At 41.2% G+C, this 144,179-nt stretch overlaps 3 protein-coding genes across 4 annotated transcripts in view; 2 read left to right on the forward strand and 1 right to left on the reverse strand.

Moving 5' to 3' along the window:
- Positions 1 to 19,689, forward strand: part of LOC149324085 (5'-AMP-activated protein kinase catalytic subunit alpha-1) — a 35,315-nt gene extending 15,626 nt beyond the window's left edge. The window contains exons 2-10 of the mRNA XM_089496212.1: positions 2,254 to 2,395; positions 2,943 to 3,036; positions 5,901 to 6,045; positions 7,935 to 8,022; positions 10,250 to 10,474; positions 11,805 to 12,288; positions 12,639 to 12,765; positions 14,295 to 15,040; positions 19,524 to 19,689. Coding sequence (XP_089352338.1) covers positions 2,254 to 2,395; positions 2,943 to 3,036; positions 5,901 to 6,045; positions 7,935 to 8,022; positions 10,250 to 10,474; positions 11,805 to 12,288; positions 12,639 to 12,765; positions 14,295 to 14,539 — 1,550 coding nt within the window. The 3' untranslated portion in view covers positions 14,540 to 15,040; positions 19,524 to 19,689. The remainder of the gene's footprint in view (positions 1 to 2,253; positions 2,396 to 2,942; positions 3,037 to 5,900; positions 6,046 to 7,934; positions 8,023 to 10,249; positions 10,475 to 11,804; positions 12,289 to 12,638; positions 12,766 to 14,294; positions 15,041 to 19,523) is intronic.
- A 3,991-nt stretch (positions 19,690 to 23,680) lies between these two features.
- Positions 23,681 to 71,166, forward strand: TTC33 (tetratricopeptide repeat domain 33). Of its 2 annotated transcripts, none has more exons than XM_089496221.1 (5): positions 23,681 to 23,735; positions 34,829 to 35,058; positions 57,400 to 57,481; positions 59,274 to 59,405; positions 69,687 to 71,166. In XM_089496221.1, the coding sequence occupies exons 2-5, from the start codon at positions 34,838 to 34,840 to the stop codon at positions 70,032 to 70,034; spliced, it is 783 nt and encodes a 260-aa protein (XP_089352347.1). In that variant the 5' UTR covers positions 23,681 to 23,735; positions 34,829 to 34,837; the 3' UTR covers positions 70,035 to 71,166. The 2 variants fall into 2 exon arrangements, with proteins under 2 accessions (XP_089352347.1, XP_089352343.1); XM_089496217.1 differs by lacking the exon at positions 23,681 to 23,735 and adding an exon at positions 24,003 to 24,081.
- A 7,034-nt stretch (positions 71,167 to 78,200) lies between these two features.
- PTGER4 (prostaglandin E receptor 4) lies at positions 78,201 to 97,460 on the reverse strand. The gene is made up of 2 exons (XM_089513273.1): positions 96,240 to 97,460; positions 78,201 to 79,932 (listed from the first exon to the last, which is right to left on the reverse strand). Exons 1-2 carry the CDS (start codon positions 97,062 to 97,064, stop codon positions 79,339 to 79,341), a joined length of 1,419 nt encoding a protein of 472 aa, XP_089369399.1. The 5' UTR covers positions 97,065 to 97,460; the 3' UTR covers positions 78,201 to 79,338.
- Between the last annotated feature and the right edge of the window lie 46,719 nt (positions 97,461 to 144,179).

Here is a 144,179-nt window from a genome sequence, read left to right on the forward strand (position 1 = left end):
CTATATTATTTTAAGTTGTATACTTTAAAGTTATTTTAATTCTTGTCTTGTTTAATGAATTTTAACCTTATTCTAATTATTTATAGTTTTAATCTGGAAGTGTTTTAAATTGTATATATTTTACACTACCCAGTAAAGGGCAAGATAGATAGATAGATAGATAGATAGATAGATAGATAGATAGATAGATAGATAAACATTGTCTGGGGTTGGGGAGAAATTCTGAAAAATCTGAAAGATTCTGATTGTTGAGTTGATCTATCATTGAGGTTTGGCCAAGCATTATGTTACAGGACCTAGCCATTCTTCTGGTGGCTGTAAAGGTTATATGGTTGGTTAATGTTTCTGAAGTTTAATGAAAGAGTATGGTATCACTAAATAGAACATCTGCTAGGCTTTCATCAAAAAGAGCTGGTGCCAGAATGAAAAAAATATATTATGCATGTATACCTTGAGGCTCTTCCTGTTCCATTTGGTGGAGAGTGTCAGCCAAAGTAGTGATTTCCTTACATTTAACTATGAGAATGATCTATGTTTTGACATGACAGTAAATGGATATACTAACTTGCCTGACTATGCCATTTTAACAGCATTGCAGACCATTGGCTGACCATTAGAGACCATATCCAAAACCTGCTTTTATACAATAGTAGAATTTTAGGATTCACTCCTCTAAAGTAGCCTTGCACAAAAAGGCCCACAAACAAAAGTTTTGTTGGGGGATCCGATTTCATCTATACACACGGATGTCCACTAACCATTTTTGCCATCCTAATGTCCTAATAGAAGAAATTACTTGGCTCCTCTCCTTTTTGACTTCGCTGCCTAAGGTCTCTTTTGCACTACACAGTCACAGCACTTGAATATTACTTTAATAGCCATGGCTTCATGTTATGGGATCCTGGAATTTGTAGTTTTGGGTGGTATTCAGAATGTTTTACAGAGAGCTCTAGTGCCTCACCAAATTACAGATTCCATGATTCAGTAGGGTGCAGCCATGACAGTTAAAATGCGATTATACTGCAATAATTGTCTAGTATGAAAGAGACTTAGGTTGCATTGGAGCAGCTGCCACTTGCCACAGACAATTTATTGACAAGTCAGGAGGATGCATCAAGTTGGATTCTTCTGAAATTCCCAATTCAAGTAATTATTACAAGAATATGGTCTGTTACACCTTTTCTTAGATGTTCACTCCATAAGTAATAGCTGGAATATATGCATAGTATTTGTGGTCTAGCATTCTGCTTTCAGTGGTGCCCAAGTATATGTTTCAGGAAGCCTGCAAACAAGATGGTATCAGCACTCCCATGGTATTGGTTCCCCAGCACTTAGTACTGAAAGTCTCTTAATCTGGACAGTCTATACAGCTTTCAGGACTATTGGCTTTGACAAGTAGTAGCCACTTTCTGTGCATCTACATTGTAGAAATAATGTAGTTGGGCATCACTTTAAGTGCTGTAGCTCCCTCCAATGTCCTGGGATTTTGTAGTTTTAGAAGGTCTTTAGCCTTCTCTGTGAAATAGTGCTGGTGCCTCATCAAACTACAAATCCCAGGATTCTGTAGGATAGAGCCATGAGAGCTAAAGTGTTGTCAAACTGCATTATTTCTACAGTGTAGATGCTCCTTAGATTTGTCCCCTGTAAATCTGTAAGAATTTTTCAATAAGACTACTTCTTTTCTACAAAGTAGAATGGACGTCCTCCTCTTACAGCTTCATGGGACATGACCCTCCTTCCATAGGAAAAAGCATGGAAACTATTGTTGTAACTGCATATGTCCTTTCAATTTTGGAAGAGACCTGTTGGGGCAACCTGATACCTACAGTACCTACCTACTTAGAGACCTGTGTGCCTTGAGGGAAGGCAGAGAAGAGGTCCAGGCTAGGGATCCCAATAACTACTTTTGGGAGATTCCCAAGGCCAGAGACAAATCCGCTGTCTTGGGTTTCATCTCTTGTAAATGCTATGTGTGTTATTACTATTAAATGCTTGAATACCTTAGCATACAGTCTGTGTGTTTGTGTGTGTGGTAAATAAGGTGTGTCCTGCTGAATAACCTTTGCAGTAGTAACCAGTATTGATTGATTTTGTTCATGTGAAGTCAGCCTGAGAGAAAATGTTTCCTTTCTCTTTCTGTCCCCCTCCCTATTTCTTTTAAACAGACCTGATGGATCATAGCCTTAATTAAAGATTTTTTTGTGAGCACCTCCCTTGTCACACTCTGGCTGAACTTTTCTTTATTTCTTATAGTTGGCAAGCATGAGCTGACTGGGCACAAAGTAGCGGTGAAGATCTTGAACAGACAGAAGATTCGCAGTCTTGACGTTGTGGGGAAAATCCGCAGAGAGATTCAGAATCTGAAGCTTTTTCGACATCCGCACATAATTAAACTGTAAGCTCACAGCTTTTTTGAAAATGCCATCCCATCTGATGTGGTCAATAATTGACCACAATCCTAAAGGAGTCCTGATCAGTATGTCAGAATGCACTCCTGTGCCTAATGTTTGATGAATGCTGCACACCTCAACAAGGTGATACACACTTACTTGGGCCTGTTACAGACAACCAAAATAAAGCTGCTTCGAGTCACAGTGGAGGTATGGTGTTTCAATGATACATGCGTCCTAAGAGTCCAGAAGTCGCACCAAAGCCACGCTCCAGCCCTAAGGACTAGAGCGTGGCTTTGGTGTGGCTTCTGGACTCTTAGGACATATGCATCATTGAAACACCATACCTTCACTGTGACTCGAAGCAGCTTTATTTTGGCTGTCTGTAACAGACCTTGGGGAATAAGCCTTGTTGAACTGGAATATCTTTCCAGATAAATACATGTGATTTTGCATCAGTGAATGTGCTACCTTTAAATAGAAGTTCTGCATAATGTTATATGGTGTTTGTAAGCATGTATACTCAGTTCGTTAATGTATCATCTTTTATAGCTACCAGGTTATCAGCACACCATCTGACATTTTCATGGTGATGGAATATGTCTCAGGAGGTGAACTGTTTGATTACATCTGTAAAAATGGAAGGGTAAGAGTCTCCCCCCCCCCCCCCAAGAGTGCTTTACATTTTACAGTATTGGATAGCCTTTAATATATTCTGTGAGCTGGTTCAGTTGCAACATGAAAAACTGAAATAGGCAATAAATAGTGCTTGTGTAAGCCTCCTACTTATTTGAGCTTTTCCACCTGTAACTATACACTTGGCACTTTGGAATATTAAAGGAGGAGGTTTTTCATTTAATTTTTAATTTATTTGCTTATTTTGCCTCCTTCTCATAATCAAAGAAGTTACATATAGATCACTTGTTCCTTACGATTCAAGATGTTGTAATTCCTTGTACAACTCTCTCTCTGGCCTGTTACAGACTGCCAAAATAAAGCTGCTTTGGGTCTCTTTGGAGGCATGCTGTTTAAATGATGCATGCATCCTAAGAATCCGGAAGCTGCACCAAAGTTGCACTCCAGTGCTTAGGAATGGAGTGTGGTTTTGGCGTGACCTCCGGACTCTTAGGACCCATGCATCATTTAAATAGCATATCTCCAGAGAGACCCGAAGCAGCTTTATTTTGGCAGTCTGTAACAGGCCTCTCTCTCTCTCTCTCTCTCTAAATTATTTTCTGAATAAACCATACCTTTAATGTCTCAAAGATTGTAATTATATGCAAAACAAAGTTATACATAACACAGTTTATATCTCTAAAATAACAAAATGATTTTCAGTCCTTTCAGTCAAAGGTGCTAATAGTGCTTTTCTCTCCATCCCCGCCCCGCCTTGAAAATTTCCATTCCTCCCATGGAAAAAATGTCTTGCTTTCCTTATGGTGTCAGAATTTTCAGAACTGTTACATCTTTAATAGTGCCTTAACATTTCTGCATTTAAGATTTGAGTGATCACAGTAGTTCATTAGCAGTATACTTCTTGTAGTAGCAATCCAGGCATAATGTATCAGTTGGTATTTTTACAAAACTTACATATTTCCTCAAAAGAGAAATGGTTAGCAGTCAAATAGAAATGAAGAGGATAGACATTCTTCTTGTTCTACCAGCATGATGTTGTCACATGTTTGGAATTTTGCTTCTGTTTGCTTCTTCAAATGCTATCCTGGCCATACCTGATTGTATCATATTTTAGAAGTTAAGTTGGGTAAGGCCTGGTTTGGGAGACTACTACCATAATAGTGGGGGTCTCTAGGCAAGAATCCTGTCTGAAATACCAGTCAGTATTGAAAGTATTGAGCTAGATGAACCAACAGTCTGATTCCATATAAGGTAGCTTCCTGTGTTCATAAGTAAATCTGCAAAGCTTGGCCATAGTTACAACACTGGTAAGAAACAGATCAGTTTGGTTAGGCAACTTAGAAGTTGCAAACCAGTGTTTGGCTTCATGTCACACTTGGTGCAGTATGAATATGTGTTGTTAACAGGATCCCAGAAATATTCGGTAATGAGTTGGCAGCTATCATTGCTCAGCAAGCTGGATAATGGTCTAACTATGTATGATGCAGCTTCCTGTGTGTATTCCAGATGGGTTATTAGAGCTGTTGTGAGAAGGCATTCCCCATTGATTTTATTATTAGAGGCAACTCTCAGCGCTTATCTTCATTACAAATGTGGTGCTGCCCTTAGTAGATTATCCCAAGGCTTGACATTAGATCTGATGGAATTTAACGTGAGAACCCTGATATAAGTATAATCAGTGGTGAAAATTATTTTTAGGGGTTGAGGATCTAGGCTAGAACACATCCACCTCACCAGAACATATTCCAAAGACAGAGACCAAAATCAGCCATATAAGGTGGATGTTATACCTACCAACTGTCAATAACAGGCATTGCATAGAAAAAAAGTATTTGTAGTTCTTTAGCTAAAAAGGAGCCAAATCTCTTGGCAGCATATGGTGGGCCAAGATCCCTAAGCAGTAGATCTTGCATAAACTATCCCAGGGCCAATATAAATGCGTGCATCCTCCCTGCTTCCCACCCACACCCAGTGAGATCGGAATATAGGCATTGTGTGAATTTGTGTTATGTGCCTTCAGGCCTTTTCTGACTTAAGATGATGCTAATGTGAACCACGGGGTTTTTTTGGCAAGATTCGTTCAGAGGAGGTTTGCCATTGCCTTCACCTGAAGTTGATATCATGTGACTTGCCCAAGATCACTTGGGCTTCATGGCTGAGCTGGAAATCGAACCCTGGTCTCCAGAATCATAGTCCAACTCTCAAAGCAGTAGGCATTGGCTAAAGCGTAAATGCCAAAGGGCCTTATAATGTCTTACCTATGCAAGGTAGTCTTATTCCTCCCTGCTTTGCTTATATTAATTGTAAGAAAGGGAAAATTAAAGAGCTGAAGTAATCAGTTCAGCAGTTTTCAAAGAATGTGAATTAGTTATTTTTGTGTAAAGTACTGACCTTTTAAACCAGGTTAAATACCTTCTTAGGTAAAGTGGATGTGACAAGTTGTCTAAGAAGCTATTTTGTTAATCATGAAACATCAGTTTTGACACCTGCACACTATTAGATTGATTTTCAGAAAACAAAGTTTTCAGTTCAGGCCTTGCTAGTCTCACTTAGTACAGATAATGATAGGGACTTCCTTTTCTTATTTCTTGTGGGTCTGCATTTTATTCCACCATCCTTTTTGATCCTAAGATACCCTAAGATACATGAAAATATTGTCATGCACCTTTCCCCAGCCTTAAGCCCTCCAAATTGAACTAGTACAGCTTCCATTTTCCCCTGGAGGGCATGGGGTTGGGGAGAATTGTTCTACCAAGCCACAAAACTATCACACTGTACCATTAAAATGTAGGAAATTCTCAAATGTTTTGTGTCTGTTTGTGTTTAAAAATTATGTACTCCATTTTTTTTTTTTTACCTTTCCTTGTTGCTAAGCTTGATGAAAAGGAGAGTAGACGTCTGTTCCAGCAAATTCTTTCAGGTGTGGATTATTGCCACAGGCACATGGTAGTCCACAGAGACTTGAAACCTGAAAACGTACTGCTTGATGCACACATGAATGCCAAGATTGCTGATTTTGGTAGGTTTCCTGTGAAGTGGGTCCCTTTTTTTTAAAAAAATAATTATTTGATTACTTTGATTATTTAAGTGCCAAGTGTAAAGTAACTGAAATCCAATTTATGTGTGTGTGTGTGTGTGTTTAATGCCACACATTTCTTTGGGTATACATGAAGGAATTGTGTAGCTCAGTGTTGCTGTTCTTTTAGTCTCTCTCTCTCTCTCTCTCTCTTTAAATTCTTTTGATGGCTTTTTTCAAATCACCACTGGGGTGAATTGTTTCTATGCCAAGCCTATGCTCATGCTTATATTTTTTAAAAAACATTACAAGATACTCTGATAAAATTGCTCAGCTGAAAGACCACAGTACATTCTGTAAAGTTATGTACCTTAATATGCAAACTTAGGCGGGTTACAGACCGCCTATTTGGGGTGGGCTGTACCCACCACTTTCCCCGCTGTATCAGGGCCTCAATGTGTAGAGCGGCAGCCGCTGAGGCCCCGATCCGCTGCTTTTCAGGCTGCGGGGAAGCGGCAAAACGCCGCTTCCCCGCAGCCTGAAAAGGGGTGTCCTTGGGGCTTCAAGCCCCAAGGACAACCCATGGCGGCGGGGAGGGGGAGAAAGGGTCCGCTTGGCCCCTTTCTCCCTTGCTTCGCTGGGTGCAGCCGTCTGAAGGCTGCGCCCAGCGAAGCAAAGCGGCGCCTCAAATCAGGAAGGAGCTCCGAAACGGAGCTCCTTCCTGGTTTGCGCAAAGGGCGCCCTAGGCGCCCTGGTGCGGAGCGAGGACGTCATGTCCGCGCCGCCCCGTGTAGAGGCGGCGCGGCCGTGACGTCCTCATGACGGCGGCCGTCTGGAACGGCCGCCGTCATTTTTTACGCGCAGAGCGCGTATTAGGGTTAGGAAGGTGCAGAAGCACCGCACCTCCCTAACCCTAGTACGTGCTCTGCGCGTACTTTCATGGCGGTCTATAACCCGCCCTAAATCCACAGATCTCTCTGCTATAAGTTGTGATTCTCTGGCTTGGGAACTGAGTACACCCCCAGAGCAGGAGGGATGAACTTCATCCCTCCAGATGTATTTCTGTCATGTCTCACCTTTGACTAGGCTGGCTACAGCTGATGGGAATTGCAGTTCAGCAGCATCTGGAGGGTCACAGGTTCCCCAATGTGGTGCTAGAGGAAAGGGCCTGGAACCTGCAGTGATTCACAAAATGCCAGAGGCCTAAAGGCCCCATTTATATGCCTAATTGTATTGTATCCAATGTGGATTTTCATTGGAAGCTGTTTAGAAAGTCAGTTATGATCCCCCTCCCTCAAAATGAACCTAAATGCATTATAAACTAGAGAAGACCTCAAAGACCATGGCTGTTTTTGTGGATAGGCCAGTAAAAGAATCCATGGCATAAAAACATAGAAATATTGCTACATAATCCTGGTATTTCTTTTGTAGAAATAGTGGATAGTCCCTGCCTTTGTAAAGAGGTTTCTGATGAGCAGTGCTATGTGAATCTAAGTGTTCAGTTATTGCAAAGGTATGGTGCTCAATTACAGATGGAGATTAAATTATTCCTTACCAGAGAATTGCAGTATCTAGGTGTCAAAATGCATTTGGACAGCATGGGATTTAGTTACCAATGTTAATCTTTTCAGTACTAAATGGAATTTAGAATAATGCAAATATATGGTGCTGCCTTGTACTGAGTTGGTGGCTCATCTAAAGTCAAGAGCATTACCATGAGAACAATTTCATTTAATTATACTGTATGTGGTATTCCTACTGGGATCATTATTTTGCTTTTGTTCCTAATTTATTTCTATAACCATTTGTATACATTAACAATTTGAGAGGCTTTAATGTGTGTTAGTAATCTACAAATGGTCATCTTCATTTGAACTTTTGTACATTTTCAGGCCTTTCAAATATGATGTCAGATGGAGAATTTTTGAGAACAAGCTGTGGTTCTCCTAACTATGCTGCTCCAGAAGTAATTTCAGGAAGGTAGTTTCTCTTCTTGGATAAATGTATATATGTATTCTCAAAAACAAAGCCCTGCTCTTCAGTGTTAAAGCTTCAAGGTAGATTGCTAAACTTTCAGGTTTGGAAATTTGAAATTCCTGGCTTTGATAGCTTCTTTGGACTAGTCCCAGTGTTTTCTCTGTATAAAACTATTGCCATATTTGCTTATCATGCTAAGCCATTGTTTACCACAGCAGTGTATAAGACCTAGAACAAACATTAGACTCACATGTTCTTCCCTCTTCTTTCTGCACAGTCAGGAGAACATCAGTCATTATTATATTAGATTGTTGTTGAGAATGGTTTGCTATGTCATCTCATGTGACACACTGTGTTAAGCATGATCTGTGGACTGATTCAAACCATCTAAAACCTAGTTTCTATAGCTGGCATGCTGATAAACCTGGCTTTGTTTAAACCAGCTATAGTTGATTTTAACAATAGTTTAAATCACAATAACAAAGCAAACTGTGGTTGACTAAAACAGGAAGTAAAGCTTCCAAATATGTCCTACCAGTTGTATCGGGAGGGAGACATGCAGGCCCAAGATACAGTGTACATGTTATTCTATTCCAAGTGTGAGTGAGACCAGCTGTAATTCTTACCAATTTGGACATCTGCCCATCAAGCATACAAAGCACACCTCAAGTCCAGTGCAAAAGCTTCTGGACATGGAAAGCAGAGCTCATTTCCTTTAAATACCCTGTTATCTCCATCCACTGATGGGAGAAGATAGCAGAAGATCACTATCCAGAAGGAACTGCATCCAGCTCATGGGTTCCCTGGCCCTGTGCTAAACTGTGGTTTACTGTGGTATGTAAAAACAACATCTCATATGCCCCCAAGGGGATGGTGGTTTTTGCCAGCATTAATAACTCCCATTTGTGGAAATACAAAGCTTCTGGTTTTAAAGAAGACGATGAGCTCTTATTGTTAAATGTAGCCGAAAGAACAATTTATGTTTGGTAACTAAGGCCACAAAGATCTCTGTCTCTCTCCTCTGTGCCTACTGGATTGAAGTTGGTTCTTACAGATGGTACTGTTTTGGGGAAACAAAGGGCCTGAACAGACAGGCCAAAATAAAGCTGCTTCAGGTCACTTTGGAGGTATGCTGTTTAAATGACACACACATCTTAAGAGGCCAGAAGCTGTGCCAAAGCTGCACTCCATTCCTTAGGACTTGCATGTGACTTCGGCGTGGCTTCTGGCCTCTTAGGACACATGCAGCATTTAAACAGCATACCTCCAAAGTGACCCGAAGCAGCTTTATTTTGGCCTGTCTGTTTGGGCCCAAACTCTAAATATGAAGGGCTTGTTTCTCATATCACAACTTTGTAATAGGTATTATTTATTGATACATCTGCCTAGGGTAAAATGTGCTATATTATTCAGTACTTAATACAGGTCTGTCACCACAGCTAATACTGTCAGATGTGTGATTTGATTTATTGCATTTGTACCAAGCTCTTCTTGCAAATAGCTCAGGATGGAGAACATGGGCACCTTTGATTTTTATCCTCTTGTGATCTGTGTTAAGTTCTATGCAGAGGTAACACTGCCAGTTTTTTAACTGTAGTTAAGCAGGTCATGAGTGGGACATGGAACTGTGTTCTGCATCCCCTTTCTTCAGACAACTAATAAACAAATCCTCTTCTGGCTTTAACTTGATCATTATATAGTGTTAACATCTAGCCATGTTCTTGAAACCAGGCTCTGACTGTTTGAACATAATGACTGAAAATACATTTGAGAAGAATTTATTGTAGAATGAGAAGAATTGGAGGATAGGCAATCCTATCATGCTTTTAATCTTTTAACTCAGGGTAGGGAACCTATGGCCCTATGGATGTTGTTGAACTCCTGTTCTCATCAGCCTGACCAGCGGTAAGGCATAATGGGAATAATAGATCACCTTCTGAAGGGCAAGGTACTCCACTCTTGCCTTAATTGCCATATAGTGTTAGATGTAGCCCAGTCCATAGTGTTTTGACCAAAGTGACCCAATATCCAGTGTGATTGACCCTTTATTTGGATCCAGATATCTCTGGCTCCAGTACTTATATCACTACACAGCTTTGTCAAAATGTGTGAATTCCATTGTTTTGTGTAATTTTTTCTATAAACCATTGAAAGCCTATCAAACCAGTTTAAGAAATTCCATGTAGGCATTGTTACCTGATCAAAATTAACTACAAATTCCATTTTTCAGATTATATGCAGGCCCAGAAGTTGATATCTGGAGCAGTGGAGTTATTCTTTATGCTCTGTTATGTGGAACCCTTCCATTTGATGATGATCATGTGCCAACACTTTTTAAGAAGATATGTGATGGTATCTTTTATACTCCTCAGTATCTGAATCCAGCAGTTATTAGCCTTTTGAAACATATGTTGCAGGTGGATCCCATGAAGAGAGCTACAATAAGAGACATAAGGTATGTTTCACCTGGTGATTCAGATGTAGGCTGTTACACAAACCTAATTCCAAACATTTATGTCAGATTTCCTGTGCTATTTGCTTGACGTTGTAATGGTTTGGACCTAATACTAGCCATGATGAACTGGCTAGTATTATGGAATTGGCCCAGTATATACTGTATTACTGCAGCATGCTTTGAGTTTTTCTCTCCTCCAATTCATCCCATGAGAATGTACCCACTTCCTGAACAAGCTGCAGATTTTCATTGATTCTTTACCAGACCAAACTGCAGTAAGTTTAATCAGTGATTGATTGAAATAAGCCAACATGGTCTGATTTTAACTTATTCCAATAAATCATGGTTTATTGTTAAACAGTTCGGTCTGGTTCAAATGTAATAGTGGGCAGAAGTTAATTTAAAGTAGGCTGTGGGTGATTACTATCTCTTCCTTTTGACTGTGCTGGAAGGACGGGGAAGCACAAGAACCCAAGGCTTGGTACACGTCTTTCTGAAGTTCTAAGCTAATTTTATGTCTCAACTAGAAGTTATGATTCTGTGATGATACTGTAACTGGTATAATCCAGTTTTTATGTCTGCTAGCACACCAAACTGTATGTTAATGGATATTTTAATACAGTAATTTGCATATGAATATTAACATTAAATAGTGTATATTTTTAAAGTAACCTTTTTTCTTGAATTCATGCTTTTAAAAGAAGAAATTCATAGGAAACTTTTTTGCTTTCAGATTATTTTTTGCTGCTTTTATTTTAAGCTCCTAAAATGTTTTAAGTTTTTAATGTCTTGATTTTTATTTTAGATTTTATTGTAATATGTGAAGGGTTTTTTTTTTTGGCAAATAACATTCATATATTAGGCAGTAAATCTAAAATAGTGTGGAAACTCGAATTTTGCAGATTAAAGAAAAATTTTGTATTTTGTATTTTATCAAGCTGCACTTTTAACTGCTGGAATGATTTTTTAAAAATCAGTCAGATATAATGCCTCTGAAGCTAATAGGAGAATGGGAGAATAGCTGCCTCCATGTGCACACCACCATTAAATCTCGTGGGACTTGAGGTCCTGTGGTTTTTGCCATCTACCGTGTGTGTGTGTGTGTGTGTAATGGAACCCCCTGCAGATAATAAGGACACTCTGTATCTTCTTCTGGTGACTGCTTTGTTACCACAGTTTAAACAGTTAACACAACTTTATGTTGTGAGCTGAATTAAATGCCACCTTCAGACGGAGAGTTTCTTAATTAAACTGTGTTTGCAGTTAGTAAAGGGCTTATTAAAGAGTGGAACAGTTGGCTTTTAAAATAACTAGATTGTTTTGTATCTAGGGAACATGAATGGTTTAAGCAAGACCTCCCCAAGTACCTCTTTCCTGAAGACCCATCTTACAGTTCAACAATGATTGATGATGAAGCCTTAAAAGAGGTCTGTGATAAGTTTGAATGCACAGAGGAGGAAGTACTAAGCTGCTTGTATAATCGAAATCATCAGGATCCTTTAGCTGTTGCCTATCACCTCATTATAGATAACAGGAGAATAATGAATGAAGCGAAAGACTTTTATTTGGCTACAAGCCCACCAGATTCCTTTCTTGATGATCACTTTTCCCGTCCCCACCCTGAAAGAGTGCCATTTTTAGTTGCTGAATTACCAAGGCCGCGCCATACACTTGATGAGCTAAACCCACAGAAGTCCAAACATCAAGGGGTCAGAAGAGCTAAGTGGCATTTGGGAATTCGGAGTCAGAGTCGACCAAATGACATAATGGCAGAAGTTTGTCGAGCAATCAAACAGTTGGATTATGAATGGAAGGTGAGATTGCATTAGTCGTTCTTCTACAGATAGTGACTTAGAATGGACTGATTTCACAATACAGTCAGCCCTTCTTATGCACAGATTTTTTATACACTGATTCAAGCATCCACGGTTTGAAAATGTTAAAAAAAGTATAATTTCAAATATCAAACCTTTATTTTCCATTTTTTATAAGGGACACCATTTTGTTATGTCATTATATTTAATGGGACTTGAGCATCCCGATTTTGTTATCCACGAGGGATCTTGGAACCAAACCCCATCGTATAACAAGGGTCCACTGTAATAGTTTGGTGTTCCTTCGTTAAAAACTAAGGTAGAAATTAATATGCAACTATTCTTTCTAGGTTGTAAATCCATACTATTTGCGTGTTCGAAGGAAGAATCCAGTAACTGGCACGTATTCCAAAATGAGTCTACAGTTATACCAGGTGGACAGTAGGACTTACCTGTTGGATTTCCGTAGCATTGATGGTATGTGAAGCTGTTTATATGCAAGTAATTGCTTGCTTATTTAAATAACTTTAGTGTTGTTGCTGTGGTTTATCCTGTGCTCAAATACTGATGAATTTGAACATAGGTTAGTTTTCACTATCCTGTTTTCACTGTTTTCACAAGCTTTACAAATCATAGTTATGCTGTTTTCACTAATGTATTCTGAGGATACATGATGTTGTGCTTAAGACACAGTAAAATTTTACTGCAGCAGGTTGAAGAGAGATGCAGGATGCAAAACATAAACAAAGTTGGTTTCCACCAAATGTGATGATGGATACTAGACAGAGCTCTTCACAAACAGAGTACTAAGCTATCCAACAAAGCTAAATGGAGAGGCTGTATACGTCTAAGACATAAACTTGGGGAGCAAATAGGATGGCCATTGTAATGTGCTTGTGATCTTTCTGAATAGCTAGTTGTGGGAACTAGGGTAGATGAGCTGTGGTCTAATCTAGCAAAGCAGATTCTTAAGGGTAACATCACTCAGGCACTTATCAGAATTATATTCTTTACATGCCCGGATTGGTTTGCCATAGGGTGGTATACAAATAATAATAATAATAATAATAATAATAATAATAATAATAATAATGTTGTCCACATTTGATTAACTGTGCCTTCTCCTGTACAATCCTCCCTGTATGCTCAGGTCCTCTGAGAAATCTTTGCTCCAACTGGCCAGGACTAGATTGGCAATGGTTTCCCAAAGTACCTTTTTGTCTGCTGTCCCCAGACTTTGGAATGACCTGCCAGAAGACATAATGACAACTGAAAATTCTGAATGCATTTAAAACAGTATGTTTTCTGGCAGTCTTATCCACACAGTTTTAAATCACGACTTTTTAATTTGTATATGAGCTCTTATGAATGTATTTTAATGGTTTTATTGGCGTGTTACAGCGGCGGTCTGCTGGTGTCGCAGGTTGTTGCGTCCAGGAACTGCAGCAGCCAAACCGTGCGATTCCCGGGTGCAGCCGAAAAGAAGCGCCAAAATGGCGCTTCTTTTTGCGCCCCGGAAGTGGCACCACAAGGCGCTAGTCGCACACTCGCTGCGTCACTTCCGCTGTGCGACGTCCGGATGCTACGCATCCGCGACGTCAACATGGCGGCCCCCCGTGTGGAACGGGCACCGCCATTTTGTGCGCGCTCCGCGTGTACTAGGATTAGGGGTGTCAGGAAGTGACGCCCCTTCCTAACCCTAGTACGTGCGGAACGCATACTTTATGCCCGTCCAGAACGGGCCATAGTATTGTATTTTAACTGTGTTTATGTAGTTTCAATTGTGTTTTGAATTTTAATATGCTGTACCCTACAGCATATGCTGTACCCTACTTCAAGCCGAGGAGAGAAAGAAATATTACTACTACTACTACTACTACTACTATAGATTGGGTCGGCCTGGTGATATACTATAATAATAATCAACATTTTTTCAGCTTGTCTTGCTTTGCCAACCACTGTCTAGTCTTGATGCCATGCATTTAAAATTGTTATCTTCCCTCTAGATGAAATTACTGAAGTAAAATCTGGGACTGCCACTCCCCAGAGGTCGGGATCTGTGACAAGCTACAGATCTTGCCAGAAGGATTCGGACACTGATGCTCAAGGAAAATCCTCTGATATGTCTCTTACCTCATCGGTGACCTCTTCTCTTGACTCATCTGCAGCTGAGTTAACCCCAAGATCAGGGAGCCACACGATAGAATTTTTTGAAATGTGTGCAAATCTTATTAAAATACTTGCACAATGATTTGTACAGTTGGCTTATTTTTTTTACAGCAATAAGCATGCCTAAAAAAGAAAAGAAATCATAGTCAAATGCTTCCAATTATAATCAAGTTACAGTTAACTTTGGCGCTGAGAAGACTAGCCACACTGCAATTTGCACAGGAATTGAATATAAATTTAAAAGCAGTCTAGACATCTTAATGTAATGAGGCAAATTATGATTAGACAGTCCACTGGTATGATTCAGGTGAAAGAAAAGGCAGCCTTTATGAGCAGAGTTTATTTTTCACTGTGTACACATTGGGGCTTCATGGACTCTATTAACCATACTCTTTTGTAGTTTGTCTTTATATTGCTGACTATGTACTCCTGTTACAGTAAAAGTGGTCACTTGTTAGAGCAGAATCAGCGAAGATGACTTTGGATAGTAGGTTTCAGTTGCACCCTGATCTGTCAATTAACTGTTTCTTTTATCAAACAGCATTTGTCTCAAGGCTGCCAGTGGTATACTTGGGTGAAAAAGGTAAAGCAACTCCTACCATTATTTTTTTTAAAATAATTATTGTGTTTCCAGATATAAATCAAATTCTTAATGTGTTTTAATCTTCAATAAGTTATAGGAGTGAATATAGTTAAGGCCATCAGTGTGGGAGTTCACTTTTTAGGAACAGAAGAAATTGGCCAGCACTGAAAGCTTGTATAAACCCATGTGGGACTTTTGGTTTGGCTTTTCTTAAACAGTCACCGTACATGCCAAGTTTCAGAAGCACTGTGTGATAACAGCAAGGGAGGAGGCTGTTATTCAGTAGCAGGAAGCAGCCAGAAATTGTAATGTGGTAATGCAGAACCTTCCCATGGCCCTAGGTAGGGATGGGATCCTAGCTGTGGATTTTAGTCATGGATTAGTAGAGACGGGACTTTCTAGTCATAGCACTGTCTTTAGAAAGATAAAATATATATACTTGGTAGGTTTACAGCTGTGCAAATTCACTGAATCATGTGATAATAGTAGCTTCTTGCATGCTACGACACAATAGGATGTGAATCTTGTGCCTAAACCCAATGAGAACGTGGCTGGTAGGACAACTCAAATAGATTAGTGCATGCAGTTCTTGGAAGCTTACACTGTGAATTCAGTGGTTTCTGTTTTCATAGGGCTTTCATATACAGATTTCTTGGCAGATAACTCTTCTAGTAATGGATGATTTGGATCTTGCCTCAGTTGCATAGTACTTTTTTACACCACTTTTTATACTCAATTAAGATTTTTAAAAGTAAGATAACATTAAGTAGCTCTGTTGGTTTTGAAATGTACAAAAACCCATTGATTAGCAATGGTTGGGCAGGTTTGGCTGCTAGAAACTGAGCATGTTTTTGATTATTACTGTAAGTGCTGACATAATACCCATGCCATATATGCTTATTTAAAATTAGACAAATTAGGCAAATTAGAAGAGGATATGCAAGTGAAAGACTACATTTTCCTGGTGCCCAGCTCAGATACAACACTTAACTATGGTTATCAGTAAACTTGCTCTGTTGCCTTAATTCTAGCTGGTCCCAAACACACAAGCTATGTATACACAGAATGACAAGCAAATATTCTGTGTCATTCTAATTTACCATTAATAAACTACCTGATTGAGCATGCATTCCATTTGCTCCTACTTTGCTTTTCTCAGCTACCATGGCTACTAAACAAACTAGGAATGACTTGTTGGCATTACTGAAAATCCTGGCTCATTGCTTGAAAACAATCCAGGATTTGCAAATGACAGGTTTTTGTTTGTTTTTGTTTTGTTATTTGTTTTTGTTTTTCCTAATTTGTTTTGGAACAACAAGACAAGATACCAGTTCAGACAGAACATTTAACAAAACCATTGCAGGTTTGTTTAGTGGTGCTGCTAGCATTACAGAGCAAATGAGCTTTGTATTTTGGCACACGGCTCATTCATAATAATGCAGAATTCTTGTCCACAAGGAAGTTGTGGGGTTAACTTGTCAAGGAGAGCCCTTCCACCTGACAGCTTATATAGGAAGGCACAGAAATACTTCAACATTCAAGCAGAGAGGGAAAGCTGCTTTTTCCATTGTTTGCTTGGTGCAGATGTGGTTAATACCAATTTGATTGATTGATTGATTGAAATTTTATTTCTATACCGCCGTTCCCATGATCACGGCGGTTTACAAACAATACAAATACAATACAATACAGATTAAAAAGAAAACAAATTTAACAATGGAAAATACCCCAAATAAAACCAAACACAACTATACATCATTAAAATCCATCATAAAATCAGTTAAAAATTAATAATCAATCTAAAAATACAATACAATACACGGTATGCAGGGGAAAGACAATCAGGACATGTGAAGGAAGGCTTGACAAAATAAATGAGTCTTCAGGTTCTTCTTGAACGACTCCAGGGAGGGGGCTAAGCGGAGCTCCTCAGGGAGAGCGTTCCAAGATTGTGAGGCCACAACAGAAAATGCCCTTTGCGCCGTTAGTACAAATCTTGTCTTGGGAACGCTCAGAAGATTTTTCCCACCTGACCTAAGTGTGCGGGGCGGATTGTATGGGGAGAGGCGGTCCTCCAAGTACTCTGGGCCCAAGCCATTTAGGGCTTTATAGGTAACAACCAACACCTTCTATTGGGCCCGGAAGCGGATTGGCAGCCAATGCAGATCTTTCAATATCGGTGTTATGTGGCTGGCCCTGGAGCTACCAGTGACCAGCCTAGTGGCCATATTTTGAACCAACTGCACCTTCCGAGCTTGGTACAAGGGTTGCCCCATGTAGAGCGCATTACAGAAATCAAGTCGAGAGGTTACCAGTGCGTGCACCACTGTATCAAGGTCCCCCTGGTCGAGGTAGGGACGCAGCTGGCGTATCAGCCGAAGCTGATAACAGGTGCTTCTAACTGTCGCATCCACCTGAGGAGTCAGGTGAAGCGACGAGTCAAGAAGCACCCCCAAACTGCGAACTGAGTCCTTCACGGGGAGATTTATTGGAAACCAAAGGTTTCATACCCTAGTTTATGGGCAGTCTTTAACTTGAGTAGTCATATGATTAAAGGAAACAAAACTGTGGTAAACATTACATATGAATAGGACTGATAGTGTGTGCAAATTCAAGTAAGCACCCAGATCTCTTAATCTTTCAATGCAGTGATAATCTCTGGTAGGATGGGTTCTCTGTGGATCATAGTAGCCACAATACTTTGGATAGGAATACAACCTGAACCTGGTAAGCAGGTAGATCTGTACCTAGAGATGCTCTGAGTCATACGTAACATGCAGTTCTTTAAACCTACACTTGCTGCGTGCATTCAAGGTCATTGTTATTTGTTGGTGTTTAACCATGTAGAAGCTCATACCTGGCATTTCATGCTGTCTCAAAACAACCATATACTTAACATTAACCCTTCAAATCTTGTCATCTGCAGATCTTTCAGAGATACATACATATGTGTGGGCTTCTCATGTTAACATTTCAACATTTCTTCAAACTTAATACTTTTCAGAATGCAACAATGTCTTTAGAATGAGTGGTCCTTAATGTTTACTTTGGAAGGCGTGTATGTGATGCAATGAGGCAGGCCAGTTTAAATGTTACTGTTAGAGATGTAGTACAGGTATGATACCATACAAAGAGGTTCTCTTGGGACCAAGTCATAGGTGTGCTTTCTTAATTCACAAAAATAAAATAAAATAAAACATGTTTATGTCTGGTTTTGCTGCACCTGTTCAGTAATTGTGATTGTAATTAGTTATGCTGTATTAATTTTGAAATGGTTAATATTGCACTTTGCAAATGGCATAAACGCACACTTTTTTCCTTGTTTTATTTCTGGGTAGCCTCTAGGATGTGTAGAGTCAGTTATATTCTGTGGTTTTGGCAAACATGGAACAATCAGGCCCAAGCCTCAAGCACCACTGCTACACATTATCAGTCTACTGTAGTGGGATGTAGAGCCTAATAGTATGCATGTTTGTACTGGATTACATGCATATAATTGGGCTGTATGCCCCACTAAAATAGATAGATGATGTGCAACGGTGGCACACTCAGCCCCAGAAAACCCTGTGTTAGGTTTGCCGTAGGGTTGCCATAAGTCAGAAACGACCTGAAGGCACATGACAACAACAAACAAGTTACATCCCACTGAGTTCAGAGGCTTCTTCTTAGGTATATCTACATCTGCAGTTTTTGGTGTAACTCTTATTCTAATCCTACTGAAATGGATGGAAGATTCCACCAGCAGCATCTGCTGAATTATGTGCAGTGTCTTTTCACTGGAAAATGGAACAAACGTCCATTTTATACATTTTGGTCATTTTTATCTTAGTATATGGAGGTTAAAGTATGTAGCAAAAGGGTACAGTTGCCTATACTGATTTGGTCAGGTTTTTTTTAAAAGGCTTTGTTCATTAAATGTTTCATTTTCTATTCCATTTTTTTTTATTGTCATAACTGGGGCTGTCTGATGTATATTATTCAAGCAAAAGTGCTGTTTCATTTTTTTAAAACTTGCAGTAAAATGTTGATCTTGAAATGGTGTTTATTAAAACTAGACCTTCAGTGGTCTTGCCGTAGAGGCTTAGAATTGGTTTTTCTTAGTGTTACATTCGGACAGGATGGTAGCTGGTCATATAGCAAGAGGAACTGCTTTGCGAAAGAGATAGCTGTGGAACTCTGAAGAAAAAGGGCTTGCTAAACAGCATCTTTAAAAGAAACAAAAAGGCATAGGGTTCATTGTGTAACAGGCCAAGTACAGTTTTTTTTAAAAGGTGTTACTCCAAGTTTGTTCTAGTGGGAAAGCTTTTTATCTGTCCATGTGCAATGTAATTTTAACACTGGTGAGAGGGTAGAAGTCCATCTTTGTGGTGCAATATTTTCAAAGACCAACTTTCATCAGTGTTTTGACATTTTAAGTGTTTCAGTACAAGCTTTGAAATATTTACTTTGTCACCTGATTCTCTCCCCCCCCTCCATTATACAGCTTAATGAATGGATGACCACCTTCTTTTACAAACAAGATGTGCCTACTTCTATTGCAAATTTTCTCTCTCTCTTTTTGTTGGCAATACTGAATGAAAAACTGCTTGTGATAGCTCTATATTACTTGTTACTTTTAACAAACATTAAATTGTATGCGAGTAAATTTATGTAATGTTTTCTGTGCATTGTGTTTTCACTTCCTTCATCCCACTGTTAGTTTTTAAATACAGTTGTCCCTCCATATTCGCAAGGGTTAGGGGAACAAGACCCCTGTGAATATGGAAAAACAGCAAATAACAAAAACACTGTTTTTACCTGAGAGGACACCTCTCTAGGAATCTGTAGGTCCTCCAGTGTAACTCTGTGGTCAATGTCCAACATACACTGACCATAGAATGGCACTGGAGTAGCTACAAATGGTCTTTCAGTGCAACTTATAGTTAAAGTTGACCACAGAGTTGCACTGGAGGACCTAGACAGTCCTAGAGAGAACATATTAATGAAATCCGTGAATAATCAAATCCGCAAATATCAAAGCCGCACATGTGGAGGGATGACTATACATAACATGCTTGAAAGTGTTGGAAACTTGTTGCAGGTTTAGAAAAGTAGTAGCTGGTCAACATCAGTGACTATTCTTAAGGAATCCCAGAGGACTTCAAAGTTTATCAGACTTTCTGAAATATAGCTAGTTCCTCATTTTTTAAATATAGTGCTGGGTGTCCATGGAAGTAACATATTCCAGGACATTGGTTCTCAACCTTTGGCCCTTTACCTGTTCTGAATTTCACATCCCAGAGTCCTTGATAATTCACCATGCTGGCTGGCAGATACATGATTACACAGAGGCCTATGAGATTTGCCCAGTACCTATGACTGCATATAGCAATAGCATTTGCATTTCTATACCACTTCATACTGAACTAAGCAGTCTCTAAGCGGTTTGCAGTGTGTAAGCCAATTGCCCCCAATTAGCTGTGCAATCATTTTACCAACTTACAAAAGGATGGAAGGCTGAGTCGACCTTGCAGCCCCTCAGTATCGAACTCACAACATCGATCCAAAGGGAGAAGCGGAAGATATAAATAAAAATGTATTGTTGTTGTTGTTCTTGTGGCTGCAGTACTGGCATTTAACCACTGCACCACCAGGGGGAGTATTCAGTACACACCCCAATATCCTCTTCAATGTGCAGATGTTCAGTACAAAGTGTTCCTGACTGTAAGTTGGTTTCCACCAATCTGCTCCATCTGATATAGCAATGGAGAACCAGTAGCCCTGCTGATGATGCTGGAGTCTTCGCTCCCATCAATCCCAGCCAGTATGGTAGATTGTTATGGGAGTTGCAGTCTAGCAACATCTGGAGAGCCACAAGCTTCCCCATCCATACTCTTGACAATCCAGTCTTATCTTAGGACTGCAGCTGCTGTCTCTTGTCTTTAAATTTGGTTCTAGAGAGAAGCCCCATCTTTGAGTAAAAATATCGTCCATGCCTGTCCTACTGAATATCTTCTTTTTAAACATATTTTTAAATTAACAGTAAAGTTAAAGGAGATACAAATCAATACTACATTTTGTTACATCCCTACTGGATATCTTTTGGCTGTGAATGGTACTGAAGGCCTGCATGCAAACTACCTGCTCTTTAACTGAGCAAGCCCCCATACTATGGAGATTCTGGGCTGGAGGTGATAGAAGATAGAGTCCAAAAAACCACTTGCCTTTTCCTTGTGGTCTCTCTGGGACAAAAATGGCCATCTGTTAGTCTCTTAGAGGCTCACGATGTCAACACATCACTAATGATAATATGAGAACTATGTTGGGAGTAAATGTGAAAATAGCAACACTAGACGTAATGCAAAACAAATGTAAGTGTACACAACTCTAGAAAGTGGTACAGAAGGAAAAGGCTGAAAATGTGTTTTTTTTTAAAAAAGTGGGAAGCCAAGACATGTTTTCATTTTGGAACTGGAAAGGATCATATTTGCAATGGTTGCTTCCAAACTATACATACTTATTAAGTAGCACTAATTATACTTTATGTGGAGTTAATACCTTCAGTGAGACTAATGGTCTTTTCAAATGCCTGCAGATTTATAAGCAAATTATGTATGCAAATCTTGGTTGATATAGTTTTAAAGTAGTGAACAGTATCCAGCATCAAATTAAAAATATCCTTTGAATTTTAGTTCCAAATTTTGGAACACATCAGAAAACATTACTATAATCTTTTTCTTGTGACTCATAAAAAGGCTCATAATCTTTAGTTATTTGCTCGCAAACACTGAAATCCTACAGAAGAACTCAGAATGGTATTCCTAAAATATTCAGGTTCTTGGGAAGTACACTTTGGTAGAAGAAGAGGAAGTGGTAACAAAATGTTACAATGAGGAATGTACCTTTATGAGCTCCAAAATACATGGCAGAAATAATCCAGTTTGAGACGGTTTTAACTGTCCTGGCTAATTGCTTGGAAATCCCAAGAACTGTAGTTTGTTGTGGCACCAGAGCTCTTTGACAGAGAAGGGGGGGCTAAATGTCTCACAAAACTACAGATCCCAGAATTCCCTAGGATTGAGCCAGGGCAGCTAAAGCAGTTTCTGTTCTAAGATTTTCAGCATTCTCTTTCTCTCTCCTTATATAGATAGGGATGTCCTGCATGCAACCTCTTTGTCTCATCCAAGCTAACTGTTGTGACTTAGGTACTCCCCCTTTTTTGGACTCACACACACTTCGCAAAGATTTTCTCCTGACCTGTTGGGTCCTCCATCTTCCTTCTCCATCAGCTTTCTTTGGAAAGATGGTGAGATAAATATTTCTTCTTAACCTGAACTATTCACTAGCTAGATTAGGATATAGTCTCTCTCTATGTGTGTGTGTGTGTGTGTGTGTGTGTATACACATACACACAGATTAAAGCCATTAAAGCTAGCTCCAACTGCCTGCCTGAAGAAGAAAAGCCCTCCTTCCGACCACCATCTTGGGGGGGAGAGAGGCCTGTTATGTTTTATTTTGACTTTGTATTGTACTTCTTGTTGTACACTGCTTTGATCTAATTTGGAAAAGCGGTATATAAATAAACATTATTATTATTATTATTATTAGTAGTAGTAGTAGTAGTAGTAAACTTGGGTTTGTACTACAAGCTACTTGTGTTGTTTTCTGAGTCAGTCTCAATTCTTAGGCAAGTATAGTTAGAGCAGGACAAGTTTTCTGCTACTCTGCTGATTTAAAGCTGGACCCTAACAGGCTTGGCTTTGATGATTTTGATAGTTAAATATTTTTGTTTCCTATCCAAAGGCTGAAGCCTTAGGAAACTCAAATTGCCCTACAGTCTCAAACTGGATCATTTCTGGAGTGTGTTTTGAACCTGAAATGCCAGCTCAAATCCATGCCCATGTTTGATTCCGCAAAAGTTCCCTTTTTCTCTGTTCCCTGTTAACACTGGCTTTCTGTGGCCACAAAGCCCTCTCCTAGTTAGGCTGATTATTATAATTATTAGTATTATTATTAAGCAATTTACACAGCGCTGTACATACAATCATACTAGTGGTTTTCCACGGCCAAGCAGGGATTCGAACCCTGGTCTCCAGAGTCCTAATCCAATGATTAGATTACTATTATTATTTCCTCAATAGAATGGAAGTGGAGAGGCTTGTAGTGTGTGTAGTTGAGGAGTGTGAATCTTGTGCCCTTCCAAATACTGTTAGGACTACAACACCTAGCATGCTAAAAATTGGGAGCCAAGCAATAGAGATGTAGGAGCACACACTATCAGCCCCAGAACACCCCAGGTACATCAACATCAGTGGCTCTTTAAGGGATTTTGGACTTCAGCTCCCAGAATCCCACACTATTGGCTAACATGGCGGAGGCTTCTGGGAGCTGAAGTCCAAAACTCTTAAAAGGGCCCAGTTTGGGGACCACTGATCGGTGACCAGAGATCCTTCTTTTCCTCCATTCTAACCATCTGCCGGGGGGGGGAGTCAAACTACAAATCCCAGGATTCCATAGCATGGAACCATGCCAAACTGCATCATTTCTTCTATAAATGAGTGAGGGCCTCTTTAAGTACACTTAAGTATCAATTAAACGGACTACAAGTCCCAGCATGCTCTTCGGTGCGGGACCTAAGATGGCTGCCATCTAGAGCGTGGGTTTCCTTCCCTATCTTGGCCTACGCTGGAGTCTTACGACTGTCTGTGCCATAGAGGTATAGTAAGATGTTAGAGCGACACAAGAGTCCCCACTTCCGGTTCACGTTGACAGTGCGATAAGCGAGAGAGAGTTCTCTTTATCCCTGCACCTCTTTGGCCTATATACGACTGTGGAGTCCATAGAGGTATAACAAGTTGTCAGCGTTTACACTTCCGGTAAACGTTCAAAGCCGGAAAACTTCCGGTCAGCCTTTTCACTTAAGGTTAAGAGCGAGGAGGGGAATCAACTTCCGCCCCAGAACGGAAGTCTTCCTTGAAACCATAGAGGCAGGTGGCAGAGTGTCTCCATTTCCGGTTCGGGGGAGGCGGGGCTTAACCTAGAGGCGAAGAGGAAAGATCCAGGTAAGAAGAGTAGCTTTCTATAGCTATGGACTGTCAATGCGCGGAGGGAGAGCAGGAATGTTCCCAGTGTTGCCTAGCAACGGCGGGGCTCTTCCTTAGAGCTGCAGGGGCAGAATTGATGGCTCACAGGGAATTCTGGGATTTGTAGTTTTGTGAGACATTTTAGCCCTTCTCTGTCAGAGAGAGCTCTGGTGCCACAACAAACACTACAGTTCCCAGGATTCCTTAGCACTGAGCCAGGGCAGTTAAAGTGGTCTCAGACTGGATGATTTCTGTGGTGCAGATGCAGCCCCTACTGCAGGATGATGATGATGATGATGATTGTTATTTATTTTGTTTCCATTGGAACATGCCATACATTTACCCCAATGCATACGTTGCTAATTAATTCACATTTTTCACTGAAACATCCATCATAAGCATTCATCTTATCTATATACGCAAACATCTTGAAATACAGAAATCAGTTCCTCACTATGTTAAAAACTGATTTTGAATTAGATCCAGAACTGTATTTACTCAATATCACAGCACCATTAGATCACAGATTAGCAAAGGCATAGAGTGCATTCGGAAGGCTTCACAAAAGAGTCTGGAGTAACAAACACTTGAGGCGAAGCACAAAAACCAGTGTGTATAGAGCCATTGTACTGTCTATTCTCCTCTATGGGTCTGAAATATGGGTCACCTATCGCCAGCACCTATGACTCCTTGAACGCTTTCATCAGCGCTGCTTACGCACAATTCTAAATATATAGTGGACTGACTATGTGACAAATGTTGCTGTCCTTGAGCAAGCAGGGATCACCAGCATTGAGGCCATGCTATTGAGGGCGCAGCTGTGCTTGGCAGGACATGTTTCTAGGATGAAGGACCATCGCCTCCCAAAAATAGTATTGTACAGTGAACTTGCCGTGAGTCAAGAGTGTAAGAGGGGCACCCCAAAGAAGAGATACAAGGACTCCCTGAAAAAACATCTCAGGCTTGGCCAAATTGATCACCAACAATGGTCCTCCCTGGCCTCACATCGGGAGGCATGGAGACGCACTATCCACGATGCTGCAGCCTTTTTCGAAAGCTCACGCCAAATGAATCTTGAAGAGGAATGACAACACAGAAAGAACCACAACCCGGAAACATCACCCAAGGAGACTTTCCACTGTGCTTTCTGCAACCGGACCTGTTTGTCCCGAATTGGCCTTTTTAGTCACCAACGCGCTTGTACAAAGCGTGGGATGAATCCTTCCTGAATCTTCGTTCGCGAAGCAAAGCCAGAGAGAGAGATTAGGGAAAACAAATGAAAATTAAATTTTGGAAGATTCATATTTAATAACAGCTGCGCGAGATTACTAATTGCCCCAAAATTGGAAAAAAGTGAGAAAACTCCGAAAAAGAGAGGAATGGAAATAGAAAGTATATGAAATGACAGAAATGGATAGGGTAACAGCTATATTACACACACACACACACACACACACACAAAAGATATGGAAAAGTAGGACAAAGAATGGAAACCAGTGATAGATATTATAGAGGCAAAGAAATAGGAAAACTGGAAAATAAGAGAAAGTGAAAGGAAAGGAAATACAAAACAATGAAGGGTTAAAAGGAAAAAACAGTGGGAGAAATTAAAAAAAAGGTACTTTAATTATTGTTTATGTGTATATGTATATTTATATATATTATATCGCCTGTTTGAAGGGAAATTTTTTGTTTGGGAATAGATATGAGTTATCGAAACTCGCTTCCAACTATTAAACACAATAGCTTAACAAAGATGGAGAGAATAAGAAATTGCAGTAATATTTTTTTCCCTTTGGAGATGATTAAGAAGTCAAGAACAACCAACTAGTACTTATAAGTATTTTGTAAAAAGCTGAAAATGGTAATTGTGTACTAAAGAAGAATGGAATGTGTGGGAATATGTAAATGTAAATCGATATAACATTAATTAAATAAAAGTGTATCTTTTTAACATGACCGATAAAATAAGTAATGATTTAGCAAACAAAAAAAATGGAAACAGATATTATATATATGTGCTCGATTGCAAGAATTCATTTAGCTAATAAATGGAAAGTTTGCAAAACACCAAAAATAGAAGAACAGCAGATGGACTTTTTAGAAGTTATTAAAATGGACAAATTAACACAATCAATGAATAAAAACCCCTTGGAAAATGTAGAACAAGAATGGGGAACGTTAATAAACTACCATAAGAACAATTAGAATAACATTTAAAAATCAGGAGGTCTCAAACAAAAATAAGAAAGCCAAGTACACTGATGAAATAAAGGAACAACTTTCTTTAAAAATGACTTTTAAAAGCTTAAATGAATCAAGGGCAGTTGGAATAGAAAAACGTAGGAAGTTCTTTAAAGGAGAAAAAAGAAAATGGGGAAATTCTCAAATGTTTTTAAATATATAAATAGTGATTATTGTGACAATTAATTTTGTGGAAAGCTGACAAATGCTTAAGTGTAAATCTTTCTGTAAACGACAAAAATAAAATAATAATAAAAAGAAATAAACTTCTCTCCGTCTTTCATTCCTCCTTCTTTCTTTCCTGCTTCTTTCTGGAGATTGGATTCCTTATCTACGCCATATTCTTCTACCATTGGGATTTTCTTTAATTTCTTCAAACTAAATTTTCTTTAATTTCTTTAATTTTCTTCTAAAAAAGTAATAATAATAACAATAATAATAATTATGATGATAATCCTTTCACTACTTGGCTTACTGGTTTACCTGGTATTTCTTTATTGATGCTCTTCTTTTGTTTTTCTACTTACTATTTTTTCCCTTGAACTTATTATTCAAATCTTGTTATTCAAAACTTAGTCTGTTTTTCCCCTCAGGATAATATAACTAAATTCCAATCTTCCTCCATGTCAAAATCATTTTTAGAATTGCTCAGTGCCGTGGAATTAGTTGTTTTGTGAGAGATTTAGCCTCCTCTGTCAGAGAGCTCCAGTGCCACAACAAACTACAAATCCCAGGATTCCATAGGATGGAGCCACTGCTGTGAAAGTGGTGTCGAACCCCATTGTTTTCTGCATTGTGACAGCAGCTATATGAGAAACAAAATATATCTGATAAATAATGCAGTTTGACACTGCTTTCGCTGCCAGGGCTCAGTGCTATGAAATCCTGGGATTTGTTGTTTTGTGAGACATTTCCCAGCAGAGAGGGTCCTGTCCTCCTGTAATCTGGGTTTAGCTCCTCCTATTTGCTCCTGTAGGCAGGGACAATAAACAAAAGACCGGCCCCTATATAGGGAGGAGCTAGCCCCCCTGAGCCTCAGTCTTGTTCCTGCCTAAGCTCCTAGCAGGATGTTCTCTTCAAGCCAGCAAGGTTTTTCCTTTCTATGAAAGCGGTTTGAGAGTTTTCTTGGCCTTCCCTTCTTCTCCTCTCTCCTGCCTTTCCCCCCTTCCTTGGTGGTGGCTATGGCAGAGGACCCTGAGAGCATGGGTGAAGGGCCATCCTTAACCCAGGCTTCCCTAGCTCAGGGTCTGCCAGCTCAACAGAGGGAGCTGGCTTCAGAGGGAGACCCATTGGGATGTGTTTGCTGTTGCTCTGCAGCTTCTTTACTACAGCCTTGGAAGCATGAAGAAGACTTAAAATGGCAAGGGCTCCCAGGATTGGAGAAAGGTCTTGGCTTTGCCAATGACTCTCCCTCTCCTCCAAAGCTACCCCACTTCATGGTGGGAGCACAGGAGATTTCTGCAAACAGCATTGCAGCACATGGGAGCCGTGGGAAGAGATGGTGAGGGGTTTCCCCTCCATGTCTCTGTTTCTCCACATCACCTCTGCCCAGCCTGTTTAAGGCCAGGGATCTGTGAGGAAACTGGCCAGAAGTCATGGAAACTTCCCTCCTCAGCATCTCTGCCCAGCCAGAGTTCAGAGGACAGGCCAGCCAAAGCCATGGCAAAGGATCTCTCTGCATCACCTCTGCCCAGCCTGAAATGGCCAAAGTCAGAGAGGCAAGCCAGCCAGAAGTCACAGGAGAACGGTGAGTACCAGGGGCCCTCTCTCTCTAGCCACCAAAGAACCTTTGCCAGATCTAATGCCCTCACTCAGGGCAGGCATTGCCATGAGGCCTCTGCCATGGCCATTGCAGGCATTATGCCTAGCATAAGGTTTGGGACTCTGCCAGGAGGGCAGATGGGGGCATTAACCCTTGGTCTCCCCCTTCCTTCCCATCTCTGGCCCCAATGGCACCCAGGACCCTAACAGGTGTGGGGGATCCTTTTGCAGACTGGGAAATACATGGTGATGTTGCCAGGGCTCCTTCACATTCCTTTTGAATTCTTATAATGAGATGGTGTGTAAGGAGGCAGAGGATTCCTCCTCTGTGTTGCACAGACACATGGCTGTAAAGGAAGCTGGACTTGACCCAGCAGGAGCTGAAGCTTCCAACTCTAAAATGGTCTTTTTTGGCTGCCACAGAGCATCCCACAAAAAGCACAAAATGGCTTCATGTCCACCCCAGAGAGAGCATGGCCTCTGCCACCCACTTCTAAACATAGGCTGGAGGGCCATCTATTGGTTATGCTTTGATTGAGAGTTCCTGCATGGCAGAATGGGGTTGGACTGGATGGCCCTTGGGATCTCTTCCAACCCAGGGATTCTTTGAGAGACCACATGGATACAAATTTTCCTGTGTTCCCTCCCCAAAAATTAAAACAACAAAAAGGGGTAAACCATTTGTGGATATCATGGGTGGAGAGTTTCCTTCACCCCCAATTGTGTTTGGCTGCCCCAAACCATGGCACTCTTGAGAGAAAAGCTTGAGTGCTTGGCCTCTCCTTTCCATCAGAGATTATCCTTTCTCAGGACACAGACTTACCTCAGGTAAATGTAGAGCCATGTCCCATAGCAGTCCCTCTGCCCCTCCCAGCTACCTATGCAAGTGGGAAGGGAGTTGACGACCAAGCCAGCTTCTATCATGCAGCCAGGTTACTATAAAGCCTGCCTGAAATTATAAGGGCTAAGCTGTAAACCCCAGCTTGAAGTTGGGGCTGTTTTAAACATAAATAAAACAAAATGCCCTGTGAGTATGAGGGCTACACTACAGGCCATATGTAGCTATCTACCCATGATTAGCAATGGTCTTCAGTCACTGCTAACTTAAGAGCAGTTTCCTCAGTGCTTGGAATAAGCCACTGCCCAGGCAGCCTCCCTTGATGGGGCAAATAAAGGAGGGGAGAGCCCCCACATCAACAGGGCTGTGGGCTCAGATTTACAAGAGATACTGGTTAACCTTTCTGGTGTTCATTTTATTAATGTTAGCACATGAGGTTTGAGTTGTGCTGTTTCTGCTCACCCCCCTCTCCTTTTTCCAGGCCAGAGAAGATGCCTGGAAACTAATTCTTCAAGGGAGGGGCTAGCCATAAAAGCCACATGATGACTTTTCTTGCCTCCTCATGGGCCTCCATCACTGTCTCCATTAGGTCCAGAGCCTTTTTTGCCTTAGGTGGTACAGCCAAAGACATAGGATGAGCACATGGTTCTGCCTCCTTTGTGCAAACTGTTATCAGCCATAACACTTCTCATTAAGAGCATAAGCTTTAACAATACAGATTCGTTTAAATGCTAATAAACAGGGTGACTCAAGCAAGGAGAAGGTCTCTGGTCACTCAGCAGACCTCTAATGCTTACATGCATTGAGGATCTTTGGGAAAAACATCTCATATGAGGTGATAGATATATTGGATTAAGGTGACCAACCAAACTCCATTTTAGTGGTAAAAGGATTATGTTCCTGTTATAAAACACAGTGAACCTCAGTCAGCTAGCCTCAAAAGATGTGGCTCCCCTTGCCTTCCCTTCTTTCTTGGAGAGATGTCTGTTAAAGGGAAAAAAAACACAGTTTCTTCCATGAGATGGTTCTCACTAATACAGGGGGTTAAGAAAAACTCTTATCAAAAACAAACAGACAGACTCCTCTCCATGGGGGGAGAAACTCCCTCCATGAGTGTTTTAAAACAATATAATCAGGTTTCTCTACTAAGGGTTTGCTTCAAATCCCATTCAGACATCCTACAGAGCCCTGAGGGGTCTGCCACAAAAATCACAATTACCTCTTACCTTGTCTAGATTGTTAAATTTTAAATAAGAATGCCTGCTGATGGGCTTGCCATTCAACTGCTGCCTGGCTTGGAAAGCCTATTGTAACAGGATCTATCATACATATGATGAATTGGGCTCAAGGCCATGAAGGTTCATGCTGCTAATCTCTTTTCTTTAGTGGTCTCAGGGTGCTACAAGATTCCTTTGCATATTGTTGGGCATGCTTTGATTGTGATTTCCTGCATGGCAGGGGGTTGGACTTGATGGCCCTTGTGGTCTCATCCAACTCCATGATTCTATGATTTTATGGTTTTAAGATTAGCTGCTGTGTGGGTGAGTGTCTTATCCCTGATTGGGCATTCATGGCATGGTCTGGTCCAAACAACACCATTGTTTACTACCTTTTGGGGCTGGAAAAACGGACTTCCTAGTGCCTATGCCTTGTTTTCTGCTAGCAAAGATGCTCAGATTTAATATACCATACAGCTCCTTATAGAGACTTACACCAGCCACCTATATGCCCACAGCTTCTAATATATATATATATATATATATATATATATATATATTCCAAAAAACAAACAAAACAAAATACAACACAGCAAACTATGATCTTACTATTTTATATAGGAGACTCCGTTTTACTATGCGATTATATTTTATGTGCCTTGAGCTTCCATGGATTTGGTATCCATGCAAAGTCCTAAATCCAACTCCATATCGAGGGCCCACTATACTATTTTAAATTTAGGTTTGTGTTTCTTTGACAGATCCCTTTTGTGGAGAAAATTCTCTCCTCGAAATTAGATACCAGAGGGCTATCCTTGCCAAGCTCCTGTTCCCATTTCATGACTCCTTAATCAGCAGTTCATTTAACCGGGAGATCCCTCAGCCTTCATACAGGTTGATGATAGTCTGCTACATGGAGTTGGGGTGATTTTTGAAGTCTCTAGACAAGTTCATCCTCAGAAGAAATCAGACTTTATTCTGACCACATGCCCTGTTAACACAGAGTGCATATATGCTTCTGCATGGACTCACCAATGTCTGCGACATAAAGGTTAATCCAGTGTCTTCTTTGCCTAACCATGGGATTAGTCTTATTTTACACAGGTTCACAGATGTTCCAGTAAAGAACTGCACATTGTTTTGAAATTTTAATTGGAGGTCAGACATTAACATTCCTCTTTCAGAGTGGTAAGTCTTAATTACTACAAATAAAATCACCTTAATATCACCTTCATTGCTATAACCAGTTGACAAGGTGATCAGTGATAGGCTGGAAGCTGCCATAGGTCCAGATTAGATCAGGTTCTATTCTGATTGATCACATAATCCACTGCTTAGGCAAGTTCTCATCAACTGCTTCAGGTTTTCAGTGGTTGACCTGCTATAGTCCATCCAAGATGACATTAAGAAGGGACTTGACCCAACATGGTTATAAGGCAGGTGTCTGCCATCACGTCATTTCTGCTCCATACGAGAGCAGCTAGAATGGCAGCCATCCTCACATTAAGAGGCTGTTGAGGGGAGTTTTCCAACAGGGCCTGCCCACCAGACATCATTTTCCATCTTGGGATGTGAACACGGTCTTAAAGGCTCTGACGGTTGGGCCGATCAAGTCCCTTTGGGAGGCCTTCCTCAAACACCTCTCCCTCAAGGTCATCTTCCTCACGGCCATTCCCTCCGCCAGATGGGTGTCAGAGCTGGGGCCCTGTCGGTACGTAAAGACTTGTGTATTTTTAGGCCTGTCTCAGTGTGCCTTCATCCAGACCCTACCTTCGTGCCTAGGGTCAACTCAGCCTTTCAGGTGTCACAGGACATTCTCCTGCCTTCATTCTGCCCCGATCCTAAGAAGGACTTGGAAAAGACCTGGCACACATTGGATGTGTGCAGAGCCCTCAAAATCTACATCAAGAGGACTTCAACCTTAAGGTCATCTGAGATGTTCTTTTCCTTTCGCCTGGGCTCTTTGGGGTTCAAGTTACCAGTCTCGACTCTGAGTAGGTGAATCAGGTCTTGTATTCAAAAGAGCTACTGAACTCTTGATCTCACTCCACCCGATGGGTTGATGGCGCACTCAACCAGGAGTGCATCTACCTCTGTGGCCTTGACCACTAGCGCCTCCCTGTCAGATATTTGCAGGGTGGCCACAGGGAAGTCGCCTTCGACCTTCATAAGACATTACAAACTGGACGTGTCTCAGTCCGCTGAGGCGTCATTTGAAAGGAGGTTCCTCCAACAGATTGTGTCGGGGGCCACAGTCTCCTAGCAGCACCTCCCTCCCAGTTCGAGAGGGCTTTTGTAAATCCCAGATTACAGGAGGACAGGACCCTCTCTGCTGGGAAAAGGAACGTTGGGTACTTACCGTGACACGTTCATTTCCTGCAGAGAAGGGTCCTGGCATCCTGCCCACCCGGGTGCTGCCTGCGGCCTCCGACCCTGCCTGCCTGTTGGTGGACCTGCCTTGTTCTTCTTCTTGTTGCTGGATTGGTTTTTCTGAGTTCTTGTTTGTTCTTGGACTAGTTTTTTTCTAAGGTGTTCTAGTTAACCCTTAGCTGATGTTACTAAAGTTCAGTTCCTTGATTACCTTACTAGTCGCTTGGCTTGTTATTGACTGAGGCTCAGGGGGGCTAGCTCCTCCCTATATAGGGGCCGGTCTTTTGTTTATTGTCCCTGCCTACAGGAGCAAATAGGAGGAGCTAAACCCAGATTACAGGATGCCAGGACCCTTCTCTGCAGGAAATGAACGTGTCACGGTAAGTACCCAACGTTCCTTTTTTAGCCTTCTCTGTCAAAGAGCTCTGGTGCCACAAAAGACTACAAATCACAGGATTCCACAGCAGTGAGCCATGGCAGGTGAAGCGGTGTCAAACCACATTAATTCGGCAGTGCAGATGCAACCTGGGATATAAAGTGTCAGTCTGGAGACCTGTCTTTTCTGCCTTTAATGAAGGCTGTGTAAAGCCCTCTCCCTGCCCTTCCATTTCTCTGCAGCTCAGGTTTGTTTCCAACCCTCTTTTCTCAGAAAGCAGCTAGTAGGGTTATGTTCAAAGGCAAAACTGTGTTGGTCTGGTTCAGTACATAGAAGGAACTTGTTCTTAGGTTGTTCCTCACTTTGTCCCTCAGATTGCTGCCACACTGCAGAAATATTCCAGTTTGGCACTGCTTTACCCGTCGTGGCTCCATCCTGTGGAATCCTGGGATTGTTTGGTTTGTCATGGCCCCAGATCTCCCTGAGAGAGAAGGCTAAGTGTCTCACAAGATTAAAAATCCCAAAATCCCATAGCAGCAGGAATCCCCCTCTCCTTTGAAAAAAGATCCTTGACGTATTTGATGGGCAGCTGTTCAATCTGGAAGCCCAGATCCCGCACCTAAATTTGAATTGGTGTCTTTGGCATGGCCTGAAGGAATAGTTTTATGGCTTCTTCTTCCTAGATGTGTCTAGTACTATTTCTCCCAATTTATTTTCTCCTTTGCACCTATAATTTTCATTGTAAACTGAAATCTTTTCCTGCGGTTCTTTTATGACAACTGGAGTTACAGAAAATTTGTGTTCTCCTCTGGCAGATGGCCAAGAATGCGGTATGTTATTAACTGTGATTTTTGATTATAGACAAACATCAGAAAATACCAGAAGCGTTGCTGAGTAAGTTCTAAATACTTTCATTTAAAAAAAGGAGGGAAGAAATCTCAAGGGCAGAGCTGCTTGTTCTTCTGCCTAGTCTGTTTCCTATGTTCATAAACATTTTTTAATTCTTGCTTTATGTCTCTCAAGTGTGTTGAGACAAACTTATATGTAGTATCTGTTCTGTTCTGCCGTTCATTTTTCTAGACATGCTTGGAAATTCAGGGACGTTACTTTTTCTGAAAATATCTGGAACTGCAGGAAGCTGAAGTGTGGGCATCCTGTGCTGAGATAGTGATCCTTGTTTGCTTTCATTTTCGTGGTCACAAATGTGTAGGTAAAATGTCTATGGATGCAACCTTGGGACGAAAGGTCACCAAAATATCACTATCGATAATAAAGGAGTTACACTGGCATCTTGCTTTAATTAGCCAACCCATTTGCCAAGTGTTTTGGAATTTGTCTCTCCAATTCAACTGACAAGCACATTAGCCAAAATCAAAATCTCAAAACAAACCAATAGCATTTTGCAAAAAGTCTCATTGCAAGTGACAATAATGCAGATAATGAAGACGATAATAGTCTTAATACATAAAACATTGTCATTCCAAGACAATGGGAAGGATTTTATTTTGTTTTCTTTGTTTTAGATGATACAGGATGTCCATTTTTTCTTTTTTGCATAAGTTAGTGTAATTTGGAAAAACATGTCTTTTTAATCTTTGTTGTGTGCCTTCAAGTCATTTCCATGTTATGGTGAACCTAAGGTGAACCTATCACAGGGGTTTCTTTGCCGACGTTCTTCAGAGTGCGTTTGCCATTGCCATCTTCTGAGGTGGAGAGAATGGGACTTGCCCCAGGTCACCCAGTGGGTTTACATGGCAGAGCGGTGATTCGAACTCTGGTCCAGAGTCATATTCCAACAGTCCAAGCACTACACTACACTGGCTCTCCTTTTTAATTTTATGTTCTGGCAAATTTAAGTGGTATTCTGTTAATATTGCATGTTAAAAATGGCATCAGACATTGAAAATACTCTCCTTTCAGTTTTCAGAAATGGCTTCCTTTGGGTGGAAGAGGAAGATTGGTGAGAAGGTGTCGAAAGTAACATCTCAGCAATTTGAATCTCAAGCTGCTGATGAACAGGGTCTTGTTGACAATGGTGATGCTGATTGGGTTCGTGAAGCTAAAAGGAAAAAGGGTGTTCTCCTGGAAGAGTGTCTGGCCAAAAGTAAACGACTGAAGGAGGAAGGTGTAGCTTTGGCTGAAAATGAAAGGTATGGAGTCTATGTTTTTTTTAAAAATTGTCTGGTGGCTACGTAATTATTATATTATATTATATTATATTATATTATATTATATTATATTATAAGAAAAGGTCTTTTGAAGAATACTGCATGTACAGTCAGCCCTCCTTATCCATGGATTTTTTATCCACAGATTCAAGCATCCACTGCTCGAAAATATTCAGAAAAAGCATAAATTCCAAATAGCAATCCTTGATTTTCCATTTTATATAAGAGACATCATTTTGTTATGCCATTGGATCGAACAGGACTTGAGCATCCATGGATTTTGTTATCCATGGCGGGTCCTGGAACCAAACCCCAGGGTACAATTTACTTCAGTTTAGAAAATATCACATTTATCAAAACCTAGTACTGATGGAGGTTTTCCATTAGTTTGCCTATAGCTAAGCATTTGGGAACATTATGGGGAAGTTCATATATCAGGGTATGCCAGGAATGTTCAAGAAACCTGGTTTACCATGTACAAACAGTTTGTTTAATCATGCTTAATATGTTGTGTGACCCCTGGTGCAGCTCTGTCTCTTTCCCAACACACCAGAGAGGGAGACAAAATGTGGCTACCATTTCTGATCTGCTGAGAGAGGAAGAAAATAGAATGGGAGCTTTACCCACATCTGTGCCAAAATTAGTTCATGTTCATTACCTTGGGCTGATTTTAGATATTACATGAGTCTGCTCTGCATCTGCTCTGAAATCTATATTACAGGGAAGTATAATATTGAGTTGCCCCTAGATGGTGGTAGAGATCACTCTAATATAGTGTCTTTGAAATTCAGATACAGGATCGTTTTCTCTTGAGAAAAATTGCAAGACCTTTAAATAAAGTTACTTTTAGGCCAGTGATGGTGAACCTTTTACAGACCGAGTGCCCAAACTCCAAACCAGACCCCACTTATTTATTGCAAAGTGCCACGTCCCTCTGGCTTTCTAGTAAGAAACTCTGGCAAACTTTGTGCTAGGGCTACAGCATGTGTACCCACAGACAGGGCTCTGAGTGCCACCTCTGGCATGTGTGCCATAGGTTCGCCATCACTGTTTTAGGCAGACTAGAAAGGCAGCCATTTAGACTAGAGGTGGGAAGTTTTGACCCTCCAAGTGTTTTAGGATGTGAGCACTCACAATCCTTCACCATTGGCAGCATTGACTAAGGCTGATGGGAGTTGCAGTCCAGCAACATTGGAGGGGGGACAATTGCCTACCTCTGGTCTAGCAGACAGAGAAAGAAGATATTTCTTTTAGTCACTGTGAATGAATCATGGCCTTATATCATGCCACTGTTGGAAGTGATCATCAATAGATGATGAGCTTCTAAGAACAGTGGTCATACCTACTGTGCCTGATTATTTATATGGAGGAAGCATTTTAACTGTGAAATGGGTTGACCATCTTCTGTAACTGGGACACTTTTGCCATGTTTATATTTAATCATTTTTGTACACTCTCCATATGTCTTTTTACATTAAATAACATTTTATTGTTTATAACACCCCCACACTATTATTGAAGGTAATAAAGAACAAATCACTGTATTCTTTGATATACACACAAACACACACATACAGACATATTCAAAAAATCCTGATCTGCAGCATCATGTAAAACCTTGCTTCTTTTCTTGACAAAGCTGTCATTGCATTTTCATCAGAGATTGGTTGGTTCACTGTTTAAGGCCTTGTGGGAATCAGTGAGACTAATTGTTGGCTTTTGGAAGGATATTCTTGAGCCAAAAGGATAATTAGAGATAGCTTCCTCTACAGGACTAATTCCATGATGCTATGAGATCAGTGGCTGGCCACCGCCAATTGGGAAATGCATCTTTTCCATCGCCAAAGATGTTGTGTGGCACCATAATTTCAGTGGTATGGTTTGAGAAGTGCTCTGATGTTGAACAGTCTAGGCTAGCAGCTGCTGTGACCTAGAGCACTTGCTCTCCTTAGTGTCCTGCAAAGACAGTTTTTCAGATAGCTTAGTGGCTGAAGTTACTTTGAGAGATAATCACTTGTTTCACATACTGTACTGTATATCATTCTAGTGGTTGTTGCTTTGAATGTGGAGCTGGCTTCTTTGCTAGCTGTCTGTCTAGCATCTCTGAGTGACTGACTTTCTGATGATCTGTTATTTGTAGTATTGTTAGCTTTATTTAAACCACACCTTTTCCCCAGAACTGTGTCTCAATTATAATTAAAAGAAATATAATATAGTTAAAATAACAAAAAAGCAATATTAATACTTAAAACAGTGTAAAGCATAAAATTAAAATTATTAGGACAATGGTGGGCAGTTTCTGAAGAACCAGAACTTACATTTTAAGATAGACAAGTACTTATAGACTTTACACCCCATATTATGCAAAGTGTAGAGAAAGTGGCTTGAGAGAAATGTTTCCCCCTTTCATACAGTGCAAGAAGCCATGCTTATAGTTCCCACTGAAGCTGAATAGTGGGGGTTACAGGGAAGATAAAAGGAGGTATTTCCTCATACACCTCCTGAACTATGGAATTTGCTACAACAGTGAATGGAAGTTCTAGACAAATTTTTGGAGGAAGGAGCTGTATGTGAGTACTGGTTGTGTTGGACAAATATGCATCCCATGACCTCTAAGGAAGCTCATATCCTTCTTTGGGACATTTCTTTGGCAATAGAACACTCGACTAAGTAAGCATTTAGTCTGATGCAGAATAGGTCTTCAATAATTAATATATGAATGGAGTGGTAACTCAGTTGATTTTTTTGTTTATACATAGTTTTGTAAACAGCTTTTGAAGTGTCATTTTTAAAATAAACTATGAGTGTGAACATATTTCCCAGGCTTTTCAGATATTTCTTTCCCTCCACCCTGTATATTTGGTTATTGCTGTCCCCCCCCCCCCTTTCTGCTCCTTTTTTGTCAGTTGTTTTCTGTGTTAATCTAGGTTTCAGTGTGTGTTTGTTGAAAGGCACAAAGCTGTGCTGGATGACAAAGCTTTTAAGATGACTTAATTAGCTGCTCTTTGGCATAGTGACAGTGTAAAGAAAATCATGCTTTCTTGAGACCCAGAGTCATTATATGCAATTTCCAAATGCATGCTTCCTTCCGTCCTTCCCTAGAATTTTATCATAATAGCGGCGTGTAATAATGTTATCTCCCAAGTTAAAGGTACATTAGATACTGGCTCACTGGGAGATAAAGGAGCAACTAAATAATCTTTCTTAGATACCAGCTACTTTCAGATGTGGCAAATGTTGACAGAGGACAACATTGTTAAAATTGCTTAATCAGTTGAGGAAGCTGACACTTCTTACATCAAGGTAATATGAACAAGTGATATTTTTAATGAGCCACATAATCTCAGGGGAAATATAGCAGCTGTTTAATAGTGTGTAATATTATTATGCAAGATGATAGGAAATGAAGAACAGGGCATATAGTGGTAAGAACAAATAACAAGCTTGTGGGAGATCATTGCTTGCCTAAAATTTCACCTGGATACTAAGGTTTGTACCTTAAATTATCACATCCCGACAGGCAGGCTTGGGCACACTGCAAGTTACAAGATGTACAGAGCTACCAATGGAAAAAGCACCCTTGTGTCAGGTCCCCTTCCACTTCATTGGATGCCTATTTTGATTGCTTTATGACAGCAGAACATCACAAACATCTTTACTGAATGCTACAGAAGGTTTAGCTGGTTTTTTGGGACTGTTGCTGTTAACAGTGGCAGTGCTGGTTGGGGAATTCTGACATTTGCAAATCAAAAAAGCAGCTTCTTCAAAGTTTGGGTTAGAATTTAAGATGGGTGACAATTTAGTAGGAGGCTGGGCTTTCTGACAGTGGTCTTTCCAGTCCTCTGTGTGTTCACTGAGATTCTGTGGCTTGCAGAAAAGCTGGGAAGGTTTGGTAAATAATTGCATGCACACAATGTGGACCTTGGTGGCCAAGAAGGTTGATGTTAGGCCTGCACTTGTTTGGAAGTGTTTCTAACAAAAGGCCCCACTGAACAAAGCAAGTGCAAATAAGACAAATAAAGATAAAGGGGACATAGTATGATGACTGGGCAATGGGGCCTTGGTGAACCTTGGCAGAATTTATTGTGCTGTCATTATTTATACTAATAACAGCCTCTGTTATTGGAAATTTGTTAGATAGTCAGAATAGCTGTATGTACACAGAAGAGAGAGGTATCAACTGACTTGTGCATGTCCTTGCTATTTTTTTTAATTGTGTAGGCAAAAACCATAAGATTAAAAACCAAAGGATTTTTTTTAAAAGACAAATTATGTCTCATTTCACTCAGAGAAAGAGAAATGATGACTAAAAATCAGAAATCCTGCATGGGAGGGAGAATGGAATGGAGAAGCTAAAACCCTGAACAGAAGCACTTTAGGCTGCAACATTTTGTTGCAGGTTGGGTTTATTCATTTTCTCTTTATACCAAACATTGTATATGTACCACCCCTTCCTCCTTTATTAAATAATGTCAGTGTTCATGATACATGGAATGCAGCACAAAAACAGAAAGTGTGTGCATGTGAAATGGAGTATCATGGACTGACTTTCATGAATAGTGTTGAACAGTATTCTGTACAGCAGTTCCCTGGTGCAGGTCCCATTTCTAATTTACAGAACACATAAAGTTGTTTTTTTAATACAACAATCATAATGGCACTTTCTTATTTTATTAGCTTTTGTGGTCAACATGATATTTCAGTCCTAAATAGCATGATTTGGGCAGAAAATGAGAAAGTTTGATTTAATGTGCTAAAAACATCAACATTGAATTGAATACTTTACAACTTGATTCAGCAAATCTTAATTAGATCCTGAAAACTTGCTGCTGTGTCTTGGTGAGATGGGTAACTGAAATATATGATAGCTGCCCTGGAACATATGTGTATAACAACATCACACACAGAAGAAGACTAACATTTTGTTGAATGCAGCTGTGTGCAACTATGATACTACTCCACATGTTGGATTATTTATAACTGGAGCATTGACCAATGGCTGAATTTCAAGTGGACCATTGGCTAGTACAACCCATACGTTTTGCAGAGAAAGCTGGGTTCATTTTCTTTCTTTGATATATTTATATTCTGTACACAGTGTAATAGTTTCTTTGTCTTCAAGAGGGGTAGGCTGCCATAGTACAGCCCATGAAATTTGACCAACTACAGTATTGCGGTTCTTGACCAGCAACCCTCCTTGTACTGAATGCAACAGATGTCCACGTTTTGAGAAAGTTTGTGATGTGTAAAAGTGGGATAGTATTAGCTTTTTTTAAAAAAGGTGAAAAAGCAGTCTGGAAGACCTTAAGTGAAACTCTTGTCTAAACAACAGGGAGACTGCTTGACCTCAGGGGCTGTGATCGCTGGAGCCATTACACTATTTCTGAAGACAAATTTGGAGAATGGCTATTGTACACTGACAGTTTGTGTCCTGTGGACGCCTTGAAGTCTGTGGGATGGTTTAAACAACTGGATGATGGTAGACCTTGTCACCAAAGATATTTCAAAGCAGTACTGGATGAATTAATGAGGATTCTCATTTGGGAAATTTCACACTTAGTAGTTATGGAAATCAGCTGTAACTGAGTAGGTCATGATTACTTCCAGTTTCTGTCATTCTAAGGAGAAAGAGTGATGAGCTCATAAGGGAGGTCTCCAAAGCAGTGTTCCCTGCAGGGTAATAAAAAACTCAAATAGGATAATTGCTTGAAAGAGGAAAGGAAATGCATTTGCAGTGCTACCAGTTACCATAGTAAAGAAATACTGTGGGAGTTGGGGGACACTTTCTGGGAACCAATTTAATAAACATGTACAAATGAGATGGAAAGAGTGTGACATCTCTGCCTGTGATCTCCATTCAGAATCCGGAAAATCCAGAAAAATAAAACAAGTACTACTTTTCAACCAACTTTTATATAGGTGTTAAACCTTGCATTGCTCTACATTGCAGAATGAAACAAAAATGAACCAACCTTGCAGAACAGGACATTAGAAAAGTGGGAGCATGCCCTTAGTTTAATATAAACACAAGAGGCATAAATCAATTTAGTTGTCAAGCCTTCTCAGCAAGAATTCTAGAATTAGAGCAGCCTTGCAAATAAATTCATAAAGTTATTTGCCTGCTGGGTGTCCACCACTTATCCAACAGCATTGGAGATTATCAGATGGGGGACAAAACATCCTTGTCCCATCCTTTTCCCGTTCCCATGGTGTGATCGTGAGAAGATTTTCATATGACGTTGTGCTTATCTGGACATTATTTCATCCAGAAAGTGTGATGATGTTGCATTTGTCCCATAATTGAAGCAGCATTGTCCGGGATTTTGCATTAATGGGAGTTTGCATTAATGCAATGCTGCTTCAATGATTGGACAATAGTGAAAGTCTTTTGCAGGATCGCAGTCAAAGACGAATAAGGACAGGGGAGGGATCCCATCCCTATCCTGTCCCCGGGTAATAATGTTCCCCATCCCTCCTTTGCTGGTCCACTCACTTCCCTGCATGTAATTCCTGATTGTCTGTGCCTCCCAGGCTTATGATAAGATACAAGGCTAAATTAAATGATCAGGTCTTAGACATGGTGACAACTTGACCAGGTCTAGCGGCTATACTCACCTTCTGCTAGACTAGGAGGCCAACACATGCCCCCAGAATTAATTAATTAATTATACAGCGCTGTGTAAATTTACAGCGCTTCATAAATAAAGGTTAATAATAATAAAGTTAGTGTTTTGTCACCTCTCCCTCTGCCTTTTGGGTTAATGAGGAGGGCAGCTTCACCGGTTTCTTCCCTTTCCTGGCTGGTTTTAGGTCCAAGAGAGGCATTTCTGGTTTTGAAAAAACTCTCCCCCTTAGCCTAACCACCAACACCACCCTCTCAGTGAAGTTACTTCCCATTACTCTTAGGGAGCCTTTTCAGTTTTTTAAAGAAACTTTTAATAATTAGGAGGTCTGTTGAGGGTTGCACTTTGGTGTCTATGGATTGCCAGACTAGAGACTCAAACCCAAATTGAAAAGTACACATGGAGACACCTGTCTGGAAATCAGAGCACACAATTACGCAGTTCTAGGGCTTGTTGTGGTTGTGCTCAAGTGGTGCCTGCACCTAGGACACTGTTCTTGTCATTACTTTGCACTGAAGAAAGAACCCAATCTTATGACAATTGTGCCTGGGGAAAGTATAAGGCTTCTGAGCTTTGGGTATGATAAAGCCACCCAGTCATAAAAGGCTCAAAGTTGGCTCAGTTCTAGGGCTCAGCTTCTGAGAATGGCATTGTTTTTGAGCTCTGCAATCTGCTATTCTTGGGATTCTTTAACTCTTATTGTGACTGATCTGCTTGTGTCTGCCCCTGATTTATGTTCAACTTTTTCTTCTGGAATATCTCCACCAGCTTGTTGTTCTGAAACGGACTAGGTTAAATCCTGGATTTTTGGAGAGAGACTGAGAGGGACTGTATCCATCCAGGGGTAGCTGTGTTGGCCATTTGGCAAATTCAAACAAAAATCCACTAAATAGTGATACCTGTATTGGCCAACCAAAATGCACAATAGACATGTTATAAGATTTCGAAGCTTCACTGGCTACTTCATCAGGCAAGGTGTTACAAACCAAACATGAAAAAGAAATGGAAGATGTTAGTCATAAGCCTACATTCTGCTGTTTCTGGGACTGTGTTAGACAGGATAAAACCATGGCACTCCTTTACTATAGAAGAGTCTGGATCAACACTTGAGAATATTCTGGGGTACTTCTTAAACTGTGTTTTCTTCATCATCTGTGTCACTAGATCCCTGGTCTGATGGGGTAGTGTACTATCCTAAACAAAATTCAACAGAGGGCCATAGTTAAGTTATAAGTACATATGCTTTTTAAGATCCAAAATACAATATCTATATTGTAAAATATAGTAGGGAGCAGAAGGGTTGGTCAGCTACCTTGGGTCCAAGTACCACACATGCCCTGTTAACCACACATCAGCGGACCACATCCCATCCTTATATTTTCAATTTCATTTTTTTAAAAAAAAAACTTTTAGAATGTCTTTTACTCAGAATGCTCAACTGTGTCCTTTAGGGGTCAAAGGAGAGGCAATTCCATCATGCAAAATCACCTTCATGGTTGTGTTTCCCAGCCACCACTGTGCAAAGAAATATTACCTCTGATATTGATACTTATATACAGAGGAAGGCCATATTAAAAATTGCATTCTTTGGGCTCTCCCACATTGTGGCTGAATGCCACTGGAGCTGAAAAAGGAGGTGGGGAAGGATCTTTCTTTCTCCAGTTTGGGCAACGGAGGGCTAATGGGGTGGAAGTGCTTCTTCCATGCTTTCCCATACCAAGAGGGGCTTCTAGCCTCTGACAGTTCTGCAACCAGTGGCAGTTCAGAAACAGGAAATATGGGGAATGCATCATTTATCCAGTGACCACAACAGGAAATTGTTAGCAAAGCCTCCCAAGTAAATCCACATTTTTGCATTTTTTTGCTTTATTAAAGCAATACAACTTCCCCTCCTTGAGTAGGTAGAATGTCTGTTTCGACTCATAAGCATATATTGAAGGATTAATCTCCACCTTTCATTTTCTTTTAAAAGCCCCTGACTGTGATATCAAAAAGCACAGTATATCACATGGAGCTTTTTGGAGATTTCGCAGCTCAGATCCGGGGTGACTGTGGGTCCGACGATGCAGATTCACGTCATAACATGAATGTGTTATCACATGTGATTCATTTCTATGGGAGCTCCTTCCGTGGCGCTTCTGCAGTGAATCCAAAGTGACTCCTCATTTTGGTGAATTCAGTACAAAAGCGAATTTACAGAATTTGCATTCAAGCTCACTTCGATTTCACTCTGAATTGGTCTGGTGTGGAATACAACTTCGCTTCCCTCCTGGTACACCCCCCCTCAAACCTCCAAAGAGGCAAATTTCCCATGATGCTGTGCTGCAACTTTGCCCCAATTGCTTTGGAAGGGTAGATGACAAGGATGGAGGGAATGAACAGGAGGCGGGGGGGGGGGGGAAGAGATGGGAGGCTGGGGGAAGCAACAAACTCCAGCTCCCAGAATTCCTTAGCACTGAGCCAGGACAGTGAAAGTGGAGTTAAACCGGAGGCAACTGTTACAAAGGGAAGGAGAGTGGATTGGATTCAGGGAGGTAGTATTTTAGGGAGCATGGAGAATAATTATAATAACTATAATTTTAAAAAGTTTAATAATAATAATAATAATAATTTATTTTTATTAGTTTGTTGAGGCACCAGAGCTCTCTGGCAGACAAGGCTCAATGTGTCACGACACTACAGTTCCCAGAATTCCATAGCACTGACCCAGGACAGTGAAAATGGAGTCAAACCGGATTATTTCCCAGTGCAGATGAAACCTAAGAGAAGGCAACTCTTACAAAGGGAAGGAGAGTGGATTGGATTCAGGGAGGTGGTATTTTAGGGAGCATGGAGAATAAGGGAAAATGGATCATTTCTGCAATCCTCCAAAATGGGTCTCCTTCAGATCCAAAGAATTTACTTCCCAGTAAACCTGCAGCTTCTACACTGATTATTTTGCAGTGAATAATAATAATAATAATAATTCCTTAATAATAATAAATGGATGGGGGCTCTGACATGGAGGATAGAAATAGATGTGGCTGAAATGGATGAGGAGAATAACAGGAAAATAGAGGTAGATATAGCTGAAATAGATGAGGAGAATGACAGGATAGATGGGGCTGAAATGGATGGGGGCTGGAGGACCTGTTTGAATTGGGCTGCCACGGATGTGAAAATAGAAGGGAGTCATTCACATGAGGCTGTCATTCATGTGAAAGTGGAACCAGGATCCCTTCTTCACCCCGGAAGAGCAAAGGTTCAGAATGTGTTCAGACCCCCACTGAGCATGCACAAGGGTCTCAATTCGAATCAAGTTGAATCAGCATGGTATGTCCTGGTGTGGTAATACAATATGCACTCACTCTGCTTTGCTTGAATCTGCATCACGTGACTTGCTTGGAATTGAACTGTCTCTGCTTCCCCCTCGATTCAGAAGGGCAACGGAAAGGCAATCGGGTGTGGTAAAACATCACGTTTTAACGTGAATTCACATTTCTAGACAGGAGCGACTCTGTATCTGGTGCGAAAAAAGATCACTTTTTGCATTGCTAGAACAGGAGTGACTGTGGTTCTGAGCTGGAAACCCCCCACGTGTGATAAGGGCCAAAGTGTTAAGTGAACTGAGTACCCTTATTTTGGGAGAAATCTGTAACTGCCAACAAATGAATGTGACCAAAGTTAAAAGATATAGTTGTTATCTCAGCTGAAATGCCTCCAGTAGTGCTGTATTTCTCAGACTCACAGTTCATTATCACTGTAATCAATAATTGTGATTCATGGGAAAGTCTTGCCAACTTAATTAGTGGTGCCACTTCCTGTCGCCCTCTTTGTGGTGGTGCCAAGTGTTTTTTTAGTCTGTTATGTAGCCGCAGGCCACTTATTTACCTATGTATATAATTAAATGGCCCATTAAAAAATAAGCATCTCCAATAAGAAAAAATTGCCTCCAGTGTTGCCTAGAACTCTGTTTAGATATTTCTTGGGAATCTGTTAAAACAGACACACTGATTATTTCAGCACAAGTCATTATTCATTTGTTCCCCTGTCTTGATTTTAAAAGGAGATGATGTTTGTTTTACTAGTGAAACCAAGAGTACATCTTGGTTTTCAATATGTCAGAGAACACTTAACTATATTGTATACCTAAGAACACCCACAAATGCCAGGCAAAATAGCCATGATATGATCGATACTAAGCCCAGATCATTTTAAAAGGTTCCTAGGGTAGCTTGTCTTTGATTTAGCTTTAAGAAGTTGGGAAAGATGTGCTGGGATACTCTTAACAGCTGATACTGTGACATGTTTAGAAGTAATGAACTTCACACACTGTTCTTTGATCAGGTTTTTCATTTGTTTATTTGCTGACCTGTACAGGTGACTTTCAGATGGGGAGGTCATTTGTTGTTGTTGTTGTTAGCCACCCTCAAGTAGATCTCAGCTCATGGCGACCCTGTGAATGAGATATCAAGACTCCCCGTCTTCCACTACTCTGCTTAGTTCCTGCAAATTAATTAATACGCATGACCTCCTTAATAGAGTCCATTCATCTAGCATGCAGGCTTCCTCTCTTTCTACTTCCCTGCACCTTTCCTAGCATTATTGTTTTTTCCAATGAGTTGTGCCTTCTCATGATATGTCCAAAGTATGACAGCCTCAATTTATTGTAACCTTATTGTCTAATGGAAAGAGACACACTTTAAAAATCTCTTCCAAGGATAAACTCCTTGTACTAGGTAGTCTGCAATTAACAACACCAAAAATTAGGCCCATGTAGTAGCTTCCATAGCATACTCCATTCAGCAGAGTCCTTTGATTTTGGATGGAGTAGGACACAAACGTAGGCATTTGTAATTAAGAGGATGGGGTGGAGAACTCTCCTTCCACCAGCCCAGTTGTATACATATCAAGATAGTGTCCAGTCCTATCCATTTTCATGTTGTTATGCTTTTATGGTTTAGTTATATTCTTGTAGTTTTGCTTGTATGGTTCTTCATTTTAATGTTGTTTGTTATTGTGTGACTTCAAATTGCTTCTGATTTATGACAGTTCTAAGGTGAATTTATCATGTTTTTTTTTAAAGCAGGATATATCCAGAAAGGGTTTGCCATTGTGTTCATCTGAGGCTGAGAGAGTGCCACTTACCCAAGGCAATCCATTGGATTTCCATCACTAAGCAGGATTTGAATCCTGGTTTTCCAGAGTCTAACGCACAAACTCTGCACCATGTGGGCTGTTTTTTAAAGTTATGCCATTACTCAATACATACGATAAGCCCATGTATTTTTACTGGCCTCCAAGATTGTGAACTCTGTTCTTTAGGTTTACCAAAGTTTGAACTTACATTATTTCAATGTCAAGAATGTAAAAAGACCCCCCAGTAGATCAGATAGAAAACATTATGTAGTTAAGTGTCCTGTTTTGTTTTGTATAGTGATCAACCTAATCCCTTTGGATATGAAAGCAATAACCTTCTCTTGCTGTTGTTTCCAGCAACTGATAATTCAGTATTTCCAAACCTAGAGGAAACATATAGCCATCATGACTAGATAAGCATCTATACTTGTTTTCTGCTGCTCCAGAGAACAGGACCAGGAACAATGGATCCAAGCTGCAGAAAAAGAAATTCCACCTCAACATTAGGAGGAACTTCCTGACAGTAAGGGCTGTTTGACAGTGGAACAAACTCCCTCGGAGTCTCCTTCCTTGGAGGTCTTTAAGCAGAGGCTGGATGTTCCTGCATGGCAGGGGGTTGGACTGGATGGCCCTTGCGGTCTCTTCCAACTCTACAATTCTGTGATTCTATGATTCTATAGTGCAGTGTTTTAAGTGTTGGCTTTAAAATAAATCCCACAGAATTCAATAGGGCTTATTCCCAGGTAAATGGATACAGAATTGCAACCTCAGTTGATATAAGTTTCTTAAGCAGTTTGTCATCAAGAATTATTATTCTTTTTAAAAAATTATATTTGTCTTAACTCTTTTTTTGCAAATACACATATATTACCTACAGTACTTAGATTCTTCATCAAATTTGTAAAAGTCTCTCTGGTAAGAGATGAAGGCAATATTTCCCTTTTCCTAGTAATCAACATAACATTTTTTGAAGGTGAAAGAGTGCTATCGAGTATACCTATTTACAGTGGAGAGGTGACATAAAAATAAAAACATTAAAAGCAGATAAAATATACAAAATAAAAATAACAAAGGATGGCTTCTGAGGGAGAGAGAGGGTGGGCCAATCCCACCAGGCCTCTCCAAAGGAACTGAGCCCTTCCCAGAAGGCATCTGGCTCCATCCTCCACTCCCTTCCCCTTTTGTGTCATGTCTTCTTAGATTATAAGCCTGAGGGCAGGGAACCGTCTAATTAAAAAATTGTATGTACAGTGCTGTGTAAATTTACAGCGCTATATAAATAAAGTTTAATAATAATAATAATAATAATAATAATAATAATAATGTTAGGTACCTATAATAGTTAAACCTGTTTTTGGTGCATGTTTCATTGTTTTTAGAAGGCATACTTTATATTTTCATAGTCTTGTTCTTGTGAAAAGGTTGTGACACTTTATGCTTGGGGTGTCACTAAGAGGATGTAGTCTGGGATGCACAAAGTGACACCCTAAAGAAGGGGTGACACCACTGCTCCCCAAATATCTGCTTTTTGGCAGAAATGGGCTGTGGCATTTGCCTGCATCCTTTTAAAACACTGGAGAGATGGTGTCAGTGGGGCTCAGTGCAGGAGAATGGAGAAGCCTCATTGTTTAAATATAATTTTTAAATTTTTATTTTTTAATTATATTTTAAAAAAATATTCTTTCAAACATTTATTTAAAAACATCACATCTTACCAAATTTTAACTTTAGTCACATGAAGCGATGTGCATGTAAATACATTTAGACTGTGCATATGATATTGTAATTTAAAGGGATAATTTTAATTTTGCTAGTCGTTATGATGTCACAACGATTACCATTACATTCAGTGATATATGGGAATTATGATTTATGAATTACTAGTGCAAAAACACTACTAAGGATTCCTTATGGTCTTGTATGGCAGGAGGCCAATGGGGAGGATGACACCATGAGTTACTACACTTGGTGACGCCAACCCTAATGATGCCACTGCTTTATACACGGTGTGAATATAAATTCATAACATCAGTTTTGATATGAAATAACATTCCATCTATTTCTGTCTGTTTTGCTAAAATATAATGGGTTAAAAGCAAAGGTTAGCTCCAAATGGAATGGACTCATGAATCTATGGAACTTGTCTTGATTTAACCAGCCCCATTCATTCACTGGGTTGGTACCTAACAAATTTAGCCCAATATGCAATGTTCTGAGTGTCTGAACTATTTTGTCCAAGGATAGTGGGTTGGATCAGATTTTTAATCTGTCCAGCAAACAGAGTCCCCGAGATCATCTTGGAACATGACTGCTGATATAGAGACAGGAAGGTTGTCTGTGTTGTTACTTTCTTCCCCTCCAGTCTGCTGTGCTTTTTTTCCTACTCTGAGTCCCCAAAACCAGCAACCAGATTTTTGGAAAGTATGGTGACGCTCAGGAGGAAGGGGTGATAGAGAGAGATCACCTTCTCCCTGTCTATCTTTGTGATTCTCCTGCTGGATCACCCCCCCCCCCCCGCCGAGAGATTGTGCTCTTCCATCTTAAGATCTTGTTCAGACTTCAGCTCAGTGCGTGTGGCCTATTACTTTAATCGCTTTAAAATGTCTGATGGCCTGGATTAAATAGATCACCCACATACTTATAATCATGTGAACTTCAGACATCTTCGATAGAGTCTTCAGAGGTATCTTTCAGTTTATCTACTACCTTCCTTTAGAGAAGGGAGATTAATGCTGTGTATATTTTACTTCAGCAAAAATGCTTTCTGGCTTCTGTTCTTTTTCTTCTGATTTCATTTGGCAGTGTCCCACTGTGTGCTTATTTTTGAGGGTTTTTAAAATATATTTTTCTTTTCTATTTCTGTCAGATGAATGTCATACATTTGACTAAGAGCAGAGGGCCAAGTGAAATTACAATCTTATGTTCAAACAGTAATAATTTCTAGGAGCGAAATCAAATGTGTTAGAGCCACAAGGAAGCACCAAAGTATGTAAGTTTCTTGGTTTGCTACCTTAGGTAGATATAAGAGCAAGAAAGGCACATGACAAAAAAATTAAAATACCCATTATACAATTTTACTTTAGGTATATTGAAATGTATACATTTTCTCTTATAGTTGATAAATGGTCTATCTCATATTTTTAAGTGGAAAAAAAGAGACTTCTTGATGCTGAGTGTCACATTGGATATAATACATCGTGGCATGTAATCATGCTCTCACAAATACTTGCCTACAAATGTGAAATTCTTTCTCACTGGGAACTTATTGAAGTCTTAAATTGAAGTGTCTTGGAAGTCTTGAAATAAGATTATAGAAAGGAAGATTATGGAAGTTGTGCCCCAGCACATGTAGAGCGCACCAAGTTGAGAAGGTTGTGCTGTAGTTTTGTGAACAAAGCTGTGGGACGAAGCCATGGCCAGAAACCTTAACAGTAAGACTCCTGATAGGAGCTGAAGGTTCCCTAAAGGGCGGAGGAGTAGTTGGAGCAGTGGACTGGATCCTCTCCTGCAGACACGATCTGTCCATGTAAGGGCTGATGGAGCCACATTAGTGGTGTCATTGAATCCCCAGCCAAAAAATGGGTCAGGGGCTCCCTTACTCCTGCATTGAAATAATTAATGGTACATTCCACTTATGGGAACCAGCATGGTGTAGTCGTTAGGGCTTTGGACTAGGTTCTGGAGACCAGGGTTTGAATCCCAGTTTGGCCATGTAAACCTATTTGGTGACCTTGGGCAAGTTACACTCTCTAAGCCTCAGAGAATAGCAATGGCAATCCCCCCTCTGAAGAAACTTGCCAAGAAAAGCCTTAGGGTTGCCATAAATTTGGCAACAAGAACAAATCCCACTTGTAAACTATTATCCAATATGTTTGCTGATATAGGTTCTAGAAGTAGCTGTAGAATATTCTTACACTAGCTCTATTTGAGTTGATATAGCAGTACCACTTGGCATAGTGCATGGTTTATGCTATGAGAGAAACACTTCTCATGGTAAAATTGTGGTGTTTTTAGCATTTTATTTACCTCTCGCCTTTCTCTTGGCATGGGACTTGAAGGGAAAGCTTAGACAATGATTTTATTACCAGTACAGAAGGCCACAGGCAATTAGTTTTATTCCCAAGCATTCTTGAAGCCATGATGATTGCCCTGACATTGATCCATAGTTATGAAAGTATAAAAGCTGTAAGAGAAGTTCCTACAAGAAGTACAATCATAGCCTAATTACTTTGTGTGTTTCGCTTGGTCAGTAGGGAATGGTTGTGAGCATTGCAGACAGAATGCACATTCTCCCTTAGCCATAGTTAAAGACAGATCTTATACGTAACTAGTTACAAATACTGTATTTTCTGGCGTATAAGACAACTTTTTAACCCAGGAAAATCTTCTCAAAAGTCGAGGGTCGTCTTATACGCCGGGTGTCATCTTATAGGGCAGGTGCTGAAACTTCCAAGCCAGATTGGAGAATCTGCAGTCGTTGCATATGTAACTGAAGGGCGGAGCAAGCTGCAGGCGTCTGGGACGCCCGGGGTATGAAAAAAAGAGCCGTGTTTGCAATACTGCTCTGATAGTCTTGGAGACAGGGAAGGCTGGGCAGGCAGGGAGAGCTGACCAATCCAAGCAGGCTTTGTATACAACAAGTTTTTATTTGGTGTGCATTGGAAGAGGGGTAGTCTTATACGGCGAGTATATCCCAAACTATATTTTAACTGGAAAAGTTGGGGGTCGTTGGGGGTCGTCTTATACGCCAGTTGTGTTATACGCCGGAAAATACCGTAACTAATATACTTTTACCCTCCCCACCTGCCCTCTGCCTTAACTCTGATACAGCCAACAGACAGAACCAGAGAAACTAGAGTTAGCAATAGCAATAGCATTTACATTTCTATACCGCTTCATGGTGAACCTAGCACTCCCTAAGAGGCTTACAATGCATAAGTTACCTTAGTTTAATTTTTTGTAGCATAACTCTTTACCTGAATAATTTGATAGAGTGTCAGGAAATGGGCCATTGGATCACCAGCGATTTTTAAAAATGGTTAAATGCATTTTTGTTTTTGTGTGTGCAGTAATCTAAATTAGCAACAAAGCATCTAGATTAGCAACAAAGCAGTGTTCACTTCTTCCACAATGCTGCATTTGAATCTTTTCACATCAGGTCTACTTTGGCTGTTAAATAGTAAAAACAGTTGAATGGTAACCAGCACTACACACTGCCAGCAGTGTTTTGGTGAATGTTTTCAATTTTCTGTTCAAACTCATTGAAGATGTGAATGAGATGAATCATTGCTGTAATGGGCAAATTGTATTGATGCGAGAATAGTAGTTCTTTCACACGTTTTTGTGTTTTTGAACTTCTTACATGGGAGACTTCTTTCATCACTTAGTAATGGCTCTGTCCTATGTACCCATAAATTTCAATGGGTACCTTAGTCGTCGGTGTGTGTGTGTGTGTGTGTGTGTGTGTGTATGAAATTCTAGCTATCGGAGACCTTTTTGGACATCTAATTTTCTAATCCAGTTTGCTGGTGGAAGTGGTAATTGGTTCTTATTCATAAGGAAATGTTATTTTCATCTCCTTTTATGTAAGAGTTAAGCCAATTAAAATCAGTTCCATACTTTCCTCATACTGCTTTCCCACAAATGAGTCCAGAGTTTTGAGGCCCCCTTTAGATGCTGCAGTTATGCCATAAAATTTTGTCCAGTGTGCCTTCTTCCCATGAAGACATGAAAAGTTTTGGGCCAGATGTGGTGGGGCTTCTTGCCATGTACCAGCTTTTTATTTATATGTTGTTTATATTTATATGTCATCTTTTCTCCAGTAAGGTCAAGGCAGCATACATAATTCTCCTCCTCTCTCTTTTATCTTCACAAGAAATGGGTGAAGTAGATCAGCTGAGGCGCACACACACACAAAGTGATTTGTGTGTGTATGCATGCATGTGCTTGTACACCTTCAAGTAACCTGTTAACTTACAGCAACCCCATGGATTTCATACGGTTTTCTTAAGTAAGGAATAATTAGAGGTGGTTTTCATGGGATGTAAATTTGGCTCAGGGCTCGGAGCCGTTTTATCACCCTGAAATGCTAAAAGGAGCAGCAAAATGCTGTTCTGTTTTGGGGCAGAAAAAAACTGCCCTTTCTGCTGCGGCAGTAGCTCTTCTGTGCTCCTGTGGAGTGCAGCGTCTGAATGCTGTGCCGCTGGAGTGCTGCAATGCTGCCTGCCATCTGGGCGGGCGATGTGATATTGGCTTGAGGGTAGCATCAGGGTGTGCGTCATATAAATGCCACGCCCCCTTGCTGCCCTCAAGCCAGCACTTACTGCTGGTCTGGTTCGGCCCTAAGTTAGGTTTTCAATACCTTAAAAAAAGTATAAGGAACATGTGGTGGATACTCTAATATTGTCTTCTGATTGTCGGAAGATTGTGTTGTCTTAAACATGAAACAAATGAAAAGCTTTACCATTGCCCAGCCTGTTCATTAGATAAGAAAGAAAGAAAGACCGACCAAATAGCACCTGGAACCTCTAGTCATAAGTATATTTGGAAGTTAAAGAATTCAAAAGTTTACTGTGTGATGTGTGTCACTTGCAAATGTATACATAATCAAGTTTCTACTGTGCAGCATTGGAAACACCAGCTGCTCTGAGGCTTCAAATATGTTAGTAATATTTGATATGGAATATTAACCTCTGGGCGTAGTTAGATTTAAGCTGTAACAAACCTGATAGCATAACAGGGAACACAGAATTGTTAGGTGATGGCTATTTTCAGGTGATGGAAATGGCACTCTTGCCAGTTGCCATGGAATTGATTGGTCCAAAAGCAGCAGCTGCTGTACAAGATGAGGCATGGATGCTAAGTAGAACCTCAGCTTGTACACCCAGACATGAGTGCACTTACTGTTAATGTTTGAGATCCGAATGTTTGTAAAGAAAGGGCTTTTGAAAGGTTCTTCTGCTTTTAAAAACTGTACTGCTTTTGATTGCTTTTAAAATTCTTTTTCATTATGTTTTTAAAATTGTTTTAATATTACTGATAGTCTAATTCCAGACCGAAGCTGACATTTGATATGTTCCGTTTTAGCTGTTTTGCATTTTGTTTAATTTGTGGGCCAGTTTGAATCTACGGTAAATTCTAGGAACCAGTTGGGATATAAGTTAAGAGGATAAGGATGAGGATAATGGTTTACTGCTGGGCTTTCTTAAAAGCCTTCAAGCTACCTGTCAATTTATAACAGCCCCATGAATTTTCTTAATCCAGATACTGGGGTAAAAATCCAGGTCCTGGGGTACAGAGGAAGCAGCTGATACAGATTTACTGAAATTGTTGTTTTTAAAGAGTGCATGCAGATGCATTTTCCACTGGTAGTCTCTTTTTTTAATAAGTTGGTAAATGTTTCTATTCAAATATTACATAGGGAAAAATATGTTGTCGTCCAGTTTGGCATGGAGACTAGCCTACATTTTTGCATTCATTTTGCTGACTGTGTAAGGCCTAAAGGAGCTTAACTTTTATTACAGTGCAAAAGCCATGGTTTTATCAACAATTTAACATCGCAATTTAATGGCTGTCCTTTTTTGTCCTCAAGATATTTTCAGTAGCACGTCCAACATTAAGTATTCTGCATGTTTTGTCTCCCATTTCCTGTGAGCTTTTTTGGTGTGTTTATTTAACTACGCAATTACATGTATAATCCTTAAACATAGTTTATGCTTGTAAGATAGTAGTTGGTTTTTAAAAAAATGCCGGAGTTGTACTTTTAGGAAAATAAAGATGACTTTTCTAAATGGAAAAACCACCTTAAAGTCTGTTGTTTCTGATAGTGAAAACATATTCTTCATTTTGGTAGTTTTGCTTAATATTCCACAGGTGTAGTTTACATCAGTATGGTGTTATGAATTAGTATTTATTTATCCAGTAGTACAGCAGAAACCTGTGGGACATGCCTTCATAATTTTATTGGTGGTATGGCACTACTGTAGGAGCATGTTTCTGTGGCCATTCTTTGAAGAGCATAATGTCCTTAGGGTTGCCATAAGTCAGGACCTCCAAACCAGGACAAATGTAGGACAACATTTTCAAATGTAGGACTTTTTTTTTAAAAGCAGGTCCAAGCCTCTCCCTCCCAGCTTCACTTTCCTTCCCCCCAACCCCTTCAGGGGAGAGGAAATCCCCAGAAAGGAGAAGCCTGGGCAGCGGAGGACAAGCCTAGACCGAGGACGCAGGCTCCTCAGAGGGGCTTGTGTGCTTGGCCCAGGCCTGTCATCCAAGGCCACTCTCCTCTTCCTGGACCTCCTCTTTCCTCCAAAGGGCTCTTTGGAGCTCTTTGAAGGGAAGGGAAGGGAGGCAGGAAAGGAGAGGAGAGACCTGGGCACTAGCCCGGTCCTGTTCTTCCCAGACCTCCCCTTTCCTCCAAAGGGCTCTTTTTGGAGCCCTTTGAAGGGAAGGGAGCAGGGAAGGCGAGGACTTGACGGCTGCAGAGGACAGCCCCAGGCCTCTCCTTGGCGGCTTCATTTTCCTCAAGCCAAAGGGAGAAGCCTGACCCAAGCAGGGAAGGTAAGTAGGGAACTAGGGAGGGAGGAGGCAAGGCGAGGGACTTTTGTCCCCAATCCGATGTCCCATGCTTCTTCACCGAGATTCTACTGTACACAGAAAGTGCACTTTGGGGGGGGGGGGGGGAAACCTTTGAAAATGGGCACCCACCTCCTCCTCCTCCTGTTTCCCCCTCCTCCTCCTCCTTGCCATGCACTAAGAAAGGGCGCTTTTCCCTCCCCCTGGCTGGCCCAGAGTCTCACTCCTCCTTCTCCTCCTCTTCCAAGGGTCCACCTCCTCCTTGAGGCTGGCCAATGGCAGAGTGGGGCTGGAAACAGCTCCCCCCCAGCTGCTGTGCTATTGGCCAGCCAGCCTCAAGGGGACGAGTGTTCCCTTTAGGTGCGATGGCTGCCGGCCGGGCCCAAACCCAGGATTTAGAGTGAACCGGACCATGACCGTGCCAAACCGCAAAAACTGTTACAAGCACGGGCGCAGCCGGGTTATGGCCTCCCTAAGTATCCTCGACAATTTGTTTAGAATTACTTCTTGAAGCTATCAGAGATTCAGAAGCTGAGGAACAATTAAACAAAAGTTGTTATTTCTCCTCAATATGTAACCAGCCAGATCTTGCCATTGCTTTATCAGTTAGAACAGGGATGGGCAGAATTTTGCTGTTGTTAACTGCTCTCAAATCAACCCTAACTCATGGTGATGCTGTGGATGAGACATCTCCAAGCCCCTCTGTTCTTCATTGTTCTGCTTAGGTCCTACCTATGCCCTACCTGATTGAGTCCATCCATCTGGTCTACAGTCTTTCTTTCTTCCTACTTCCCCCCACTTTTCCTAGCATTATTGTCTTTTCTAATGAGTCTTGCCTTCTCATGATGCGACCAAAATACAACATTCTCAGTTTGATCATCTTGGCCTCAAGGGAGATTTCAGGCTTGATCTTTTCAAGAATCCATTTGTTTATTTTTTTGGCCTTCCATGGTATTCTCCAGCACCACATCTTTAAAATGAGTTGATTCTCTTCTTATCCTCTTTCTTCATTGTCCAGCTCTCACATACATACATGGCAATGGGAAATGTAATGGGAAATCCCAGTTAGACTTCCCAACTTCTCATCTTACTCGATGATGAGGCTGTCACTTAATATTTATGAGATGTGAGCATGGAAATTATTTTACTCAAAGCCATTTGTGTTCTTTGGCAAAACAGCAAAAATAATTTAAAGCAGTCTTTAAACATTCATACATCCAGTGATGGGAGTCCCCCCCCCCCCCCCCGAATATAATTTTTTCCAGTGTTCTAAGCAATGGTATCGGATTTACCATATTTAGTTTACATTATATATTCAAACATATTCAAGGCTGTCTGTAGAATTTATTTTTTTTGCAATATTTGTAATAATATAAAGAGAATAACATATACTTCTTTTATATTTAACAAAGAATGGCAGCATATGAAAAAAACACCTTTTTTAAAGAAGCATACCAAAAGATAGCCTACCTGATATATCAATAGTTTACTTTTATTTTCCCGAGATCAAGCTGTAGTACCTTCAGATTCATTCAGTCAGTCTCTGTATTTCTTATCAGTTCCGGTTCTAATTGGGAAGACTAATTCAGAACAACTAGTTGATTTCCACTACCATCACCACCTCACTAATGGATGGATGGCAGTCTGTGGGCACAGACAACTTATCACATTTTATCTTGATTACTTGTACCTGAGTGACTGAGAAGCAAGAGATTTTGTGAAATAGAAGCAAGCTTAGTAATACATTCGATAGTCTGTTCCTCAGAGAACTAGGGTTTGTCAATGCTTATCTCCTTAGAAGAATAACTAGACAGTCATATTCCATCTAACTTGATTGGTTACAATACAATAGCCCAGACAATTGTGGACAAATGTGTGCTTCGGTTGACAAAGAGATAGATAGGTAGATAGACAGATAGGAAAATTTGCCATGGAAAATGTAGCGTTTTTCACTTCACATCTCTGCATCTATCTAGTCAGAATGTATTATTGTTTTTGCAACCTATAGGTACCGAGAGGCTGTTCACAAATGGGATGAAGCACTTCAGTTAACACCAGAGGATGCTACCTTGTATGAGATGAAATCACAGGTAATACTGAGAGCATGGACACATCTGAATACAGTATTTATTTTATTTGTTCTGGCCATACTCTGTGATGCAAGCAAAAATGGTGCTAAAGTAGAGGAAATATATAGTATAATATCATCAACAGCACTGCCAGTAAAACTGCAGAACAGAAAAAACTTGATAAAATTATTGGCAACAGTGTACCCGTCTGGTGTTTTAATTTTGGAACCAACAGAAACAAAAATGACTATTTCTTTGGATAAAAAAAGTCCTCCAAGGAATATTCACCTAAAGCACGAGAGAGATGTAAAATGGTACATGCATAGTTTACCTGGCAATGTACTATGTTTTTGAGTCAATTAGACATGTAGAATTCTGTCCGTGTGGGTTGGGTGCGAACATCACAAAGAGGACCAGCATGTTGTTATTGCTTGCTTTAAACCAAGTGTGAAAATCATGCAGCCATCCAGATGTTATTGGACTTCAATGTAGCCATGATGGAATTCAAAGATACAGTATAGCTGTGTTAGTCTGTAGAATCAGTATGTAGAGAGATCTTGTAGCATCTTTGAGACTAACTGAAAGATGCATCTGAGGAAGTAGACTTTAGTCTACAAAAACTCATGCTGCCAACCTCTCTTTCAGTTAGTCTCAAAGGTGCTACAACATCTCTCTACATACTGATAGCCAGTGATGAAAAATGCTGAGTAGATGTCCAACAGCATGTGGTGGGCACATTATTCCCACCCATGATTCCCAGCTAATAAGCACAGCCTCAACTGACTGTTCGATGAAAGATTAAACAATGAGTCAATGTGTGAACAGCTGCACCTGCAATGTGGGAGACATAACCTGAAAGCAAAAGTGAAGGTTTCATTGTTACAGACTGTACTGCTTTCCAGTTTTTAATGTAGGATGGTTCTTCGCTCATTGTTCAGATGGAGATATGACACAAACGAGACCTAGAAAAAGCTCCCACATTACATTTTTACAACCAGCAGTATCCTGTAATTGTTTTAATTCATTCCCATTTCCCTTGTCACATGGAAAGAATTAATACTCACTGGTGGCACAGAGAGGAAGGGAGAGAGACATTGTTATTTGACAGGCTTCTGCCACATGCTCTGAAAGCATCCAACTTGTTTTAGGTGTGTGATAAGTCTTTCCCACTTACCAGCTTTCCTATGTCCACTTTGGATGAGATCAACAAACCAAATTGCCTGCATTGTCCATTTTTTTCTGAGTTTATTTCTAAAGGGTGTAGTATAACTTATTTTTAGTGAATCAATTTTCCACTTAAAACATTTTTATGAAACATGGGTTCATTCAAAATTTCTGGATTCTAATTCTGTCTCTGCCTCCCTATGTTCTCAGCCACATCTTTAATGCTGTGAGGCAAGCAAGGAATTATGTTATCTGCCTTTCCTTGGAGCCTCTTCCCATTGATAGGCACTTCATTCTGGTAATCCCTGGTAAAGGCCAAGTATGGAGCTCTCTGTCACTGGAGGTTTACTGAATTTCTAACTGATACTGGAATTCAAAGGAGTCTGACTTTAATAGCTTATAAACTGGTCATTAAATTAGATCTTCAAATTGGCTAAATATGTGGGAAACATTTAGAAGAAAAATAAGCTGAGAAAGCTCTGTATGTATGTGTGAGCAGTGTGCACTCACAATTTAAATCAATGCAGATGTGAATTTTCTTGGAGGCCCCCTTCTAACTCATAGCTGTCTACATAAGTTATTCACCTTTGAACTTTGATTTTTGCAATCACATTGGTTGATAGAAGTCTTGCTCTTTCTCCCCCATTAGGTCCTCATGTCTCTGCAGGAAATGTTCCCTGCAGTGCATGCAGCAGAAATGGCTGTCCAGAGAGATCCCCACTCTTGGGAGGCTTGGCAGACACTCGGTCGTGCCCAGCTTGGTTTAGGAGAAATCACACTGGTAAGTGGAAAGGCAGGCAGGCCAGTTTTCCATTTGCAGTCTTGCAGCCATGTGTCAAAGTATTTTTCAAGCAGTTCTTTAGGAGGAGAAAAAGTAATACATAAAAAGGTAAATTTGCCCTGAATGCCTTCTCTTTTGATGATGTCTTATCGTGTATTGTTCACCTAATGATAAGATGGAGTTTGTCCTGAAAGGTTTCTCTGTAACCCTTCAATGTGTCCAATCTTTAGCTATGATTTTTACAACACATACTATTGTTTTTAAACTTAAGGAGATCAATATATCCTGCAACATCATGCATTCTACCCTTTAAGAGAACCATCTGTTTTTAAAATGAGCAAGATTCAAATGGACGGTCTTGAGCATTGTTGACGGATAACTTCACAAATCAGCCTTAGGTTACACTGGAGAGAACTCAAGATACCTTCTATGAAACACAATATTGTTCATATGTTCTTTTTAAACAGCAAGATCTTTATGGGATTTATGAGAGAACAACAGAAAGAAGGGCAATTTTGGTGGTATTTTGATTATTTTTCTAGTGGAAAAATGATCAGAAGGGACTCATTCTGTTTCAAGGACACTTTTCCTTTGGGGCAACTTGTCTACTAACTGAAAAAATATATGCTTTTATGTTGCTTGTATCTGTTTCAGATACCAGGTGAGCATAACAAAGAACATTTCCTTTGTTTTGACATTATGGAAATTATTTGGAATTGAAGCGCTTAGTTAAAATAGGTCAGGTCTTTTTTGATTATTCCTAGAATAGATAGAGATCAGCTACCTTGAAATTTTCTTGTAATTGTTTGCAGCCCTGTTTGGTGCAGGCTTTGGGATGTTTTTATTTGTGAGAAGGTGACCCAAGAAAGAAAGGAACAAGACATGTAGATCAGCCCTACATGTTTGCATTGGCTCTTCTGTGAAGAGCAGAAGAATTTGGTGATTTGACTACTGGCCAAACAGACAGTCAACATAAAATAAGAAACCGAAAACCATCTGTAGTCCATAGTCTCCAACATTTCACAGATGAAAACTGAGATACACATGGCCAAGCAACATCAGACTTTGGTCAAGATGGCAAAAGTTATTAATAAGGGTGAACACTCAAGCTAGGAGAGGTTGCAGCACTTTGCTTTTGCCTGAGTCTACAGGGAAGGGCAAGATTCCACCCTCTCCTCTTGAGTTAGCTACTTTTGCATTTTGAACTCAATTTGCACAAATGGAAGTAAGCCAATGACAAAGGGGGAAGTGAGAGGAGGAGACAGAAAGTGGGACATATTAAAAGCAGCTGAAACAATGGGATTAGAGAGGATAAATCATGACTGTCTTGCCCAGTTGGGACAACTGGAGGATATCGGAGTTCCCTAGTACCTAACTTAGTGTGAGGCCTCCCACTTTATTTTTTTGCATGATTTAACTTTTCTCTACCATGCTGTTTCCCACAGATGAAAGTAGGTGTACAGTTACAACACCAAAATGACCCTGTAGTTCAAAATTAGCCTCTCTAGCTTCTGTATTCATCTGTTGCTCAGGGTAACAATAGCATGAGAAGGGTTTTTCCTTTCTTGTGGACTTTCAAGAGGGATCTGCTTGCTGGTTGCTATGGGAATAAGGATGCTAGATTAATTAAAATAGAGCCCTTAAAGCATTGACGGAGAATAACAATTTAGCAGTTCACGTGGACCAAATTTTAATAAGGTATTCTAAAATGCTACAGTAGGAACTGTTCTCAAAGGGCCAGACATGTTTGTTTATTGCAGAAACCAACAAAGAATCATGTAACACCAGATTTGTTAATGGCCTGAGACTGTGGATTACAGCCCACGTTGTCAGATGCATGGAGGTTAGAGGTTCAGGAACAGAGCTCACATGCCTAAGGGTGGGTTGGAGTGAAACTAAGTACAGAAAGCATTGATAGCAATAACTGTATTTGTAACACTGACCATTAACAATGACAGATTATGTTTACATATTCTCATTTTTATTTATATTCTGCCTTTCTCCCAAGATTGGGACTCAAGGCAGTTTACCAATTAATGGTGATTACAGTAAAATACAATGAAAAACATATAAAAAGTCAGCATTAAAACAAAATTAAACTATTAATTGTATTAAAATAATTTAAAACATACACTTTAAAAACAGTTGAAACAATGCCATCTTAAATAATATAACACCCTCTTACAGCCATTTTCTTAAAAACAGTCAGATTTAAAAGCTAGTTTGAATTAAAAAAAAGTGGGAAGACAACAGCGTGGGGCATGATAGCCTCCTTAGGGAACAATTTCAAAGTCATGGGGCAACTTCTGAAAAGGACTTATTTCATGCTTTCACCAACCGTGCCTATGAAGTGGGTGGGACTGAAAGAAGGGCCTCTCTTTGGGATTTCAGGAGCCATGCAGACTCGTAGCAGGAGATAATGTCTGTCAGATAGTCTGCACTGAGTAATACAAATACAGTCCAGGCAGTAAGTAAGGCAGTTAACACATTGTAGTTTTGTTATTCAGTACACATTTCTTCTTAGTAGTATAACATCATGATTTTGTTTTGAATTTCTTCACACTGTAAAGCAATGAAGAGTTATGTTTGCCAAAGGTGTGGCTGTGTTGTTCTGTTGTACAAAAACTGCAGAGCGTCCTATTGCACACTGAAAACGTATTAACATTGGCTGAACAGCACCTTGCAGAAATATTTATCCTCCTTCCCTTTGACTTTTCCATATTTTTTTGTGTTACAACCTGGAATGGAAATGGGTTTAATTGGCACTATCATTTGATGTTCACAGGATACTCAAGAAGGATGTCATTTCTTCTATGGCTAAATTCTGGTTGATAGACACAGTGTCCATTTCTCAGAAAGTTGAATGGATTTTTGTTTCTCCATCTTTTCAGCAGTGCAGAGTTAGACAAGGGATACGCTGGGCACCAGGGAGGGGCCTTGCCTCTGCTACCAGTTTAGTGGAAGAGAAGGGCTGGGTGAAGCTTCTGAAACCACAGCAGCTTGGATGCAAAATTACTTCTCTCCTACTATGAAAGGATGTCATATTGAAGAGGGAGCAAGCTTGTTCTCTGCTGCTCCAGAGAACAGGACCCAGAACAATGGATGCAAGCTACAGGAAAAGAGATTCCACCTGAACATTAGGAGGAACTTCCTGACAGTAAGGGCTGTTCGACAGTGGAATGCACTCCCTCGGAGGGTGATAGAGTCTCCTTCCTTGGAGGTCTTTAAACAGAGGCTGGATGGCCATCTGTCAGGGATGCTTTGAATTGGATTTCCTGCATGGCAGGGGGTTGGACTGGATGGCCCTAGTGGTCTCTTCCAACTCTATGATTCTATGATTCTATGTTGGGGTGTGAGTATTAAAGAAAAAATGACAGCAAAGGTTTGAGGAAATTTAATAAAACTTTACTTAACAGAAGTCTCAAAAACAAGGCAAAACAATATGAATAGCACAGTACAAAATCCTGATAGCAGCATGCATACATTACCATGAGAACAGCACTCAAAGAATGCTCCCAAGACCCAGTAGATCCACAAGGCAATTATACCTTTCTAATTAGTTAATACAATCAGCTGGCTTACTTGTCTTGTTACCATGGTCTACATCTGCCTGCTCACTAGATTCTCATCCAGTCACAACTTATTACCTGGACATACTAAACACTGAAGGACCAGGAGACAGAAATTGTGGGTGTGGGTGCTTGTGTGTATCCCTATTACATGATTGCTACAGTTATTATTTAGTTCTAGTGTTACTATTAAGTGGAGGAAGAAAGAGAATGAAAGAAATAATTTTATAAAATCCCTGTTTCGTGCAGAATATGAAATCATTTCCAGCTGTTTAACATTCTGTCCTTTTCTCTATCTGGCCAGCTACCAAAAATAGCCCCTCATTTATTCCTTTAAATTATCGTTTTTTAATCTTTCTGTAGTCATGTTTATCTTAGTCTTGCTCATTAGTCAACCTTGGAATTTTAAGTATCTTTTTTGTTGTACTATTCAGTGAAAAGTCTAAGGAATCCACTAGACTTTCCAGAACAAGGCAAAACCAGCATATGAGAAATGGAAGATTTCTATCTAGTGGTATATCTGTGCTGATGCCACTAATAATCCTCTTATTTAGTATTGCAGAAATAATGGAAACACAACATTGTGGAGTATACTGGATGATTGTGGAACATATTGACATTTTAGTGACTGCCAGTCATCAAAGAATTGTGTCTTCGACATGTGGGATAATGTACATGTAATGGAAGGATTGCGCATTTATCCATTGGGAAACCTAGTCCTATTTCCTCTATTTATGCTAGCCTGTTTTTCATTTATTTCCTCTCTGGTTAATTTGACCCTTCCAGAGATAACATTTTTCTGTTATCATGGTTAATTGTACTGTAGCCAAGGGTCCAATTAGGGGAATTTTATTATTATTGTTATTAGCTCAAATATTACACGAGGGGACCGGCTACGACGACCCTACGGAATCGCCCTCCCGTTATTTATACCAAGAGACCAGGAAATTCCAATAAATGGAGCTGAGACAGATTTAATAACTAGATGTCTAATTTATTGAAATAGGGGAAAACACATTCAATGCGCGCGCACACACACACACATACATTCAAGGCTCAGGAAAATCAGGGATGAGCTTGGAAAAGGATTTCAGGCTTCACTAGGGTGATATGTACCAGAATGTAGACTCCCTCTGGGAATCGAATGAGATGCGGGATTGTGGGACAAGTCTGCTCCGCAGCATTGGTTTGAGCAGAGATGCCAGCGACCAGAACGGAGGTCTGACTGACGTGGAGTATGTAGACCTTTCAAAATGGTGCGCCAACTAGCCAAAGTCTGGACTTTTTACAGGGCGAAACCTCACCTCAGGCAAAGATGTTTGATGGCCGAAACAAAGGTGTTTAATTATTTTCTTTTCACCTGGATGTCTGTGTCTGATTGTCTCAATGGCTTTAAGCTGCTTGGACAACAGACCCTGGGAGGGGGCAATAGCTTCAGGAAAGGCAAACATTTGTTCTTCCAGGTCTTAGGATAATCCCTGGACTATCTAGATATGATCATGAAGGAATTTCCCTCCGGGGTGGTGTACATGTCCTCACGCTTTGCTCTTAATGGCGGACAGGCTACTAGAGTTCATCTAGGAGTCATGAAGGGCTATCATTTATACCAAAATTTATATGAAGCAGCATGGGTAACAGTATGACCAAGGACACCACTTTTCAAAAGCACAGGTCACTCTGATCATAGTTCTCAGCTATTGGTGTCCTCAGAAGACTTTTACCTCTAGTTATGGGAAAGACTTGGTTCAGTAGTCTACAAAAGAAATGATAGCTCAATTGAAAAAGTTCTTTCTTTTAACAAAATTACCTATAATTTAGAAACTGTATCGCCCACCAGTGTAGCTGCAGGTTTTTAAACTTGATATATATAAGAAACTAATTTCTAAAAGTCACACAGTCCATTCCTGCAACAGTTGTTTTGTACCTGGTCCAACTACATGAAGTCAGTGGTTTTCATTGGTTTTGAAAATGTGAGGTCCCTTGGAAACTTGTCGTATTCCTTTGTGTAGAACCCCTTAGTAGCTACTGTTGATGGATAGAGCTACATGTACCGCTGGCTCCTGTACCGGCATTCAGGTTGAATTGGGACCATATGTTCTGTCTATCCGTTTCTGTTAATCATTCCTAAATTGGGGCAGGGTGGTGATGGATAAAATTTTTAAGTCCAGAAAAAATTTATGTCCAGAATAAATTCTAGGGTAATAGCTTTGCCATTTCTGCATCTGACTATAACCTATCTGGTACAATTCGATATTGTAGCACCTTTGAGACTAACTGAAAGAAAGATGTTGGCAGCATGAGCTTTCGTAGACTACAGTATACTTCCTCAGATGCATTTAGTGGAATAGAAACCAGGGACAGACATATATATATACATACAGACATTCTCACATACCAGTGACATATATGTGTCTGTCCTTGGTTTCTACTCCACTAAAGGCATCTGAGGAAGTATACTGAAGTCTACGAAAGCTCATGCTGCCAACCTCTTTCAGTTAGTCTCAAAGGTGCTACAAGATTTCTCTATATACTTACTACCTGTCATAGTCGGCCCTCCATATCCACAGATTCTTTACCCACAGATTCAAGCATTCATGGCTTGAAAATATTATATATATAAATATATATATTCTCCAAAAAGCAAACTTTGATTTTGCCATTTTATATAAGGAGCATCATTTTGCTGTCCCATTGTATATAATGGGACTTGAGCATCCATGGATTTTGGTATCCACGGGGATCCTGGAATAAAACCCCAGTGGATACCAAGGAGCTACTGTAATCTTTCAAAGTTGGGGTGGCAACTGCTCAGTGCTAAGGAGACAAACTGGCCTTCACACAGGGTGGCCAGACTGAAAACCTGAGCGGTTGCATATACTTATGTAGAAGAGAAAATTTTAGCAGGTGTCCGTTGTCACTCAACCACGTAACAAGCAACATTGGATGAAATTCCCGCTTCTACACAACCATTAAAGATGCAGGAGCCCTTTCCACATTTTACTCTGACAGTCCTACTGTCACTGTGACCCTGAAGTTTGTAAGTTTTTCAAAATGATATAAAAAGACCACCCATGCCCTTTAGGGGCTACTTCATGGGCCCTTTTAGGCCCAAGAGAAATCTTTCTTTTCAACCAAGAAATCAATGTCCTTCCTAGTTTTACTTTCTTGCTGATAGAAAGTCTTAGAACACCCAGTCTTAAAACAATTTCAAAATGACTGAATGAATCATAATGAACTGCCTCCCATGTCCCCTGATTTAAAGGTTAGGTCTTTTCCAATAGCTGGCTAGTAATGCATTGGTATTTAATTCATAACCTCTAGCTCCTTTTAATAAATCCTTGCAGATAGGCTTGCAAAATAATTGCAATAATTCTTTCTAAATTTTGTGCTGTACTTCTGCTGTATTTTAACTGGGAGTTCCCCTAATATATTTTAACTTTACAGGGATTGCCCACAAACGTAAAACAAGTGAGTTTTTTTCCTTTGGAATATTTAGGAGGTGCCCTGTCTGTGACAAAGACCAGAATTCAATGACCAATGAGGCATTAGTTATTTAATGTTTTCATTTCAGTATCCCTGAAAGACTTATATCTGCCTCTGGAATGCTTTTTATCCAATTGCATGCATTAGTTTAGAGATGTGATAGAACAAATGTGCTTAGTATTACAGTTTTACAGCTTTGTAAAATTGTAGAACAGATGGGATTTTACGGACAAAGTAGTATAGTGACAAATGTGTTCCACAAAGGAGTATTTTTAAAGAAATGAATCAAGAGTTTTGTGTGTAGTTTTGCAATGCTTCAGATATTTTCATACTGTATTTACTTCCAGTCTAAAGAGCCCTTGATGCTAACAGCTGTAGATAGATGGTGTCTTTGAAGAGCTGAGCTGCATTGTGTGTTGCGTCCAGCTTGTTCCAATATCTAAGCACTGGCAATATAGTTTTTTCCCCACCCACATACCCATTCCTTGGAAACCAATGGCAGTTGATCAAACCAAAAAGCAAACAAACAGTTCATAATGATAATCTGTGATTCAGAATTTCTTCATAAAATATGTTCACTGGGGCCGGTACATCTTCATATGGAATGCATATGTTGCATTAACAATGGGGGAAGAGACATGTTGCCTCTTTTTTTTTTTTTAATCTGGAGTAGTAGGAAGAAAGATTTTCTTAAAGCAAAACCCAACAAAATCCATTCCGTAGCAGTAATTTTATTGGGCCAACCAAAAAGGAGCAAACTATCACACTAGCTTTCAGTGCTTCACTAAGTTCTTCATCAAGGACAAGATCAACCCTTACAACAACAGACAGTTAAAATACCCATACCAAAATAGGTAAAGCAACCTGATTTGGCTTCAGCTGATATTCTCTGTCTGTTGCAAAGCCCAGATTTTTCTCCATCCCTGAAAATCCATTGCATTTCCAGTAAGACCAGCTGCAGTCCTCCAAAATAAGGGCCTACTAAAGCTTCATACTGGATAGAGACAACACTGTGTTTGTGTACATGCACATATACAGTCACACACTCATACACATATGCTTAGTACTTCAAAGTGGGAACTTAATTGACTTTGTTTTATGCCTTCATTCCTACTTAGTTCATAGCCATACGGGGGTCTCAATTTATATGGACATGAACTTCCTGTGTCATTGCTACCGAAAAATACAGATGCGGTAGCCACAACAATGTTGTTGTTGTTGTTGTTGTTATATTTATGTCCTGCTTTTCCCCCACAATTGGGATACAAAGCATCTTACAAATTAAAAAAACACACAATACAGTTAAAAACATACAAAAGTGGACATTAAAATAGAATTAAACTAGTATGTTACTAGTTTGTTATTCTTTTAGTTTTTCGCTTTCACCTGATTGAAGAAGCCACTGAAGTTTTGAAAGCTTGCATGATTTATTTTGTGCCTTTTGTTAGTAAAAATATTGCTAGAAGGCATTTAAAATGAAATGGTCCCCTTTGTTTGACTTGCTGGTTTTGATGTTCAAAAGCAGTGAAGGTACGCATCAGCCGTTAAAATATATCTAGAGTCTTTATGTCTATACACTAAGAATCCTTGAATTTTATACTGAAAGAGCAGATCTAAAGCAATTGCCCTTGTGCTCCAAAACTGGAAGAGGTGAATGTGTGTGTAAGAGAAGGAGGAATGTGATTGTGTTTGTAACAAGGGGCTTTAGAATTTTTATTATTGTTAGCCATACCATACCATACCATACCATACCATAACCTTTATTAGGCATCTCAATAAAAAAACATCATACAAAGTTAAAATTTTAAACTAAAATTATTAACATAAATACTATAAAATTCCGTCCGTATAACATGTAATTCTATAGATTACAGTTGTTCAATTTATACCAAATTTTTGTTGCCTCCATTAGAAAATTTGCCATCACTCGTGTAATCTGCTCATTACAATCCTCCAATAAATGCAATAAAGTTATATCCGTTACACAGAAGTTCATTTCCATTAGTTTCTTTATCAAATTCTTTCTCGGTTTTTGATATAATGGGCAAAGAAAAACAATATGTTGGAGGGTGTCTGGAACTGCCTCACATATACAAAGACGATTGACAAATGGAATTTTCATATATCTCCCCTTAGTAACACATGACGGATGGATGTTCAGCCTTGCAAAAAGGAAGGCTTTCCTCGCAGCCTGAAGGGACAACGATTGAAAATATTTTGGTATCTCACCACAACAGGGGGGAATGCCAAATACAAAAGGGGAGCATACTCTGGGAGAGGTAGAATAAATTTCCTTATGTTCCCAACTCAGCAAACAATCCTTAATTGTCTTGAAGCACTTGTGCTCCGTCAAAAGGAGTAAAGAGTCCAGATTTAAACCCTTTAATTTTAGATTGACTTCAAAGGCTTTTGACCAACTAGTATAATAATTATCAGATAAAAGAAACCCAATTAAACTAGATCTATTTGGTCTATAATGAATTTTAAGCCAATATTTATATGCCATCAACCAGGCAGTGGTCTCAAGTGTAACCAAACCAAGCTCGTCATATAGCGTTAAATAATGAACACATGGCGGAATAGATAGCAATTTCCTACAAAACCGAGATTGTAAATTTTCAACCTCCTTATTGAAAGCTGTTACCCATACAGATATACTATATAATATTTGAGGTCTAATTTTGGTTTTATAGATTTTCAAGGCATATGGTACACAGCTTGAGTTGTTTTGTCTCCTGACATTCAGAGAGTTGCTTTTGCTATTCATTCTTATGGGCATAATTACTCATGCATGATTTTGACTTCTTTTCTGCGATTTGGAAAAATAATAGTGAACCATTGATTGCAGAACTGGGCAGTTTACTGGCTGATCATAGGCATCAGCCCAAAGTCATCCTTGCTTCTGTGTGAGGCACTCTAGATACTCTTAAATGCCTTTCATAAATGCATGTACTTGTTCATGTTGCCTTTTGTTATTGCTATTGCCAGTATATGTCCCTATAGTCACTACTGAATATGTGACAGGAATTTGAACCCAAATTCCCCCAGGTTAAAGATTAACATTAATCCATCTGGACTTACTGTTTGAAAAGATCAGATTCAATTCTAGTGATAGCATTAATATAGCAGTATTAGCACTTTTCCTAGTAATGTCCCTTGTTCTCTCAAGTGAAGGAGGTATGTTTCTGTATTGACATGTTCTGAATTGTTTCCACTCTTGTTTTTATAGGCAATCCGAAGTTTCCAGGTTGCCCTGCATATCTGCCCACTTAGTTCTGAACTGTGGAACGAGGATCTTTCTTGGGCAAGAAAATTAGAACAGCAGAAGAAAGCCACCAAAGCTGAGACGGGAAGAACATCAGCTGAGGGAGAGTCTTCAGAGGAACCAATCCCTGATTATGATTTTGAAAGTGATGAGATATTGGCTGTGTGTGCAGCTATTGCTGAGAAGGAGAAAGCCGCATTGGCCTCTAAAACAGTAGTAATTGTGTCTGCCTCAGGGGAGGTGGAAACTGTCACTGAAAAAGAAGAATGTGCAACGACGCCTGACAGTACAGTTTTTATTAAAGCACGATAATCAGTATCTACAAACAGCACCAGTTCTTCTGGTAGCAGCTTATGGCCTGGGGTCTCTTTCCTCACCTTCTTCTCTTCTGCAGCCTCACCTTGCATTCTCAAGCACGGTGGTTCCTGAACTATGAACATAAGTATCCGAGGGTGCAGTTATGCCAGTACTTTTCCTCAACTGGTTGTTTATGAATATGTCCAAGTGGAGTGGAAGCCTCAAAATGGGACACATGAGGACAGGGCTCCAGAACTGTGGGCTGATCGCAAATTGAATGTCACTTTATAGGGGATTATCAGTAGCAAGGAAGTGGTGCAGAATACCATAGAGAAAGGAGTATAGAGGAACTGCCCAAGCCATCTTGTGTTCCTGATCTGGCTATTTTGTGGACTATATGCATTCATGGGCTAGTAAATCCTTACTATGCTTTCCTACTCCAGATTCCCCCCCCCCCCCCTTATCCAGGCTGTTTTATAGGCACTACATAGAAGCTTGGAGTCCTATGGCCACCCATATCCCTGAGCAGAAGGGGAAAGGGGAGCACAAAAGGGACCAAAAAAAAGGAAGATAGAAAAAGACAAACCTTAAAAAATACAAGTGTAACGTTTATTGTGGTGTTCCGTGTGACAAATATCTTTCAGCCTGTAGTTTTTAGGGACAAGATAATTATATCCCTTCTGATTCTGCTGTCATGTTGAGGTAGTGTATAGAACCAATGTTGCTTCTGAAACAGAGGTGCTCTGAACATTTTGAAACCCTGATATAAAAGAGGGGAGAGGGTTGCAGTTGAATTGGATATGCACAAGGAGCACTGGATACTCATGAGGAGCCACCTCAGAATTGTATGTGAAAAAAAAGCATAACTATACATAATTGTGTCATTACAAAAACTCATGGGCACCCACAAATTCCTTGGCCATACCAAAGAACCAGGCTTGATAGCACAGATCAATTGTCAGCAACACTTTGAGATAGAAATATAGTCTCAATGACATAGATCAAATATATATATAAGCTATGATCTTCCATCTTAATTACAGACTCATCCTCTATGTGGAACATCAGTGTTGCCATCAGGGTTTGGAAACCTTGATGACTGTAAATTTAAAATGAAAAAAAAAAAAAAAAAAAAAAACAAGAAAAACACCCAAACTAAATCACAGTACAGTACTACCATATGTAAGTCATCATCAGGGCCAATGAGATTCTAGAATATTTCATATGCACATGGGTCTAATACGTAGCTTTTTGGTTTTGTTTTGTGATGATCTGGTAATCCCATTCCTTTTGCTTTTTAAAGAGATCTGCTTCACAAGTAGTATCTCCCAGGTCAAAATCAAATTTTGGTCACCACACTGAATCCTTAAGCCAGAGGCTTTATTACATTTTCCTCTCTAGCAAACAAGTAATAATAAACTATTTGTTACAAAATGCTGGGTGTAAGAGTTTGAATAAAGCCATCTTGGATTTGTACAAGGAGAAAATTGGGATGTAATTTAATTTAATTTAAATGAATAAATGAATAAGATAGTTCACAACTGGTTGAAGAAGAACACCAGTTTACAAAAATTGCCCTCTAAGATTATTTCAGTATATCTGAAATGTTTCTCATAAAATAACTCCAAACAACCAGTCTTTTGACTCAAATCATTAATTCTTTTTTTTCCCCATGGCAAGTACCACATTTCCAAGACTCACCCACACAGTATGACCCATACTCTCCCAATTGTCCTGCTAATTTTAAACGAACATTTCCAGGTGAATGTACATAGGGTGTATGTAATACAGTCCCATTTTTTCCCTGAGCATTTGCAGAGTAATATAAGGTGATTGGTTTGGCATAGTGTCGTTGCGGACTCCTCTGCACATAAGAGGACTTTTCTGTTTCACTTTATGTGTGCTCTATTGTGTGATAACACAATTTAACAGGATGAAAGATGCCATCAGTACTTCCCTCCCCAATATGCAATTACGTTGGATAGTCTCAGAAGTACAACCCAGTCACTGTTCTTTGGTTACTGATTCTACTAGTTTTATTAGGTTTCTCTGCTGGCTTCTGTTTTGTGTGTTGTCATTGACTGTTTCCATATCGTAATTAAAGTTTGGTTCTTACAATAACAAAGTCTTTGTTTAAAATGTATGTGTTCTAAACTAGATAACACTGGTGCTTAGTTGGTTTAAATACTGGAATCCGGGGCTGTGGGTGCTCCATGCTGAATTTGGCTTCCCACACTTCAGCTCAGTTGTGCATTTGGTTTTAATTATGCAAATTGCATCACTTCTCTTATTTTGCTGTTCTCTTTGGAAATGTTTATTATTTTGCATAATCTCAACAGAACACAACATACGTAGGAGGCCAATGACTAGTTTTAAAGAAGGCTGCTTGATAGCTATCAGGTTGAAGCCCTTGACATCACCTCCCAGAACAGTCTGCTATCAAAGCGCACTGATGGCATTCTCTTGACACTCCTTCAGTCTCTAGATTGATTCATTAGCTACAAAAGATGGGTGCATCTGTCTCATCTTCTCCTACATTCAGTCTTTTCTTCAATTCTGACGCCTTTCCATCAAACTTAAAAAAATAATTCCAGATTTTGGAAAAATGATCTGAACAAACCTCAGTCATCTATGCCAGGGTATTCAGTGAGCATGCTGTCTGCCTGCCATGTGGCTATTAAAAGATGAGGAGCTCATCAGTACAAACTGAACTGGCAGCCTGAATTCAGTACCACAAACAACTAAATAGAGAAGGAATCAAATTAAAGCTATTTAAAAAATAAGCTGCTAGTTTGCCCATATTCAGTTTTTTTTTAATCCAGAACATGAAAAAAATGGTGAATTTTGGAAAGTTATTCTTTTTGAAAAAAAGTAACCAAATTACTTTTTAAAATAATCTCTTGGAGTCATTTTTGTTCAGAGACCTCTAGTGGCTGATTCATATAATGTACTATTATTTTTCTTTATATGCTTCCTTCCCCAAGTGACTGCAGTGAAAAATCGTTTCTACGTGGACCACTTGACTTTAGTTGAATTGAGATAATTTAAATAAATATTTTATTTATATTGACACTCTGCACCCATTGTATTTTGTAGACCAGTAAGGAGATCTGTGAATGAATTGCATGGTCTCTTATCTTCCCATAAAAGTAATTTAGAGTTGAAGCTGTCCTGAACTACCTAAGCACATATGTTTATATGGGGAGATATGAGCTCTGTTTGGCCATGAATGCAGGAAAGCCCTTTCCCCTCACATGCTGTAGCTACTGAAACTGATGCCACCTCCTTCCTTTTCCCATTTCTCATCATGTGCACCCAGCCTTAGATTAGGGCTTGCACACCTGGAGGTGAGAATACTGTGCAAAATGGCCATTTAGTATCAGCAATATTTTGTATCTCTTTTGAATGTTTGGAATTTATTTTTGTTATATAACTAAGTTATATAAAGATAAATCAGCACTAGGAAATGCAGCTTGCATTCTGCAAATGCAGATGGCATAACATAGCTGCCGCTTCAAAATCTTGCCAACATTGGTTTTCACAATTAAAGGGACACCAGGACTCCTGCTGCCCAGTTATTCCCTGTTATATGGGCCTGTGCTTGTCTGTACTTGAACATTATCCTCTTATGAGGTAAATGATATGTCTCTTGTTAAGATGTTTTTTTAAATCCCATTATCATTTTTTCCCTTAATGATCAAGTAAACAGATCATGCTTTTTAGTTTTCTAGCTAGTCTGGCAATAATTCTGTAGCATATAGTGAGCCCTCCACTTTCAGGAGGATTAGGGGTGCAGGGCCGCCACAGAAGTGGGAAAAGTGGGTATCTCCAGGTCCTCCAAACCATAATTTAGGCTGCATCTGCACTGCAGAAATAATCTGGGTTGACACCACTTTTACTGCCATGGCTTAATGCTATGGAATCCTGGGGAAATAGTTTGTTGTGGCACCAGAGCAAAGCAAACAAACATTTCCCAGAATTCCATAGCATTGAGCCATGGCAGTAAAAGGTGGATTATTTCTGCCGTGTAAATGCAGCCAAAATTGTATTCCTGTCTCTATGGACTAAGGAACATGAGTGAAACCCCTTTTCTGTCCTGCTGTTGCAGGGGATGCTGGCCCTTGTAGTCCTGGATGTGGCCAGAGAAGAAAGCAGCTGTGATGGGGTGACCAGTGCCAAGCAAGTCTCCAGGAGTGGAAGAGAAAACATGGATACTTGACGTTATTTTATGCAGTTATGATTTACCAAATTTTAAAAAGTTTTGTTTGCATTTTCTAATCTGTGTGTTTTATTTGCAATTTTCCACAGTAGGTGGGAAAACTCCAAAAAGTTCCCATTTAATTATTGATGGCAAATATGTGAATAATCAAAGCTATGAAAGTTAAACCAATAAAAGTCAAGATTCAACAGTATTTCCATTTTTTAAGAAATGATATACAGTAGAGTCTCGATTATCCGACGTAAACTGGCGGTCCTATAGGACGGATAGTCGAATAAGTCAGATAATCTGGAGGGTCATAGGATCGTAGCCAAGTGTTGCTCTGGGCCTAGTGGCGGTGAGGCTGCTTACTGCTTGCGGCCTGGTGGTGGTGGTGGTGCTCGGGATGGTCGGGGCCTGCGGCCTGGTGGGGGCAGCGCTTGAGGTCGCTGCCGCCTCCGCGCCTCTGGCCTGGTGGGGGTGGCGCTCGGGGCTGCTGCTGCCTCCACGCCTGCGGCCTAGTGGGGGTGATGCTCAGGGCTGCTGCTGCCTGGTGCTCCGCGCCTGCCACCTCGCTTGGGGCCTGGTGGTGGGGGCGTGGTCAGGGCTCAAAGCCACGCCTACCGACCAGTCCGACGTCGGATAAACTGGAACGTCGGATCAACGAAGGTCGGATTAACGAGACTCTACTGTACAAACACCTTACATTTCAGACTTTTGCAGCAATCAGGGTGTCATTTCTCCATGTCTGTCAAATGTCAACTTCTTGGTTAAGTATCCATGGTAAGTTACAGTACCCAGAAGGTTAGTCGTGTTAGTCTTTTGCAACAAAAGTAAGTCTTGCAGCAGCTTAAAACATATGGCAGATGTTTTCATGAACTAAGATCCACTTCTTCAGATGCACAAAGTATTAGCTTGAGTTGGCAGTTTTTTAGAATAGAGAATAATGCTATCTTACTGTTTCTTCCTCTTGATTCACCTGTCTGTATCTTTGGTGATTTGAAGATAACATTCTGTATGTTTGTTTTTAAAGATCCTTTCTCCTATTTGTTAAAAAAAAAGTTTTTTACTGTTTTAATGTGTATGTTCCTTGGAAGTGTCAGGGGGGTGAGGCAATTAATAAATGTTTTATAAATGAGTAAATAATCACTCTATGCCATTGACAAAGTCATCACTCACATGCCATGATAAGATGCATTGTAACATCTTTCCCATCATTCTCATACTGACCCCCTAGATAATCATTTTGTCCTTCGCTATGAATATTGTGTTGGATGTAAAGTACTGTATACAGTGATCAGTTTTGAATCCTGTTTTGCATCACATGGACAACTGTACAGATTGAAGAGCTGCCTAGGACACTAAGCCCCATATGCTAGGCATTAGCTGAAGCACAGTGTCCATGATGATCTAAGATCAAATGTATGATAACCCTGAGTAACAACTTTCTATTTTCCTTCACCTACCAGTTGGGCTGATGGGTCTATTTTCATTAAAAGGTGATTTTAAAAAATATCAAGGACAGAACTGCTAAGTAATCTTACATCTTATCTATATGAATTTAGCTAAATCCCTTCCACCAAACCTTTCAAGAAGTTTACATTCTGGATTTTGTGATTTTGTATGTTACAGGGTCATTGATGAAATAACAGTTGTTTCATAGGTCTGAGAATGAACAGATGGATACAGACTTATGCAGACTTCTGTACTTCTGTGGTATATTTTCATTTAATTCTGATTTCCAAAAGAGATTTGTGCCAGTACAAACAGTTTTGTAAAATGTATCACTGACAGTCAGGCACAGAAATGGAATTCCAACAGAAAGTGAGTCACAGGAAAACCACATTAAACTATGCAACATGCTTGGTATTTTCTAGTTGGGGTGGGGGAACACTAGATCTTTGAATATGTGTGCAATATAACAACACTGGGACACAAAAATCCCACCCGCTGAATATGGCACATAAGTAAAACATTCCTGGTCTTTAGTAGCTACCTGCTATTTTTAGTGAAGTGAAATCTTATGGCTATTGGTCCCTCTAGTATCTGTTTAATCTATTAATGGTTTTAAGTATAGTGCACACCTTTTATTTCCAAAGCAGTAGTGCAAATTCTTTGTGTCTGTGTAACAAAAAGAAAAGGGAAAAAGGAAAACACATGACTAACTTTTCAAAATTGCTGAAATGACACAAAAGCAGTGGTAGAATTTAGGTTCTATCACAGGTTAGCCATCCAGATGTTATTGAACTCCAACTTCCATCAGCTATAGCCAGTGCAGCCAATACTCCCAAAGAAAATATGTCACATTCACCAATGGGCAAGAACAACTGCATCCCAGTACATGAACAATGTCAATCTCTGGGATCATTCACAAAAAATGTTTGCACTTTGATGCCATATTGCCTCCAGTCTTGAATTTCATGTGCTTGGCAATCTCATGTATGGCACTCCTCTCCTGGACTGAAAAGTGAGAGATGGCATAATATAGCCTTCCAGATGTTTCTGGACTGCAGATCCCAGCAGCCCTAACTACATATCCAGTGGGGAGGAATGTTGGGAGCTACAGTCCAACAGTATGTAGAAAGCTGCATTTATCCCTTCCCCACTTTAAGGCGTTTTTTGTTCAATGAAGAATGCAAAAGTGTTACTCAGTGTAAGCAACAGTATGCTCATATGTAGAGTGCATCATACCAATGGTAAACCTTTGACAAATTGAAACATCTCATTAGGGTTATAAGAATAGGCACTGCTGGCAGCTTGGCTTGTGGCCCATTTATATGAAGTGGTAAGTCTATAGAGATGGCTAGGCGCATACTGTTGTTGTGTGCTTTCAAGTCCTTTTTTACTTATGGCAACCCTAAGGTGAACCTATCATAGGACTACTGTATATTGGAAAGATTTGTTTAGAAGGGCTTTGCCATTGTTGCCTTCTGGGACTGAGAGAATGTGAGCTGCCTAAGGTCACCCAATGGATTTCCATGGCCAAACAGGGATTTGAATTCTGGTCCGGCAGAGTCCAGGTCCAACAATGAAACCACTATACCATGTATGGCCTCAAAATACTGTATACACAAATGAGAAGCAGTAAATTGAGCTGTACTAAACATACATGGAAGCATGGAAACTCCTCATGTGCAACAAACATACCATCACACAATCCTGGTTGGATATTAGCTGATGAGCAGCTTTGAATGTTCTTGTGTGGAGACACTGGCTGCATCACCTGCCCTGGGACAACAGTCCTAAATATATTTATATGGCCTAGCTCAACTCAAAAGGTCTTGTTTCCAAGCATACAAGTTTAGTTTTGCTTAAGGTGATCTCAGGCAGAGATGTATTTGGTGTTGATCCTAAAAACATTACACAGGAGTGCTTAGATATGCAGTGAACCCTACTGAGACTGAGGTCCTTAAGGCTATAGTTGAATGTCCATTTTGTTTTGGAGTAAGTGCCATTGTCTCATCATAGGGTTTTTAAGATAGAAGGCTTCAGGAGAGATTTACCATTGCCTTCTGCGTAGTAGTGACTGCATTAGCTATGGTCACCACTGTTGTTGTCTCCGAGGGATCTTCTGCCAGTGTCATCCTCTACTGCTGCTACCCAGTAGACAAATAAATAGGTTCTAAAGCAAATCAAATCTTGATTCTCTCTAGAAGCCAAGATGACTAAACTAAAACTGTTGTACTTTGGACATAGCATGAGAAGCTATAACACACCAGAAAGGACAACATTGCTTATAGCAAGGTAGGAGGCAGTAGGAAAGGAGAAAGACCCCATTATAGGTAGATAGACTCAATCGAGGAAGCCATGGCCCCAAGTCTGTAAGACCTGAGCAGGGCTGCTTAGATATGGAAACCCATTGATGACTCAAAGGTTTCTCATTCATAGGGTCGCCATAAGTCCAAGTCAACTTGACAGCAGTTAACAACAACAAAGTGTGATGAAAGACAATGATCCTTTCATGTAAGTAAGCCTGCAAAGAACTGGGTGTTTAGAGAACTAGGTTATTAGCCTAGGTAGGAACAGTTTCATTTTTACAAGCATGCATTTATAACACATAACTTCCACTTTCTTATTTAGGTGTGCACACACAGTATGAGCAAAATGTTGAAAAACAAAAAGCCTTTATTTCCCCCAATGTTATTACAATATATTTCCATTTAATCCCAACCGCCTCCATTTTTGTCCTGTGATTTAGCTCTGCTTTGGACCACTGAGCTTGCATCTTTCAAAAATAAATCTAATGTAAAACTATCTAACAGAAGTCATTTGGAGGTAAAGAGGGCTAGCAACATTATTTTCCAACATACTTTGTATTAATAATGAACCTTCTCACAGAGAAGAATATAGAATCTTTAAATACATTCAGTCATGATACTTATATATATTTACAGCCAGAGGGAAAAAAATTCACATTTTTTCACACCAATGGAGAGATTTTCACTTTTTTATCAGCTGGAGCAGTTTTGCACAGCTACCAGCAGCTATCTTTTAATTAATTCGATCTCAACCTTATTCCATAATAAGGGAGGGGAAAGGGATAAGGGATAAGTATGCTTCAATCCTATGTGAATAGGGGGAAATGACAATCTCTTTGCAACCCTGAAGAAGAGTCCTATGTCACAAGGCAAGACAAGGCACGAGCAGCAGCCTATGCTTCTGACACCACTACATTCATCTGTTACATTAGCAGGATCTCAGGGCAAAAAACAAGTCTGTAGAGTGGAGGTGATCCTTAATCTCCTGCAAAAAAAATGTGCTTATCCTATAATAAGAAAAATACCAAGACACAGCAGCAACCTCCTTCTTCCACCACAAATAGCACACCTAGTGCCTAAAAATGTAGCAGCCAGGAAGTCAGGTTGCTTAGCTTCCACCTCTGATTGCTGCCATTTTGTGTCTGAATGGTCTCTAGGTGCCCATTTCCACTTTGTTCTGAATGGCTACTTGATCCCACTGGACTGGGAAAGTGATAAACCAGATACGTCTTGGTTGTGCCTGAGTCACGACAGATTGCAACAGACCAGACAGCAAAAAGATGTGCATTTGATCTGTCTTCTTATACCAGTTTCTCTGGGATGGTCTTCTGAAGGACCACCTTGCACATAATTCCTTCCATGTTTATATACACTTTTCTGACAAGTTCAGTGTCTCACAAGGGAAGGTGACCTGAAGAGAATTGCCCTTTGGAGTGGGGTTCACCCCACTGACAGGCCTGAGTTCATTCACCAAAAATACACTTTCACCATCCTGTCCCTGTGAAGACTCAGAAGTATTTGAACTCCTCAATGTCCTTACAGATGTGGTATCAGATTGAGCCAGGTTGCTGCTGGCACCAGGCAACAGCATACGGTCCCCGACAGCCCCTTCGCTTGGCTCCAAGGGGTACAGAAGCGTTTGTGAAGTGCTGCTGATCTCCCTCAACTCTCGAGAGATGAAGGAGGGTGAGTGGCTGGCAGTGGCAGAGGAGGCCCTGCGTCCATCAGCACAGTTGAAATTGCTTCCTGAGTGTTGCCGACGGGCCCCTCCAATACGGCAGAAAAGACACTTGACCTTCTCGATGGCTTTGCTCAGCACAGTCTTGCGAAGCAGAATGTAGACCCAGGGATCAAGGATCGGGTTCACTGAGGCTATGCGGATGGCCTGTAGGTCAGGGTTTTGTTGAATGTCCTCCACTAACGGCGGCTGGTACAGCTGGTTCACAAACACACGCACCTGGAAAGGGGCGAAGAAAGGATGTGAATGTAATTCAATGACAGAAGGCCAAGCTGACATTTCAAAGCTCATGTCCGGCTTAGCAACTAGCTGTTAACAACAGCAAGGGAGGTAAGCAAGCAGAGAACAGCTTTCTGCAATATCAGAAAGGAGCTATTTTCAGAATGAGAAAAATTTCCAGCAACTTGATTTATGTGGAGATAAATGACCTCCTCCTACCCTCGGTGTTACTAAAATCACTGAAATATCTATGGGTCGGTAAACGATTCATGAATTGCTTCTGATATGCCAGTCCATCTTCACCTATTTTGTCTTTGTTCTCTAATTCTGAGCATTCAAGTTGAGCATCATGGATTCTATCTCTCTCTTTCTATGTGTGTGTGTAAAACATAGCTAGCTTTTTTGTTTCTTGTATGACCAAATCTGTTATTAACTCTTCTGGGTGTGTCAGGAGCTACAGCATATCCCCCAGAGCCATTTGTGAGAGATCCAGCCAATCCCTGAATATTCTAATCCTGTCACATATAAAAATATATGTTTAAAAGCAAAATTGGACCAGGAGTTTTCACCTCACAGGCAAATTCTCTCCTGGGGACAAGCCTGGAATTGTACGCTCTTTGAGGTTAGAAGTAACTTCTGTTGGCAGCTTCCAAGACTTGAGTATTCAGAGGAAAATTGTTGTTTTTAATACCCTTTAAACTTTGCCTGTACAAGCTTGTCAGAGGTTGTTTTCTTCAAAGACAGCTTTTGCCTAGAGTGAATCTTTTTCCCCTCCAAATTTTAAAAAAAGGCAAGAAAAGCATTTCACTTAGGATGATGAACGGTACTAAATTATGCCATAGACATCTTTCCTCGTGAATCCGGCCTGTCCTATTTATAATGTATTACACCAATCTTGGCTGGGGTGCCAGGAATCATTAAAAGATACAAAACACATGCACAGGATGACAGCCAGGAATTTTAAAGGTGTTTACAGGTATGAACATCAGACCAAAGGCCTATCCAGTCTGAGATTTTCTACCACAATTGCCAACAAATTTGCCTACAAACATGACGTCAATCCAACATCCCTTTCCTCTCAAACTCCCTGCAAGTGATATATGACAGCATATTTCTTTTGATACTGGAAGGAATATATATCCATCATGACTGGCGCTTCTTAATAGCCTTTCATCCACAAATAGGTCTTTGAACCAGCAAAAGACAGGGGAGGTTATGTGGCATATTGAAGACTAATGAGAGGCAAGCCAGCCAAAGTTAATCACTTTGGATTTCATAGGAGTCAATCCACTGTGTTGTTAATGAGATCATTTTAAACCAGTGGGGCTTGAAAGTTAGATTTTAGGGCAACTCCCAGAATCTTCCAACCTTTGCAGTCAATGGCTAAGCTGGCGCAGGTTCTTGGAAATATACCCAAAATATTAACACCTCCAAGCTCAGCTTATAAGTATAGACTTTGGGTTGCACTGAATCCCAAGTAGGCACACTTTTGTGAAGTTGAAGGCTTTCATGGCCGGCATCCATAGTTTTTTGTGGTTTTTTGGGGGCTATGTGGCCATGATCTATGTGGCCATCTGTGGCTGGCATCTTCAGAAGAACCTGTGCTTCCTTCTTTTCTTTAAAATCCGCCTGATGGGGAAAAGTTCTGAAGACATCACAAGCTTCCATCCTGTGGGTTACATATGACTTTATCATAATAAAGGCTGACTTTCATTTCTTCTGCTTCTTTCGTGGGACTAACACTACTGGAAAGTAGCATTATGAACAGTGATTAGTTTCTTCAACCTGGAAGTTTACTGTTTCAATTCAAGCTGATATGTTTTCTAACCACTAGATGGCACAATGACTTCACACCTGAGAGTTCTTCCCTTTCATGCTTTGTGAAAGCATAAAAGGGAAGAGAGAGATCAAATTTGGCTTTGAACTGTTGCCCCCCCCCCAAAAAAAAAAAAAAACCCTGAAAGTTGTTACAGAATGAGTTACTCTGACACAAAATTACTAAAATGGTAAACGATCTGAACTGCCAACAGAGGACAAATCATGACATTTTAGGCAATGCATCCAGTGAGCATTGCTAACAGAGTTAATCATCTAGTGAGGAGCTAAAATTTTATCTAACTTACCACTACTATAACTTTGAGTACTAGTTACTGAACTGTGTTTTGGTGAGAGTTTCCTTGTTTAGAAGATGAGTAAAGGTGGTCTGGCTTCCTGAAAGGCAGATTGATCACTACTCATAAACCCATACCTTGTTGTAGTCCTGATTAGAGCAGACCCATTCAAGCAATGGGATTTTAATCTACATATTGCCTCACCATACAATAATAGATTGACCAGGTCGGCTTTAGGGAGGACTAACTAACAGGATGCCAGCCATATCCTTCCCCAATAACATACAGATGTAAGAGAGTCCACAGACATGCACTTCCACCCTTAAATCCAAGATGTGGTGAGAGAAGGGTTTACAACAGCCTTCTTGATCTGGATTGGGGCTCCAGCATGAGAAAGGGAAGCAAGATTCCATCTGATTTAAGGGCCCATACTTGACATTTTCATTGTAATAATAAAGGTCTCATTGAAGCAAATTCAAGTTTTGACCAGGAAAATTGCAGATATGCAAAGCAAATTTCACTAGCTACTGGCCCAATGTTTTCAAAGTGGCTATTATGGGGAATTAAGATAAAGATACAATTCAGTGGTATAGTGCAAGATTCTGAATCAGAAATGATCAGGTTTGTTGTTGTGGTGGTGTGCCTGCAAGTCATATGTGATTTATGGCAACCCTAAGATGAACCTATCATGGCAAGGTTCTTGGCAAGATTTGTTCAAATACCTCCAGTAAATATATATGTCAGGAAGGAGATGATGAGAAAGCACCTTGCCTGAGATTCTGTGAAGAGCCACTACTGGTAAGACCAAAGCAGTAACAGTCATGACTGATGACTTCCACAAAATTTGGATGATACCTCTGTTCCAAGTTTTGAGCTAAAGCGCAGAATGGATGCACCACCCCCAATGGCATGGAGGCCACCAGAAATCAAAGGGCACTATTTGATTAGATCACCAATGATCTGAACCAGTAAAAACCAGTGCAAAATGGGCATATCAAAGCAAAGCACAGTCTCAGGATTTTAAAGAACAGTCAAATAAAGCTTTCAGAATAAGTGAACATAATGAAAAGACCCTAAAGGCTGCCTGCACATTGAATTTGCTAAACGCATTGTTACACCCTGATGGCAGTAGTTCCAAAACATGGGTCCCCAGATGTTGTTGCGCTCAGCCAGGTTTGCATTGAAGAATTCTGGGCTTTGAAGTCCACCATCTGGGGACTCAAATGTGAGAATCGCTGACCCTGGAGAAAGATGGGCAAACCTAAATGGACTTTGTTGAGTCCATCTGTAATAGATACATGGTTAAAGATCTTTATTTCACCTGCAGCGACATTTTACAAGCCTGGCTTTAAAATATGCACTACTAAACTGCCTCTTCTGCAAGGTAGCCAAGAAGTTATACCCTGCTGTTAAGACAGACTTACACCCAACCTATAAGCCTCTTCATCCCCAGCCCCTGGATAATGAGAATTGTAATCCAACCCACTGTGAGAGCAGTAGATTGGGGAAGAGTGCCCTAGGAGACTTTGGATAATCCTTTAATATACAGTATTGACTATTTGGTGACTTTGTTGGTAGATGCAAAATTTTGTACTTCTGAACAGTTCTGATGCAAGGACCATGGCTCATGAAACATAGCTAGCAAACAAAAAAAGTGTAGGATTATTTAAATTCCTAACTGTACAAATGTCTTCTCCTCCCTCCTGATAATTTCATAAATGAAATTCCCTTATAATCCTTTTGATTTAATAGGGCTACTCCAGGGAGATGCAGTCATGGCCTAAATCCCACTCTAAGACAAACAGCTTGTACACTATGTATGAACGCTTCCTGAGGCGGAGGCCACTTTAGGAAAATATTAGTATGTATCCAACTGTTGCTAAAACTCCTTCAAAGTTGACATGATGGGATGCCAGATTAAAACAGAAATTCACAAACAAAAACCAAAATCCCAGCCACTAAACAGGCCTCTAGGATGTCTAGCTCAATAGATTTCCCTTGCTACCACAAAACTAATATAGTATTTATTTACCATATCTTTTGCGGGATCTGTAACCAGTGATGCCTTCTAGTACTAATAACCCTTTCCAGACTGGGAAGGTTGCTCATATTTTTGGAAATATGGTTCACTGAGGGGAAGGCATTCAGTGAGACCATATATTTCTTTATTACCAAGGTTGAGAGTAACAGTGTACAACACTTCTCTTCATGAGTCATCTCAAAAGTAAATACAGTTGAGTTCAATGGAAATGACTCCACTGTAAGTGTGTATAAGGTTGTAGCCTTAGGCAAAGCATTGCCTAAAACTAACTGGTGTAGTGGTTTGAGTGTTCAAATCTTGCTGAGCCATAGAAATCCAACGGATGAGTCACAGGTTCCATCCACACTGTAGAAATAATGCAGTTTGACCCCACTTTAAGTGTTGTACCTCTGTCCAATGGAATTTTGGAATGTGTAGTTTTACATACAATATCTTTAGCCTTCTCTGCCAAAGTGTGCTAGTACCTCACCAAACTACAAACCACAGAATTCTGCAGGATGAAGCCATAGCATTTAAAGTGGTGTCAAACTGTATTGTTTCTTCAGTGTACATGGACCCACACTCTCTCAGTGTTAGAGGAAGGCAATGGCAAATCACTTCTGAATAAATCCCCTGACAGGAGTGCCATAAGTCAGTGTCAGCTTGAAGGCACATAATCACAGCTGAGATAAATCAGTGATGCAGTTAAATAAGATGTTAGACTTAAGGGTTTCACATGGATCCTCCCCATTGGGAGGCAATGTGCATGATTTACTTATGGGATCTTTCCAGCTTATTCTGCTGTGAGTAGACCTAGACTTTCATGCCAAAGCTCTTGGAACCACTGAGTTTCATGCTAGTTGTTGGATAGTGGGTGGATCTGGAGTTCTGATTCCTACAACATGCAAAATGATGGGCAGTGTCTTTTGAGATATTTATCAGCTCAGCTCTGAAGCATGCACTAGAATACTAGGCTCTACTTGGTATTCTACAAATCCCATTCAGCCTTTGTCTGAGCCAAGGGTTTAGTTAGTAAAAATGCAACCATCATTGTTGCAAAATGTAAGGAGAACAATTAATGAAAACAAATATCAAATCAATAATTCATTATATATTATACACTTGGATATGACACCTTGTATATATGCTGTTGCACCTGACATAAAATCCTTTGTTGCTATTTTGCTGACAGATGGATTTCCCTTAGCAAAACTCCCTACCTCCCTTGTCCTAATATTCAATAATGAGGGAAACCCCTATATTAATTCTCCTATGAATGCAATGTTTGTGTTTGTTTTTAAAGACCTTTAGTTTTCTTTCATGCATAAATGCATGAAAGAAAACTCTCATAATGCATATATGTATTTATATAATTCTAAAGCAAATAGGAGACCTCTCTGCTCTCCTTCTGCCAGCAGTCAGGCATTTTGGCCATTAAGTGGTTGTTGTGGAAGAGTCTTCTGATGGGGAGGAGTGCTGTACTCCCCCCCCCCCCCCACACACACACATCTGTTACATTTTATGTGTTTTTTTCCTGCTGGTTTTAATTCAGTGCTGGTTTTAATGTGATAATTTATTTGATTGTGTATATGTGCACATTTACTTTTATGGTTTATTTTAGCAGCCTTCTGCTATAATCTTATATGTTGTGAGCCACCTTGGTTTCCATACTGGGAGAAAGGCAATGAATAAATAAGTAACATCTACAGATGCTGGCGAAACATCAGGAATAAACTCTTCTAGAACATGGTCACATAGCCTGAAAACCCCACAAAAATCTATAAATAAGTAACACTTCATCAGCTGCAAATCTTTCTGAAATAAAGCTTTCCTTCATAAATGTTAGCCTCTCTAACCTTGTGCACCCCACATGAGTTGGCTTATCATCCCTGTTGTCTTCAGACAACTTTAGCTCTTGGGTTTTGTAGTTTTTCCATGTATTCTGTACTAACCCACATGAGATCTACTCCAAGAAACATGGAAGAAAAAAAATCCCTGTTTTAGGTTTATCACATACACAATATCCACACTAAGGCCTGTTACAGACGGGCAAAATGTGGCATGGCGGTGGCAGTACTAGGGTTAGGGAGCGCGCACCATGCTGACGCTCCCTAACCCTAGTACATATTCCATACATCAAAATGGCAGCTCCCTGTACACACGGGCGCCATCATTTTGACGCGACGGACGCTTAGCGTCCACACATCATGGCACACTTGTGTGAGTGCGCTGGAATCTGCCAGCAGAAAAGGAGGCATTGGCAGACCGCCCTTTTAGGGCGGTCTGTATCCCGCCTGTATTCACCTCTTAACCATGTGAGGTACAAACAAAGAAATATGCTTTTGAAAACATGCCCACACAATTTCCCTCAGAGCTTGCAAATAAATTTGAGGTTAAGCTTTCAAATGCAAGAAAGCAACTTCTGGATAAATCTGATTCCTAGGCATCTCTGCATCTAGAAATTAATGACGGTTAAGGCCAAAATAAGATGTGTCATGAAAAATATAATCAGACTAATGATGGGCTTTTAAAAATCTCTATTTTGTTACTGAAATGCAATCTGGAGGGAAGGAAGTTCTTTCTGCATAGATCCAAAAGTACTTTCCCCTGCCCTGTCATGAGGACAGAAATACAGATATAGTTGAGTCTCGATTATCCGTCCTTTGGTCATCTGACATTCTGGATTATCCAACGTCACGGCTGCTTGGGGGCATGGCTGTAGGCATTTCCGTGCCCCCCCAGACACGCCCCCAAACAAAAAATGTTGTTACTGTAACATTACTGCAAAATTACTTTTACTGTTACTGCAATAAAACTTCAATACGTTTGCAATTCATCGTGATTTCAAGGCTTTTCTTGAACCCTCCGGATTATCCAACATTATCAGCTATCCAACTATCAGCCCATCCATTTATGTTGGATAATCAAGACTCTACTGTATGCCCAGGGATAAAGAACTGGATCGAGATAAAATGAAGGCAATGCCCCACTTCCCAAATAAGAAATCTGCCTACAAATTCATTTTCCCTTCAGCCCCCAAATTTCTAGCATTACAGTAATTTAAAACTTGAGCATTGTGGCTGCATCATCACTGCAGAAATAATTCAGGCTGACATCACTTTAACTGCCATAGCTCCATCCTATGGAGTGCTGCAATGTGTAGTTTGTTGTGGCACCAGAGCTCTCTGACAGCAAAGGCTCAGTGGCTCCTAAAACTACAAATCCCAGGAGTCCGTAGTGTTGAGCCGTGGCAGTTAAAGGAATGTCAAACTGCATTATTTGTTCAGTGTGTAATGCAGCCTTAGAATATATAGTAGAGGCACTGAAAGAAAAGGGCCAGGCAAAGCTACCAAGAGAATATGAACACAGCAAATAGAAGCATTCTAGATGTGAAAAGCTTGCAGTGTCTCACTCTCTGTAATGCTAAAAAATTAAAGGAAAATTCCACTGGGAAGACAAAGTGGGTTTTTTCCCTCCTCCTTCAGGCACACCCCTGGATATGCCTCAAATGGGATGGGAAGAGTTCATGAAAACACAGTGACTTTTTAATGGTATGGTCCTTTGTGTGACTGTATCACTTCAGAATGTGCAGTAAAGACAACCTTGTCATAAGCACACCCCACCATGTCCAAGTCTCCCTGCCTGTGCAAAGCTTCCACATCCGGAGAGGGATTTACATTCAAAGGTATTATGGTCTTATGAAAAGTCACTTTCATGAACCAAGCTCAGGATCATGAGCCAAGGCCGGGCTCTCAGCTGTTCTTCCAAACTTTAAGGGAAGAAAGGATTTTTTCCTCCTGACGCATTGTAAACATAAAGTATGCCTTACCATAAAGTGTCCTTACTTTTATAGCGGTTACCGCCTTCGGCAAACAAAGGAGTAGCCTTCCCTTAAGTCTTTGCCTGTCCTCATAAACTTTTCCCTATCACATTCTGATACAGGGCTATCTATAGATGGCTAGTTAATATTAAGTGGGAAACCGAAATTTGCCAAGTAACCTTTGCCCAAAGGAACTTTCAGCTAAATCCAATCTTAGCCTTACCTGGAGAAGACCCACTGAGGAAAACCAGGATCTATTAGTAACCACTTATTTAATATCCATTGATTTCAATGGATCTGCTCTTGGTAGGACCAATCTGGATTTAGACTTCAGTATTTACTTTACTTCCAAAACCAGTTTTGCCATCTCATCAGTGCCCAAGGGGACCAAACTAAAGGGGATAGAGGATTTATGGATGAAATGTGTTAGGAGGGCGCAGGTGCACATGGCGACATAAAAACCCACCTCTTTCTTCCAACTACATTTACCGTCATCGCACAGGGTGGATGCAAACAACTGGATACTCACTTTTTAATGACTTTTAAAAATTGAGAAGATTTTTGAAAGCCATTAAAAAGTGACATATCCAGTTGTTTGTCGCAAGTTATTTTGTTGGACCATGTCTCCCAAATCCTCCAGCCAGTATGGATGTTGTCACCCCAAAAGTGATTTTCCATGCTCTGTATAGATTAATAGTTTAACCAAAGATTTAAAAAAACCCAAAACCTTACTTAGTTATGATATCTGTATATGCTGTTGACAGGGACGTAGCTAGGATTTTAGGAAGGGGGGGGGGTTCAGACTAAGTGCCACTATTATAATGGGGCTTGGGTGCAGCGGCGCAGCAGCACATACCATTCATTTTTCTAATGGAAGGGGGGGTCCGGACCCCAAGAACCTCCCCCCCTTGGCTACGTCCCTGCTGTTGATGAGACTAAACTCTAGTTTGTTGGCTGATTTTAAATGCCCTTGGCTGCATCAGTACTGGAGAAATAATCTGGTTTCACACCACTTTAACTGCCATTGCTCAAAGCTATGGAATTCTGGGAAGTTTGGTTTGTTGTGACACCAGATCTCTGCTTGGAAAAATTACTTTTTTAACATTACAGCTCCCTAAATCTCCTAGGCAGTATGGCCACTGGAGAAATCAGGGAGTTATACTCCAAACCAGTAACTTCACCAAAGTGTTGCAAAGTAGCAGGAGCAGTATAATTCTCTCTTTGTTGTAGTTTCAGTAGTTGTGATAGTAGGGAGGGCGTCTGTAGGGTTAAAGGTAAGAGAGCAGGAGAAGGAAAAAGCAAGATGTACAATAAAACTTTAAAGGTTGGTACCACGATCCAGGCTATGAAAAAGGGAAAGATTACAGTTCTTAAGTATAATTGGCACAAGCATGTTACTGTTTGAGTTAATACATATAGTATGGAGCTTGTAATGCCTTCCCTGTGACTACCTCCCCATACTTTCTGCCATGTGACTGGGAAAAGTCCTAAGAGCCATGCCAAATGAAGTACGGGCAAATCTAAAAAGTGATAGCAGTGACTGCATCTGGGCATGCACAAAGTGCATTCATGTATAGCTACTGTTGTCACATGTATTGGGGATTAACAACCATATCTTTCATGTCAGACGTCATGCTTTCAGCAAGCTTCAGTCCCAGCATGTCTCAAGCAAGTATCCTTGACAATGCATTTTGAAAGAAAATAAGGTGTACAAATCATAGTGTCACTTTTGGAGAAACCAACAGCCTGTCAGGCAAATGAAGATGTAAGATCTGTTAATATCTTGGCCTGTATGGTTACAGTTCTCCAACGTGTTGCAGTGAAATAAAGCATGTCTGACTCCTACAGGCAAAGGCTAATTTCAAATTCCTTACTGAGTCAGCCTTATTGAGTCAGCCACTGTTTCTCAGCCAGGTTTACCACACAGGGCAAGCTATAAGTAAAACAAGGGGAAAACCCATGTTATGTATAACATCTTAGGGGAATGATATGATACAAACATGCTTTATTTTTTAAATCACATTTTTAAAAAGTCTTTTAAAAAATCTCCAATGAATTCTCAACTCTGTGCTGCAGCGAATACAAAAAAGGAAAGAAAACAAAAGTGACTATATTTGTCTTTCCCTTGTTTGTCAAATATAAACCGCTTTACTTTTATTATCTCTGCCTCTTCATTATAATGGGAGATGGAAAGCCTTCATTCAATATTTGACAATGAACCTATGAAAGTCTTAAACATGAGCAGAAGTGGCATGTTTCTGTGTTGTTTAAAGTTCTGTTTTCTTCCCATTTTCTGATACATTGTAGTTAATTAAATTGCATTATTTTGTTGCTTCGGTTATTAGAGAATGACACTGGTTTCTGAGATGTATTCCACTGATTAAATTTACATACAATGTAATTATTTCAATATTTGTTTCCCAGTTTTAAAAACCCAAAGTAACTTGGTTATTCTTTATATCAATATTTTTTTCAAGTAAGCAATGCTCGCTAGATTGTCTCTTCTATTAGCCGCATGAAGGCAATGTCTTCCTCTTTTGAGTATCTTCCCCGTTTCCAGTAAGAAACTTCACAGTTCCATAGAAGTACAATAACTTGTTGGTATGTGTCTTCAAGTCAAATATGACTTATGGCAGCCCTATGATAGGATTTTCTGCAAGATTTCTTCAAAGGAGATTTGCCATTGGCAACTTTTCACACTAAGGTTGCTGCCACACTACAGAATTAATGCTGTTTGACACCGCTTTAACTGTCATGGCTCAATGCTATGGAATCCTGGGGTTTGTAGTTTGTTGTGGCACCAGAGCTACCTGGCAGAGAAGGTGAAATATCTCACAAAACTACAAATTCTGTAGCAATGAGCCATGGCAGTTAAAGTGGTGTCAAACTGCATTACGGTAATTCTGTAGATGAAGCCTGAGAGAGTTATGATGTGCCCAAGATCACACAGTGAGCTTCCGGGGCTGAATACACAAACCATTTACACCATGCTGGCCCCAGTGAGTGCCTATTGCCCCAGAAATAGTATAATGAATTGTAATATTTCCACGATATAAAATGCATTTGATTTCCTGGAGAGGACTGGACTTGAACCAGAAGTACTTGCATTCAAATCCCCGATTTCCCACTCTTCCACAAAGGCTTGGGAAAGGCATTTGCTCTTAGTCTAAGCTACCTCACAGGGTTGTTGTGAGGATAAAATAAGCTCATATTATATGGCACGTCCATTTCTTCTGAAATCAGTACATCTGTTCTCTCTTTAAAAGAAAACAAAAATCCTGTGTCCACTCCCAAGCATATTTACAAGAAGTAAAGTCCACTGAGCTCAACAGGACTTACTTCAAGAATATGTGTTTTGAGCTGGACAGCTATGTGACTTTTCTCTCTCTATGGCCAACTTCTGTTTCTAATTGACAATCACAAGAGCCATTTTTCATGATCTAGTCAAGGTCCCAGAGGGATGCTTAATATAAAAAAGGCTTGTGGAATCAGATCAAAAGCCCATCTTGTCCAAGATTCTGTTCCCACAACCAGAGTTATCTTAATAGTTCTTGAACCCTCTTTGTTTCCATTCTTTGTATCCTATTTATCACTAAGCCACCAGTGTTTATGTAGCAATGGGTCTGCAAATGATGGCCAGTCACTGTTTTGTGGTTGTCCCCAATTCTTTCTGCTGTACCTTGGACTTGAGCAAGAAGGTCTTGTTTGTATGGGATATAAAGAAGGTATGAAATTGGGGCAGGGCTAGGAAGGTCTCTCCTGTCCTTCAGACAGGATCGTGGCTTTTTTACCTGCTGGAAATAAATTATGGTCTCTATGATATCAAGTATCCTGCCAGAGGGCAGAGGACACTTGTGACTGTAAGCTGAAAATGGATTTAGGGATGGCTGCTGTGCATGGCCTATGCTAAGGCTTAACATTATGAAGAATAATGTAGTACAGGTAAGGAATAAGAACTCTGCCACTTCGGACTGTAGGTGGAGTGATCCTATTTTTAAATACTCCCTCTCACACATTTGAAAAGTGCATCACAAGTCCATCCATGAAGTAAACCAACACATTAAGTAGAAATGATTGGCAAAGCATTCTCCCTGATGTGCCAGTTTTATAACCTGCAAGAAGTTTCTGTATATTGTTTATTTGGGGAGGGGACGTTCAATCCAAAATATAACAGCTTCCAACCTGCGAATTTGAGTGGCACAGTTTGGAACCCTATTGCCTCAAAGTTTGCAAATGGTTCCCACATTGCCCACTAGTATAATTTGAGTTCCTAGGCTCACAAAGGGGCATTAGAATGTGTTTAGATGAAGAAAACAAATGTTCTATTTAATACCAATACATGTTGCAACAATACTGAAATTTTTAGGGGATTACCTAGCCTACAGAGTCAAGCCAGTGCTGGAACAAAACAGGTTTGTGGTTGAGTGGTAAGCAAGGTCTATTACAGTTATTTTTTTATCTATCCAGGAGCATGCAATGCATTAACCATCTCTTCTGTCACTTTGCTACCGTACTGAAGGCACAATATCTTATTATTATGCATGATGCTTTTGCCCACATGGTCCCTATGTTGCAAGGAGCAACATCTCCCAGATTGTGTCTCCTACACGAAGACCGTCACCACTCGAGAAGGTCAAGGATGCACCAGTGTCTTATTTTGCTACAAGGGTTTTTGCAGAGAAGGGGCTGCGTGCCTTTCACATGTCTTGTGGCATACTTTTACCACTGAAACGGAAACACCTACGCTGTAAGAAAAAAAAATCACGTGCAAAGTAGCCTCCAGCACAGTCCTTGTGAGCAACACGACATGGAAAGAGAGACAGTTACATATGGCAAAACACCAGCCAAACTATTTTAAGGTGTGCTTAGTATCCCAGACAAGGCATCTATGGCTGGATTATGCTAGTTATGTAGCAAAACTTGCCTAACTTGTAAAATTATACCATTTATCCAAATAGCTCAGGATTGTGCTCTCCCAGCCCTCTCTCGCTCTGTCCCTCCCTCATTATAAGGCTCTTAGGTTTAGCTACACCCTTGATAGGGAGCTATTTCAGAAGGACGCTATAGGAAACTCCATCAGGCTGAACTGATGGGTCATTCAGACGGGTTTGTTTGTTTTTTAGCTGAATGATGTGAATAACCTCACTCATGCATTCTGGATTTGTTATTCATACTATGGAATTGCATCTATGTGCATCTCTAGGAATTCAACTGCTCACATGTGCCAGCACTCAAGTAAACATGGAGTCAACGATGTTAATGCATTTAAAACACATTCAAGGTGTGCGGAGTTTAATCCCGAATTAATCCAGTTCTATCCGCATCAGTTATTCACACTGCCAACAATGCAAATCTATTTTAAAAACTCAGGGAAGCACCCGAGTTAAATAGGGGTTTTTTGACCCCCCCCCCCAATACACACACACACACACACACACACACACACTGAACTGAGTGCATTTGGGATAAATGTGAACAAAAGAAATTCAACCCAGATTCATTTGGATTATTTTCATTGTCTGAATAACCCCATACTTCTTTAGCTCCCAGTCCGTATTTCTTTAGCTCCCAGGATGAAAGGGTGGGGCAATTGTAAGTATTTTCCTATCAGTTGGTTGTTAAATATATCCCCGCCAAGAAAAAAAACACCAGTTTGCCATATTTTATTGGTAAACTTGCAAGGGGACATAGGTTCCAGCTAGGCAAAGGTTATTTCTCCCCATATCTTCAAATGTAAAGGGCTTGTTTGCCTTTTCAGTGGGCAGAGGTGGACCCTTTCCCTCCAGCTGCCACCAGCAACAATTTAAGAAAATTGTCCAGGCAAGAAATGATTTCATCACTACCCTTCTCAAGGGGATATTTTATTTATTTATCTATCCCAAAGCCCAAGTTGTTCTGTTAATAGTGGCACCAGCTGCATAACCTGAGCAGAGCAGCTCTGGAAAGAAGCCTTCCAAGACTGTAAATCTTTCAGCCTGAAGCCTCCATCCAGAAATATTTATGCAACACGCATATATTGCCAAAAGGGAGTGATTTTTTTAAAGCATTTTAACATTTCCTGACGTCTGGTCTTACAAAGCACTTAGAAATGTAGTCACTTATCTAAGGACTGGCTGTCATTTTCCTGTAGGTTTCAGACAGAGCTTCAAAGCAGTTCCTTTTGGGGGACTATAGGTCCCATAATCATTTAGCCAACATGGCCAGCATCCCCACTGGGTGGAGGGAGGTGTTCAGGGAGTTGTAGTCCCAAAAAGAAACTTTTCCAAGTTCTGGTTCAGTTGAGCTAACACCTTGATCATATCTCCATTTGTCTTTCTATGAGATATGAAGGAAGGAATTGGAGATATTTTTGACTTTTTGTTTTGTCCCACAAACTCAGTTAAGCAAATGGTATTTTGATGTAAGGCTGCAAGTCTATGCATGTTTTCCTTGGAAGAAGCCCCACTGAACAGAGCAGAACTTGCCTTTCAAGCAATAATACCAATGGTTGTGCTGCACATGTATTTTTTGCTCTTCTGTATACAATTTTAAATTCGAATAATAAAGCTTAGCTATTCCATGGGTGGGGTTGCTTGTGCACCAGAACTGTTGACATTTTATGGAGCATGAAGGGATTTTATTTTTTTAATATTAGGTTCAAATCAGGCTCCCCAAACAACAGCTTGGGCTCTCTAACAGATAAGATTGACAAGAACACACACGTTTTGTCTCTTCTAGGTTTTATAATCACATTAATAACACTGACATGTGGCACAGACAGAGAGGAGTTCAAAGGTGCCTCTTCGGAACAAAGTTACTGCACTGCAGCACCCAGAATCCACAGACAGTGCAGTCAGTGGCCATGCTGACTGGACAATTTTGTGTCAAAAAGTGTCAAGTTCCCAAGCTCTGCTCCCTTTACAGGTTTCTTGCCTGAGAGGGGCCATAACATTACCTACATAGTTAGAATAGAGGTTAGGGCATGCTAGATATAGGGCTGAAACTCCCAACAGCCCCAGCCAGCACTGCCTGTGGCAAAGAAAGCTGGGAACTGTAGTCCAACACCTAGTCACCATTAATCCTCTACTAGTTCTTCCTCCAGAAGAACCACTGAAATGAATGACACCAGCTAGTCCCAGCTAACTCAATTTCCATTGATTTCAATGGGTCTCCTCTATGGAAAGGGCTGTCACTGAGTTTAGCCTAATGTCAAAGATGAAGGCTGAGGGTGCATCTACACTGCCAAAATAATTCTGTGTGATACCACTTTAAATGCTGTAGCTCCATCCTAGAAAATCCTGGGATTCGTAGTTTGACAACGTCTTTTGCCTCCTCTGCCAAGGAGTGCCAGTGCCTCTCAAAATTACAAATCCCTGGATTCTGCACGATGGAGCTATGACAGTTAAAATGGTGTCAAACTGACTTATTTCTACAGTGTAGATGTACTCTATAATTCAAGCAATCTCTAGAAAGTTTAAAATATGTTTGCCTACTTATGCAAGGCTTATCTGATTGTTTCGTTTAATGCATGCATGAGGCTCTCTGTCAGCCTCAGAGGATGGCAATGGAAAAACCCCTCTGAAGTTGCCAAGAAAACCCAGTGATAGTGTGGTGTAGTGGTTTAAGTGCTGGACTGTGATTCTGGTTCAAATCCCAGCTCAGCCATGGAAACCCATTGGGTGACCTTGGGCAAGTCACACTCTCTCAGCCTCAGGGGAAGGCAATGGCAAATCCCCCTCTAAAGAAACATGCCAAGAAAAACCCATGACAGGCTCCTCTTAGGGTCGCCATAAGTCAGAAACAACTTGAAGGTACACAACCACCACCACAAAGGCTTGTCTTAGGGTCACCATAAGTCCAAAATGATCTGAAGGTACACAGCAACAACAGAGGCATCCTGTGAAAAGGAGAGTTCCTTACCTTTTTTTTTTCTGGACAGGGGGCCAAAAATTCAGAGGTCACATCTGCAAATAATGAGGGCACCTCTCTTTCCAACCCTGAGAGTAAAGCTGACCTTTTTTCCCAGCCAAAACTATGTAGTAGTAGTAGCAAGGATGTTCAGAATGTTTTGTTTTTTTAAGGGGAAGTGAGTAGGTGGTTTCAAGCAGGGCCTGAGTGTATTCGTTTCCATGTACCATCCTCCTGTATCCCAATAATCTCCTCATAGCAACACTCTAGAACAGTGGTTCCCAAACTTTGGCCTTCCTGATGTTTTGGACTGCAGCTCCCAGAATTCCTGACCATTGACCAAGTTGGATGAGAGCTGAAGCTGAAAACCTCGGAAGGACCAATGTTTGGGAACCACTGCTGTGCAACACTGTCTGACTAGGACTACTGCACTGCTTGGAAGTCAGCTAGCTCTGCCAACATGACTCACCACGAGTGGGATGGAGCAGATGAGGACCACCAAGGAGGTGGCGATGAGCAAGATGACCATCTGGATCTCTGCCCCGGCCATGCGGCGGAAACTCCTCCGCCGCCGAAAGTCCGAGAGGCGGCCGGCGGCTGTGTGGTCGGTGCCCAGGGAGGTGCGGCGCATGAACTGGCGGTGCATCCGGATCAAGGCCATGCAGACCAAGACGTTGGAGACCACTGTGACCAGGATGAGGAAGGAGCTGAAGCCGGCATACATGTAGGAATAGGCCGCATGGGTGGAGACGTTGGTCCTCCAGTCGATGAAGCACCAGGTCTCTGGGTACTGGAGCTTGGTGCTGCCCAGGCCCATGCTGGGCAAGGCGCAAAAGAGGACGTTGGAGACGTAGATGGCAAAGAGAGTGAGGGCGGCCAGCTTCTTGTCCACATAGTGGCTGTAGAAGTAGGCATGGTTGATGGCCAGGTAGCGCTCGATGGACATGGCGCAGATGATGCTCAGGCCGGAGAGGCCGAAGAAGAGGAGGATGAAGGTGCTGTACTCGCAAAGGGGCTGCCCGCCGGGCCACTCGTTCTTCAGGTAGGTGGCGATGGTGACGGGGCTCACCAGGCAGGTGCCCAGCAGGTCGGTGACTGCCAGGCCGCAGACCAAGGTGTAGAAGGTGGTCTCCTTCTGCTCCTTGCGGGACTTGCAGAGGACCACGATGGCAATCAGGTTGCCCACCACACCAAAGATGAACATCACCGTTGGGATAGTCAGGGCTTTGCTGGTCTCGTCCCGCAAAGCGTCCGTCCTGTTGGGCAGGGAGAAAGCCGTCGCCTCCAAAGACATGGCTGGACAGGAAAAACTGGCTTTGATGTTTGAAGTTCTTTGGCTTTTCTTGCCTCTCCTGGTCCACAGGCCACCAAAGGTCAGTTCGGAGAGTCAAGGCAGAGAGGATGGAGATCCCAATGGGGAGGGAAGGCCCAAGTCCACATGGCCAGAAGGCAAACCAAGGGAAATGTGCCTTTTTTTTTTTTGGAGAGGTGGAGAGGACAGTCTAAACCCACCAAACACCCGCTTTGCTTTGCTTTGCTTTGCTTCCTTCTTCTCTTGCAAACTGCCAGTCCTCCTCCTCCTCTTTCTCTCTCTCTTTTTCTTTTCAATTTACACCTTGTCAAAAGTTCTGTGCTCTCTCTCTGGGACTTTCCATTCCTTTTCCCTTCTAGCCAAACCAGTTCTTTCTTTCCTTCCTTGTCCCCGATGCAAAAAAAAAAAAAAAAAAAAAAAAAAAAAAAAAAAAAGAGAGAGAAGAACCCAAGATTGATCTCCTTCCCAATCGATGCTGAGAAGGAAGACAGAAAGGGAAAAAAAGCTTCCCTGCTGCCACTTTTTGTTTTTCTTTTCTTCAGGGATATCTATGAGCCGATCCTCCCTTTCTGATGGAGAGGTCAAAGATCCAATAGTCCCCTTTTCTCAGGATCCCTCTGCCCTCTGCTCCTCTTCTGCCCTCTCAGTGTACCGCCTCCGTCCCAGTTTGAAGGATAAAAGGTTGTTTCCGAGAAGCCAGGCTGGTTTGAGAAGCGGGATCGTCGCGGAGGTAGTTGCTGCAGCTTCACGGACGCGGCGCAGCTCCTCTCCGCCCGCGAGCCTCTCGCTCTCTTCGCAGCCTTTGAGACTTCGCTCCTTCAAGTTTCTCCGCTGGGGAGGCCGCCCCGCCTCCCCTCCGCCCACCCTCGCTCCTCATTGGTCCGCGCTCAAAGGGGGAGGAGCCAGGCTCTGCTCCACTGGCTTCTTTAGCTCACTCGCTTTTCTTATTCAGCGCTGCTGCTGCCCAGCTGGGCAGACGCCTTAGCGGAGCAGCTCTGCAAGGGTTGCATCTACGCTGTAGAAATAGTGCATTTTCATACCGCTTTGGCTGCCCCTGGCTCCATCCTCCAGGCGCCTGGGATCTGTAGTTTGCAGAGGCACCATCTCCAGGGTGACAGCCTAACAGCAAAGGAGGACAAGGCACCGCCAAAATGTAGGGAATTCGAGGACAATGGAGGACATGACCAAAGAAAAGCTAAAACCAATCATAGAAATATATAGATATTTATGCCTCTGAGTCATTTATGTGTGTCTCTTAAATATATATGTACTTTACGCCCCTTAGTCATGAAATCTGTCCATCTATCTGTCTGCCTCTTTGTCTCACACACACATATATATGTCCCTCTTAATCATTATGTATATATATATATATATATATATCTTAGTCATTTAAATATACATATAAATTATATATATATATATATATGCTTAGTCATTTGAATATCTATATAAATTATATATATATATATATATATATATATATATTATATATATAAATTTAATCATGCTTGGAATGGAGGACATTTTGGAATTCCTCCTGAAATGGAGGACAGGTCCTGGAAAAGGAGGACCTCTGGTCACCCTGTTTTAAGTGACACGGATCCAGACTCCTGGGATTTGTAATTTGGCGAGGTACCGGTGCTTTTTTGGCACAGAAAGACCTTGTCAAACTACCAATCCCAGGATTCCATAGGATGGGGTGTCGTGGTGGTAGTGCGCTTTCCAGTACTTTCCGACTTATGGCAACATGGGGTTTTCTTGGCAAGGCTGGTTCAGAGGAGGTTTGCCATGGCCTTTCCCTGTGGCTGAGAGAGTGTGACTTGCCCAAGGCCACCCAGTGGTTTCCACAACTGATTGGGAATCAAACCCTGGTCTCCAGAGTCGTCATGCTACGTTCAACCATTCATCCACACTACAGCACTTCAAATGGTGTCAAACTATATTATTTATACGGTGTAGATGTCCAGTCCTAGAACCTGTGGTGTTGTGGTTAAGCGTTGGACTCTGGAGACCAGGAGTTAATTCCCAGCTTGGCCATGGAAACCTGCTGGGTGCCCCTGGGCAAATCACACTCTCTCAGCCTCAGAGGAAGGCAATGGCAAACCACCTCTAAACAAATCTTGCCAAGAAAACCCCATGGCAGGGTCACCTTGGGGGTCATCATAAGTCGGAAATGACTTGAAGGCACACAAAAAGAACAACAACATTTGTTTACAGGGTCTTTGACATTTTTTCCTTATTCCTTGATATATTAATTTTATGCTGCAAACAATTGTTCTTATCTTCATAGTAATCACATCAATAACTCTCGGGTAGTATTATTACTGACTGTATTCTGTTCTTGGTTGTTTTATAAAAACATACAGTGGGCCCTTGGTATTCACTGGGGTGGGGGTGTGGCGTCCACCATCATGCTGTGTGCCTGATCGCATGGAGAGTATCGTCATGGCGCTCCTTTGGTACTGAATCCGGATGACGCAGCGCCAAAAGGAGTGCTGGAAAGCACTGTGGTGGCAGCAAAAGCACCTTTCCCTGACACGACAGTAGGCTGCTCCAAAGGGGCGGTCTGTTTAGCCCCTAACTACCCCAAATCACCACAGCCACTATTCAGTAAGAGATAAAGATGGCTACTGTTTCCTTTGAATGGCATTGTGGTCGGGCGAAGGATTGTGCCTCCTCAGCCTAGTCTTCCACAACACCTAGTTATAGAGGGCAAGGCTGGCCACTGCTCTATCAATCTCTTGCTTGATATGGTTGGTTCCCATTCTCTTCTCTTCCAGATCTTCTAGATCACCTAGTGTGGGGTGAGCGACTCTAAGGCAAACCTATCATAGGTTTTTATTGGCAAGTTTCTTCAGAGGGGGGTTTCCATTGCCATCCTTTGAGGCTGAGAGCATGTGACTTGCTCAGAGTCACCCAATAGGTAAGAGGGGTATTGAACCCTGATCTCCAGAGTCGCAGTCCAACACTCAAACCACTACACCATGTTGGCTTTCATGGTTCTTTTAATTCTGGCTAAAACCCTATTTGCCTTCTTTGTTACAGTATAACACTGCTTGGTCATGTTCAGTTTACAATCAACAATAATCTCATCTTTATTTATATTTCACCTTACCCTAAAACTGGGACTCAAGTTAAATTAAAATGATTAAAATATTATTATTGTAAAATGATTAAAACAATTTCAATATAATTAAATACACACAAATGTTAAAATAGCATCAAACTATATAGGGGGTGCCCTATAATTCAGGAGAGATGCTGCTGATCACATTAGGCTAATTGTTTTTGCATCTGTAATCAGACACATCTGGTCAACAACTGTTACAATATTACCCCATCAAGCTTTCCCAGTCTAGCTTGGTTAAAACAACTTTCTGTGCTGTGATAGAATAACAAGTCTCATTCATACCGAAAGAGTATGCATTTTATTCCTTTATTCTTTTAATGGATTATGTGCTTTAATACAATATTAGTTTAATTCTGTTTTGATGCCCATTTTTGTATGTTTTTAACTGTATTGTTTTCAGTGTGCAAGTTGCTTTGTATTCCAATTTTGGGTAGGAAAGCAGGATATAAATAAATATAACAACAACAACGAAGATGACAACAGCAGCAGCAGTTCCGATACCACTTTAATAGCCATGGCTACATGATACAGAATCCTGGGATTTATAGTTTTCTGAGATGTTTAGAATTCTTTGCCAGAGACCTCTCATGTTTCATCAAACCCCAGGATTCTGCAGGATGTAACCGGGGCTACATCCACACTGCAGAAATAATCTGGTTTGACAGCAGAACTCTGATGCCACAACAAGCTACAGTTCTCAGAATTCCATAGCACTGGGCCATTGGTGTCAAACTGGATTATTTTTGTAGTACAGATGCAGCCCATGACCGTTAAAGTGGTGTCAAATGGCTATAAGTGTGTAGTGTGAAAGGCATGTAAGGCACCATACAGCTATTAAAAGCACAGGAGCCATGCCAAAGCAAAACATGGCATTAACTGTAATTATAGTTACAGACAATTCACACATGTCCAATTTATGTAGCTAATGAAGGGAGTGTCTCTGTACCAATACTTCGAAATGCAGCTCTTGATTACTGTTTATTTTAAATGTACCACAACATTCTGGGGGTGAGGCACACCTGAGAGTAAGCCAGGTCCACGTGTTGTTCCTTGGATTAGATGAATCTGGCTGGAGGGTTCATACCTTCCGAAAACAGGGCTGAGATCAGAAAAGTGGGGCAGGGAAGACACTCACATACCTGCTCTATGTTTAGGACCAGTAGGCATTCTCTGAACCCCAAAGAGCCACTGATTTTTGGCCACTGTATTGTTCTGGTGGGCTACGGTACACTGGTGACATTGTTAACTATCAGTGACCCTTTAGAAAGTCCTGTGTTTTAATTGTTTTGTTTTGTTTTCTTTTCTGGTGGGGAAATGCATCCCAATACTTCAGCATTTTCTGCTGAAAAAAATGGGGCAGGGAGGAGGAAGAGGCCCATTTTTTGTGTGGTTGTGTGTGCAATGAGCTTGGAGAAATCAGTGGGAGTTCCGAGGTCCAGCTGTTTGCAGCCCCCAAGGCACACACTACCCTGCTGTTTAGACCCTGATTTCACCTTTCCACCAACTAGCACTCAATGTGGATAAAAACAAGGGGGTGGAATAGATGGGCAAAAATAAAGCAGTTTCTAATCATTCTGAGGGTGAGGCATTTAGATGATGCACAATTCTGAAGTGGGCAGAAACTGGATTGAAGCCGTGCTCCAGGGCTAAAAATGTAGCAAAGAAAACCCAGAATAGTCTGGTTTAGTATGGAAAATGCACACCTTTGTGCCTGCATATAAATGTTCCAACATGTGTGCAGGGCTGCAGCAAAGCAAAGAAACGAAAGTGCAACAACTCCAATGGATGTAATTCCAACATACACATGTAGGGAGGCATCCATGATTGTGCTTTGCCAATGTATCACTCACACATTGATGCTCCAGTGCCCTGTATAGGCAGAGCATCAAACGTGTGACTGTGTGGCCATCCCCAATGGGATGTCATCTGGGACAATGTGGGAGGTACTTGGGGTTTTCTGGCAGTGTGTTCATGCAACTATGTGCATGTATGGTGGGGAGGCAACAAAAAAAACCAAAACCCAGTGATGTGAATTGATGGGGCACTATGCGGTCAGGCCACACACACTCAACCTGTCTTGGGAGTGGGCTGAGCAGGCAGTGGGGTTTTGATCCATTTTGGGGAAACGCAAGATCAAGCCACTTTTTCCTGCTCATCTGTCATGGGCCAAGGAGATACAAATGCAACAGAACAGAATTAAATACCAAGTAAACAATAAAAGGAAGGTAAGTAAAACACATCTCATCTATAACATTATATACAGTATCTCCAGAGCAGCTTACACTTGTGAAAAGAAAAAAACCAATCATTACATAATATGCAAAAAAATTATAATTAAAATGACAACTGAAAACCTACCATGCCAAGTAAATCTAAGCAGGCGCTGTGCTAAACATTGTTTTAAAAGCATGTTCAACAAAAACAGATTTTCGTTTATATATGAACATTCTAAAAGTTGGAGTAATTAGGATGTGCAGGCCAGTGCTATAAATCACTTTGCTTATTTTCTCTCCCTTTTCTTTCCTTTTTTTCTTTCCCCAACTCAAAATTTAACTGTAAGCACTTTGAGACTGGCACTTCTAGTCTGGGGAGCATCACACATATTGCTAGTGTCCTCCTGCTCATCATCATCATGTCTTGCCTGTTCTCCAAAATCGAGACTCAAAGTAGATGATAGGTTCATCTTAGGATCGCCATGATAAGTCAGACATGACTTGAAGGCACACACAGGCCTGGTTGAACTCAGTGGGATGTACTGCATAGGATCAGGCTGTTAAGCTTCTATACTACTCTGATTCTCCTGTAACTGAAGTAGGGGAAAGTTTAGAAAAATTACTTTTTGGACTACATGCCCCACAATCTGGGATTGAAATCGGGGGTTCTGGCAGATGGCGTCCAAAAACGCTTTTCTATATTGTGTACTTTCGTAGTACTCAAATAAATGGCAGAGTGCTTCAATAGTGTTAAAATCAGTATCAAAGGGAAATTTGGATGAGGTCTCATCCTCCTCAAGGGATGTATGCACAGCTGAAGGTGTGTACAGTAGCGATGACATTCCTTCCAATTAGCTAATGAGGCGGTAGAAGATGCCACATAGTGCGAGTACCATAAAAGGAAAAGATGGGCATGTAGAAACCAAGGTTCTAATTGTTTCCTTGAAGCCAAAAAAGTGATCTCAGTCTTCTAACTCTTGCAGATGAGAGAAATGGTTGTTTCTTGGCAAAAACAGAGTCCTGAGCCTTTAAACTCTGGTGCTGCTTTCCTCCTTTTGTGGTGAGATAAACCTTCCTGCCACATAACGGGCAACTGCACTCAATGAGCCCTTTCACTTGCAAAGACTTATGAATATTTTAATCTTGAAAAGTTGCTAAACACAAGAACGGTGACTTTGGAGAAAGAACATAAATCAAGAAATTTCTTAATGAAGAACATCAGGAGAACTTTATGACACCAAGCTCTTCTGGTGAAGGATCACCAGAATGGTGATGGTTGCATTAGCTGGTATATATGTTAGTATGGATCGTTGCATGGATGGAAATAAGCCCCACTGTGTTCAGGCTAGAGTCTATCCCCAAGTATATTTGCATAGTAATATTTCCATCTTATGAACATTTCTCTGGACATCAACTCTATTGACCACAACAGAGTGCATACACAGGATCAAGCTGAAATGATCTCTTGCACATTTCACTTAAGAACACAGAAATGTATCTTGCACCATTTTAGAAGTGTTTATTCCTGACGTTTCGCCAGCATCTGTGGCTGGCATCTTCAGAGAGTCTCTGAAGATGCCAGCCACTGATGCTGGCTAAACATCCGGAATAAACTCTTCTAGAACATGGCCACATAGCCTGAAACCCCCCCCCCCCAAACCTATGGATGCCGGCCATGAAAGCCTTTGACTTCACATATCTTGCACCATTAGTCCATGTGGTTGTCCATTAATTTGGACTACTGTGTTCTCCAACACTTTATATCATCTTTCCATCCCAAGAGGTTGGTGTCATGACATTTTCCTGATGGGAGTTGATTATATTTCTCATTCAAAGAAATGTCTTGATTTCTTCTGACTGGCTGCAGTTCTCCTGAGACTTCACAGATATCTTACCAGCATTATAAATTCCTTCTGCACCAAGTTTAGATGTATTGAAAAATGATACGATTTTCAAAAGCAAACTTTTTTTTTGGCCACTTAATATAAGGGACACTATTTCACTGTGCCATTGTATTTAAAGAGACTTGAGCATCCATGGATTTTGGTATCCACAGGGCCGAGAACAAAACGTCAGTGGACACCAAGGGTCCCCTGTATGAATTGGACTACTCATCAGGTGTATTGTTCACCAGGTGAGAAAAAAATGCATATGCAAAATTAAGAATGAAATATACCTCCTGTTTTAAACCAGGAAAAAAAAGCATTTTCCAGGTATCAAACATTAGGAAATGCTGGCACAAACCGTATCAATTCTAGCATGTGCACTGTTGACATCTAAACTTCCACAGAGTTCTATAGCTCCTTAAAGACTAAAATTACATTATGGTATATATTTTCATGGATAGCAGATGCATTAAATGTTATCATCCGTTAGCAGATAGTAAACACTGGGGTCAAGTACCGTGAGATGCAACAAGTACAGGGTGTGACAGTCCAAGCAAGTAATAAAATATCTTCAGTGAAAACAACAAAACAAATATTCTTTGAACCGGGATAGCTCAAGTCCTGTAGTCTAGAGGTTCATTTTACTGTTGTTGTGTGCCTTCAAGTCCTTTCTGACATGGCAACCCTAATGATGCCATTATAGGGATTTCTTGGCAAGTGTCTTCAGAGGAGGTTTGTCGTTGCCATCCCCCGAGGCTGTGGGAGTGTGACTTACTCAAGGTTCCCCAGTGGGTTTACATGGCCAAGCTGGGATTTGAACCCTGTTCTCCAGAGTCTTAGTCCTCCTGGTCCATGCCCTAGTGATCTCACGACTGGATTACTGTAACGTCCTCCTGGCTGGGCTTCCCGTTTCTCACCTCCGTCCTTTAATCTCTGTCCAGCATTCAGCTGCACGCATTATCACTTCCACCCACAGCTCTGACCACATCTCTCTTGTGTTGGCATCCCTTCACTGGTTCCCCCTCCCTTTCCGCATTCAGTATAAGCTCCTGCTGTCGACATTTAAAGCTCTCCATGGACTGGCCCCTCCTTACTTATCAGACCTTCTTTCTCCTCACCTTCCCACCAGGGCCCTCCATTCTGGTAGTCAAGGTCTGCTGTCTCAGCCCGGGATTTCCTCTGCCCCATTTCGAATTCGCCCCTTTTCACTTGCTGCCCCTCACTCCTGGAACCTTCTTCCCCCACAAGCAAGAGCCATCACTTCTTTAACCAGCTTCAAAACGGAGTTGAAAACCATCCTGTTCAGAGAAGCCTTCCCAGGCATTGCATAATTGTCGCTTACTATTTGATGTTCTTTTGGTGCCTGTTTATCAAACCATTTCCTGTATTGCTATGTACTGTATATGTATTATCCTACTTGAGAGTATGTATTTTCCCTGGAAGATTAACCATCCATTATGAAGCCAAGCCCTCCCTCCAGTCCATCTGCCTTGGTCCAGGCCTCGGAGGTAGAGAGGAACTGCTGGACCTCTTACCCTTTCCCTCCACCACTCCCTTCTCCTTTTGTGTCATGTCTTTTTAGATTGTAAGCCCGAGGGCAGGGAACCGTCTAACTAAAAAGATTGTAGGTACAGTGCTGTGTAAATTTACAGCGCTTCATAAATAAAGGTTAACAATAATAATAATAATAATAATAATAATAATAATAATAACAACAATATATTTTATATTGCAAAGTGTACACACACACAGTGACGTTTTCACACCTGAGATGAAATGTCAGTATGAAGCTCCCTTCATCTTTCTCCTCATTCCCACCTTTTATGAATGAAAGAGGAATATTGGAAGTAGGAAACATCCATTGATGGAATCTGCCACCTGAAAAAACTGTAACTCGAGAGTAAGACCTGCTCTGTCTTAAAAACAAAACAGCAGCATTGGAGCTAATGTGCTTCAGAAAATCCAATTTTGTGTTTATGCAGAGCGCAGTAACAGTACAAAAGGGGAAAGAGGAAATTTTCTTGCTCAATCACTTCTAATTTCACAAGAAAAGCATCTGAAGAACTTGGAGAATGTTGGGCTGATAGGTGACTGTCACTGAAAAACCACAGTGGACTATTCATGTTGTGTTAACATTTCCTCTTCTGAGGCTAGGTTGGCCCCCTCTCTGCTGTCTTTCTTATGTTGTATGCCTCCTTGGGTCCCATGTCAGGAGAAAAGAAGGATATGAATAAAATATAATATATGAACAAATAAATAATTGTTAAAATTACCACTGATTAAGTGTGTTTTCATGTCCATTAATCAAATCCAGAATTGTCAACCATCCTGAAGGCCTTTGATTTTCAACAGAACAAAAGGCAGTTTAGGAAGGACCAAACAGGGAGAAATGACACACACATCACATTTTACATATTGAACTGCAGTAGTTAATTGATATACAACATGATTTATCATAGAACCAGAGAGCTGGAAGGGATCTGAAGGACAATCTAGTACAAGTTCCACCAGTGCAGATTATATTAACAGGCAGCTAGACACATTGTGTGCAATGCTAATGGATTGTGCAGGGCTCAATATAAACTTTTGTTCAGTTGTACATATGGTGGACTGTTTCTCTAAAATTCTGTGCTACTTTGCAGATAGTACCATAACCTCCAACCTCCAACAGATGAAACATTGACAAACCACATCAGAGTACGGTCAAGACAACAGAAGTTACTAAGGAGGACAAACACACAAGCTAGACGATGCTGCAGCTGTTTGCTTTTGCCTGATCCTTCTGGGAAGGGCAAATCTCCATCCCCTCCTCTCCTCTCCTCTCCGCTGAGTTAACTGAGTGCAAACTAATCTTGCACTTTGGCATCAATCTGTAGCTATTGAAGCAAACCCCCACCCTGTGAGCAATCTCTGGTGTGATTTATAACATCAACAGATTATAGGCTATCCCAGGAAAGAGGACACTTTAGCAGAATCAGGTTTACAGAATTGCATACATTCCAGAAAGGTGGTTGTAAATATTCCCAGTGCTGTTTCTCTGCCATCGACCATGTGCTAGAGGGTGATCTGTTTAAATTTGGGACTCAGAATACCAATTAAAAAATAATCCAGGTGATACCCAAGATTGCATCAAACAAAAACAAGCATTTACAGTGACTCATGAATACTCATAGCCAGCAGAAAGCCCACAATAATACAGTGGGCTTTCAATATCCATGGGCTTGCCATCCGCAGTTTTAAACATTGGCAGATGGCAAGCCCCATTGCATTCAATGGGTGCGTGTGCCACACCCACCATTAGGGACACTGGGATTCGAGCTTCCATGTTTTCCGTTATCTGCAGGGGGGTCCATAATGGATCCCCTGAAGATAAAAAGGGTGGACTGAAGGTACAGTGTTTTTAAAATTAGTTTCAGGACAGACTATTTTCTCTTTCCCCACTGTTTAAAAACACAGCACAGCTGCTTCTAATTCAATCTGCTTGACAGAAGGTCATAATATAGTTTGGCGGATTTTTTAAAAAAGAAAAGAATTATTTTAAATATTTTAAAATACGTAGTACACACTTTGTTCATTCTGTAATGCTCTATAAACACTGCAATGGTTACAAACACTGTAACGGAATTGGGGAAAAGAAATGGGTTGTTTCAGGAGGAATTCACTGTGCTCCTTAAAAGTTAAAAGACCAAAACTTCTATAAAACATCTTTCAATGGCCATATTTAATAATTAATCTCAAAGCACACATCTTGTGAGTCTTGTTAAACTTATTCTTTTTATCTGAAGAACTACTGAAGTCTATGCCACCAAGACCTCCATTAATTGTAGCAGCAGGTGCTGCAGCTGTTCCAAGAGTCAAACCAAATACATTCTGCCCAAGCCCTGCAAACAATGCAGCAATTGTTGTCTTACTGTCTTCATGCATCCATTTCAAAAAATGAGTTCTAAGATTAGTTTTAAAGAAATATAGTGCAAGCAATGAGAACTGAAAACTATAAATCACATATGTATTGAATGGGCTATCCCACTCTGCAGAACTTAGAAACATTTTGAAAGCAATATGAAAGCAATATATCTTGCAGCACAACTCTACACCTGCCTATTCAAAACTTACTGAGTTCAATATAATATAGGTGACCTAAACACAAGAACATTAGATTTAGAGATCATCTAATAATAATAATAATAATAATAATAATAATAATAATAATTTCTTACCCACCTCTTCCCAAGGCTGTAATTAATTTAAATAATTAGATTAGAAACACATCCTAGACATATTTAAGATATCAAAGAGGTCACCTGTTGTAGATGTGCTTGCGTTGGGGAATAGTGTCCCTCCTAAACCAGCCAAGGCTCCTCCCAGAGAAAGGCCTGTCAAGGCACTTGTGGTTGGTGCAGCTGTGCCTCCCAAAGTTAACGTAAAGCCAGAAGATCCTGAATTTTAAGCAAAGATGTAATCATTTAAAGAAGTACTTGTCCTCACAGAACAGTGCATATGAATCCCACTGCAACAAGTTGGAGTAATGATATGCCTCTTCAGGCTTATTTAAAGAAACTATTCTACTAAAGTTCTATTACTGGCATGACAAACCAGGTTTGTTAAAAGTTTTGTCCTGCATTTTATTGTCTGTCCAACTAGTTTAGTATTGACTTTTGACCAAGCTAGCTGAGGATCCTGAATGATTTCTTACCTGATTCTGATTCTCTCTTGGATACGTTCATTGAATGTTTTAGAGTCCTGCCAGGAAAAAAAGGGTAGAAACTTGCATGAGTGATGCACTTTGAGACACATGGCTACAGTACACCCATCACTTTAATTAATGTTCATACACAGATAAATATTATCAATTCAATGGGTCTCCTCTCATTGGGATAAACAATAGAATTCAGGCCACAGTGGGCAAAAATGTAGGTTTTCTGGGTCAAACGACGAAGGCACAGCTTGAACCCAGTGTAGGGTTGCCATAAGTCAGGACCTCCAAACTGGGACAAATGTAGGACAAAATTTTCAAATGGAGGACACATTTTGAAAACAATGGAGGACGCTCAAAAAATTGATGTTTTTTTAAAAAAAATTCATATAAATGCATGTTTCTTAGGCATGATAAAAATGGAGGACATTTGGCATTATTCCTAGACAGATGGCAGAAATGTGCTTCCCTTTCTGGCCAAAAACCAGAAGAGGAGGAAGAGTGGAAGAAGCAGAGGAGGAGGAAGCGGAGAAGAAGAAAAGGAGGAAGAAGAAGAGGAGGAGGAGGAGGGGTAAAGGAGGAGGAGGAAGAAGAGGAAGTAGAGGAAGAAAAAGGGGAGGAAGAGGGGAAGGATGAGGTGGAGAAGAAGAGGTGGAGAAGAAGAGGAGGAGGAGGAAGAAGAGGAAAAAGAGGAGGAAGAAGAGGAAAAAGAGGAGGAAGAAGAGGAGGAGGCGAGGAGACAGAAGAGGAGGAGGAGAAAGAAGAAGAAAGGCTCTTTCCCCTGCCTTGAAGCCTCCCTGGCCAGCGGAGGAAGCTTCAAGGCAGGGAGGAAAGGGTCTCCCCGAGGCGAGACCCTTCGTCCCTGCCTTGAAGCCTCCATGGCCGGCGGGGAAAGCGGCAAGGGAGGGGAAAAGGGCCTTGCCGAGGCGAGACCCTTTCCCCAGGCCCTCCCAGGCCGCCTCCCTGGCTGGCGGAGGAGGCCAAGCAGGGAACGAGCCTTGCTGAGGCGAGGCTCTTTTCCCTGCCTGGCGCGGTGGGGGGGGTCCCGGGGGGGGCAAACCGGGGCGGGACCATGTGGCCACGCCCCAAACTGGGAAAGTCCCGCCCCCAGGCGGGATATGGCAACCCTAACGCAGTGGCTACTTTCTAAAATAAGATGTGCATAAGCCTGCTTAGAAACCACACAAAGCAGGCCCTGTCGTCTTTAATCCTAAATAACCTGTGTACCTTAACATGAGAAAAGTGGATGTTAATACTCACTGACGCAGGGAAAGGTGCATCTTTCATGCAGAGGGTAAACTATGGCATCAATACAGTTTCGTCCTGCTCAGGTGTTTAAGGGCCACAGAGCAGGGCTCAAGCCTGTTTGGATGCCATGTTTTCTGAGCTGCAAAGCTCTGACCTTCCTGCTCTTTAGTGTGATTTTGTGTGTGAGAGAGAGAGGAAGGGAGCTGCTGTTAAACATAGTCATGGTCACAATAGCCTAGCACAGGGGTAGGCAACCTGCGGCCCGCAGGCCGCATGCGGCCCGGCGAGGCCTTGGGACCAGCCCCAGGCCGGTCCTGCCACTGATTGCCGCCGGGGCTTTTGGGGGGCAATTGTCTATAGAAGCCTCAGAAACATGCATTTATATTAACATTTTTTTAAAAATCAGCAAATTTTTTCACGTGTCCTCCATTTTTTAAAAAAAAGTGTCTTCTATTTGAAAATTTTGTCCTACATTTGTCCTGGTTTATTTATATATGTATTTTTTTTTTTAAAAAAATATTTAATTATTTATTTTTTGGCTTCGCCCCCCCCCCCCAGTTGTCTGAGGGACAGCAACCCGGCCCCCGGCTCAAAAAGATTGCCTACCCCTGGCCTAGCATAACCGCAAAAGCAATCGAAATAGTTGAAACTGGTCCGTCTTCATGGGAACAGGGTCAGATTTTGCCGTAGATAAGGCTGCGGTTGCCATGTCAAGCAGATGATTTCAGTGAAAGGTCAGCAAACTGCTAGTTATTTACATTGTTGACTACCGACTACCTTCTACTGTACTTTGCTAAGCTTTATTGTTGTTTCCATGTCTTCTCACGATGTGGCCAAAGTATGTCAGCCTCAGTTTAGTCATCTTGGCTTCTAGGACGAGTTCAGGCTCGGCCTGTTTTGGACCCATTTTTGGTCTTTGTAGCAGTCCACCGTGTCCTCCGCACTCTCCTCCCTTTGAGAATTCAAAGACCTAGCCGTGTTAGTCTGGAAAATCAGTGCGCAAAGGGATTTTGAGAGTAACTGAAAGATAGAAGTCAGTAGTGCGAGCTTCTGTTAAACGAAACTTTGCACACGCGTCAAACCAACTACTTTTCTTCTTCTCAGCTTTCTTTTTGGGCTAGAAATGAAGAAATAGGTGGCCATGGACCATCCTAGGGTTGGTATTCAGTAATTTATCTTGACAGGATCTTGTCTGGTTCCCTCATAGCTGCCTTTCCAAGTCCAAGGCCTCATATGCCCTTCTTGTTGCTGTTAACTGCTGTCGAGTCGAGTTTTCATGGAGACTCCATGAATGAGAGACCAGCTCCAAGTCCTCCACCATCCTACAATTCAGGTTTTGAAGACTGAGGGCTCGCTTGAGCCTGTTATCCATTGGCTGAGGTGACCACACACATGTTTCCTTCTGGACCTCTTTTTGGGGCTAATCTGATCTTCACAATATCTTCCTCACCTTACCACAAAAGTTTAGAAAAGACACACAGAGAGAAATTATGTTGTGGAGGGGAAAATGCTTATATACAGGGAGCATTCCATACTTTTTGTAGTCTATGAGCCTGTGTTCTCACAAGAACTCGTGGCTCCCTCTTTATTTTTTGCATATGTGTTCCCGCGAGATTACACCGCTTCTGCTTTCCAATCATATGCCACAGCTATATTTTATGTAGTCTAGGAGCCATCGTTCTCGCAAGATTACACGGCTCCAGCGTTCTGCCCTTTCTGTAGTCAGTGTTGTCGCGAGATTACATGGTTTCGGCTTTCAAAACCTCAACAACCGAGGCGCCAAACTCGCGTGTGAGAGAGAGGCCGCTAAAAGCTCTCCAATGCGCATGCGCGGTGGCTATAACCACCCAGGCACTTCCGCTTTGAGGCCTCAGCCGAAGTCTCCGAGGCCCCGCCGGGGCTCCAAGCATGCGCATTGTGGGGGTTTCCCCTTGGCGCCTTTTTAACTCCTTCCGCCGCCTCAGCTTTTCTTGGCCCTTCCGACCGGAAGTGGGGCCTCCGGTTTCTGAGGGAAAAGTGTCCGCGGAGAGTAGGACTGAGTCGGGCGGCAGTCGGTTCCAGTCAGGCCTAAGCCACCGTTAAAAAGCCCTGTTAATGGGGCAGAAGAGGAGAGCCAGGCCAGGTTCATGCATTTGTTATCCTGAGGGCTTCAATGTATATGTTTGTATGTATGAATATGTAATATATATATCCTATGTATATGTGTATGTTTGTCTCTCTCTTCCTCCCTCTATAGGTTAAATATTTATTCATTTCGAGTATTTATACCTCGCTCTTCAGCAAGTAAAGCTCTCAGTGAGGATTTTATATACACACACACACACACACACACACACACACACACACACACATATACACTCTCTCTCTCTATATATATATATATACACTCTATATATGTTTGTATATATATATATATAATACACACATATACATATAGTATATGATATAAATATATACACACACACACACATATAATATCATATGCACACACAATATATTACAATGTCTGTGTATTGAATATTTATAAATTTGGAGTATTTATACCCCACAAAGCGTCCCCAGAAATGGCGCCCTCTGGAACAGAATTGGGACGCAATGGGAACGCGCGGCGGCGGCGGCGTTCCCCCGTGCGATAAAGTCGCGTTTTGGGCCCCATCCGGTGCCCATCGCGCTCCATGTGCGCCCACGCTCGTCCCCGTTAGAACGCGCTGGGGAACGGTTTATGCCCCATGCGATAAACTTATTTGTCTATAGTCTACATATCTTCTACAATGTCCTAAAAGCCGTTGGTCTTCCTGGCATCCCTGGTCGCGATCCGGGGGGTTCGCCTTAGGGCCACGCTTCCCTGTTGTTCTGTTGCAGTGGCCTTCCTGGCTGTCTTGCCCATTTCAAATCGTCCTCTGGGTGCAATAATCTCCATTCGTGGTGGAGCACTCTGGGGTCTTGTTGGCTGAGGAATCATCATCTGGAAGGTCTGAGCAGGAACACTGGGGGTGATCAGGGTCTTGGTTAGGAGCTCTTATCCGCATCAATGCTCCTTGAGCCCTGGCCATCCCTGGCCCTTTTCCTTGGTTCCTCTGCCGAGCGGCCTGTCTGACCCGAGGGATGGCGGGCTGATGGTTGGGATGTTGTAAGAAACGTGGCATCCTCCTCTGCCAAAGACAAAAAAGAATAATAAGGCAGGGATCCTTCCTTCCCAAGACAGTTTCCAAATATTACAGTCTTGATTTCTAAACTTTGCATTTTGCAATGTTATTCCCAAGTTTTATTACGCATTTCGTATCAGTTCTGTGCCAATTTGGTGTCACTCTCCCATTTGAAATTGGAATGTCAGTCTTGACACATTATTTATTCATTATCATGAGCATGTATTTATAGAGCACTGTAAAACTTGCAAAGCGCTTTATATACCCTTATATACCGATGTATAAGTCAAGGGCAGGTTTTGGGGCCCAAAATCAGGAGTTTTGAAATGACCCATGGATAAGTCAAAGGTATAACTTGGATCTCAAGACTTTTCCTGATGCCAGTGTCCTCCAGTCCCTGGAGGACGCTGGGACCAGGGAAAGGCAGGGAGCAAGCGCTTTTGAGTCCATACTAAAGACTGGACAGATGAGATGGAGGTTTAAGGGCAGATTACATTACAGATCCGGGACATACCTGCTTGAATACCCCAGGGTAAAATTGGCAGTAACCCACTGGAGAGCCTACACAGCGACAGCCCCCTCCCATTGGAATGCTCTTCCCGAGAAGATCAGATTATGTTCCACACTGGAAGCCTTCAAGAAGGCTCTAAAAACGCATCTTTTTCAAATAGCATACACCCCTGATATTCTCTAGAGACAGAACTGTCAGGGATTTGAAGGGTTAAAACACAGCACACAGGGAAATGCTTGATGTGTGTGTGTTTGACCATGAGCATTCAGCAGAAGGACAAGGTTGAGCAGCACAGCTTATGCTCATTGGCTCAAGGACACTTTAGTGTCTAGGTGCACATAGCCATGGATGATGAAACCACCTGGCTGGATTGCACAGGGGACACTTGTCATGGTTACACACAGGAACACACTGGGTTTGGGAGACCACATAGTCTGGAGTCTGTATAAACCCAGGGGTTGCAAGTGATAGCTTGTGAGTTTGTAGTAGGAGTTGGTTTGGTATGGTTTGGAGTTTTGGAGATCTGTATTTGTATTATAGCACTGTGAATAAAGAGCACTTCGGGAGACTTTGCTTCTCTGGTGGTTTATCAGTAGAAGTCTTGCATCACTTTGCTGAGTGTCCCCAAAGGTTCCTGCATTGCTTCAGTTCCTGGAAGACATCCAGTTGCTGTTATCTCAACTGCTTTTGGAGCCACGCTTCAGCTTCTAAATTGCTAGCTCTGCTCAAAAGGTCTGATTTAACCACAGGACTCGTCTGAGTTGCTGACAGTGGTTGTTGGACCCCAGCAGTTGCGCTGACAAGAACACCCTAACCGAGATCTGGACACCTTACCACAATTTGATCAGATGGAAAAGCGGTATACAAATAAAAGTTTTATTTTATTATTTTTTTACATGCTTGCCTTTCGCCAAGGGAATGGTTCCATTGTTATACAGTATATAATGATAAAGCCCATTACTTGCATTGACCCATAAATAAGTTGAGTCAGATTTTTCAGGTCAATTATGTAACTAAAATTTCTATTTTTTAATTATTTATTTTTTTTAATTATAATTTTATTGAGAAAAAATAAAAACATACAATCATCAAAGACATATAAAGCAAAGATTAAAAAAACACACAACCCCCCAAAACTTACATATATACAAACAATCTTTCAAAAACACCAGAAGGCATCACCGTAATAGCATATTTCACCACCTTTAAATATAACCATACTCTCACTTTTTCCCCTCCTAGTCTTTCCCTTCCTTCTCTGTTCCTTTCTCCTTCCTCCCATCATCTCTTCTTCTCCTCTTCCTTCCTCCCTTCTCTTCCCCCTTTCCTTCTGCTTCTTATCAAATTTCTTATGGTTCTTCCTCTAAACCTTTCTCTTCAACTCCTCCTCCTCCTTTTAACTAGAATTTCTAGACTTATACATGAATATATACACAGCAATAAAACCCAAATCAACAAAGCACTGTCCCCTATTCCATCACATGAAATTGCACAAATAAAGTGAAGAAACTGGGCAATGTAAATTTGCCAGGGCTTCCAAACATTCAGTCTCAAAATCCATCACGGCCTTGAAGTTGACGACCAGCAGATAGAGCAGTCCAAGGAGAAACAGGTGGTAGCTGGAGTTTGCGGTTGACTCCATGACTTCTCCACCAAAATACACAACATGGAGCACCTGGATGGGGCTCTGACCAGTTGCTTGGGACCAAATCCATAGCAAGGCCAGGACCTTCAGGGCAGTCAAGTCCGCCATCGTGGATAGTCAATGGCAGACTGAACACACTCTGGGGCTTCAGAGCTAATTCAGCTGGACTTCCCTTGTGAGGTCATGCTGGCCTGTCATTGTCAGCTCAGCACCATGTCTACCAAACAAACACTGCCTATCCTGTTCTCTCCCATGGCAACAATATTGCCTATCCTGTGAGTTAGTTCTATTTCATAAATAAAGGTTAATAATAATAATAATTTATTACTGCAGGCATTTATACCCTGGCTTTTCTCCTCGGCTGTTGAGCAGTCTTGGTTCTCCTGGGTGGGCTCTGATCAGAAACATCTTGACTCTAATTGCCAAAGGAATACAAGGCAGCACTCTGGACATGCCCTACAGACTCCAAGAGAAAACACTTCTCTAGGTGTTTGTAGGTCTTCCAGCATGATTTTGTATGGGGCTGCAATGGATGGTGCTGAATCTTACCTGTGCAGGTGAACACCGCTTAGTGAGGCCTGGGTTAAAGAAAAAAGAATGATTTAGAGGGGCTCTGCAACACAGTTTGTGGCAGAGCAAGACAAATCTTTCCCCACCCATGAAAGACTGCTTTAGTCTAAGAGATGCAAGGTAGTATTTCTGTGTCAGGATTATTACTACTTCATACAACATTCTTTGCCGACACCCTCTCTAGATGAGGTGGACTACAATTCATCCCCAAACAGGATGGACTGAAGATTTCATTTTTTATTCTTTTTATTCTGCTTTACAATTAATTTTTATTAGTTTTCTTTACAATATATACTGTATAATAATATCACAAAAAGTCATAATTTAAAAAACCCATTTAATCTCTTCTACACTCCCTCCCCATCATTTGTTCTTGCTTGCTTTCATTTCTGGCTTGTGGAGACCTTATGGCAACCCTATCATGGTTTTTTTTTTTTTTTTTTTTTTTTTTTTTGCAGGATTTGTTCAGAGTGGATTTTGCCATTGCCTTAATCTGAGGCTGGGAAAGTATGACTTGCCCAAAGTCACGCAGTAGGTTTCATGGCTGAAATCAAAGAAATCTATATTGAATTAACTCAGTGAGTGGAGAGAATGGGAGGAGGAAGAATCCTCCCTTCCCAATAAATTCAGGCAAAAGCAAACTGCTTAAGCATCTCCTAGCTTTTGTGTTCTGCGTCATGAACAAGCTTTCATAGTTTTACCATACTTTGATGTTGTTTGGGTACACATGCCCTGGTCATTGTCTGTGAAAGAATCGTAGAGTTGGAAGAGACCACAAGGGCCATCCAGTCCAACCCCATTCTGCCATGCAGGAAATCTCAATCATAGCGTACCTGACAGATGGCCATCCAGCCTCTGTTTAAAGACCTCCAAGGAAGGAGACTCCACCACAACCCAAGACAGCATATTATTCCACTGTAGAACAGCCCTTACTGTCAGGAAGTTCCTCCTAATGTTGAGGTGAAATCTCTTTTCCTGGAGCTTGCATGCATTGTTCCGGGTCCTAGTCTCTGGAGCAGCAGAAAACAAGTTTGCTCCCTCCTCAGTATGACATCCCTTCAAATATTTAAACAGGGCTATCGTATTACCTCTTAACCTTCTTTTCTCCTGGCTAAACATTCCCAGCTCCCTAAGTCGTTCCTCATAGGACATGGTTTCCAGAACCTTAACCATTTTAGTTGCCCTCCTTTGGACGCGCTCGTTTCTCAATATCCTTTTTTAATTGTGGTGCCCAGAACTGGACACAATATTCCAGGTGGGGCCTGACCAGAGCAGAATAGAGTGTTGAATGATATATATTGAGTTGCCGCCCCTGACATGATTAGGGTTGCCATAACTGTATGGCAATATCATGGTCTGTGCAAAAGAAGTTGTAGCATGAGCTTTCACAGACTCACTCTACTGCAACTGAGGAAGCAGGCTTAGGCCCGGTACAAAGTGCCCCAAAAGGCGGCCTGATGGCGGTCTACTTCCCTCCGGACGGACCCCACAGCCACCAAACCACATGGCGTCCCTCTGGAGTAAAAAGAACCCAGGAAAAATGGGTTCTTTTTGAGCCACCAGGCAGACATCACAAGTGCGCACTTGCGATGTAAGTGACACACAACTACATGTATATGCTGCACACCGCTTATGTTAAAATGGTGGTGCCTGTGTACATGGGATGCCGCCATTAGTCTGCCACAGCACCGAGCTAGGGTTAGGGACTGTGCCATTGGTGCATGGTCCCTAACTCTAGAATTGGTGGCGGCATGGCGCTTTCGGACTGTCTGTCACGTGCCAAAGTCTATGAAAGCCCATTCTATAATTTCTTTCACCCAGTTACTTTTAAAAGTGCTCCAAGATCGCTTTATTATTTTAGACATATATACATACAATTCATTTTAATTAACTGATTGATGGATTAATCAATTTCTCTTTTGTCCCAGCAGGAGATATTTAATACACTCTGAAACATTCAACAGCTGAGGCAATTTCTAAGACAGCTTCGACAATACTACTGCTAATACACTCTTGAATGCTTGTACCGAACAAAACAAAGGTTAAATTATTGTTACATATTTAAATTCCTGAACTAAAAATGACTCTTCATACATAAAATTGGAATGGGAGGGGGATATGAACTCGAGTTATACTTTTAAAGAGGTATCACCTCCTGATAATTCCAGATGCCAAATAAGGTTATCAGACCACATTTGTAGACTTGTTATGAATGAGGAGTCGAGTCTGAAAGAATTTCTTCATGCTTAGTTCAGGAATTTAAATAAGCGATAATATTTAACCTTTGTTAAGCCTATGCCATCAGCATAGCCTCTTGCCTCACAGGAGCATGCAACCATACAATGGGGGTGCCAAGGTAAAATTCTGGCTCTACATACATACACAGATTTATGTAATTTATATATCATCTTTCTCCCAGTAGAGGATCCAAGGTGGCTTCTTCTTTTGAAATCTTCTTTTAGCATTTTCAAATTAATGCTAATTAATTTTGTTGTTCAGAGAAACTGAATGACTTCATTATAGTTCTAATACCAATTGTTATGAGTAGCCATAACAGTGTAATTGACTAACAGGTTTCCAGGCATAGCAGTTAGAAAAAAATAGCATTAAAATTAGTAGAGTGCCCTTTCAGAAGAGGTTTCCTCATAAACAAGTCCTGAAGACCTGTTGGAAGAAAATAAGTCTTCCTCTGACACTAGGAGAACACCAGTCTAGCCAATCTAGGAAGAGACTTCCAGGTCCTTCGAGAAGTGATTTCTGATTTGCACTGCAAGTGGAGTCTGAAATCCCAAAACACCAAAAAACAAAACTTTTTTTTTACACAAACTGTAGGTGAGATAATGATACTTTTGCTTTCTGATGGTTCAGTGTACACAAACTGTATTTCATGCACAAAATTATTAACAATATTGTATTAAATCTCCTCAGGCTATGTGTCTAAGGGGCATATGAAACATAAATGAATGTTGCGTTTAGACTTGGGTCCTATCCCCAAAATATCTCATTATGTACATATATGCAAACACAGGTGAATAAAAATCCAGTAACAACAAGAAAAACACAAAATTCTAAACACTTCTGGTCCCAAGCGTTTCAGATAAGAGAGGTTCAACCTGTATTTTGGACAGGTCTTTTTTGTAGGTTTGCAGGTATTGCTTCAGGAGGAATGGTTTGTCATTTTTCAGCAAATTAAATCAATCAATCAATCAATCCTTGGATTTCTTTTTTTTTACCTTTTAATTTTTTATTATACACATTTACAAGCTTATTGACATCTTATACAAAATAAAAATTCATTAAGTCATTTCATAATCATTGTACATGAAATACCGTAATGAAAATAATATTTTCTCTTCTCACTCTCCATGTTCTTCTGATATTAAGTTCCTTCTATTTTATCAAGATATTTACCCTTATGAAGAGGTCTTTTACCCCCCCCCCCTTCTCTGTGTGGTGAGAGAGAGCGAGAGCGAGATCTGGGGATGTATGAGCCAACTCCATCACTCGCATGAACCTCAGCAAGGGGAAAATGGAGCTATAATCCTGGTTTCTTGCACAGATCATTTTGATGGACTATGTATCAACACATATTTTCCACAGGTTCCTCCAAACATTCCAGCAATGTTTATATTTCTGCCTTTTCTGTAAGCGTCTTGTGGCGCCAATTGCTAAGCATTACTTGAACTGAGTTTTCAGATCCTTTGCTATCAGCAAAAAGTGGCAAGTTCTAAGTGGAGCAGTGACTGGCATTCAGCAAAATTTTGACCATTCTGTACAGAGCTAGATAGTTACACAGAGCTAGATGTTATCCTTTTTAACCTATCATAGGACGTTATCACATGGGGAAAATCGGGGGTTTAAAGAGAGATTATCCATTGAAAATCATGTGATCGCAATTAAGATTTTCATACAGTGTGGCAATTATATAGCCATTATTCTGGGAATAACCAGGCAATAAACAGGAACAAATCATTCATGGGATTTCCCTGTGAATGATTTGTTGTTGTTTATTGCCTGGTTATTCCCAGGATAATGGCTCTTTAGTCATGATACTGTGTGAAAATCTTAATTGCGATTGCATGATTTTCACAGGATAATCCCTATTTAAACTCCCGATTTCCCTCTGAATTTTCCTGTGTGATAAAGTCCATAGTTGTTCTACTGCTTGCAGAAGCCTTTGGCTGCCTGTCAGACTAACAGGGTCAAACCTGTAAATGTAAACATTAGGAAGAACAGCCATTTTGTCACAGAGCTATACCATCACAATTATAATGGCGACAGGGTGGGGTTGTTTCATTCTTTCAGTTATACTTTTTGTGAAGAGAAGAAAATGTATGTTAAGGAAAGGAGATGATCTCACAGCTATTTAATAATTTTTGCCTCCCAGGCTCAAACTGTCTCTCCTTTTTAGGTGGTCAGGTCAAATCCCATTGAAAATATACTCCTCCACTTTTGCAGCCCCATTAACCCACAGACAATTGGTATACGTGGAGAAATTCTGGAGATTTCTCTAAGTGGAACAACATTTTTGATGTACCACTTAGGAAATAAGGAGACCAGCACATAGGGTCACATTGAACATTCAAATGCAAACTGCAATGGAAATTACACCCCCAACGGGTTGACGGAAACTGAAATGTCTATAGCTGAACTGAAATTGTATTTGAAATTGTTTTAACAATTTTTAATTACTGTACTGTGCAATTATTATTTTATCAATTTTTGTATTGGTCAATGATCTCATTAAAATAGCCTCTTGGTTTTGGGAAGTGTCATTTCACTTTCAGAAGAAAAGTGAACATCTCCTCAGAATCTTCAGCTTCATGAACTGCGCCACCCCACATGAGTCTCCATCAGAACCATTGTGGTTTTCCACTCAAGAAAGATGATTCATGTTTGGCTCTGAAATTCAAGAGAGATTTCACAATTGGTTTTCAGACCTATTTGTAACAAGCATTAGGGAGAGTGAAGAGAAAACATGAGGTGGCAGATACTGGAGGGCTGTTGCACCAGTTGCTTTGCAGTTCCTCTTGCTTTGTCAATGGAAGAACAAAGTCTCATGTGCCCTGCCCTGCACCCCTGACATGGTCACTGCCTTCAGATACACCATAAGATGGAAGACATTATCTATTGTCAGACAAGCCTGTACTGTTATACATGGAATGAGAAACTTTTGCCTTTTGCAGTCCAGTATTTGGAGCCATCCCAGAACACATAAGATTCCATTCAGATTTAAGACCAGAAGAGCAGCTGGATCTAGTCAGAGCTCAAAAGAATTACATAACTCCCTGAATCCCCTAGCCAGCATGATCTAGAAATGAGAGATACAGTCAAAAAAGTATCTTTCCCAATCCTTGCATCAGACCAAAGCCAATTAGGTCTAGGATTTTGTTTTTAACACTGGCCACCTAAATGCTTCTGGGAAGTATACACAGACTCAACAACCTGTCTGTGCTTGTGCTCAATATCTGATGCTTTGAGATCTATGGTCTTTGAACACGGAGATTCCATGTAGCTATTATGGCTGTTAATCATGGATGGACCTACCGTATTTTCCGGCGTATAAGACGACTGGGCGTATAAGACGACCCCCAACTTTTCCAGTTAAAATATACAGTTTGGGATATACTCACTGTATAAGACTACCCCTCTTCCAACGCACACCGAATTAAAAAAACATCAGATTTGATTTCAATATGGTAATTTTAATTAAATTTTAATTCAAATGCTTATGACATACAGGTATTTAGCAGGAAACTTTGTTGTATACAAAGCCTGCTTGAACTGGTCAGCTCTCCCTGCCTGCCCAGCCCTCCCTGTCTCCAAGACTATCAAGAGCAGTAGCTGCTTTCATACAATCGCCGCATACGGCAGGGATGTGCCCACGGCCATTTTTTAGCTCCCCCCACCATATGCGGCGACCACAGATTCTCCAGTCTGCCCTATAAGATGACACCCGGCGTATAAGACGACCCCCGACTTTTGAGAAGATTTTCCTGGGTTAAAAAGTAGTCTTATACGCCAGAAAATACAGTGTGTTCTTTGAGTTTGTCTAATCTTTGTAAAAGCCATCTAAGCTAGTGCCTATTGCCCTATCTTGCAGCAGAGTACTCCACAGGTTAATTGCATGTTGCATATCAGAGCTTGTATAAAGTTTTTTTTCATTTGTTTTGCTTACAACTCTCAAGAAACCTGCAGCTAGCATAAACATAAGTCCAAAAAGTAACTTTTCCCGGCTCTTTTTCCACTCCCAAACATCACACCCAGCCCTGTCTTCTCTCATTTCATCTTAAGGTGTCTGGAGTAGAATGAATCTGCCTTTCCATGGGCTGAACAACTTGTTGCTATTCTTTGCCTTCAATCAAGTCAACTTCAAGTTATGGTGACACTGTGAATGAGAGACTGCCAAGATCCCTGGTCATCATGCTTTTCACATTCCATGTTCCCACTACATACTTTGTGCAGCTTTGGCCTTTTCTTTCACCTCTGAGCATATCAGCAGCTGAACATCCTTTTGACCTGAGTTGTGCCATTAGCCACAGCACTACTTGTACTTGTCCTCTGCTCTTCCCCCATAGCTGGCTGAGTGACTTCCAACCTGCGAGTCTCATCTCCCAACATGATCTGTTTCATTTTGGAGTATCTCATCACATGATTTTCAAAGTAAAAGACTCCAGGAGTGGTTTACCATTGCCTTCTTCTGCACACTTCTAGCTCCTTTAGTTACATCTAAACTCTACTAGCTCCTTTAGAGTTACATATGGTGCCACTGCAGATGTCTCAGAGAGATCCTCCACCAGTGTCACCCTCCACTATTGCTGCTGCTTGGTAGCTATTTGGCACCTTTAGTCTGGTTCCTCAGCCAGATGCTGCCAGTAACAATACTTTCATCAATATAGCCTCTTAATTCACAGGACCACACAGTCCCACCATCATGGGAAAGTAGTGCCACAGTGTGGGCTGTACAATGTATTGGATGATATTGCAACCAGAGCTTGGAAGTGGTCAGGTTGGCTGAGAATTCTGGGACATAATAGAAAGGTCCAGTAAGACCGTTTCCAGACTTGAAGAAATAAGATGAGGTACTGAGATCTACACATCAGTTTTATTTTTGTTGCTACATCCATTGCATGGTTTATGAAAGCTAGCTTTTTAGGAGGTGTGTTTTGTTTAAAAAAAACCAATGATGCTGTTCTTAAAACTAAATACTTCAATGGTGATTTTTAAACAATATTTTCCTGTTTATTACCTGATCTCTTATCTTTCTAGAAATTATGTTTAGCAGTCCAGTGGTTTTATAGGCATTTTATGATCCTTATGCCAAAAGGTCAACCTGGTGTTTTGGAAAAGGAGGAGGAAGAGGAGGAGGAAGAGGAGGAATTTGTATTTGTTTAAAGAAAGGTGTCTAATTTTCTTGGTGTATGACTCAGAGAGCTAGGTGAGGCATTCACCTTTCACCAAGTGGACAAAGCCAGCCCTCTGTTTATTTCTTGTGCAGGAGTAGTAGCAAGGGGGTAATAGGCAAATAGGGCCTGCATAATTTGAGTTGCTGTAATCTTGAGGGTGATTCCATAAGTTAGCTTTTTTATATCTTCATTGCTGTGGGTAATTCCTTGTATGGACTATAACTCCCAGAATTCCCCAGTTGCCATAGCTACATGGATGTGAGCTGAGAAAGTCTTGATTCAAACCTTAACTCTCTGTTTTCTGATGGTCTCAAGCAAGGAGGTATCCCCTCGGCATTAACTCTTCCCTACAAAACTGCAATACTGAACTAGCAAGGAAAATGGCTTAAAATCCTCTGTTATATCAGTGCTGGGTATTGCAATTAAGTTGGCTGCAGTTCTCTGTCTAGTTTCCTAGGCCAAAGCTTGTACATATTATTTCTTGGGAACACAAATCAAAGAAGCCCCAATCCATTGTGGGGAAATTATCATTCTAAAAAAGGGAAACATTTTCAAACTGCAACTGCACAACTGAAGGAAAAGGTACACTTGGTTTATGCCTCTGCTCTAGGGGCATCAGTAGGGGGGTGTGGGGGAATCAGATCACACCAGGTGATGCCCACTGCTCCCCAAACATCTGCCTTTTGGATGTGGGATTTACCTGCATTCCTTTAAAAAGCTGAAGAGATGGTGTGAGTAGGGGGAGGCTCAGTGGGAGGGAAAAGGAGAAGCCCCAGTTTTTCTCCTAAAAAAATTAAAATTAATTTGATTTTTTTTTAAAAAATGATTCTTTTCAAATATACTTTTAAAACATCACATCTTAACAAATTTTCACTTTAATCACATGAAATGAGGTGTGATGTCCTGCCAGGACTGATTGACTTCCTCCTGCATTTTCTTTCGTGTTGGTTCAGGCCATAGATTATTTTACTATAGAAAAGTTCATTGTATTAGTTTGTGGGAGGAGCTGTAGGATTCCCCTGCATTATTTCCAGGTTTGGTTTGCCCTTTCCCAGCTTGCTCTGCTGTAGCTAGAGGTTTTTAGTGGGGGAGCAGTTTTTGCTGAGAGCAAGCAGAGAGCTGTCTTTTGGTGGCAAGCAGGCCCAGACAGCCGGAAAGGGCATTTCTTACACCTCAGCCAAATTCGTTACCTATTTAGCCAAATTAGTTACCAACTCAGCCAAATTAGTTACCATCAACAAGAAAATAAAGGAGTTCAGGAGCTGAAAGACCCTGCACCAGCTCCATTGAGTGAGGAGAGCAAACCATCAGACCCAGAAAGATGACAACCTGAAGATTGCTGCAACTGTAAAGTACCTTTTGTTTAGAGCCGGGGAGGAGAAAGCTCTTTATCTTGTCTTTTAAATTAAATTTCCCCCCTTTTTAAACTTTACATTCAGCTTCAGAGCCTTTTTTGGGTAGAAGAGTTTGATCTCACCAGGGTACACATTCAGGTTATGCGTATAATATTGTAATTTAAAGGTATAATTTTAATTTTGCTAGTTGTCACCTGGCGTTCAGTGCTATATGGGAATTATGATTTATGAGAAACAGCAGTACAAAAAACGTTACTAAGGATATGGAATACTAAGGATTGTGGTTGGCTCCATAAAGGTATCCCTGTTTTGTGGATTTTGGATGATACTATATTTTACTATATGGCCAACACGGCTATGGAACAATATTCAAGCTTCCCCAAGGCATCAGCAGGGTTGGTGTCATCTGGTGTGGTAACTCATGGTGTCACCCCCACATTGGCCTCTTCCCATATCCCATTTGTTGTTGTTATTGTTGTTATATCTATGTTTATTTTATAAAGGATCCTTTATGGTGTGGTATTGGAGGAGGTCAGTGGGGGTGTGTGACACGATAACTTACCACACCGAGTGGCACCAACCTAATGATGCCACTGCTTTGCCCAGCAAAAGAAACACTGGGAGAGTGCACCTCCTCCCTCTGAGGAAAAGCATTATAAACAAGGGGAAGATTAGCCTGTCCCCATTGAGAGAAGGTACACTGCAGGACACTTAGGGGCTGTGCAGACTAGGCAGGTTTGGGGCGGAGTCGGGGTGTAGCATCTGCATGATTGACACCCCGGCTCCAGCCCCAGGGTGGCATGATGGTGCGCACCACATAGTGCATGGCATCATGATACTTCTCTGGCCCTGCGTACATATGACACAGGGCCAAAGGAGTGCCGCTAAGCCTCTTCAACATGGCTATTGCACACTTTGCGTACATATGACACAGTGCCAAAAGAGTGCTGCCAAGCCGCTGCAACATGGCTATCGCACACTTTGCAGGGCCAAGATCCTGGTCCATGTCCTAGTGGTCTCACGACTTGATTACTGTAACATCCTCCTGGCTGGGCTTCCTCTTTCTCACCTCCGTCCTCTAATTTCTGTCCAGCATTCAGCTGCACGCATTATCACATCCGCCCACCGCTCTGACCACATCTCTCTTGTGTTGGCATCCCTTCACTGGCTCCGCCTTCCTTTCTGCATTCAGTATAAGCTCCTGCTGTCGACATTTAAAGCCCTCCATGGGCTAGCCCCTCCTTACTTATCAGACCTTATTTCTCCTCACCTTCCCACTCGGGCCCTCCGTTCTGGTAGTCAAGGTCTGCTGTCCCAGCCCAGGATTTCCTCTGCCCAATCTAGGATTCGCCCCTTCTCACTCGCTGCCCCTCATTCCTGGAACCTTCTTCCCCCGCGAGCAAGAGCCATCACTTCTTTAACCAGCTTCAAAAAGGAGTTGAAGACCATCCTGTTCAGAGAAGCGTTCCCAGGCATTGCATAACTGTCACTTGCTATTTGATGTTTCTTTGTTGCCTGTTTTATTGAATCATTTCCTGTATTGCTATGTATTTTATATGTATTATCCTACTAGAAAGGCCCCTTCCCCACCACCACTCCCTTCTCCTTTTGTGTCGTGTCTTTTTAGATTGTAAGCCTGAGGGCAGGGAACCGTCCAATTAAAAAGATTGTATGTACAGCGCTGTGTAAATTTACAGCGCTTTATAAATAAAGGTTAATAATAATAATAATAAAAAGAAGCCACATTTTGCAGCTCATTTTTGCACCCTGCAAAGGCCAGATTGGGGCTGTGACAAATAGTTGCCACGGCCCCAATCTGGCTGTAACAGGGGCAGCTGGAGGCCGTCCCTTTGGGGCTGTGTGCAGAGCCCCTTACTTCCCAATTCCAACTGTTCATGGTCCAAGCGAGAGGCACTTCATCTTGGAAATCCCTGTTGGAAAGAACATCCAGCAGCCAGTTCCTCTGCGGCAAAGATGAAGGGACTCACACTCTGGTTCCCTCCATCAGCCAGAAGTCCAAGTCTCACTAGGAAGTGGTTAAAGCCCCAAGGAAAACTTCCAGTTAGAGCAGCAAACTTCTGGGTGGTGCCTTGTACATGTGAGGTGTTGAGGAAGAGTTGTATAATTACTACCTGTCATAGGTTGTCTTGGCAATCGTTCAACTAAGGAGTGGATCCTAAACCTTTTTATGTATATAATAATACTAATACCTGCATGTCTGTGGGCAGCCACAAATAACCTGGACATCATGGCAGATACCTCAAAACTGTCAGTGTTTTTGGTTGTTATCCAAGCTGCAGTGCCCAACCTCAACTTTAAAACTGTGAATGAGAATTTTCTAAGGAATCAAAAGGGGGCTGCTATGTTTCTTCCCCCCCCCCCACTCCTTTCTTATTTATTTAGTACCTCACAGATGAACTTTAACAATGGTCAGCAAACCTGAGCACTGTTTTAATAAGGAGTCAGCTCCCAGATGTCGGATTTTAATTTCCTTCCACTCTAGCCAGAGGTGAGAATTTTTTAAAATTTAATCTTTATTAGTATTATAACATACATAGTATAATATTAAAAAAACCTTTTACATAATATTCCACATATATATGATATATCACATTAGTTATCCATTCTTTATTACCTTATCTATATCTATTCATATCAAACCATTTAATTTTAATTAGACCAGTAACGTTAAAAAAAACCCTATAAAGTTGTTATTAATATCTTCATTCTTCTTGCTTCTTCTTTTCACCATATACTTTTCATAGTTACACAAAGGTATAATACCATTAATTATATTACTAATTCATTTCCCCCTCTTCTTTTCTCTTTTTTCACTTTTTCCCCCTTTCCCAAGGGTTCCCCATCACCAGAGCCTAGTATCTTCTTATTACTCTTCCCTCCAAAATTGTAACTCTACCTGTGAGGGTAAAACTCCTCCTCCTTTTACTAAAGCCTTTTGTACAAATATTTCCCATATTGCATATTTAAAGGACTGCCATGTTTCATCAAGAAATTATAGTGCATGCTTCCAAATTTGAGAATTTTTTTTGATTGCCACCCAAGACTGCACTGGGAGACACCTTAGACAGCTGATCTGCTGATGGGAAAGGGCTGCTTTCCATGTCTGGTGGCTCTGCTGGCTGGGATGAAAAGTGAATCTTCTCCTTTTCCTATTTGGCCAACAGCACTGCCAGACCTGAAAAAGGCTGTTGAAGAAAGAAGGGGGGAATTAAAAAATTATCTGTACCGGGTGACAAATATACACCACTGGATCCAAGCCCCGTGGCTAGTTTCAAGTTGAAACTCAAAAGGTCTGGCAGTCAGAACTTTGGAGGTTAGATTTTGCTTTCATAGACATGAAAATGGAGGCTCACTGTAACTCTGGATAGTGTAGTAGATACTTAAAACCTTGCCAAACATCTTTGGTTCTTCCTCAGGTTGTAGTGCCCCATTCAAAACAGAAATTTCAAACAGATGATTTCCTAGCATCAAATAGAAGAGGGGATGGACTGAGGTACAACTGTTAAGATTCCTGAGACAGGAAAAAGGCAGGAAAAGAGAAAGGGTTAAGAGAGCCAGCGTTGTGTAGTGGTTTGAGCATTGGACTATAAATCTAGAGATCAGGGTTTGATGCCCAGCTCAGCCATGGAAACTCAGTGGGTGACCTTGGGTGAGTCACTCTCAGACCCCATAAACTCCATGACAACTTTGCCTTGTTGTGGTGGTGGTGTGCCTTCAAGTCATTTCCAACATCTGGCAACCCTAAGGCAAACGTATCATGGGGTTTTCTTGCAAAGATTTATTCAGAGAAGGTTTGGTTTGTCTTAGGGTCACCGAAATTTGCTGTTCACTGCCTTGAATCCATATATTGGGGAAAGGCAAGATATAAGTAAAGAAGACAAAGAAAGTAGTAGTAGTAGTAGTAGCAGTAGCAGTAGCAGTAGAGTGGGCCCTTGGTTTCTGCTGAGGTTTGGTTCCAGGAACCTCCATGGATACCAAAATCCATGGATGCTCAAGTCCTATTAAAAACAATGGCATAGTAAAATGATGACCCTTATATAAAATGACAAAATCGAGATTTGATTTTTGGAATGTATGTATTTTAAAAATATTTCCAAGCCATTGCCACACAACAACAACAACAACAACAACAACACTGCTAATAAAATTCCTTAGGTTTGAAAAGATCAGTAAAATAGGAGAGGGCTCTTTCAGGTACTCTGGTATGACTTCAGGGGGATGCAGATAAAGAGGAGGCCCTGTGAACCCCTTTGACAGTATTTGGCAGACCAGGTTGTGCCAGATACACTTCAGATAGCAAATAAATACACGAATAAATATGTCAATAAATCATTCCGAAAGGTAATATGTAAGTGCTTAGAAATGTGTTGGATACAGATAAAGGGAGGTAACAGAAGGCTGTGGGTTGCCAGTATTAGCTTGCCAGGGCATTTGGTGAAGTGTTATATAGTGCTCCTTGCCATAAGGCAGTGTTTTTCAAACTTTCTGTCTTTGGAGGGCCCTTTCTACAACAGATAGGCCAAGAGCTCATGCTCATCTGCCACTACAACCCCAGCATAATAATTAATAATTTGTTTTATTTATATACCGCTATTCCAAAGATCATAGTGGTGAACAGCAAGTAAGCTAATTAGCAAGTAAGCTAATTTGCCCCCAACAGTCTGGGTACTCATTTTAGCGACCTCGGAAGGATGCAAGCCTGAGTCGAGCTTGGGCCCTTTTGCTGGTCTTGAACTCGCAACCTTGTGGTTTTGAGTGAATGGCTGCAGTACAGGCATTTAACCACTGCGCCACCAGCATGTTGCAAATTATTACGAGATTCTCTGCGCTAAACAGTATTTTGTTAAATGTGTGATTGCATTAAACACACTGTTAATTGTGTGTGTGTGTGTGTGTGTGTGTGTGTGTGTGTGTGTTTATGTGCCTTCAAGTCTCCTGTTGACGTACGGCAACCCCATGAATTTCATGGGGTTTTCTTAGGCAAAGAATACTCAGAGGTTGTTTTGCCAGTTCCCTCCTCTGAAATACAGCCTCCATTCCCTGATATTTCTTGGTGGTCCCCTATCCAAGTACTAACAATAGCTGACCTTTCTTAGTTTCCAATATCAGATAGGATCAGGTGCCTTTGAGGCATTCAGACCTTCAAGACTCTTCATTAGGTACCAAGAAAGTGTGTGAAGGGTGGGGTTGCGAGACATCCGGATCAGTCCCAAAACTTAAAAAATAACTTTAGAGCTGCACTTTCCAGAATCCTTCAGTTACCAGTGCTGCCAGTCATGCTGGCTGCAAATACTGGGCTCTACATTGCCAAAAATGACTTTCCTAAACTTTGGAGTTGACCCTATCCATGTGTGGATCAATCCCGAGGAAAATCTTATCCAGATCGCTTATACCTCTGCACACTGAAGTCCTGGCCATCATTCTGCCTCTGTCCATTCCATGGCTGTATTTCACATCTAGACATATTGAGTCCAGTTATACATTTAGCATCACATGGAGCTTGGCTCTCAGTTTGTTCAGTATGCTAGACAGGATTGTGTGCCCTTGGAAGCTGACACTGAGGACTGAAGGAGAGTATCCCTAACAGTGGACATATTGTCTTTCACAGAGGTTTGTCCATCCTTTCTGATCTTCTCTTCAAGGAATCTTTGATAACCTTGCAAAAAACACCTGAGTCCAGTAAACCAAAAGCTAGCGGGAAGACAGAGCTTGGGGGATGCTGAGGTTTAATAACCTTTGGACTACAAGCTGAATGAGGGATGCTACTGTTGTTGTGTACCTTTAAGTTATTTTTGACTTAGGACAACCCTAAGGCATTTTATCACAAGGTTTCCTGGGGCTGAGAGTATGGGACTCCCCCAAGGTCACCCAGTGGGTTTCCATGGCCAAGTGGGGAATTGAATCCTGACAACAGGCTTATGAAATATGGAGATAGAATTATGGATACAGAGGGCATTGCTTTCCCCTACCTACCTTTGAGAAATGCAAATAAACACTGAGAGTATACCTTAGGGTGCACATGCACTGTAGAAATAAAGCAGTTTGACACCATTTGTGCTGTGGCTCCATCCTATGGAATCCTGGGATTCATAGTTTAACAAGGTCTTTTGCCTTCTCTGTCCAAGTGTGCTGGTGCATCTCAAAACTACATATCCAAGGATTATGTAGCCTGGAGCCATGACAATTAAAGTGGTTGAAATTTGTTGATGTTGAAATTTTGCCCTTCCCAGTATGCTGCAGTCTGATCCTCATTAATAACTTTTGCCATCTTGACTACATTTTGATGTAACTTGGCCACATGTGTCCCAGCTTTCATCTGTGACGTGTTGGATAATATGGGACCACTGTAACAGAAGACAAGCCACTATTACAACACCTCATGTATTTAAAGGGTTGTTCAGTCCAAGCCCACTTTCAAGACAAACAGCCGTAAGGAGGGAGAGCAGAAGGCCTGATGTTACCCACCAGCAGTGAGCACCCTTATGAGGGGTGGGCAGACACATAGGTCACCTGGACACAGTTTCCCCTGTTACAATGAGATGTAGTAGATTTCTGTACAGAAAGATTGCTTAGCAATTCTTTCTGCAAACTAGCAAGTGGAAAATCATATTCAATTTCCCTTTTGTCTACTTTGTTCGACAATTCATTTCCTCTTTTCAACACCCCTTAAGTGGACAAAAAGAGAAGGGAAGGGCCTGGTAGTGGGAACAAATAATATCTGGCTAGAGAGCCAGTGTGGCGTAGTAGTTTGACTGTTGGACTATGACTTTAGAGGCCAGGGTTCGATTCCCTGCTCTTCCATGGAACCCACTGGGTGTCCTTGGGTAAGTCACATGCTCTCAGCCTCACGAGAAGGCAATGGCAAACCTCCTCTGAACAAATCTTGCCAAGAAAAACCAATGATAGGTTCACCTTGGGGTTGCCATAAATTGGAAATGACCTGAAGGCACACAATAACAAATAACAGTAAGCTGAATAAACATTGGCAGAGCACTTTGCAGGTATGAATCTGTAGGACTCAATTGGTTTTGTGTTCCAAACTGCTAAAAGTGAATTGGTATAATCCAAAGACCTAGCTGTATTATTTTGAAAAATCAGTATGCAAAGGGAACTTGTAGCACCTTTCAGACTAAGGACAGTGTCACACTGCTTTTCCCCGATCTGGGCAGGGGCTAGGACTAGGCTGGGATCATGTGTTATCGCACAGCTCCATGCCCAGATTGGAGGCATCCCATACCTGATTGGGACTACTCAGGACTTCGGGACATTACTTTGGCGGGTTATAGACTGCCACTTTGAGGCAGTCTGCCGCCGCTGCCGTTTGCTCCGTAAGGGAGCCGCCACAGCCACACCGCATGGCTCCCTTGCGGAGCAAAAAAGAAGCTCCAAAATGGAGCTTCTTTAAGCGGCGCCTCTATGACGTCGCGAGGCGCCAGGGGCGGACTCGTAACGTCATAGACGCCGCGACACATGCAGACGCACAGCGTCCGATACGTAAACATGGTGGCCCCCATGTGGAAGGGACGCCGCCATGTTGTACGTATGGAATACATACTAGGGTTAGGGGGCTGCGGAAGCACCACCCCTTCCTAACCCTAATACGTATTCCATACGTATTTTTGGCGGTTTGTAACCCGCCTTTGCTAAGAACGGAAAAGTTCCATTTTAGCAAAGTGCAGAAGAAGTCCCAATCTGATATGGGATGCCTCCAATCTGGACACAGAGCTGTGCGATAAGGCATGGTCTCAGCTTGGTTTCAGCCCCTGCCCAGATTGGGGAAAAACAGCCAGTGTGATAATCTCCTAACTAAAAGAAAGAAGCTGCTTCTTTCTTTCAGTTAGTCTCAAAGGTGCTACAAGCTCTCTCTGCATATTGACTTGGCATGTTTGTTTTAAAGTTTTACTAGTAAAGCTAAGCATTGTTCAAGTCTGAGGGACATTCCTGTTTGAACTACAACACTCAGAATCCACCACCTGCACAGCCACAGGGAACTGTAGTCAAAAATAACTTTTCAAAGTTCTGTCACTGCATTTCTGCTAATATTAGTGAGCACTTTGGTTAAATGAGTGCTATTGCTATTTTCTTTCCAACATGTAAAACCTCTTGCCAAAGGGGGAAAAAGAGAGAGTTGTTTGATATATAGGAGGGAATGTTTGTGTAATTATAATCAGAATGGCAGACTTATGGTTTAAACACACCTTTAACTTGCGAAATCAGGAACTTCTGCTTTTGAAAGAATTCATCTATTTCCCCTGCTAAAGAACACCTACAGTGTATACTTTGGCAGGTTCTCATCCTTTTTATTTACTATCAATAGTTATATGTAATACTAAAGTTTGCCCAGATTATTCAGGTTTCTGTCACCTCCAATCTACCTCTCTCTGACACAGGGTAGAAAGGAATACACAGCAACCGTGCTGGAACAGCTCATTGAATGTGGTCAGTGTTGAAGGCTTGAATTTCATTCAGTGAAAACAAAGGTAACGGCTCCATTGAACAGTGGCATCACTAGGGTTGGAGTTACCTGGTGAGGGGATACAGTTTGGCAGCAGCAGATGGCCCTGGCCCTTTCCCTCCCTCTGTCCCATCTGCCTGTCTGGCCAACCATGAAAAACCTGGGTGAGTGGATGGGCAGGTGGATAAGGCAGTGGATGAGCCTATGACCTTCCCTCCCTCCTTCTTGCTAAACCCACCTGCCCACCCACCAGCTGCAAAAAGTGGATGGGTGGTGAGGCAAGCCAAAATAATGTCCTGCCCTCCCTTCCAGGGCGGGCCTTACCGGGTGTTTATGCCCCCTCCCCCGGGCTTTCACCTGGTGAGGTCCACCCCCTTGCACCCACACAGTAATGCCAATGAATAAAAATACCAGTGAAAAGACTGGTTCACTCTCAGGGCTAGATTGTCAAGGGACTAGTCAAAAACTAGTGTTTAAGCTGCTTCATTTGCTTAACTCCATGGCATTCAAGTTTAACCAGTTTGTGGATCAAGATGCAAATGATTTCTTAGGAAACTTTTCCTGAAATCTTCTAATAACTTGTTTTGTAGCGTATGGCACATCTCTGCAGTCTATGGATTTTTGAGCTCTGTAGCCTATGGGGGCAAATATTGAGGCAATGCAGAAAGTTATGGTTTATATGGATTAGACTAAGTTTGGCAGCACTTTTGCCTCTATGGAGATTATCGCATTAGCTTTGCTGCCAGAATAGACCTGGGATGTAACTTTCTTAAAATGGATCTTATCACGTTCACCCATTGCCGGGCAGTATGCAGCCCCTAAGCAACCTGGGCTTCTCCAGGCTTGTCCTGCATCTTTTCAAGAACAGGAAAATGCTGTTCTTGAAAAGCTGCGAGAGAAGCCTGGGTTGCATACAGGCTGCATACTGCCTGGCAATGGGTGAATGCAATAAGATCTGCATTAAGAAAGTTACATCCCGGGTCTATCCTGGTTGTGAAGCTAATGAGATAATCTCCTACGTCTCTATGTAAAGCCAGTGTGGTGTAGTGGTTTGAGCATTGGACTACAACTCTGGAGGTCAGGGTTCGATTCCCCAATTGGCTAGCCTCTCTCTCTCTCTCTCTCTCTCTCTCTCTCACTCACACACACACACACACACACACACCTGTGATAGATTTGCTTTAGGAGATTATCACATATGCCTTATCCTGTCGTTTTCCCAACAGGATAGATGCACATTTAACTGTCAAAGATGGGCCTTATCACATTCTCCCGGTACCAGGCGTATGCAGCCCATATGCAACCTGGGCTTATCCCACCGCTTTTCAAGGATGGGAAAATGGCATGCGATAACCTTCTCTGGGTCATCAGTAAGTCAGAATGAAATGAAGGGACAAAACAACAATAGATCCAAAAGAACAATAGACAAAAATATAGTGTGTGTGTGTGTGTTTAAAGTTTCTGATGATTTACTTCTTGTGTCTTTGATAGCTGAGAAGTTCCATGTCAGCACTGCTGGGTTTCATTCCTTGCAAGGTTTTTTTTATAATATTTGCTATATATACAGAGTAGCAGAAGAACCAGCTTTGCATGGGTTAGAAGCACTTTATTCCTGTTCTCTCACCACTGTTCTTTTTCTTCTTTTTCTTCTTTTCTTCACTATCCTCTTCACTATTTTTCATGCTTTCTGGGCTTTTTCTTCCTTTGTTCCAGCACTCCTTTAGCCTTTCTCTTGGCTTATTTTGTCCTCCCCCACCATCCACCCCTTACCAGGTTGATGGGATTTCTCTATCTCTATCTGTCTCTGTATTTCTTGCTCTCTATGTGAGAAGTTCAGGATCCCTGAAGATTAAAACACCTTGTGAAGCCACCTAAAAGCCCTGTGGAGAAATAAAAAAAACCTCAGGCCTGCTTCCAGTCCTTAGCAAGGCTAGGGATATTTGCTACCTAGTGACTATAAGATACTGTAGAGTATTGAGTAAAGATGGTATTGCAGACTAAATCTTATCGTGTGCTCCGATAAGAGGGCGCTTACTTCTGGTGTCCCTCAAGGAGCCATTCTGTCCCCCATGCTATTCAACATTTACATGAAACCGTTGGGAGAGATCATCCGGAGACACGGGGCGCGGTGTTATCAGTATGCTGATGACACCCACATCTGCTTCTCTGTGTCTCCGACTGATGCAGTGACTAGGGATGGCATCTCTCCTCTAAATGCCTGCTTGGAGTCGGTAATGGGCTGGATGAGGGAAAACAGACTTAGTCTGAATCCAGAGAAAACGGAAGTACTCGTGATAGGTTCTCCTGGCCTGGGCAAGGAAATTTGTCCACCTGTCCTGAACGGGGTCACGCTCCCCTTGAAGGATTCAGTTCGCAGTCTGGGGGTGCTTCTGGACTCGTCGCTCCACCTGATATCTCAGGTGGATGCGATGGTCAGGAGCACTTGTTACCAGCTTCGGCTGATACGCCAGCTGCGACCTTACCTAGGCCGGGGCGACCTTGAAATGGTGGTACATGCTCTGGTAACCTCTTGGTTGGATTTCTGTAATGCGCTCTACATGGGGCAACCCTTGTACCAAACCCGGAAGCTTCAATTAGTACAGAACATGGCAGCTAGGTTGGTCACTGGATGTTCCAGGACTAGCCACATAACACCGATTCTGCAAGATCTTCATTGGCTGCCTGTCCGCTTCTGGGCACAATACAAGGTGTTGGTTATCACCTATAAAGCCCTAAATGGCTTGGGCCCAAGGTACTTGGAGGACCGCCTCTCCCCATATAATCCGCCCCGCACTCTCAGATCGGTCGGGAAGCAATTCTTAAGGGTTCCTAAGACAAGATATACCTCGTCTTCCCAAAGGACATTTTCTGTTTCTGCCCCGCAGATCTGGCTCTCCCTTCCCAACGAGCTCTGCTCTGTCACCTCCCTTGACCTGTTCAGGAAGAAACTTAAGACCTATCTCTTCCAACAAGCATTCCCCCATGTGCCTTGACATCTGTATCCTCCCCCGTTATACAGTTGCTTATCCAGCTAGGTTTTTTTTTTTTGGTTTTATTCTTGCGAATTTTACTGTGTTTTATTACTGGGATGTTTTTATGATGTTTTTATATTGTATGTGTGTATATCGTATATTGCTTATATTTATGCTGTACCCTGCTTTGATCATTTTTTGGAAAAGCGGACTATAAATAAACATTATTATTATTATTATTATTATATTATTATTATTAAAGTAAAATTTATATTGACTAAAATTAATTAATCAATTTAAGAAACTAAAGAATCTCAAGATGCACACCATTAGGATCCTCTTAGTATCCATGTTAATTTTCAGATGTCCAGACCTATCAGTTTTGAAGCAGTAGAGGAAATAGGCACGTACACTAACAGATACACTTTCTCCTTTATTTGTATAGAAATTTTCATTATGATAGAAAATAAAACAGAGCTGATGAAAAACATCTGCACTCCTACAAAACAGGCAACCATCACAAGTCTATTTGTCCAACTTCAGCTAATTTCTACTAGATATGCTCAACTCATTCTCTCTGTCTTTCCATTGGTGCAACTGTGTGTAAATTGTTTCTCTCTCTCTCTCTCTCTCTCTCTCTCATTCACACACACACACACACACACAAAATGTTTGACAGATGCCTCATTTAAAAGGGTCAATGGAGAGGTCAGAAAATACTGCATATGTTTTTGGGTTATTCAGAACTCTTCATCAGGCAAGATACTGAAGAAAAACCTGGTAGCAAAATAAAATGTGGCAGATGATGTAAGGTCATGAAATTGCATCTTGTTTACATCCTTAAAATGGAAACCGGGAACAGGCTGCAGAATCCAAAGTAGGGCTCCTTTCCATTATATAATTATAGCACTATTGTTATCTGCTATGGTGACATCCTTTGAAATCCTGGGTTTGTTGTTTGGTGAGGCACTACAGCTCTTGGGCTGAGAAGTCTAAATACCCCTACCTAAACTGCAGATCCCAGGATACCATAGCATGGAAACATGGCTGTTAAAGTGGAATAATAGAGCTATATTTGAGTAAGGTGAACTGGCATTACGTTCTACCAGGAATCATCTTAGCTCTTGCAGTTGAACTCATCCCTTAGTGTGCTGATTTCATTTGTAGAGGAATCTTCTTTTTTTCCTCCAAACTAGAGGGCATTCCATCATCGCTGTGAAGCCTCATGTTTTGTCTCAGATGGTACAGCCTGGCACAGGCTCACTGCCTCTGAGAGAGAGAGCCTGGCTTAGGACATTATCAGACAAGGTCAATTGGAAGTATAATCCAATGGCAATCTGAACGCAATCATGGGGTTTAACGTTATTGCGTGATAGACTACCACATGCAATTTTGGGCAATGGGAAGTCAGTCCGAACGCAATCATGGGGTTTCACGTTATTGCGTGAGAGGTGATCACATGCAAATTTGGGCAATGGCAAGCTATTTTCGGGCAATGGGAAGTCAGTTCGAATGCAATTCGAATTCACGTAAATTCGCTGAACTAGAGAATTTACGTGAATGCGTTCTGGCCCCAGTTTCTTTTCATTCAAAATTAAGAGAAATTCCTCCCGTGTGATAAACTCCTTATGAGGGAGAGAGTAGGCTGGCCCAGCTCCATCAGGGGCTAGCCTAAAGAAAAAGGCTCCTCCCTCCTTAACTGTCATCCTTCGGCCTATGAGGGGGAGAGTAGGCTGGCCCACTTCCATCAGGGCTAGCCTGAAGAAGAAGAGCCCTCCCTCCGGTCCATCTGCCTTAGTCCAGGCCTCAGAGGGAGAGAAGAATGCTGGACCTGATCCCCCCCCCCTCACCATTCCCTTCTCCTTTTGTGTCGTGTCTTTTAGATTGTAAGCCTGAGGGCAGGGAACTGTCTATTATCCCCTCTGTTGTAAACCGCTCAGATTCCCTGTGATTGGGCGGTATATAAATAAAACCTATTATTATTATTATAATTATTATTAGACACTAGAGTTGTAGGAATGGCTATGTGCATGTTAGCAAAATTCAGGAAGCAATGTAGCACAAAGAGAGAGGAGACAATAAAACACAAATTTGCCTTGAAAGTGCATATGCCAGCATATATGCATTAAGTGCAAATTTAGAAATACTTATTGTAATTTATTTTTTTAGTGTTTTTAATTCATGATTTTTAGTATATGAAAACATACAAATAAAACAATAAAAGAGAGAAAACAAAGGGAACAGGGAAGAATGGAGAGAACAAGAAAGAAAAGAGATTAAAAAGAAATGCAAAAAATCATTTATATCAACTTAGAATCATAGAATCATAGAGTTGGAAGAGGCCACAAGGGCCATCCAGTCCAATTTACTGCCATGCAGAAATACACAATCAAGACTTTCTTTATGGTGGTTATAACTCTAAATATATAAAGTCATACTTCTGTAAATAAAATATTTTGCAGTCGGCCCTTCTTATACATGGATTTTTTTATACACAGATTCAAGCACCCACAGTTTGAAAATGTTCCAACAAAATATAAATTTCAAATATCAAACCTTGATTTTCCATTTTTTATAAGGGTCACCATTTTGCTATGTCATTATATTTGGTGGAACTTGAGTATCCATGGATTTTGTTATACACGGGGGATCTTGGAACCAAACCCCACTGTATAACAAGGGTCCACTGTATATAAACTTCTTCAGCTTAGCCCAACTATGAAATAATTACTATGATGTATAATTAAATACAGTCCATCCTCCCATATTGGGGAAGACTGTAACAACACTTATGTGCTTTCTCAATAACACTGTCCATCTGTATACTGTTGAAGGGAACGTTCCAAGTCCTTGGTGTTACTTCTTAGGGTTCTTTATCTATAAACATGACTTGGGCATTTTTACACTACAGTTATATAAAATAGGGGCAGAAGCAAAAAGAGAGAGAGAAAGAGAAAGGCGGGGGGGGGGGGGAGGATATTTGGCTTGTGAAGAAAGCTTGGTCTACATAGCCTCTAACATTTTACAGATGAAAACCAGGAGACATTGGCTAAACAACATCAGAGAGTGGTCAAGATGGCAAAGTTTACTAATGAGAAAGAATACCCAAGCTAGGAGTCACTGCAGCTGTTTGCTTTTGCCTGTCCCCACTGGTAAGGGTAGGATTCTGTCCTCTCCGACATGCTGAGTTAATTGACTGCAAACTACTTCTGCATTTTGAATTCAGTTTATAGCAACTGAAGTAATCTGAGGACAAAGAGGCAAAGTGGGAAGAGAAACTGGGACATTTTTAGAAGCTGTTGAAAAACAGAAATAATCAACACTGGCCCCACCAAATGGCAACAGTTGGAGAGCATGGGTCTTTTTCAAGCTATGCCATTATAGCACTTTGATACTACTTTGACTGCCATGGTTCTATGGTTCTCTGACTAGTTCCCAGGGTTTGTAGTTAGATGAGGCACTAGAGCTCTCTGGCTGAGAGTTCTAAATGCCCTTCTCTAAACTGCAAATCCCAGGATGCAACCATGGCAATTAAAGTGGCATCACAGTGCAATAATTTGTGCAGTGTGAAAGGGCCATTGGACTGGACAGAACCTCTTTCCTTAGTATAACCAGAACTGGAAAAAATTAACTCTTTGGACTATGGATACCATGTCCATGTGGCCTGGGAGATTCTGCGAGCTGCAGTCAAAACTCAGTCACGTTTCTTAGCTCTGATGAGACACAAGTCCACCCCACCTATTGCTGTCTTTAATTGGCACCTTACTTCTTCTGCAATAGATATAGCCTCTTTCTAAATACTGATTTTATTTTCCACCTCCGCATTCTAACCTGTTCCAAACTCATATTTTCATATCTGTCTTCAGCGATAAAAGTGCTGATGGATTCATTATTTAATCCTCTTTCTGAAAAAAAAATAGAAGTTTCTTCCGCAGCTGACACTTTGCACATTTTAGACTTTGAAGCCTGTTTCCTGTTGAGCAACAATTAGGCTCACACCCAGTTCTCTTCATTCTGCAGTAGCTTTCCCCCTGCACACTGTTGGAGAACAGGCCTACCAGACAGCAGCATTCCTAACTATGGAGGTGCACTGAGTGCATAAAACTTGCATTCAGCAGTTCACCATGATTCAGTTAAACCTGAGACTGTCCAGTTCAACCTAGGTCCAAATCCACATCTTGATTCAGAAACCCAGACCTTCTTAACCATCACTGGAAACCAATTAATGGCTGCCATCACACCTTCCCACCTCTTTACTCCCACCTTGGTTTTGCAGAATTCAATGAGATTTTCTGGCTAAGTATATACTTGGAAGGAGATTGTGCTCATCACATTTCAGGCAAATGACACTCTTTTAGATCAGTGGCCCTAAGGCTGTTATTGCAGTCTCATCTCCTCCTGACTTCTGAGACTGACCCCCTCCATGAAAAAGGCAAATGGCCTCTCTTAGAAGCCCATAGGAGAGACAATTCAACTTTTGAACAGGTTATGACTTTTCAGCATTAAAAAAAACTGAACTAGAAATGGGCTTGAGGTTACTAAAAAGAATTTTTGGCAGTCCATGAGGCCCTTAGAAGATCCGATGAGCAGAAAACTGGTGCTCACCAAAACACACCACAATTCAAGATGGATATTGACAAGCTGGAGCATATCCAGAAGAAGGCAACCAAAATGGTGAAAGGTCCAGAAACCATGCCCTATGAAGAGTGGCTTAGGGAGCTGGGTATGTTTAGCTTGGAGAGCAGAAGATATCCATGCTCAAATATTTGAAGGGATGAAAACTTGATTCCTGCTGCTTCAGAGACATGGGCACGTTACAGACCGCCCTAAAGCGGGTGGTCTGCCGCCGCCATCATTAGCTGCACCGAGAAGCCCCAGCGGCCAAACCGCGAGGCTTCCTGGCGCAGCTAAAAAGAAGCGCCGAAATGGTGCTTCTTCTTTGGACCCGGACGTGGTGCCGTGAGGTGCAAGTCACGCACTTGCGGCGTCACTTCCATTGCATGACGTCCCCCATGTGGACGGGGGCCGCCATTTAGTACGCGCTCCGCATGTACTAGGGGCAGGGGCAGTGAGGAAGGTAAGACCCTTCCTAACCTTAGCACGCCCCTTTCTAACTCTAGTACGTGCGGAGCGTGTACTAAATGGCCGTTTGTAACGCACCTAAGACACAGAGCAATGGATTCAAACTATAGAAAAAGAGATTCCACTTGAATATTAGGAAGAATTTCCTGACAGTAAGAGTTGTTTGACAGTGGAATGTGCTGCCCTGGAGAGTGATGGAGTCTCCTTCTTTGGAGGTTTTTAAACAGAGGCTGAATGGCCATCTGCTTGTGGTGCTTTGACTGTGTATTCCTGCATGGCAGAAGCAGGTTCATAGCATCATAGAATCATAGAGTTGGAAGAGACTACAAGGGCCATCCAGTCCAACCCCCTGCCATGTTGAACTAGATGGTCCTTGGGGTCTCTTTCAACTCTGTGATCCTATCCACCCATCTTTTAAATGTTATGATCTGGTTTGAACTTTCTGACACAGTGTTTACAGTGGTTTAATCATCTGTAATGTTCAAGGTCTTTAAAAACCATTTTAATGTGCTCAGTTTTTTAAGTTCCTAGTTTTTATAGAGAACTGCTTAGCCCTTCTGAAACTGAAGAGCAGCACACAAAATTACAGATTAATAAAAATAAAAAGCTACTGATGGCAAAGGCATGATTTATTTACATCCTGGGAAATGGACAAGAATAGTGCCTCTAGCTATCACATTCAGCTTTCCTAAAACACAGCTGCCCATCTTCAGCCTTAATGTTTTATGAAACAGCATATTTATTTATGGTAACAGAGTTTACAGAGACATGGCCTCTAGTCATCAGTGCAGCCTTCAGATGTACACGTTGCTAAGCTTTAGGAAATAAGCAAGCAGAGTCACTAACTTTTAATAAGAAATACTGTTTTGAACCAAAACAATGACAGCAACAATTAGGCCCCCCTGACAAGTAATTTTACTTGTAAGTCATCCTCACAAGAGCATGTGACAACAAAACCAAATTGCCACTCATCCTAAGAAAGATGGTTTCATTAGTTCTTTGTGTACAGTACGATCTTCATTATTAATACAGCCTGTACATGTTTGCTAACATTTGCGTGCAAAGGGGCATTTTATTATTTATTATTTATTTATTGAATATTTTGTAAGTTAAGCTCAACTGCTTAGAAGCAAGCTTTCACCATCTTGCTCAAATTGGATTTTTTAAAAAAATCACAATAGTAAAAGATTGCAGAGATCTTTTTAAAGATTAGCTCCTTTTGTGAATCCTTAGAGTGAATTGTTAGCATGTCCCTAAGAGAGTTCAAATCTGATCTTCATATATAGCAGAGTGAAGTAGTAGAATCTTTTAAAAAGTCAGAAGCTTGTGTGTATTGCTGGATTCAACCCTGAACCTCATAGCTTAAGTTTCAGCAGTGGTTATTTGCAAAGTTAAGGCTTGTGCACCAGCTGTGCCTGTTCCTAGAGACATTGGATTGTGCCTTGATGACACGTGTTAGCTCCATCTCATTTGGATTATTGGTTTGAAGAGTATTCAGAAACTTTAGCTGGTTCCAAAAGCTGCAGCCAGATTGCTGGGGCTTGCTATAGGTAGCATACAGCTCCTTTGTTACAAGAGCTTCACTAGTAGCCAGTCTGTTTTCAGGCACAATTTAAAGTGCTGGTTACAACCTGTAATGCCCTATACAGCTCAGGTTCAGTATTCACAGATACAAACCTGCCTGTGTTTTGAGATCTTCTGTGGAGGCCCTTCCGTTTGTCCCATCATCCTCACAAGTAAATGTAGTGGCAGCACCAGAAAGGACCTTTTCAGTAGCTGCCCCAAGGCTCTGGATGGAACTCCCTTCCCAGAGAGGTTAGACTGGCACTCCTCCTCCCATCTTTCTGCAGGTCGATGAAGACCTTTCCCCCAGTAGGCCTTTGAGGAATGATTACTTAGTATGTGTGTGTTAGGAGACAACAAGCCTTACATAATAATCTGGATTTTCTATTTGTTGTTTTGCAAGTGGCTTTGGGTGGATCTGGTCAGTTTTCTGTCATACAATCACCCCCAAATCAGTACAATTAAAAAAAATAGATCTGGGGGTTATGGGGGTGTTTCAGGAACTGCACTCTGGGGACTCTAGGGCCCAATGCTGTCCATGAACCAGATGCTATCTGAAAGTGGAATTTTGCTGAAGATTAAAAAAAACTAGAAAAGTTCATAGTAAGAGCTGTTCGTAATCAGACAGTTCAAACCCCAAGCCATTGAGAGCTTTAACGATTAAAAGCAATACCTTAAACTGGACATAGAAAGCATCTGGCAACCAACACAGGTCTTTCTGTGTCAGAATAATATGACCTCGATACTGGGCACCAGTAAGCAGCTGCAGCTTTAGCTATCTCATTATTTCAGTGCTACCTCATTAGTGCTCATCCAGCCCAGTATTTATTTATTATAAATTATTATTAAAAATAAGATCACTTCTCATTTATGAAAATCCCTAAGCAGTCTACAAAAGCTGCTTCTGTAACTACCCTGGCATAAATGGTGGATGAAAAAGGCCTCAGGTGGGGCAATCATGAAGGCATCAAAATTATGGCGAAACTGGCTGTTCTGAGCCAGCAGATTTGGGCTGCCTTTCCTCATCCCAGCTGGGCATCTCTGGGAAAAGTGCAACCACTGGTGTAGTGTGTCAACAGGATTCTTCCCCAATACTACAAAATAATTCAATACGAATACAGAACTGTATAACACAAGACAGCAATTGAGTGAGGTATTGGCTGAGGCTATACAGATATGTTTGCAGTGAGTAAATGCT

Source organism: Sceloporus occidentalis, unplaced genomic scaffold (genome assembly GCF_023333645.1).
Source record: "Sceloporus occidentalis isolate IW3139 unplaced genomic scaffold, rSceOcc1.0.p SCAF_1, whole genome shotgun sequence".
Taxonomy (NCBI): domain Eukaryota; kingdom Metazoa; phylum Chordata; class Lepidosauria; order Squamata; family Phrynosomatidae; genus Sceloporus; species Sceloporus occidentalis.

Bases quoted from the DNA above. Each gene is read 5' to 3' on its own strand.
- TTC33 (XM_089496221.1), top strand. From the start codon at position 34,838: ATGGCTTCCTTTGGGTGGAAGAGGAAGATTGGTGAGAAGGTGTCGAAA. The intron at 35,059-57,399 runs GTATGGAGTCTA...TGCAACCTATAG, and splicing joins GCTTTGGCTGAAAATGAAAG to GTACCGAGAGGCTGTTCACA. The intron at 59,406-69,686 runs GTAAGTGGAAAG...TTGTTTTTATAG, and splicing joins GTTTAGGAGAAATCACACTG to GCAATCCGAAGTTTCCAGGT.
- PTGER4 (XM_089513273.1), bottom strand. From the start codon at position 97,064: ATGTCTTTGGAGGCGACGGCTTTCTCCCTGCCCAACAGGACGGACGCT. The intron at 79,933-96,239 runs GTGAGTCATGTT...GCCCCTTTCCAG, and splicing joins TCTGCTCCATCCCACTCGTG to GTGCGTGTGTTTGTGAACCA.